The sequence below is a fragment of the Haliotis cracherodii genome, unplaced genomic scaffold (assembly GCF_022045235.1).
Source record: "Haliotis cracherodii isolate W230 unplaced genomic scaffold, xgHalCrac1.p SCAF_2, whole genome shotgun sequence".
NCBI lineage: Eukaryota > Metazoa > Mollusca > Gastropoda > Lepetellida > Haliotidae > Haliotis > Haliotis cracherodii.
Genome location: NW_027266275.1, coordinates 62,609,865 through 62,754,043, shown reverse-complemented (window position 1 = coordinate 62,754,043; position 144,179 = coordinate 62,609,865). Strand labels below are relative to the sequence as shown.

Here is a 144,179-nt window from a genome sequence, read left to right as displayed (position 1 = left end):
ATACAAACTAAGTAAAAAAATTTGATATATAAAAGTTGATATATTCTACAAAATTAAGTATTGTATTAACAATGGCGATGTTAGTAATAATCTCTATAAAATCCACACCTCCCTCTACGTTTAATATGAAGTAATCATTAAAGTTATATATAGGGGCGGTCGGGTAGCCTAGTGGTTAAAGCGTTCGCTCGTCACGCCGAAGACCCGGGTTCGATTCCAGAAATGGGTACAATGTGTGAATCCCATTTCTGGTGTCCCCCGCCGCGATATTGCTGGAATATTGCTAAAATCGGCGTAAAACCATACTCACTCCCATTAAAGTTATATTTGTAATAATCTGAAGGTATAAGAATGACAGCAATATCATAATTAAAATGCTATAACTAATCTTAAACAGACGTAGTTCTCTACGCTATACATTCAATGAAGAAACCCAGGGACATATTAACTTTTTTACACATTATCATATCGTTACCAATATTGTGGAACCAATGCAGGGAACAGTGAAGTAGATCAAGTACAGCACAATAACGTCTTCTTGGGACACAATATACACACAAGCAAAAACAGAACGCTTGTCACGACTTCCATTTGAGAGAAGATTCACCTACATGACAAGCTAAATTGTCACATAGGCAAGCACATTGCCATTCATTGTTGCTCTTTAATGTTTTATTTCTATATTCCTGAGCCTGGTTTTGATTCCGAAGACGTTAGATCAACAGTTGAAGTTAAAGTTTGAAGATTGCAAATGATAGTTTTCAATCGAACTTCCATCAGCCAATACTACATCATGGAATTCTAAGTCTATAGTCTTGGTGTTTTCGTTTACTGATTAGCTTACATACAAATATAAGTTTGCTGCTATATTGTTTTAAAATGTTTAAAGCCATAGCTAAACTACCCTTTCTCAACATGAGACACAATATCGCTAGGCATAGGAGGCTCCTTCGCTAATCAGTTACCGGTAACCCGATGGCTAATTGTGGGGACAGACTTGGCACGGATGGTTGGGTTGGTTGGTTGTTTTGTTGTTTAACGCCGCAATCAGCAATATTCCAGGTTTATGACGGCGGTCTGTGAAAAATCGAATCTGGACCAGAAAATCCAGTGATTGATATCATGTGCATCGATCCAGGCAATTGGGATCGATGACATGCATCAACCAAGTCAGCGAGCCTGACCATCCGATCCCTTTAGTCGCCTTTTACGACAAGCATAGTCACCTTTTACGGCAAGCATGGGTTGTTGAAGACCTTTTCTACCCCGGCTCTTCACGGGGATGTATGGTTGTGGAACTGCCGGGGGCTGAGGGCAGTACGTTCTTTGTTTCTGTGTTTGTTTGTTTGTTTGTTGTTTAACACCGCACTCAGAAAAATTCCAGCTATATGACAGCGGTCTGTGAATAATCGAGTCTGGACCAGACAATCCAGTGATTGACATCATGAGCATCGATCCAAGCAATTGGGATACAATGACATGCATCAACAAAGTCAGTGAGCCTGACCACCTGACCCCGTTAGCATGGGTTACTGAAGACCTATTCTAACCCGGATTTTGACGGGTCAAATTTATGGTACAGGCAGATACGAGAGATCATTTTCTTACTGTTTTGTTCATCAAAGCATATCAATTTTACTATATACATATATGCCTTAATAGTTATGTTCATGTTGGAATGTTTATGATCATATGCAACAATGGCCAAAAAGCCAAAAGGGCTTTGATGTTAGGTGGGGTAGCCTAGTGGTTAAAGCGTTCGCTCGTCACGCTGAAGACCCATGGGCACAATGTCTGAAGCCCATTTCTGGTGTCCCCGCCGTGATATTTCTGGAATAATGCTAAAAGCGGCTTCAAAAACATACTCACTCACACACGCTTAGATGTTAATATTGGGGTTCATTGACTGATATGGTCCGAAAGTGGTTTATCTCTTAGTTACTGCTGATTGTTGGAGAATCATATGAAGCGCCGCTTGATATTTGTCTCCCACAGACATTATCACGACGTGTTCCCAGGTCGATCATTCGCACATGAACATGTCACAGCAGCAGCGTCCATAAAGATGCACCTATACCTCCGTGACTCCATCACGTTTCAGTCTCTACTGTCTGCTTCCCCGCTTCAGAGCAGCGTTCAGTCTGACATCCACGGTACAGGATAACGCCTAATTAACACTAATACTGGAATGTGTTGAGCCACTCCTGACCTGCTCAGTACCGTAAGTACTGCCAGATGAGGAGATCAGCACTCACAGAGGGCAGTAAATAGTCCCACATTTATCTGTCAAATCCAATACCTGGCTGTCGCGTGATGAGCGGTAAGATATCAGGAAAACTGTTATTAGTCTGCAGGATGTATACTGTTATGGGTACCATCTGTTAGATGGTGTAATTGTCTATGAATGAGAGCACTAATGAACCGTTAAGTTGTTTAAGCATACAGTTCATAGGTTGTTGCTGTTCTGAGGCAGAACAAATTGGTGTAGAGTACCATAACGTTTCCACTTCCGTATTTATTAGAGGCCATGGGTGGCGCAGTACTCGTAGGCATCGCCGCTCGCTGTGACCAGATTATTCGTGTCATGACCAGCTTGATTATGGTTCTGGGTCTGTCAACTCCTGGTGGGTTTCAGCAAAGCTGTCAACCTCTCTGCACTTCGTCACTGAAGACCGCCTGTCCACATTGTATAATCAATCTGCCAAGTAGTGTTATGACTGAAAATCTTTTGAAAGCCATGTTGATCCCCAACCTGCGAGAGCCTCTCCTCGCCACATCTCAATATCGGTTCGACCACTGGATACATTGTACAAAATCCTCGTGATGTGATATATAAACTCAGCATACAAACCTAAACACGTTATATTACGATGTAGAAAAGCCATCCTACACGTGAGTGAGTGAGTGAGTGAGTATGGATTTACGCCGCTTTTAGCAATATTCCAGCAATATCACGGCGGGGGACACCAGAAATGGGCTTCGCACTTTGTACCCATGTTGGCAATCGAACCCGGGTCTTCGCGTGACAAGCGAATGCTTTAACCAGTATACCCGACCTCCCCCATAATATTCACCTATACGTCAAAATGATGAATATTGCTATCATTGCTGATAGCTGTGTAAGTGCGACTGAAAAGGGCGGAATGACGTTGAACGGTGTTTTGTGCGGCTACTTCACTGATTGAACAAATGGCATTTCCCATGAACGACCTAATCTGAGCTCAGCGTAAACGGAAATGTTATCCCAGACTGAGAAGACCAACACCTTTCCCATGGACTTGTGATAAAGAAGCCTCAATGATCACAGAACCCTATATACTGATGCTGATAATGTCTCTTTCTTCAACAACGCAAATTACCCTGAAGAGATCTGGTAGTTTGGTCTGTATTAAATACGGACTCGAGTTTGTGATTATTCTGAAGATAGACTCTTTGCGGTCTCACTGCTATATACATCTACACGGGCTCTTGATAGCAAATAGGGTGTAATGCTTGCTTGTTAAGATAAATAGAAGGAGAGGGGGCATGATTGAGTAAATGTACATTTGATGAAACAGTTCAGAAGTTAATTAACCCAGGCTTTGTGTTCCTCTATGTGGCTCCAGAAACATACTCAGTGTTAAACGAACGAAATGGTATAGTTAATATGTTCGTCGTCTAAACATAAGATCCATTGGTAAGGTTTGGGATATGTGGTTACTGAACCGATCATCTTGAATTCTTGTATCAATACACTGATGCAGGGTTAATGGTCCGTATTAAAAAATAAACAACTTGGATCTCTTCTAAACATCTGGTTCTAAATATTTCTGTGGTTGGGTATAGCTCAGTCATTTTTGTGATACGTTTCTAGCTATTATATCATTCGTTGTCTTGAGTTTGGTGTCGCTGCTGCAGTATGAATAAAATATATTTTTCGGCGTGAACTCACACACGTAATAACAAGCTGACGCCATCACTACATGTATAGAGGTGATACTCAAAAATGAGAAAGAAAAAAGAGTTATTCGACCGGAGGAATAGCTTCTCATCCTTGACCTGCTAGACCTTAAAATCCCCATTATCCTGTGGAGTAATGTACGTCAGCCAGGTAGCTTTGAAGGGGGCTCAAAGCAGCTAAGGTAATAACGCTGCAAAGAGATTATGGACGTAAAACATGCCAAGTGGACCAAAGTGGGATCTCCTGAATTAATCTTTTAGACAAGGGCAAACAGACATCACAGTGCAATGCTGAGTATCATGCGTGGGTTTTCTTGTATGTGTTTTGTATTGGTATATGATAAAATGAGAGCGGATACAATCTCAATCGATCGATCACACCCCATCTGTAAATAAAAATAGATAGAGGTTCCCTTTTGAAAAGCCCCGAACAGTTTTAAATAAATTCATGAATCTTTTTACGTTGTGACAAACTGCCATTTACCGGAACAAACCTTTGCTTCAACAAATAAAGAACAGGAATTTAAAACTGATTTGCAAGCCAGCCCCTGACGTTTTGGCGAACGTTTATTATGTACGATGTTACAATGTTACATGATTCATAGAATCTAAATCTGTTGCATTTCTACAAGAAGTTGCTTCTAAACATATAGCGTCACACAGTTTAAAAAACAATTATTGGGGTAAACAGATCCACCGGTAATTAATAAGTGTGTACTTGTTTACATTTCACTGTAAGTGTTACACTCAAAGCTGGAAAAAAGCACCGCCTGGCCACATGCATAGGAAGCCTAGACACTGCTGTTGAGTTGACTACAGGCCAGGATAATGGCATACACACATTAAATCATTAAGGCTTGGTAGGGTGTTTAATTCGCCCCCATCAATAAACGTATGATCCATAGATAAACAGCATGTTATGTTATAATTTCCTATCCACGAAAATTAGCTTAATATGAACCGCAATCTGAAAAAACAAGCATTTACCTATCAACACATAATCAGTATCCATAAAGACTTAATTGAATGAGTGTTTGTGGACATTAACATGTCATTTATGACTCGTTCATACATAAACATCTATCACAGCTACATCATTTAAATTTCACCACGCGAAGGCCGAGAGGGCATGAAGCAGATAGTCCATCTCTAATCCCCGTGTGGTCGGAGCACATCAGTGCATCAAGCAGGAAGGGGGCACAAAGGGCAATGTGCTAAATAGCTCGGGGAAAGTTGGAGCAAGAGGTGATATCTATCTTTCATTTTATTATGGATGCTGGTTCAACTTGCCAACTGAGCAATAGTCGTGCTGTAACAGTGATTCATGGGTTCTTGATGTGTCTGTTATTATGTCAGTACTCCTAGACAAAAGCAGAGAATTTGGCATACACGTTAAACATTAAAAGATCAGCATTCTTGTTCTTATCTGCACAATATGAACTGCTTCCTCCCTGCACGTGTGCGCGTAATCATAAACTATGTAAATGAAAATATAGAGCGCCCTAACAGTGACATTGCGCCATGGAACAATGTCAATAGAAAACACTGATAATGATCCGTTATTCTTCAACTAATTAAAGAATACCAGCAGTGCAGGGTTATACTGAGCAGCATTGATTGGTACAGGTGTATGCAGGATATTTCAGCCTCCTGTTGATACCTTCAACTCACGTGTCAATTATGTAGATAACAGTGTCCATGACGTCAGCAATGTACATCCGCCATCTGCAGACACTTTGCTGCAGGAAAATATGCATCGGTTTCGTCTACGTCGCCAGGGCGTCCTGTTGCATTATTAACTGGCGCTCTAAATAGCAAGTCTGCAACTAAAATGTTAATGAATAGCAGATGTCTATTGTGTTCCATACTTTATGTTTTGTGATACGTGAGCAAGTTTTATTACGTACATTGTAAATATTTAACGTCAACGCCAGAGAAAAATTAGTCTTGATTATGTACCGAAACAGATTTCATTGGGCAAAATAGGTGGGAAAATAATACAACAACAATGAACATGTGCAGTTACACAAATAGATTCCGTTTACAGCATATGAACATGCATACAGTTTTGAATTTTCATTCTGTGTCCATTCCAAACAATAAATCCTAGTAAACCAATATAATCGTTAAGATATTCCACATGCAACATAGCATGTCTGTGTTTTTTGGGTATTTCCGAATGTAATAAAAAAAATAAAAAATGGTGAGTACCAGAAATGTAAAAGAGATCAAGAACCTTGCAAAATTTATGTGTATAATAGATAAGTACCTTTGAGTGTAACTGTGTATATGTGTGTTTCTTTATGTAAGTATTTCTGTTTAATTGTTCGTAGAAATCTTTAATCAAAATGTTTATCGTCAAATGTTAAATTTTGTACAGTATAACCGAATCTTGTTTACTATTAATTATTATCATGTTAAGAAACCTTTTCTCCTTTACCACCGTGAGTGGTTCTTTTTTGAGAAATAAATGATGATGATGATGATGATGATTATGATGATGATGATGAAGATGATGTGGTTCTTTTTTTAGAAATAAATGATGATGATGATGAGGATGATGATGATGATGTGGTTCTTTTTTTAGAAATAAATGATGATGATGATGATGATGAAGATGATGTGGTTCTTTTTTTAGAAATAAATGATGATGATGATGATGAGGAGGAGGAGGAGGAGGAGGAGGAGGAGGAGGAGGAGGAGATGATAAGAATAACCACATTCAACGTAAGGATTTAGAAATAATTCCAGCATGACTTTGTTAACTGGAAGCATATACACGTACTGTAGGAAATGTACGTGAACATGTATGCTTAAGACATTGCGCTGCCGCTGACATACTGGCATTTGCATTATTCATCTGAAAAGTACATGTTTAGGATTATATGAAATATTGAATCGGACCATGAAGCCACAGTTGGAGATTGACACGAAAATAAAGTGTGACAGCACCACCATAATATCAGTCACAACAAGATGTGTTCGTAGACTGCTTGACCAAGTCTTCACAGCGAGTTTGAAAGAGTGGAGCAATGCATCGTTGAATGAACAGCTCTTCACACAAACCTCTTATAGTACAATTATAATGATGGACTGCCTTACATATAACTTCATTACTCTAACAAAGTGATCTTCATTGCCGTTTGACAATAAGTTAAAATCCACAGATTTATTATGTACAATATCTTTTAAGGCTGTTGCACCTAATTAGACGCTGGGGACTAAACAATACACATTCCATGAGATAATTATGCCTATTCACATGTATCTGAACATTTGCAGTTCGGGGATGTTTTATACCAATTCTGTATAAATCATAATTGAATTGATTGCACATATATCTCAGTTATGCAAGATGTTATATTAATCTTCCTTTTTCCATATGCGAAGCACGAAAGGTCGTGCTTTTGTAAAGAATGTTTAAAACAAGAAACCGTAGAATTTCGATCTGATAATGGAATAGAGTTCCAAAAACGGATTGTAAAAGGATTCACACGAATGTCTCAGTCTTGTGAGAGGAACACTGGTGTTTTCAGAGTTTCTGAGACTGTATGGTGTGTTTGCACTAACGGTTTTAGGTAGCGTTAAAACGTATTTTTACGTTTTCTTCTGCGCTCAACTAAGGGTCCCCCACTGTTTCAAAATAAAACGAATGCTTGGGGGCATATGTAGGTAGACCAGGGACAGACGTGCAGTTTTTTATATTGTTTTTAATTTTGTTTAGCTTCTAATTTCTCTCTCGTCCTTCGGTGCAACCATCCCATACCTCACATGCATATACAAAGTGTGATTTTATGAACATTTGGTATTGTTAATAGTATTTCTGTGAAGTAGATGTTTGAGTTTACTCAATGAGTAACTCACCTGGGAAGTTGTTTTACTATGGTATCTATATGACAAGACCATTTGCCACTGGCTTCAAGTACAACATCGTTCAAGCCTACTTGGGTTGTCCGTCAAGACATGGTGAGGTTTTGGGATGATGTCGTATTGGCCACGGTTTACCCACGAATATTTAAGACTGATGAGGACGAACCTCCAATGAACCTTGTGATGAAAGGTTCACCGTCAAGTATATTTTGATTGACTGTGTTAACTTTGCAACTGCAAGGGATTCACATGATCAAACAGTAAATCTGAAAGATCTCTTTTCCCGTGTAAGCGGTCATTTCATCTTAAGTTACTTGAAAGAAATTGGCCTGTATCATTAATTTCAAATATGTATGTTAATAAGTTATTGCTTGTTTTTGAATTTGGTGTCATGTTTTTATCAATAAAGATTATCGAAGGCTCCCCCGAGGAGGTTAAAGTACCGTAAAATCGTTGTTCCCCTGTGTAACACGTAATTCCTATCATAATCGATGTAACTATCATAAGCCTGTGTTTTAAGCCAACTCATTGCTGAGTATACCAATAATGGTTGCTATTGTGCACAAAAGCCAGTTGCTAAAGTTAAACTGATAATGATTGTTACATTTATGGTACTGATGATCAAGAATAGGTCGATTGCCTGTGCTGACGATTACAAATATATATTTCCAATATATTTCCAAATGGAGAATCTCACCCAAGTGTCTTTTAATACTAAATATATCTACAAGAGTCGATATATTTGATATCAAAAGACACAAAGGTGAGATTCTATTGATCATCCAACATCAATCTTCCAAGTTTTTGCAGTTTGTAGACAGTAATAAGCAGTGTCTTAGTGTAAAAAATACTGCTAACAGCTTAAGTAGCAGAGCCATTAGTGATGTCATTTGATTGTGACGTCATGGTAACCAGTGACGCCACTATGGTCTGCAAAGCATTGTGATGGAATTTCATTACAGCGATATCTACAATGTAGATATCGCTTGATCTCACTCAAGCGATATCTCCTGTGGGAGCCAGTTTTGGATGATAATAGCATTTACATTCAGAATCACGTATTTATGGGTGTGGATGCGTGTTTGAGGAAGTGAATCAGTACAAGCGAAAATATGCTAATAACTAACGCACTTTAAAACACCAATTCTTGAGTACATGTAGTTGGAAGCAATGCCCGTGTATACTCTGCAGAGTACGAAAGGTGAACGACCTTAATGTTGGTGCGTGGTATTTAGCGGTCTGTATTTCCGATCATAACTAAGGGTTTTATTATCGCTGGGCGTGAAATCGTTCACTCAAACTATGGGACCAAATCAGTACTTTGAGATGAAGAAATAACTGTGACCATTATGACTTGAACTTTTAACCTAGGGCTACGAAAAGGTGTACAAGGACCTTATATGTTTTACAATAACCAGGCTTTACAATAACGACCTAGAACGCATTCACTGCAATTATATTACCCATAATTCATATTTTTGCGGAATGTAGCTAATTTTTAAACATGGAACTATCGTTGTTACAGTGTGGCCATAACATAGGCTGGAAGACGCCATCGTTTCTCCGTGAAGGTAACTATGGTGTACAATAGAGTAATTACATGTCATATGTTATGTAGCTACAATGAAACAACTAGCTGAATCAGAGACTTCATGGGTAATTTGTTTTGGATAAGTGAAGCTTTAAACCCCCACAGTGCCCCCATACAGGTAAAAATAAATAGGAAGATCCGGGGTAGAATAGGTCTTCAGCAACCCATGCTTGCTGTAAAATGCTTGCTGACTCGCTGACTTGGTTGATGCATGTCATCATATCCCAATTGCGTGGGTCTATGCTCATAATTTCAGTCACTGGATTTTCTGTTCTAGATTATTTACAGATCGCTATCATGTAGCTGGAATATTGCTGAGAGTGGCGTTCTAAACAAACAACAAACAAGAAAATATACAGAATATACTGATGCTTTTTCTCATCTGTGTACATTATATTATTAATGGCATTGTGGTTTTCAAATCAAATCAAGAGGCATGAAATGTCTGATGACTCAGCTTACATTTCAAAACACAGAATATACACAAAACGTGTTAGAAAGGTTTTAAGCATAGGTTAAGTTCTACTATTTAAGATCGACTCGGTTTTTTTCTTTCCTTTCTGAAAAAAAATGTAACATTTCTCGCCCGAATGCTTGGTAATAGGCATGTCACTGACATGGAATTTCAACCATATAACAATACATCTTTCAGGAATAGAGAACACTTAAATGTGATGTGTCATTGGATGCCTGTATTCGGCAGACTTTATTGCTTTCGCGAGGTTGTCGGTCAAAACAATGTGGACGAAGCTTTGATGTTGAATGATAAATAGAATCGCACCCGTTTGTCTTTTGACATTAATGCTTTGCAGACCATTGTAGCGAGTTTTAAACTTATATCGACTCTTGTAGATATATTTAGTATCAAAAGACACTTGGGTGAGATTCTCCATTTGAATAGTTTGAATAGTCTAAGTCGTCTTTTTTTAGCGAAGGACCAAATGATAATATAAACTGGTTAATGTATTGGATTGACAATTTATGTTTACCTTTAGTTTGAACAAAATAGTTGATAATGTCAAAGTCGTGATTAAAGACATTTCCGACAGGGGATTCAAAGGATGTTCTGCATTGAAGCAAACGATGGATGATGGGAGGAAACAGCAACCGTAATTTAATGTTTTGACGTCAAATAAAACATATTTCACTCAAACCTTTGAGGAAATGTGACAATATTAATTGTCTGCACAGGCCATCACCTATTTGTCATTAGTACCATAAATGTTACAATCATTATCAGTTTAACTTCATTAACACCTACGTCAACCTAATCGCCAATATTACAATAACTGTAACAATCTTCATCATGCGCATTGTCTTCTGACCCCGACAGGTGCAGCTACTGATTTTGATCACGAACATTGACTTTCCACGCGACCAACAGATCAAAGATACCACACTGCACATTACACATCCTTCAGAGACCAAACTGCAACCACTCAACGTTCACAGACCACACTGCAATTAGTCAACAATAACAGACCAAACTGCAATCACTCAGCATTCAACAATGCTGAATTGGAAAGTAGGAAGAGGTTACAGACGAGTTGGTTGGTTGGTTGGTTTGTTGTTTTACGCCGCACTCAGCAATATTCCAGCTATATGACGGAGGTATTTAATAATCGAGTCTCGACCAGACAATCCAGTGATTGATATCATGAGCATCGATCCACGCAATTGGGAACGATGACATGCATCAACCAAGTCAGCGAGCCTGACCACCCGTTCCCGTTAGTCGCCTTTTACGACAAGCATACATGTAGTCGCCTTTTACGGCAAGCATGGGTTGCTGAAGACCTATTTTACCCCGGGTCTTCACGGGTCTACAGACTAGTACATGGGATGAATGTTGGATCGTATTTTCACTTCAATGGTGTCCATATGCAACGTACCCGATAAATGCTTGAAGTGTAATATAATACTTGTCATAGCCAACTGATGTTATTAAAATACCCCATTTGAAATTAAACTGATGTAACTTACCAAATGTCCTGAACAAATAAACACATATCCAACCATTCCAGAACTGGGTATGTTCTAAAGGTATTGTCGACAAATTTATACTGGGAATTTCACTTTATTACTTGTTTCTTGTTTACTTGATCTTAGGGGTTGGACGAAGATCCATGTTCATAAATGATTGCTATCCTGTTTGTAAATACTAACGAATGTATCTGCAGCTGTGTTCTTAAACGAAAAAGTACACCAATAGAATTAAACTTTAATTTGAATCACCACATAAGTAAGTTGAATGTGTTTTGCAACAATCCTAGACTATTTCAGCACTACATATAATGAAAATAAAAGCAAACGGAGAAGTAGCATTTTTTTGCAAGTTTACCCAAATTGCCTGAATTCACGCGACTTCTCATTCTGCCTACAGTTCATAATACACATGGTGGATATGCAGGGTAGTTTTATCATACTAGAATAGCAAATAAACCGCTTGCCAAAGAAAGTATATACACTTGAAAATTGGATTTTAGCACATATTACGAACATAAGTACTATGCTGAAAAGAGTCGCCGAAACACTGCAAACGTGAGGTCCTAAACACAACCCGTCGGTTTGGAAGATGCACGTGCAGCAGAAAAAAATGAACACCTTTTTACGGGATACCGTAAAATTGCACGTGCAGAGATTGTATGAAATGCATTGGGTCGTAGATATCAGGGCCTAGCGCCCTTCCGTGGAATGGCCTTAACCCATAAACATCAACGTCAAAGACGGCACTAAGCAAGAACACTACAACGTGACTGTGTGCAGATCCGAAACTTTGTAATGTTATTCCTTCGCCGACAGCAACAGGGTACAAACTTACAACTCAACAACGCTGGGTTCGCCCAGGATTTCACGTTCTCGTTTCTGGTACTTCCAGGACCAACTCGCGCAATAGACTTAAGTCCCACTGTACACACGTAGGATTATCTGGATTGTAAGAACAGGAGCTTCATCATCTACCACAAAACCTGGAAGCCGCACTGAAGGACGAATGCCAACGGATTTCCATTGATGTCATCAGACGGTTGACGACGTCGATGAGACGTGGAGTCTGGTCGTGCACTGCTCGTGTCAGGAATCTGTGATCCAACTCAAACTGATTATGACAATACCTGCTTCACTCTGCTCATTACGGTTTACTGTGCAATTACGACCCAATGTTCCTCAAGACGTCACGTCACATGTTGTGAGACACTCATTGATATGATGCATGTAATATCGCCTATGATACACGTATCAAATACATCACATTCGACTTACCATTTGTATTGGTTTTAGTTGTAGCCACTATCAAACACGTATGTATTCGTTCTGCCAGTTTTATCCATGATATCTTTTACAATACATTAACTGTTTTCAATAAAGACGTTAAATACATATATTACACACACACACACACACACACACACACACACACACACACACACACACACACACACGAGCCGAGAATTTAGAAGCCTAGTACCACTTCCTATCGTGGTGTCTTCAGATCATCGTGCACAGTAGTATCGCCTCTCTCTCTCTCTCTCTCTCTCTCTCTCTCTCTTTCTCTCTCTCTCTCTCTCTCTCTCACACACACACACACACACAACCTGCGGTTTTTTCAGCTTTGCCTCTGAAATTGAAACCGCAGCTGTGTTGAATCAATTTCACAAAGAAAAACACTACACTTCTTGTCAGAACACTCAGTGATGGTTTAAATGTTTCAATGCTGGGGGTATTTTTATAAAGATATTTTAGTCAGCTGAAACACAGTGTATTTTTCTGTGGCTAAAAATATACGTTAAGATGCTCGAAAACAACACATGCTACATGTATCCGGAAACTAAAAAAGCATTTCAATAGCTTAGAATTCAGTTTTTGATATCACCTTTCCATGTTTTCCAGTTTTGATTTTTAAGAATCAGTCTCTCCGCAATGCCATCAAAAGCCTGGGCAAAATGTGTACTGTGAGAAGCCATGCCGATAGTCGATATGTATACACGCAGATCACTGCACCACTGATCTATACGGGAGACCTGTGTCGTGATCAGTCATGTGTACTGCTGTCATTTGATGAAAACAAGCAATGATATATGTGCACTCGCTCAACTTGGCTCGATATAAGTCTGGATAGAACACTGTGTATGCATCGCTGTCACTTAAAATGTCCTTCTGTGGTTCCGGGGAAGAATAGTTTGCAGGCATCCCATGCTTGTCTTAAAGGCAAGTACAGAGATTATCATTTACTTGAGTGCGCATCACCCTACCCCAATGGAGTGGGTCGTTAAGCATGCTTGTATACACCAGTTGGACTGGTACAGACACGATTGGTCACAGAATATGGATCGAATGTTGCTTACCATGACATTAAAAAGAGATAACCCACTCACTCGTCTCAAGAAGACTCTTTGTTCAGGCACTGAAACCGAATATACCGTGGGTGTTTTCATGAACAAGTCAAACTGCTTTAAGTCAGGGAAGGTTTACACTTTGTGCGCACTTGGTCGAGACTTCATTACTTTGATTGCATGTCAAATGTATCTTTGTGCTCAGACGAGATTTGTTGTGTAATGGCATAAGATGCGGGATTCACGCAATATGTTTTATTTCCTCCAGCCACGCAACAGGTTTTAACGGGGGTGACGGTGCGAGGTTAAAAAGGACGGTGAAATATTATAAACCTAATCCATATGAATATGCGAAATGAAAAAAAACCATAATTCATGGTTACACAAAAATGGATTTTTAAGATTTTTATACTTACCAGAATGCAATGGCTTATTTTCGTGTGATTATGATACGCTTGGTGCCAACTGTGTGAAAAAACATCTTTACACGGAAGTAGTGTCTATCTTGCCTAACGAAAAATAATAGAAGACATTCTTACATATAATGTGTTGTTGTGTCGTTCGATGAACACAATGTTTTAGTATTATTTGATCCGTGAAGTTTCGGGGTTAAATAGATCTTCAGCAATCCATGCTTGCCGTAAGAGGCGACTAACGGGATCGGGTAGTAAGGCTTACTGACTTAGTTGATGCATGTCATCGTATCCAAATTGCGTAGATTGATGCTCATGATGTCATTCTCTGGAATACCTCGTCGAAACTCGATTATTTACAGACTGCCGTCATAAACCGGAACAATCCTGGGTTTGGCGTTAAACAACAAACAAACAAATAAACAAAATCTAAGCGTCATTAAGTACTGGGGTGAGTGAGTGAGTTGGGTTTAACGCCGCTTTTAACATTATTCCAGTTATATCGCGGCGTGTCAGCTTAATGTGGGAGGAAAGCCCGCAATGATGCAGGTTTCGGACGTTTACCACTTCGGTGAAACCCACGAGCACGGGTATGGTGCTGACAAACCTAGAAACACAATCGGGGCGAACCGGGATTTGAACCCACAATCATAGGTTTCTGGCATGCCCAAGGGACGCAACTCTGCAAAGCGAATCGCGGCGTCTGAGACGACTGGGCTGTTTCTGTTATTCTAAAAGTTAATGATGAACAAATAAAAACCTATTGCATAAAAGCATATCCTTGAGATAAATACACGCGATGTGATAGCTTTCAGCGATTGTCTTTTTAACGTCACTTCTTTGGCACTAATGTTTATTTTATTTAGTCGTCATGCTTCGTACAAAAAAAAGGGAAAGGTCGATTTGGTTTTTTTCCGAATTTGGGGCCATAGGCCTATAGTACAAGAGGTACATCATTTATTGAGTGAGTGAGTGAGTATGGTTTTACGCCACTTTTAGCAATATTCCAGCAATATCACGGCGGGGGACACCAGAAATGGGCTTCACACATTGTACCCATGTCGAGAATCGAACCCGGGTCTTCGGCGTGACGAGCGAACGCTTTAACCACTAGGCTACCCGACCGCCCCACATCATTTATTGTCATTGGTGAGTGATAATGCATGATTGATGAACAAAACGAAGTTATGCAATCAGTTATGATTACTTGTTAACATATTAACAATATAAAACTTGCCTTTAGTTGGACATTCAGAAAACTTGCTAATATAATATAACGCATTCGTAGTTCTTTGTTATAATCACATATAAGCAGTACACCATATTCACCTTCAATATTTGTACTAGAAATACAATATTTACATTTGTAATCAATGTTAAATTTGCTTTTAAAAAACAAAAGGTCCTCATAACAGTATGGAAACTGTTTCCTATTATTTACACATAAATATTTTTTCACATTTGATATGATGTTTAAACAGTACATTTACCATTAATCAAATTTTCAATCTAGATTTGTTGAAATAAAAGCAAAAAAAAACTTTCAATATTCAAAAGAAATCTCTGCCCAAAAACAGTCATCTGTACGTCTCTGACGATATTTTGAGCATGTGCTTGTGACTCATTATCAAATAGTGATGACACCAGGTGTTCGCAAAAAGGTGAGCGTATCCTGCCCCACCGGCGGCACACGTCACAAACACACGCAAAGACAAGTCAATTGTTCGCCTGAAATAAATACGGGAACATATGGAACAAGTCAAAATAGGCTAAAACTGTTGTCACCGATGCCCCAAATTTGGGGCATGTCCTCCACATGTCTACCATATATCTGTTTGAAAGCTCAACTGAGGTCTTGAATGTTGTAACCTTGATCAAACCACTTCTGAGCAAGAGTTGTATGACGATCTTTGAAATCTTGGAGGAAATAGCTCGCTCGATTGTGAGTCAAAAGTGGCGAAAGTTAGACACCAAAGGCTGGAGCTGCAGAATATATTGTCGACATAAAGGGAAAGTTGACTGTTTCAAAGTTGAAGTCATCCCAATCTCATTAAAATCAGATCTTAGTTTTCGCTACCGCTAAACAAAGATCTGAAGAACGACCTCTCGCGAACTTTGACCGATCAATGAAATGACTGACAAGAAATCGACATTAGCCAATCAGAAGGCAGCTTTCTCGAGCTTTTCGACACTAGTTTCAAACTGGCGGTAACGCTTCGAAACATTTTGACGTATTCTCGGTTAAAATTTTTTAAAACTGATAAAAAGAACATTCTTGAATGGCTTACAGATGACCTAGATTGTATGGATAAAAATCATAAACCCCGTAACTGTCGTTCGGAATACCCTCTGTTAAATATTTCGAGGTTGCATGATCAGAAAACACATTCCGTCTGTCACTTTGATGATCTGGTAAGCGACGCTCTGATTGGTTGTATGAAAGGTCGTTCTGAAAGGTCATCCCTCGTGTCATACAGCCTTTTTGAGAGTGTTTTGTCACTCTGAATCTTTATGCTTAGATCTAAATATGAAACAGGGGGTCTCATTGGCCTCCTCTATTTCTAGATCAGGTGTGTAAATCAGTGGAGAGGAATTGGCTATCTGATGGTTATTGAACGATATCTGATCATCGCTGTACCTGAACCTTGTTTAGACTGGTTCAATCCGAGCATAAAGAAACAAATGAGAAAGAAAGCGAGCGCAATTGGTGCCTACTTCTTGCCTGAATTTCGTAACCCCAAATTTGGCACAGATGTCAGATGGTATTTGCTTTCATTTTTGACAAATTGATCTGAATCTATGAAGACCTATGTAACATTATCTATGGTCACCACGTTTTGTAACAGACGCCCTATGGAAGCAATCTTTGCCCCTTTGATGTACAAGAGATAAAAAGAAACCAATATTCCCAACTCCTTGGTCAAATCATGCGTATCCAAGACCTACATTGAAACGGAAAGCCTTAATAAATGTAGCCCAATAATTTTAATTATGTGATACAACTGTTTGTACACTTTTGATGGATGGATGCACACGAGTTCATGGTTTGAGTTTAAGCCAAAGTGACACTGAACAATTCATTAAGTACAATTTCAGCGTGTGTGGAGCTTCGCCAGTAATTGTACCTCTTCTAAACATTTATATCTTAGAATACCTAAAATCTATGACTCATACAATAAAATAGTTAGGATTGATGTAGATATCATATGATGCATTTTCAAATTTTCAAATATATTTTGGTACATTTATACGTACCTTATTTGCTTATAACTGTTATATCTATAAGACTTATAGTAAATAACATACCTAAATATATATACGAAAACGATACCTCGATCGAAGAACCATTATATAGACCTTTATGTCAGATGTAGATACTTGTGTCAACGATACCAGGCTAAATATCGAGACTGTGAACCTGTATCTGTCTATGTGCCTGAAACAGGTACAGTTGTCTAGAATCAGTTTTAAATACATTGGGCATACAGTGAATTGCGTTAATCATGACACTGATTTACAAAGTTCGTAATATTCCCTTTAAATAACAACAGTTTCCAGGGGTAATCTTCAAGATGCAATGTTTCGGGATTAGTCATTAGTCTGTTTGTCTGTTGTTTAACGCCGCACTCAGCAATATTCACGCCATATGACGGCGGTCTGTAAATAACCGAGTATGGAACAGACAATGCAGTGATTGACATCATGACCATCGATCTAAGCAATTGGGATACGATGACATGCATCAACCAAGTTAGCGAGCCTGACCGCCCTATCTCGTTAGTCGCCTCTAATGACAAGTTGCCTTGCATAGTTGCTTTAACGGCATGCATGGATTCCTGAAGACCTTTTCCAACCATGATCTTCTCGGATCTCATCACCTGATGAAGGAGCAATAAGAAAAAAAGCAAGAAGTAGCTCTGAAACGTCGGGACAAAGAATAAAGAATAAAAGAAGTTGTTATCCATAAACAGTGGCAGGTATTCATGTTCTTCCAACTTCTAAATGCCTATGAAAAACTTTAAACATTGTGCTGCATTTTTCTTATGCACCCATTCCATCATCTGTTATTTTCGAATGTCGCCCAACATATATTTCCTTTAATAAAACGCCCAAACCATGCACGTCAAATACGTTTTGTCCACGTTAATCTAACAATAGAAATCACCACTTCCCTGACAACAAACCAATTGGTGAAAACGTATATGTTTATAAGGCTTGCCGGCTAACAATTAAAACCCATATTTTTCAATATGTTAAGTAGGTGCAGCATAAATCATGTTCCCATCATCACATGAACGTTCTGACACCTTATCACACATTGGGTATTTAATCGGTGTGCTACACATACTTTCGACTGACTGGTTTCAGAATGATCGTAATGTCCGCGAGGTATGTACATGTCCGTGCATAGAGACATTAGACACGAAGGAAATGGCTCTCTCAGAGCAGTACGTGTGGAGTTTGTTTGCGGTATTACCATTCCTAATCTACCAAGAATATATTTGAAATTACATGCATTTTATAAATGTTTGTATACAATTAAAAACAATTCTTTAAATCACTGGAATAACATGGGGTGTCACGGAAGGCTGACAAACATTTGGCCAGAAGGTGTACTTCAAAATTACATCATCGTAACCTAGTCTCTCCATGATTCTACGCCATACAATATTCATGGCCTTAAAACTCAACGTTTATCAACAGTTCTAGAATAGTCATGGCCGCACCTGTGCGTTGTAACACATTGGAGTAGGTAGATTCAATTATCACATCACAGGTGCTGTGTCAAGACGAAACTCGCTTATACATTGCACGTTCAGCACGGACACCGTGAAGTTCCATTGGCACTCCCCGAAATAGACCGTTCTCCTTTCACGTGTCATGATCACGAGTTTCCTTAACTGGCTTACAGGTGAAAATGCTTGATTATTTGCGATGGGAACTTCTCAAGTTCCCACGTACCATTCCACCAAACAAGACGTTTCCTGTCTGTTGTTGAAAGAATAATTTTTTTAAATGCCTTCTTGCCTCATAAGTCCAAACGATATCTCAACTTGTTTATAATCAGTCCAATTTCAATTACCTTATGTAAAAATATAAATCATCAATTTTAATTACATTATTTGTGTTGCTTTGCAAAAGTAAGATGCACAAGTACGATGTCCATGTACATGTTTGAAACCGAATATAATGAAAAGAACTTTTGGATGAGTAATTCTAATGACATGATTTGCAGAAAAGATTGGCAATCGGTATTCAAAGTCAAAGGATTTAAAAGCCATTACGTCCAGGGTAGAATCATCTGCAAGCCATTTTACATCACGTTAACTTTAATTAATTTCATTTAATTCATCATCAGGAAGCAATATACTGACATTAAATACGCCATAAGCCTCTAAGCAGTGTCTTATTTCAGAATGTGTTTTGGGGGAGTGGAATAACTATTACAATAGACGTAATTCCAAAATCGATTAGACTTATTCCGAGAAAACCAAGTGGGCAGCAAGGAATTAAAGATCATACCAACTCGAGCAAATTAATTAATGGGCGTCCAATCTGATTGACCTGTGGCATGAAACAGCTAATCGCCTGTCATGAGCATGGCTGGTCAGATATTTGATATCACTGATATCATTATCAATAATGCAAATATGCAAGCCGACGTCGTACAGGAATCCTACTTAACATTTTAAACTATATGTGTTTGAATTGGTTTTGAAGGTAACAATAAAACGATATTTTTTCAGAGCTAGTACTCAGACAAAACAGGTTTGTTTGTTTGTTTGTTTTAAACGCGCAACTCAGCAATATTCAAGCAATATGACGGGTGTTTGTTAATAATCGTGGACCGGACAATCCAGTGATTGACATCATGAGCATCGATTTACGCAATTGGGATACGATGTCATGCGTCGACCAAGTGAGCGAGACTGACCACCCGATCCCGTTACTCGCCTGTTCAGCAGGCGTGGATTGCTGAAGATCTATTCTACCCCGGATCTTCACGGGTGACAACACAGGGGAGAATCTTATCACAGGGGAGAATCATTCATCATATTATACAGCACTGTCATGCTTGACAACGGTATAAGGATCTATACCGAAACGTCGCCTTTACAGTATTTAAGAAGTTGTTATCCATAAATTGTGTCTACTTTGTCAAGGTTCTTTTGCAAATCTTTTGTGATTGAAGGATTCTGAAATCGGCACTCTGTGTTGAAATAAGTGCATGGATATTTTCCGTTCTCTAGGCTAATTTCACAAATCACATGCTTAATAAAGTTGGTTGGTTGGTTGGTTTTTTAAAGCCGCACTGAGCAATAATCCAGCTATATGACGGCGGTCTGGAAATGATCAAGTCTGGACCAGACAATCCAGTGATTGACATCATGAGCATCGAGATTAATAAGTCATGAGTGAGTGAGTATGGTTTTACGCCGCTTTTAGCAATATTCCAGCAATATCATGGCGGGGGAACACCAGAAATGGGATTCACACATTGTATCCATGTCGGGAATGGAACCCGGGTCTTCTGCGTGACGAGCGAACGCTTTAACCACCAGGCTACCCGACCGCCCTAATAAGTCATGATATTTAAAGTGTATGTCTAAAAACGAGATCAAAACATCACGGCTATGGCAGCCCTTTTTTTGGCACTCACATTTTGATATGGCTGGAACATTGCTAAAAATCGCGTACACTCAACTTACTTCCTCGCGACGTCAGGCACCAAACATTTACCTTTTATGCAACTAGTGTGAGGGATGGATGACACTTGTGGGCTAGGACATGGTTGCCCTTTTCGCGAATACTGATTTTCAGTGACCCATTCGTGGATACTGGTGGGTTCGAATCCCAGTTTGCCCCGATTATGTTTCTAGGTTTGTCAGCACCATACCCGTGCTCGTGGGTTTCACCGAAGTGGTAAACGTCTGTGACCTGCATTACTTCAGGCTTTCCTCCCACATTAAGCTGACACGCCGCGATATAACTGGAATAATGTTAAAAGAGGCGTTAAACCCAACTCACTCACTCACTCAGTGACCCATTCATATAAAGCAGTATATTGCAGTATCCGTCCATTATCCACAATATTGAAAAAGGGTAAACAAATATATTAAAAAAAATATATTAATAAAATACATAAAAAAGTACGGCCAGGGGTTTTAATTCGTATTATATACATTATACGGCATTATACACGATTATAATTATTCATTATATACAGCTGCAGTGGCTAAAGATCATCAGCCATACCTTCCTCAAATTTAAACTTCATAATGATAGCATCGTTGTGCTGATTTCGCTAGTTCCTCTCTGTGAATGTTAGATCTAATTTCTCGTGAAACCTAATCCGAGGTATCTATATGCATGATTATAGTCTACAATTTTGCTCCCTACTTGGAAGACATAAGAAGATGAATTAACTGCATTTGGACGTAAATGAACAATTATGGTCTTGTCTACGTTAATATCCATGCGCCATATAAGTTCTTACCACATCTAACAAGCGTTGCCAAATGTTCTCCTCCGGTGCCATGAATACTATATCATCGCATAGAGAAATAAACTTCCCGTATCGAAGGTGACCCCACATTCAAGATTGTTGATTTCGCGAGAATGGTCATTGATGAATATGGAGAATGATGTTGGAGACAGTACACAACCCTGTCTAACGCCGGTATTTACTGCGAACACATTCGTGTGATGACCTTACAGGCGAATTTGACCCTTCGTATACGCGTACACAGACACAACTAACTTTTTCCATAATACCGAGTTCCTTGAGCTTATACCATAGACAGTCTCTATTGATCTTGTCAAATGCTTTCATCACATCGATATAAGCATACAAACTTTGATTGGCATGATAACCTGCGGTTATGTAATACGGAATAAAGAGTAAACAAATGTTCCTTTGTGCTTCAGTGTCTTCCGAAGCCGTCCTTTTCATAAACCAAGACGCAACTATTTTCAAACCATTCTCTGAAATGTTTATTTAGTATATTGAAATATAATTTACATGGTATTGATATCTTAGTGGATCCGTTGGGTCCGTGCCCGAATGCTTCAGCCGATGAATTTTACTGTTATAAGATGAAAATGTAAATACCCTGAGTAAACTAACAACACATCCTTCATTTTTCACCGGTACTTCGTCTGGTCATGAAGATTACCCGCCACACCCCAAGTCATGCACTGTATGACCCTGCAAGGACGACAGTTTTGCCAGCTGATGTTTCTTCGTATGGACTAGGTGCCGTTCTCAGATGAGACAAATGGACAATTCTGGAAACTAGCGATCAGTCTTGTTTGCTTCAAGATCTATGTCTGAGTTAGCGCGTAGACATGCCCAGACCGAAAAGGAATCAGTAGCCATTGCTTGGAGAGGGGACCAATTTATTGACTTTGTCCTGAGAAATGAATTAATGATCGAGACTAACCACAGATCTTTTGTCTCGATACGACAGACATGGAGGAGCTCTCATCAAGCCTTCAGAGATTCCGTATGAGATTGTTGCAGTGGAACTATACCATATCTTTCTTCCAAGGTAAAGAATTGATACGTTGTCGAGCGCTCCAGTTGGCAAGACCCTCAGTTTGGGAAAAAACAACACATTCTCTACTTCCTTCCTCCTATGGGAAACTCAGAAAGCAAAGACTGTCAATCCCTGGCATATGACACGATACAATGGTACGACCAGAACGGGTGGCCGTCTTCCCACAAGCTGCAGGGGGGAGGGGTAGGGGCAAGAAAATAGCTGGCGTTTGCGAATGTGCTGCTGCTGAAGAACAACAGGCTGCTAATTCATCGAGGGATGCGGTCTGAAATGTTTATGAAACTACACGATGGACATCAAGGCATCTGAAGATGTCGAGCGAGAGCAAAAGGATTTGCATGGTGTCCGGGTCTAAGCTCTGAGCACAAGTTCGTTGCGGAAAAGTGCACAAGTTGTGCCAAATACAGTTGAACCTCTTATGTCTACACCGGTATCAGGGAGACCCTGGCAGAAAGTAGGGAAATAGCTAGTATCTGCTTGTTGTACGTTATTTCTCGAGGTTTGTAGGGGTAGCCAAATTGTCCTCAACAACCTCTTGTGCTGTGGTCAATCACCTGAAATCCATCTTTGCCTTGAGACAGTGCTTTCCGACAATGGTCCACTGTATTTTTCGGAACTCTTTGGATATTTTGCCATATCACACAACTTTCAGTATGTGACGAGCTGTTTTCTATCCTCAGAGAAATCGGGAGGCGGAGTATTCTGTGCATACCATGAATAATTTACTCGAAAAGCGGAAGATTTTAGAGTATACATCAACTCCTGTGTCACTTGGGGAACTTACCATGGGAAGGAAAGTAACTTTTCGAAGTCCTGTGTTGAAGTGTGCATCGGCAAGGCTAGAGGAGTCGAAACGCCCAGATCATGGCGAGATACGACGTAATCGGAGTGCGTTACAGCCTATTCCCAAGTTCAACACCAGTGAAATGCCGAATCTGGTGTCCAAAGACAGCTCCAGAGATGTGCGCCAAGGTAGCTGTACTGTACCTTTCCGTCCAGCGTGTGAGCCTGCAGGTACAAACCTATTTCGCACCACAAGGGTTCGAATTGTGCGATCACTGGACAGTCTCAAGTTGTGACCGGTGTTCCGAAAACGTAGACCCAATAAGCCCTAATCCTTATATGCAACAAGTTGGAAATGAAACGATCCATCAGTGTGTACCGATCTCTTTCATAACAGTGTTCCTACTCGATCTGACAATGATTCCATTAGCTGTTAATGTTCTGTCAATATACACAAGTTTTTTTCAGATTCTTCTTACTTTGGATAACTTTTTTCTTCTGTTCACAGGTTTCCACAGCAAACGTACTCACATCTAACGTGATGTTTAGGAACTCAACGACCCGGAGTCTGTACTGGAGATGAAGAATAGAAACATGGTGGAGCTGGACGGTGTTCGATTAAACTGACACTCCAGTTTCATATAACTTGAACACCGTCCAAAGGGTCGTTAAACCCCGCTCAGACATTCACGTTTGTTCTGATGATTTTTGTGTCATTGGCATAAACTTACGTCTGTTGGTATACAAGGCAAAACTGTTCCCACAGAAAAGGCGTCGAAACATAAAACAGAAAAAGAGGAAAATGATTCATCTAATTAGTAAATATGTGACAAGGTGTGTGTGTGTGTGTGTGTGTGTGTGTGTGTGTTTGTTTGTGTGTTCTTGAATCCGGAAACAGTGTGGGTGCCTGAGGAAAGCAGTCACAATCATCATAGCTGCACTAACAATATAAACTACATGTACCCGTGAAGATCCAGGGTGGAAAAGTTCTTCAGCAGCCCGTAAAATGCGAATATGCATGTCGTATGAGGCCGGGATCGGGTGGTCAGGCTCGCTGACATGGTTGATTCATGCAAAGACGTATATACACGTCTTTGATTAATATATTCGATCCCAATGATGTCAGTCACTGGAATGTCTGGTCAAGACTCGATTATTTAGAAACCGCCGTCTTATAGCTGGAATATTGCTGGAGTGCGGCGTGAAACATAAAACAAACAGTATATACTGCCACATAAAGATGTGAGCAGAGAATCTACTTGCTCTTTATACAAAGCTTAAGCATACTCGGACTGGTGCTATGTCGTCATACGATGTATTTTGATAAGCATACAAGGCAATTGTTGAGTGAGTGAGTGTGGTTTTACACCACTTTTAGCAATATTCCAGCAATATCACGGCGGGGGACACCAGAAATGGGCTTCACACATTGTACTCATGTCGGGAATCGAACCCGGGTCTTCGGCGTGACGAGCTAACGCTTTAACCACTAGGCTACCAGACCGCCCCTATTTTAATTTGGAACCAAGGGCTTATGTTTTGCTAATATTTGCGAGTTCTTGTATAAACTGAATCAAGTTTGATAAGCTGTTGTGATCAAGTGCCTTTGCTGTGACTTAAGTGATGTGGGGACATTTGTGAGTTCTCGTGACCTTTCGAAGAGAGGAGTGTTTTCCGATGGAATTTCAAAGCCTCTCCTGCCAAATCCTAACGTTGGTGATTCACGGATATGAGGATAAATATTGATTACTAAAAGGCTTGTAAACAACATGTTGTCATGAATAAAGTTTTTTGAAAATGTTCACTTTCATTATCGTGTGTTACAATTAGGAAATTACCATCGAACAAATCCCAAGCAGTTTTATAAACGTTTTCATTTGTTATCATAGTTATCTAATCGAAACACTAAGGGTTACGTCCTTGAACGTGAAAATCGTCGTCAAAGACTAGTTTATGTGAACAGCACATGTTGAGACCCTGTGGTCACTAACATAAATATCCTGTTTTGTTAACGTAGCTACACAGCTCTCTTCCACAACGCTGCTTCTAACAGGCATTTGCGTAAAATCCATTCTTTCAGAGAATTTCGTTAAGTTACGAGAAGGACTTCCGTAAATAGCGAGGTCGTTCAGTTCAGTTTGTACCTTCATCTCCATTCACATATAAATGACCTTAAGTACATTGTCTGGAACAAATGGAGCTCACAGAGAAGTGACTATAGATTTTCCTTCCACAACCAAGCCTCTTTAATCTGTTACACTTACGAAATAAGATCAGTGAGCAATCTACACCATGGATTCACGAAAGTCACGATTTGACACACCAATCATATTCTACAAACAGCACAAAGACGTTTATTAACGGACCCAATGTGCAAACAATAACATGCTAATAATAACAAAAACATGAGATATCTGTCGAAAGCTACCTGGGTTTCAAATGCGAATCTTGGCATCAAGATGATGGCTTTGTTTCTGAACGTAAACCGAGCACGAGCAGACAAAATTAGGCGGCCACTTTGATGGTACTTTTGGCCATCTATCAGACCCTATCTGACAACAACTTAGGACAAATCAATTAAGAAGCGGAATGGAGAGAGTAGGTTGACTCAAAGTGCAAGTGGTCCGATCAAATGCACCATGCTGGCTGAATATAGCACAGTTGGTCAGGCTAAGGACATGACCCTCCATTCCCTTTTCAATAGCCCACCGATCAGCGACGCGATAAGGATAGATAAGCGAATCAATGCCAATCTGCACAGGCGAAACAGATTTACTTCATGGGTATACGGTTCTTGATGAGTTCAGTTTAACTGTTTGATACTTTACTGTTATGCTATCAATTGTGTTGAAGACGTCAAAGATAATCACCCTGCTCGTTTGCAACCACGTCACATTCCGAGTATATCTAGGACATCTTCCTAAAATAACAGGGCGTTAATAAAACATATCTGGACAGTAATGATGCGAACCTCCTCGGATCACAACGTCTGCAATAGCTGCGATAGTGTGGAATGCTGACATTTCAGGCGACAAAACCCTTTCCATATCCAATAGAAATCTCTGCATAAAGCAGTGTCGACTGCACGATTCCGACTATATCATGAGCATGTGTTTATGAATCACTATCAAATACTAATGATACCAGGTGTTCGCAAAAAGGTAAGCGTAACTATCCTGCCCCACCGGTGGCTCCCTTCATAAACACATGCAAAGGCAAGTCAACTGTTCACCTGAAAAAAACACGCGAACATGTGGTACAAGTGAAAAAAAGGAATTGCATCGGATTTCATTTTTGTCACTGATGCCTCAAATTTGGAAATGTCCTCAGCATGTCTACCATAACTCTTTTTGAAAGTTTACTGAGGTCTTGAATCAAACAAGTTCTCAGCAAGAGTCGCATGACGCTCTTTAAAATCTCGGTGGAAAATGCATGCTCGATTGTATCTCAAAAGTTGTGAAATGTCAACAACAAAGGCGGGAGCTGCTGGAATATTGCTCGACATGAAGGGAAAGTTGAAGTCATCCCTCTTGTCATACAGTCTTGTGGTGAGTGTTTTGTCACTTTTTAATCTTTATGCACAGATCTAAATATGAAACAGATGAGGCGGTCTCACTGGTCTCCTTTACTTCTAGTTCAGGTCCGTAAATCAGTGGAAGGCGTGATTTTGATGAGTTCAAGAACTGAACACCATAGACTTACTTCTTTGATAGGCATTTAGAAGTTGGAGTGCCAAGTAAGGATAAGAATTTATAGATGAACAACTTCTTTATTACAATTAAGAGCGACGTTTCGGTGCAGGTTCACTTGCTTGATAACAGTGTTAGAACCTTCACCGAAACGTCGCTCTTAATTGTAATAAAGTGTTGTTCATCCATAAATTCTTACCCTTACCATAGACTTACTTACAACTGTTTCCTTATTTAGCTTTCATCGGAAGTTCAACCATAAGACAGCACACTTCCCAGCCAAACATAGTCAATCCATTTACCAAGTAGCAGATCGTATAGACCATGCTAAAGTTACATCATCCTTGTTGCAGCTTATCAAAGGACGAGAGATAGAATATATATATTTAATTTTGCCCCTTCTATTCAGCAAATGGTGTTTACAGTTCACTGCTCAAAACTCGTTTGTTTACAGGCCGCCGTCATATGGCAAGAATATAGCTGAGCGATGAGGCAACAAACACTTACTTTTTAAAGCAAATTTTGAGTGGAGGGTTCTACGGGTAGAGCGGGATATGCTTCCGTTTGCGAGGACTCGTGGTGTCGTCACTGATTTTTCAGTGAGCCTTTCATAACATTTTCACCTCTATTTTACCTTTAACGTAATCTCTCTTGGCAGATAATCGCGACTGATTGTCCTCTGTCGTAGACGTTTTATATTTTGATTTCTTTGAACAATACCAAAGTATTGTCATGTCTTGACGAGAAACTAATCAGACGTTCAACATGACGAGTTGAAAGTTTGGTGATCGCTCATCGTCACTGGAATAGCCTGAAGCCTGACACAACCACCATAATGCTCCGGCAATATTAGCTCTGTGCCATTGGCAACTATGAGACATAATTATGTAACAGCAGACGCCAGGGGATCTAGATCCATCTTGACTGATCCTTTGAAGATGACGTTACCAACGACGTAATTGTGCATGAAAGATTCTCTCTTCCGGCGAGACGTGTAAAAATAACACTTTCATTCATATTTCCAAGGGTAATTGCTGGTGGTTTGTTTTTAAAACAGTTTTTTGCATGAACAATCTTAACAAGACTGCCCGAGGGATATACTTAAGCTTTTCAGTAGTGTGTGTATTCCAGGTGTTAATGCGTTGTGATTATTATATAATTGAGATGGTAAAAGGGCAGATCGAGGCTGCACTCTTGTTTATCAACATATTAACATGACATCCATGTGATGATTTAGGACTCGTTTGCGAGGTGCATCGGGAATAATCAAGCCAATATTATGTGATAAGGCTATATCCGTGCCTACTGTCAGATGTTAATGCAACAACCATTAAGCGCTTAAGTTTGTTTTCCGGATGGTCTTCAGTATCGAACAAAAAACATGTTGTAGTTTTATGTTGGAACAACCAGTCGAATGACTATGGGATATATAGCCATAATACTGTTATTTCCCAAGTGTGTGTCTTTAGAGATGAGGTGAGGTGAAATAGGGTTTAACGTCGCGTCAAAGATTATTGCACTTATCTAGCGACGTGCATGCACGTGTATGTGTGTGTGGCTGCTTGTACTAGTCCGGACTGATGCCGATTTATAGTGCTAGCACACTGAGATACCATGCCACAGTTTAACATGAATACCCCACTCAGACACGGTATACTGAATCCGAGCAGACCAGTCCTTGTTTTAGCCCCTTAATGCCGAGCGCCAGACAGGGTAACAACAAGTACCATCTTTTAACGTCTTTTGGTATGACGCGGCTGGGGATCGAACCCCGGACCTTCCGCTCTCCGGGCGGATGCTCTACCATTAGACCACGGAGGCGGTCTCGTGTGTCTTTGGATCTATCAAGAAAGTTTGCAAAGCTGCAGTGTATTGTATCTGTATTTAGATCTCAATTTAATCACAAGTCTCTTTGCTCAAGATACATCCTCTTTTTTAAGTGTATTCATAATTATATGTACGCTTGATGTACAATTGTGAATACACAGATTACAGGTGAGGTGAGGTTAACCTCGCTTTCAAGATTCTTCCTTTGTCATATAGCGACGTGCATGCATGTGTGTGTGGCTGCTTGTACATGTCTTGATTGCCCTGATTATTTCGCTTGCTTACTGACATACAATATTCATACATGAATATCCCATTTACACACTTTATACTGACTCCGAGCCGACCAGTCCTTGTGTTATCCCCTTAGTGCCAAGCGCCAGGCAGAGTAGCAACAAGTACCATGTTTTAAGGACTTTTGGTATGAGGCAGCCTGGGAATCGAACCACCGACCCTCTTCACTAGTGGAACAGTGTTACAGTTATATCACGGCATGTCAGTTTAGTGTGGGAGAAAAGGCCTGGTGAAAGCCACGAGTACGGGTATGGTGCTGACAAACCTAGAAACATAATCGGGGCGAACCGGGATTCGAACCAACAATCATAGGTTTATGGCGTGCCCAAGGGACGTAACTCTGCACAGTGAATTGCGACGCCGTAGACGACTGGGCCACTGGATCCCCCTCCCCCTCATTAACTGACAAGCCGTGATGTGACTGGAACACTGTTCCAAGCCCGCGTTAGACCCAACTCACTGACAGACTATTAGCACTAGTTAAATAGACGAGTCGAACGATTTGATTTGACAAATCAAATTTGTTATAATGATTAGCTACAATGTACATAACTGAAATTGACATATCTCATTAGTCAACTTCACAAATTACTTCAGTCAGCTTGACAAGTTCCATTTCTCAAACTAGCTGATCCCCTCGGTTAAATTGACTTGTTTCAAGAGTCAAATTCACAAACCCACTCGCCAAATTGGCCTGTTCCTTTCTGTGTAAACAGATAATCCCCTAGGTGTTCAACATAGTCACAAAGTATCACGCATCACTACACCTTGGACAGGCTGAGGTTCCAATATCGCCCATTCATATCCAGTTCAGGATGACCAGATCTTCACCAGCCAGTACTGTTCTTAGAAGCATCTCTCCCTTACAAAATAACAATATGTATAACACTAACACAATACCATAATATTTATGTAACTGATCCCCAAACACATATATCCAAATAAGAAGAAGCATCAATTAATTTTGCAGGTGTGAAAAAAGTTGGGTTGGAAGGATAGGCTTGTGACGGTGAATCAATAATATTATTTCATCATTTTATTGAGCCAATAATTATAATAATGGATCAGTTGATGATATAATTTTGTGATATGTCGCCATTTCGGTGTTCCTATTCACGCGTTGAAAGTAACTGGTGACATTATGGCAAGATTTGCTAGTTGTCAGTAGAACTTTCTCCTTCCCTGTCGTGCAGACTTTACTTTCTTTCAGACGTGTCAGACAGATAACCTGAATGGAATGAAAAACACAACTAGAGTTTTAACGGCTTTATACATGCTATTCTCATCTCTAAATTCGCATACTACTTCCAGCAAACCATAACAAAATAATCGTCAATCGAAAAAATAAAAATAATTTTATGGAGAATCGGGAACTGTCCTGCCTGAATGGAAAAAAAGACACAGATTGTGATCTGAATTCTTGATTGAATGAAAGGCACCTTAAACATTCACACTGTTCAAGATGGTTGATAGGTGAGGTGAAATGGGGTATAACGTCGCGTTCAAGAATATTGCACTTATAGTGCTAGCACACTGAGATACCATGCCGCAGTTTAACATGAATACACCACTCAGACACAGTATACTGACTCGTCCCCTTCCTTGTTTTATCCCCTTCATGCCGAGCGCCAGACAGGTAACAAGTACCATTTTTGAACGTCTTTTGGTATGACGCGACCGGAGATCGAACCCGGATCTTCCGCTCTCTGGGCGGACGCTCTACCACTAGACCACGGAGGCGGTCTCAAGATGGTTGATAAAATAATATAATATCGTCTGGAGGTACGACATACTAACAATCTCAAATATTCAGCAGTGTCTCTCCTTCCAACATGGAGTGGGATTACAGGTCACCCAGTTGTCTGAGACGCTGCAATCGCTGTTCAGAGGTGCGTCCCTTGGGCACGCCAGAAACATAAGATTGTGGGTTCGAAATTCTGGTTTGCTCCGATTGTGTTTCTAGGTTTGTCAGCACTATGCCCGTGCTCGTGGGCTTCGCCAAATTAAAGTGGTAAATGTCTGAGACCTGCATGACTTTAGGCTTTCCTCCAGCTTCAAGCCATCCTTGCGAGGCAAGAGCGTCCACTGGCCTTTTATTAAAGTCTTGTTTCCACCCTTGCCACATCAAGCCCACTTTCCTGTGCTAAATATGAAATCGATAGTCCAATCAGGGAACGTGTCACAAAATCAACATCCACGACTGGTTCATCTTCGTATGAGAGTGAATTACCGCTGTCACAAACCATGTGCTCAGTGAACCTTCATATCATTACCTGTCCCGGTGTCACATTGGGAAACCACTAGGTTACAATACTAAACCTGATATATGCCGTTCCAGGCTCGATTCACGTCTCAGAGGTTTCATGTGAAAACAACTTGATTTTCAACCAGTCAAAAATCAACATGAGATGCGAATTAATTGAAATTAGTTCAGTTAAGGTAAAATACTCTAAGCAGGTCTTGTTTATGATTCAAAGAGAACCTCAAGTAGGCCTATACAGGGACAAACATCTATCTCCTGAGTTTCTGGACATTTCACAACAATGTTGTGACTCGTGTTATGTGGCATGTGTTTAATTGTTCCACAATGATTGTAACTGATCACATTGTTTCCGTTGAGATTCGGTAGACGCTTATTGCATTTGAGTATGGGCAGTGATAAGTTGTCAGGAATGAAGTACTATTTAAGGTAATGATAGAATGGTGTGGTAACTTCCGGAAACGGCGAGACTCGTCACACAGTGTATAGAGCCTTGCAGCATTGTCTTAAAAGTTCTAGAAATTTCTAATAGCTAGGTAGGTTGTATGGAGACAAGAACGTGTTTACGTCTCTCTCACACATTTCTTCTCTCAAGCTTTTCATCGCGTCGGTACCAGATTTTATGTGAGGATTGCTCACCATCCCCTCAGTACAAGCTTTCATGTGAGGATTGCTCATCATTCCCTGCCTAGACCATCTTCGAAAGCTTGATCACTATCGCTGCTGGATGAATATATATTATTATTTCTGACTTTTGCTATCACCACTGTATTTGTGTATTTGATACTGACCACTGCTATCATATTTTACATTGCCTAAGAATAGTGTGCCACCACTCTATTGTTTTCTGCCATTGTCATTGCTGTGCAGCAATTTGTATTGATTTGTAAACCTAGTTAATTTTTGTAATTCATTTGTTGATTGTATACTGTTTGTAGGTTTCACAGCAGGTTCTTTCACTACAGATTTCTTGGATAACATATTGTTTCAATTTGGGAATCGACACGTAACAGAAATTAATTATTTGTCAAACTTATTGGTTTACCATTTTATTGTTTAATATTGTGTGAAGCAAACAAACAATCGTCTGTCAGTGATGAAGCAATATGTTTATTGAATGATTGTGTTTCGGCAGCTGCTGAGTCAATGAAGAAACAAATGAATGTCATAGGTTTCTACTGGTTGTCAGAACGCGTAAAGATAGCGCGACCCTCAGACGTTATATAAGAGCAGGAAACCCTATTGTATTACGGGAGAAGAAGGGAGAATGATTCTATTCGTGATACATAAAACCATAAAAAATAATGCAAAAGAGTTTTGGAGATCTGTACCAGATATGACTGTTGTTATTCTACACAATCCAAATATAACTATTGATGATTGGTATACTGAATTTCACGATATATTCCACACATCAAATGGTAATGTTGATGCTATTATTAATGATAACACTGATGTCCATGTTGATGATGCAGCTCTCAGTATTTAGATGTACCAATTACACCAGCTGAAATGTACCAATGTATTATGAAGTTAAACTCATACAAATCTGCTTAAGCCGATGATATTATTGCCGAATTGTTTAAACGTTGCCCACGACATTTTATTACCATACCTTGAACTTATTTTTAATATATTGTTCGATTCAGGTCACTTTTCACAATCTTGGAAAACTGGTATAAGTATATTAGATCATAAGAAAGGTGATATACAAACACCTAATAACTATAGATGAATTTTGCTGTTGAGTGTTTTTACCAAATCATATACATTTATATTAAACAAGCGATTGACGTTTTGGCCTGAGTCATATGATAGAATATCTGAACCGCAAGCAGGATTCCGAAAGGGGTTACAGCACCACAGACAATATGGTTTTTCATTTTGCACTGTATTATACAGAAGTACTTGTCAAACAAACGCGGCAAGCTCTACGTGGCCTTTGTGAATTTTACTAAGGCGTCCTAATTAGTTACCAGATATAAACTATGATATATTCTAAAATGTAGAGGAGTTTCTTCCATAATGTTGAATACCTTAACATCAATTTATAGTTATGTTAAAGCATGTGTCCCTTTATGCTGTACGGTTCAGAAATTTGGGGGTTAGATAGTTGTAGAGAAATTGAGGTGATTCATTTAGTGGCATGCAAGCCTGACCTACGTGTAAACTTAACTCCAAGTCATATGGTAAGGGGAGAATGTGGCAGACATCCCTTATATATACAGAATACATTTAGAATATGTTGCTGTTATCTGCTAATAATGGAATGTTCAACTGGGCATCTAAGATTAGGCACTTGCTCTACTCCAGTGGTTTTTGGTAACCCAAATGAATTGCATTGTATCAGACATATTTTCACTTTTATCTTCAAGTTATAAGAAAATGAAATTAGAGTATAATTATTTATGAAATCTTTAATATCCTCCACCACTTGTGCGCCGTAATCTGAAGAGGCTTAGATCACATTTTTAGTGTGATAACCGTTATATTTTGTAACATCAATCTGTCGGTAACGTTCTTGCGTTTATTTAAGAATTTACATTTCGAGTAAAGTCTTACTTTGAACAAAACTGGCATGACGCCCTCCAAAACAGTATGTTCAAAACAGTACGAAGCGCATAGTTATTCATTGAAAACTACATCATTCCCATCTGTAAAGAACCGGACGACATTGCAATCAACCAAGATGTGAGAGAGTATGTTTATTGTGTAACAAATTGTATAGATGAATTGAAGATGAGTACCATTTTATCCTTGTTTGTGATATATATCTATCTATCAGGAACTGTTATATAGCAGAAACATTCAGTGTCAATCCTTCTATTAATACATTTATTGCTCTCGTGTCCAGTATCTTGTAATGTATCTATATAAATCTAGAAAACTAAGGAGAGATGTAATAGAACGAAATAACGTCTCTCTATTGTAATACTATGTGATATGGATCGCTGGCCTACAAACCTTTGTGATTAAAGCAGAATTGCATTGAGGTAAGACCTCAAAGCCATTCTTACTGGTAAAGTAAATCCATAAAGAAGGTCTTACTGTGAAAGTAAGATATCACTATGTATGTTCAAAGTCGCCCTTGGCTTTCAACTTGATTAAGTCACAGTACTTGCTGAAAGCAGAAAACCCGTATAGAACAAAGCGATGACATCACCGGATGTTTATCATTCGTATTTCCAAATTTTACGAACCTTCGTCAGTTATTATAAAATATGGACCAACATATTGTGAGCAGCCTACTACTAATTGGGATCACAACTTTAAAATCATTATGGATGCTGTCGTAGCTTTTGCCAAAACATTGGCCATAAGAGAAGAGAAACTTGTTGAATGTCTTTCAGAGTGGGTTCAGTCAGTTCGTGATTGTTTGAATACAAAAAAACTGAAGAAGAGGAATGAAAATTGGAAGAAACCCGTTCTGTCCCACATAGCTGCCATTCAAAGTCTGGCTGTCCCACATGATACGTGTGTAGTTGTTCCACTGATCAAGACCTCAAATAACAGAGTCATTATAAGTATAACTACATTAAATGTTTGGTCAAATAACGCAGTATAACTAATGCTATATATAAGGCCAGTATGTTAGCTGAGAGAGAATTCTGCCCAAAAGAAGCATCAATACCACCAACTTTTGACCTTCTGTCTAAACCCTGAAGACATGACCATTCCTATGTTGGTAATGTTTTTCGAAGCTCCGTAACCATCTGTACAAAGATGGAGATATTGCCGGGTCCAGCAAATATACCACCAAATCCCTGTCTAAAAGATTAAACCACAATCCTTAATACAATCAAGGTAGGACTTTCTTTAAATTCGCAGAAAGTACTTGAGACGAGTGGAATCAATACTGTGTGGATTCTCAAAACCAAGTTTAATTCTGTGAAAATATTAGATTTTTACAACTTTGTACTAAACACCAAACTTCATTCTTTGATCCGTTGCGCTTTTGTTAGAAAACTTGGTGAACATAGATACAGTTACACATATATCTTCAGAGGTTCAGGACAATTTATCAAATGAGAAAACAATGTGTGAAATGTTGGACTACCGCATTGGCAACATATATGTAACATTTGGGGGGTTGGGGGTGGGGGTGGGGGTACAACATAAAGGCAAGAAGTAGACACCCCCATGGGTACCAATTGTGCTCCATTTCTTGCTGATCTTTTCTTTTATGCATATAAATCGGAATTTCTGCTCGGAATGGCAAAGTCAAAACAAGTGAAATTGGTCAAGATCTAAAACTTCATGTACATTCTTGATCTGATATCGTCCAATAACCATCAAAAAGGCAGTTCCCTTTTCTGATTTACACACGTCAAATGGAAGTAAAGGAGACCAGTGAGTCCGCCTCTCCAAGACAAGAGGGATGTTGAGTACCCATCGCCACATTTCCAAATCTTGACTGTAACACTTTTACCTATCCTAAAATGTCCTCCTCTCCAACAGCCCAATCAACTTGCAGGCTTCTCAATCACTTTCTGCTTCACATGGCATTTTGACTAATTCAAATATTTTGAAAACTGACAGTACTCAATTTACAAGAACCACGCTTGAAATTACGACGATAGCTGCTGCCGCAATGCTCGCTGTCAATACCATGCTGGTACGACGTCTTTATTACAGTCCCTTCCAAAAACAAATACTTTGGCAATTTATCCATTCAATAAAACTGTTATATCTTGCCAAAACACTTTGTTATCTGTATGACACAGCGATAAAGTCCTATTCATGTTGTCTTGGCGTATTGCGATGGGCAGCGAAATGATCAAATTTGTCATGACAACAAAGCTGATAAATAAGGTAAACTGTATCCGATAAGGGCCGATTTTCTAATGATAAGAATTGTTTTTTCATTTCTTTGTGCATGCATCGAAGTATAAGTCACAGATTTTGTATTAAAAAAAATAATACAATTTGTGAATTATATTTCGATGCATATATATATTCTACAAACTACACATAATGGTAACACTCGTATATCCGTTCATACCATGAGCAGATGTTATTTTCAATGAACACCAAACACCGAGCACTCTTTTCACTGGTGTGGTTTGATCCCCTTGCAGCGTAATTTTGATAATACTACTTGTTACCCTGCCTGGTGATAAAGATGATAAAAGGTCTGGTTGGCTCGGAGTCAGTATATTGTGTCTGAGTTGGGTAGCAATGTTACATTGCAATATGGCATCGCTGTGGGCTAGCTCTGTAGAGCCGGCGTAAGTCTGGACTGGTACAAGCAGCTACATATGTGCATGTATGGCACTATATAAGTGCAATATACACCACGTTACACCCCATTTCACCTCATCACATAAGCGGCGACTAACGGGATCGGGTGGTCAGGTTCGCTGACTTGGTTGATGCATGTCATCTTGTCCCATCGATGCTCACGATGTCAATCACTGGATTGTCTGATCCAGACGCGATTATTTACAGACCGCCATCAAATAGCTGGAATATTGCTGAGAGCTGCGTTAAACAACAAACAAACAAACCCCATCACACTGTTTCACAGCGCACGCACACCACAGGAAAACACTGATCGCTTCAAACAATACAGCCCCTGGCCACTGCCATATGTTGTGTTAAGTAAATATCATACAACAGGCAACAGTGTCATTGTTGCCATCAAAACAAGCCGACAAGCAACGTTAGCTAAATGGAATATTTATATATATTTATTTTTTTATTCCATTATATTTTACATTTGTAATAAAGAATGGAATATTGACCCTTGTCCGTCCTGATAAAAAATTAAAAACTAGTAACTAGTTTTAATTGGACTGAAGGGTAAACAACCAATAGCCACAAGGACTTCCTGGTATTATAGATTTGTATTACACATGCACCACGTCACACATCCAGACACAAATCAGATATAAGAAATGGCGGATATGTTTATCTCTTGCCATTACCTGATCATCCTCCCGCCTGGCACATGCAACATATTACGCCGGCAGTGTTAGCTCTGTACCATTTGCAACTAGGCGGGTGGGGGGGGATAATTACGCAACAGCAGACGCCAGGGGATCGAGATCAATTTGACTGATCCTTTGAAGATGACGTTACCAACGACGTAATTGTGCATGAAAGATTCTCTCTCTTCCGGCGAGACGTGTAAAAATAACACTTTCATTCATATTTCCAAGGGTAATTGCCGGTGGTTTGTTTTTAAAACAGTTTTTTTGCATGAACAACCTTAACTGGACTGCCCGAGGGATATACTTAAGCTTTTTAGTAGTGTGTGTACACCAGGTGTTAATGTCTTGTGATTATTATATAATTGAGATGGTAAAAGGGCAGATCGAGGCTGCACTCTCGTTTATCAACATATCAACATGACATCCATGTGATGATTTAAGGCATGGATTAAAGTGTTTGTAGTTTGTGAGGTGCATGGGTAATTATGGAGATGGTGTCCCGTGATAACCTCTGGGTACTGATTTTGCTGTCAGCATCACTTCCCGAAGTTGTACAAAATTCGAATGGTGTTCCAGTAATGCTTAAGCGTACAGTATCACTGCAGACAATCAGACATGTTTTGTGTTCTTTAGGAATTTTTCTTTCGAAGTATATTTCTAGAATCCTCACGGATTATTGAAACACGTAAAGTGTCATTTCCCAGGGGACCTCAACTGTGTCTGCACCTTTAGGGAAATCACAAAATATCCCAAAGTTAAATAGTTTCCATTTGAATATTATACAGTCAAAGCTACCACTCAAAGTCGTTCCTTTAATGACTAGATTCTACGCATTGGGCATCTCTAGAACCGCCTGGGGCAATGGACTTACATCACATCATATTACCTTCAAGGTGTTAATCTTTGACACCACATACGCCTGTGAAAACAACACCAACAGTGTACGACGAGGAACCGTCGGCACAGTCACTGGGGATGGCCACCGACAAGCCTGACGTACTTGGATCTCTTCTGACCAGGAATCGTGACAGGAATGATCAAGAGTGTGGTTAAACGAGGTGTCCGCTGTTGTCAGTAGATTACGGGGCCTGTAAGATATTTGCGTATGGGTCGTGCATAAATGTGGTCATTAGTTAGAGACGTCCATACATGGAAACAGTTAGATAGGTCATAGACATCACCAGCTGTTAAACTTCCACACGACTGACCAATAAGAAAGTGAAAGAATTTGCCGTTTTGTGGCTAATTTTAAACATGTCCTAACTTTAACACAGTTGTTGATATTATATTTTCAAATAACATTTTTTTTATTTTTAACATTACGTTATGCAGTGTAATTCTTCATCATGTTATATCTAGTATTTTCAAGCCATTAGAAAACATACTACCTCGAAAAATAGCTTGACCTGGTGATGAGGGAAATGCATCAATGATCCCTCATAGGCCAGAGCTCTTGCAGTGTATTATAACATCATGTTACATGAAATTATACATTATTATCATACCTCTATGTCAGAATGATGAGGTTGATCTTGATAAAATACTATGTATCCAGCCTTGAGAAATAAGTTTCTCAGGGGATGAATAAATCCCTTATACCCCGCCACGAGCAAGTCAGGCTACACGTGGATTTCTGAAAGGCAGAATAAATCCCTCATACCCAGCCTCGATACAAAAAAACGCACGCTTCTTCCGAGTCAGTGAAAGTCACGCGACGAAGCACGAGTTTACCTCAGCTCAATCGAACAGCTGTTTTCTATCAGTTTTGAATTTGTGTTAATTCTTTTACAATATCATATTAAAACATGTCGGTAAGATAAATGTGTTGTTGCAGGAATACCCGGGGTACATGGGGATTTACGCTTCCCCGGCTCGTGATACAACTTATGATAGAAAACGTATACGTCGAGGATCAGTTCTATCCTGATTGTGTGGGAGTGTGGATAACGACACTCTTGTAGAAGGTTAACTGAGAGTCCAGGTAGTCAACCTCAATGATGTTCATTTCTTTACCACTTTTGAGATATTCTTTATTCTTTCAAATTTGTTTGAATGCTCTATGCAAAAGAATCGACTTCTTCATGGAGAGGCCAATACAAGGTCTATTTCCAAGCACGTGTGCAAATGTTTTGTGAAGCTTTTGTGAAATAACCTGACTTGAACTGAATTCTGTACTTGTAAAAATGTAAGATATAACCATCTCATGCGTCTGTTTTCAGTGGAGGTTCCTTATGGTGTTGGAGAGAGTTTTAGTTGTGTTGTAGCTTCTGTATCACTGCATCACCTTTAACAGACATTGTTTACACACCTTGTCTAGCCATGTCGATGTCAACACGACGATATTCTACATACATATATATGTATGCATAAATACACAATGCTCCCGTGGCTCTAACCTTCTGGTGAAAGTATCATGCACATACATACATGTATAAATAAAGAAACAATGCTTTCGTGGCTCTAACCATCTGGTGAAAATATCATACACATACATACATGTATGCATAAATACACAATGCTTTCGTGGCTCTAACCTTCTGGTGAAAGTATCATACACATACAAACATGTATGCATAAATACACAATGCTTTCGTGGCTCTAACCAGCTAGTGAAAGTACCATACACATACATACATGTATGCATAAATACACAATGCTTTCGTGGCTCTAACCATCTGGTGAAAGTATCATACACATACAAACATGTATGCATAAATACACAATGCTTTCGTGGCTCTAACCATCTGGTGAAAGTATCATACACATACATACATGTATGCATAAATACACAATGCTTTCGTGGCTCTAACCATCTGGTGAAAGTATCATACACATACAAACATGTATGCATAAATACACAATGCTTTCGTGGCTCTAACCATCTAGTGAAAGTACCATACACATACATACATGTATGCATAAATACACAATGCTTTCGTGGCTCTAACCATCTGGTGAAAGTATCATACACATACAAACATGTATGCATAAATACACAATGCTTTCGTGGCTCTAACCAGCTAGTGAAAGTACCATACACATACATACATGTATGCATAAATACACAATGCTTTCGTGGCTCTAACCATCTTGTGAAAGTATCATACACATACATACATGTATGCATAAATACACAATGCTCCCGTCGCTCTAACCATCTGGTGAAAGTGCCATACACATACATGTATTAATAATGAGTCCGCGCCCCCACGTGTCTGCCATAAAACGTTTGAAACGCTTTACTTAGGCCTTGCTTGTCGTAACCCTGACCAAAATACTTTTGACTTCGTTGGAGAAAGAGCATACTCTATTTCAAACGTTTTGTCATCTGGACACCAAAGGCTGGAGCTGCTGCAATATTGCTAAAAAATTTGACTATTTGAAGTGCAATTCATTCCTCTTGTCATACAGTCTTGTTGATAGTTTTTGGTCACCTTTACTTTTTGAAAATCAGTGGTAAGGAATGGAATGGACTGTTTGACTATTATTGAACGGTGTCAGATCAACGCTATACCTAAAGCTTGTCCAATTCCCTTGTTTTCATTTTGTCAATCCAAGTGGCAATTCCAATTTATATGCCTAAAAACAGCGCCAATGAGATGACTACCTCTTGCGTCTTATCCCAAAGCTCACACATATATTATAAATGAGGAAGTCCAGCATTTCACATACTGCTTTCTCAGTGAACTTACATTTTTTAATAATTGTCCCGAACCTTTGAAGATGTGACTATATCTTTGGTCACCACGTTCAGTGACATATGCCCCATGGATCAAGGGATGACGTTTTCTCTGTGGATAGTCGTTGCAAATGTTTTGACGTAATTGTTTTCTTTTCGGAGTTTGCAAAAATGCAAGCACGACCTATGGTATTTTTGAGAACCTACATGCATTCATGCCCTCGTGGCTCTACTCTTCTGATGAACGCATCACACACATACATGCATTAATAAAAACACCACAATGCCCTTCTCTCTCTACCCTGGGTCCCGTTCAAAAGCGATCAGAGTGTTACAATAGTCGTAACTGCAATGCTTTGACATAATCTGGTGATAACCACAGTACCACTTTATCGCTTTGTAAAACTATCCCCAGGTCTCTAAGAGTCGGCCCGCGAGACATCACGTTTCAAGCATGGATAGAGCTGGGCGATAAAGGGCGCTCCAGCTCCCAAACCAACAAAGAGTATCACAGCAATAGAAGTAAGAATTGCGATGCTGCTGCACAATCTGACAACAGGAAGAACCAAGCTGAGAAGGAATAAATGAACTGCCCAATTCTATGCCAAAAAACTTGCAAAGATCCAGCGTTTCAATCGGAGCGAAAGGCAAAACCCATATAAAAGTGTAACATTATCAATGAAATGTTTGGGTTAGATAATACACAGCATAAGAAAGTGTAAGAGGAGTTACATGTAAACCAGGAAGTTTATATATTTAGTACATAAGCACTATTTAAATGAGTTTTAATTTGTTTACCAGGAAACTGAATACGATGCTTATCAATTGTAATTTGAAAAGAATAAAAATTCTTGGTTTAAATTATGCTTAGTTTAAAGCAGTGGATACCTGAGGTGAGGTGAAATGGGGTTTAACGTCGCGTACAAGATTATTGCACTTATATAGCGACGTGCATGTACGTGTGTGTGTTTGTGTGGCTGCTTGTACTAGTCCGGACTGATGCTGATTTATAGTGCTAGCTCACTGAGATACCATGCCGCAGTTTAACATGAATACCCCACTCAGACACAGTATACTGACTCCGAGCCGACCAGTCCTTGTTTTAGCCCCTTTATGCCGAGCGCCAGACAGGGTAAGAACAAGTACCATCTTTTAACGTCTTTTGGTATGACGCGGTCGGTGATCGAACCCCGGATCTTCCGCTCTCCGGGCGGACGCTCTACCATTAGACCACGGAGGCGGTCCAAGTGGATACCTGAGATAATGGCTCATTAAATAAGGCGATAAAACCCTTTCTTTATCCAATAGAAATCTCTGAATCTAAAAGCAGAGGCGACTGTACGATTTCGGCTATATCATGAGCATATGTTTATGAATCACTATAAAAAAAGTAATGATACCATGTGTTTGCGTATCTGTAATAACACTACAAACAACAGTCAACATCATTGCAAACAACAGTCAACGTCACTGCAAACAACAGTCAACGTCACTGCAAACAACAGCCAACGTCATTGCAAACAACAGTCAACATCACCGCAAACAGTAGTCAACATCACTGCAAACAACAGTCTGGGTCATTGCAAACAACAGTCAACATCACTGCAAACAACAGTCAGCATCATTGCAAACAACAGTCAACGTCATTGCAAACAACAGTCAACATCATTGCAAACAACAGTTAACATCACTGCAAACAACAGTCAGCAGCAAGCCATCTAATCTGCCTGAACTGTTCAGAAAGCCTCTGATAGTGACACTGGTATGGACAATGAAAAAGGCATTTGATCCAGTTCCAGGAACTAACGGGCACAATGCTATACACTCCAAAAATATGAGGCATGGGCGGGGCACAATGTTTGACTTGGACGGCTGATTCATCATACCTTGAAGGCTGGGACAGTTGCTCAAGGATACACCTTCCAGATGACTATCCGCAAGTTAGACATGGGGCCTGAATTTGAAGGGCTAATTCCCTGACTTGTGTAGTTTTCTAGGGCCAGACGCATTGTGGCCTCATCCTTCACTTTACTTTAGACAGGTTGGGATAGGTAAGGCGAGTTGCCACCTTCTGGATGACTTCAACTTTCCAATAGTCTACTTTCTCTTTATGTCAAGAATAATACAGCAACTCCAGCCTTCACAACGTTTGAGGTACAATCGAGCATGCTCTTTCTGCAAAGATTTCAAAGCGCGTCATACGACTCTTACTCTAATGACTGTTTTGATCAAGGTTATAGCATTCGATGCCTTAGTGAAGCCTATTTTGACCTGATATGTCTCAACTCGCTTGTCCGGATAGTGCAAACCGGCTCAGAATATCCTGGTCGAGTCGACTTTCTCAGTCACAGCAGAGAGTTGATTGTATTCGGTGATTGTGTTGGCCTGTTTGGTAACATAATATGCCATTGCTCCTTCAAGAGGTGACATGGCGGTCGGGTAGCCTAGTGGTTAAAGCGTTCGCGGGTTCGATTCCCGACATGGGTATAATGTGTGAAGCCCATTTCGGGTGCCCCCGCCGTGATATTGCTGAAATATTGCTAAATCATACTAAAACCATACTCACGCACTCACTCACGCAAGAGGTGACACTTGCATGAATTTGTTGGTCAACCAATTCTGTCGATGGAACTATGTCTCCGACGGATCGCAAGTCAGTGGATATGTCACAAGGGATATTCACAAAAGCGGGTCTAATCAACAGCAATAAGGCCAAAAAGTGTCACTCTTTCCCTTCACTCACCTGCAGCAGTCGTTAAGGTCAAGGTCAGGGTCAGGGTCAAGGTTAGCTACAATCAATTTTAACCCAAATACCTTAATGTATCTGTAACAATTCCAATCCTGTTTAAAAGTAATATGAAAGTTAGTTTCAGATTAAAATATATCCAGACTAAAACCACAGAAGGAATAAACAGCCGAGGCCTGTCTTGAAGAAAAAAGTCCCATATCTTCACACAGCCATTTATCATAGCATGCGATCATCAAGCAACGTGGGTTATGTAAACAAACAGGTGAGGTGTGTGCTTTATCACAGCTATGGATCGATTTATAGTTGCAGTGTTCAGATTTGATCGATCATGTCTCCTGTTTGCCTGCAACGACAGACAACGACGTCAGGTTCTTCCTGCATATCAACATTGTCTGACACCCAGTAAGGACACAGACACGACATAAATTTGTCTACACGTTCGAACATGCATTTCAGCTTTCATGTCAAATGTGATAATTGTTTCATTTTTTTCACGAGGCGTTTTACATAACAAGCGTAATGTGCTTTTTCGAATGATTTGTTTGACTTGGAGATTGTAGGAATCGCGGTGTGTGTTTTGACTATGTTTCTTGTTCTTCTATTATCGGCGTGAAATAGGCTTTTAGACGGTAATGTTAAGTTTATTACCGATTGATCTTTGCTCGATGCAGCCCTATCTAAATATGCAATGTGCTTAAATTAGAACCATCCTCGTTCAGGATACACAGAGATGTGAGAGCGTAGGATTTCCTTCTACTTATAAAGCCTGATAATGTTGTTGAAAGAGGCGGTTGTGCAGTTGTGTAATCAGTAGAGGCCACATTCACAAGGAATTAATTATCTTGAGAAATATTCAATTCATTAGCTTGATGCGCGGATTTTGTTTGCATGGCCGCTATGTTTAGACACAAGCCACAAGTATTCAGAGTTACATGTAAAGAGCAAGTGAGACGTGAACCGGCCCAGTTGAATGCTTCGCCAAAACCGAAAGCTTGCTTTAATTTGCATCAACTGGTTGAGGGAAGAGTGGCCTTGTCTAAATCGCTGTAATTATCTGTGCGTTTGTGGCAGGGAGTCTAGTCGCCCACAGATGACATCCTTACTGTGTCAGCCTGATGACTGGGTGAACTTTTTTGGTCAGGGCCTCGGAAATTTTTTGACCGCTACATTGGCGCCGAACGCGGAGCTGCGCATGTTCATATAAAATTAAAGCCAAACACGTCTCAGTAAGCTACAATGCGGCCCGGGATGTGTCGTCTGTTGATGGGGGAGTATGTAGCAGGGCGTGTAGTCATCCCGCAGATGACATCCTAACTTTGTCAGCTTGGGGATAACCTCTTTGGTCGTGTGGAACTCTGATCAGAAGGTCTGTAGGTCTGGGGTTTGGGGTAACCTAGTGGCTGGAGCGCCCGATCTGTTTCCGAGCTTGGGTATACGAAGGTTGGTCAAAAAGTTCCGAGCCTGACTAACTTTCAACTATGGGCCATAACAAAGTAAACAGGTCAATGTAGTACTTTGTTTGAGTAGTTCATTGCAAGTGTATTTCGTCTGTTGAGGCCGTTTGCGTATAAGTTACAGCCAGTTGAACGTGATAGGGGTCCAAAAAGACACAGAAATGGAAAAGAACGAGTACCGAGCAGTCATCAAGTTTTCGTCTTTGGAGAAAGTACTCCCCAAAAAATTCATGACCGCATGTCACAGGTGTATGGGGTGCCATAGCTATTCCACTGTTAAAAGTTGGGTAGCTATGTTTAAGGCTGGATGGTCCTAGGTCTGGACGTCCCTCAACTTCCATCAATGAAGATTAAAACAAGGAGATCAAAACCTATGATGTCAGATAGACGTATTACAATTCCTGAACTTAAGGAAGACACATGTCTAAGCCATGGATCCATTGAAAGTATTATTCATGAACATTTACAGATAAATAAGATATCTGCTCGTTGGGTGCCAAAGTTTCAAAATTCTGACTTTGACGAAAATGGAACTGACATTTCCAGAGAAAGTTAAGTGCTAATTGAGGAGAACTTCGTCAAATTCAAAAAGAGATTAGTAACGGATGATGTAACTTGGGTCTGCCATTCTGTCATAACGTCAACCGGTGGAATGACACCGTTCGATTTCTCCGGCGCCAAAGAAAAGATCAGTGAAGGAAGTTATGGCCACTGTATTCTGGGACGCAAAGGGTGTGATCCGTGTTGATTACTTAGAAAATCAAAAGACGATTACCTGTGCCTACTATAATGATTTGCTTCATCGCCTGAGAGATTATCAAAGAAAAGCGACGAGCAATGCTGTGCCGGAATTCTACTACTTCATGACAGTGTCTTTTTTCATACCTCTCATGGGCGGTCGGGTAGCCTAGTTGTTAAAGCGTTAGCTCGTCACGCCGAAGACCCGGGTTCGATTCCCGACTAGGGTACAATGTGTGAGACCCATTTCTGGTGTCCCCCGCCGTGATATTGCTGGAATATTGCTAAAATCGGCGTAAGACCATACTCACTCACTCTCACACCTCTCGACTTGCAAAGGCTGCTGTGCAACAATGTGGGTTCGAAGAGCTTCCTCATCCTCCATACTCGCCAGACCTGGCACCAAGTGATTTCCTCCTGTTTCCTAAACTGTAATAAAACCTTACAAAGAGCTGTGACGACAACGATGACCTCAAAGTTGCCGTGAATGGGTTTTTCAGGGTGCCTTTAGAAAACTACTCCATATCGAATTGAAAGGTTTCACTCTCGACATGAGAAGTGTATTGAAAAGCAGTTAGATTATTGTGAAAAATAAAATTAAAAATACTTTCACAATTGTTGGTTTTGTTTATTAGGCTTAGAACATTTTATCAGCCCACGTCTACCCCCGCTGTCACATTGCTAATAAAACCTATCTATGGATAAACGTTCATCAGCTTATAATCTATCGAAAGTCGGTTTTATCTACAATAATCTATAGCTCCTACGATCAATAGTTTCTCTTCTGATAATTATAATTTCTTACAATGTCATCAGGCCTTGCCCTTTGTTCGATGCACATGATGTCAATCACTGGATTGTCTGGTCCAGACTCGAATATTTACAGATCGCCGTCATGAAGCTGGAATATTGCTGAGTGCGGCGTTAAACCACAAACAAACAAACAAACAAATCTATAAGGAAGGGGATAGCTCTTCACTACTTCTTGCAAGTTGGCCCTGTGGTTGTGACTGGCCTTTCCTTGTATCTTGGAGAAGTCACGCCACGTGCCTAACGTAAAGCTTGGACTTATGGCTGTGTGTGTGCGTGCGACGTACGTTGTTTTCGTGCATTAAGCATTGCTATATATGTACGTATTTCCCTTTATTCAGTGAACGTCAATCAGATCAGTGGATTCATGTGGGGTCTCAAAGGTCCACCACAGACGATGGGAAACTGTGGTCGACATATGCTATATTTTACTGCTGCTTCTCTGGGTTTTGGTTTGCATGGTTTTGAGATGGTCAGAATCATCGTACAATCGACTTTGCTTATGGCTGAGATTTTTGATGATTATGCCAAGGGTTTGGTATATTTTTATCATTATTACAGCTTCAATATTTAGATGATGATTTAACTGGGATATACGTATTGTCACACTCGTTTTGCAATATTCAATCGCATTATTGTGTGCGTTCATGCGTGTAAGCGAGGTGTGTGTGCTTGAGAGAGAGAGAGAGAGAGAGAGAGAGAGAGAGAGAGAGAGAGAGAGAGAGAGAGAGAGAGAGAGCTCTGTGCGTGATGATCTGAGGTCACCATGATAGGAAGTGGCTTCTAAATTCTCGGCACGTGTGATTTCTGTGTCTCGGAAACGATCATAAACGACTTTTCTAGAATGTTCATAATGAAAGCAAGTTGTGTATGTTTTATACACTACGTCGTTTCCGAGCTCCATGACGTCTACATTCAGAAGGGAATACCATCGAAGGTATATTAGAGTTTTGTTAAACAAAATTTCCGAGTTGAGGTAAATAGAGCCAGATCATGATCATTTTAAAAAGTTGACATCAAGAGTCACTTTTATTAAATAAGTGTGAAAAGGCTGCATGCTAGTGTTGTGGTGCTTCTACAGGTCCGTAGGAACAGGGTCCGTCTTTTTCCAACCGATATTTATCAACAGTCACAATGGTATTTTGTTCAACACCCCCTTTGATCATTCTCAGTCTTGCTAATTCTGTCTTCAAATGTGTCGAGTTTACAAACAATTTTTAGCCGAGATTGTACGAACGCTTTAATTAGCATCTCATGGCTTTTCAGAAATAACCTCTGTCAACAAATCTATTTTCCATGATATCCGTTCTTTCCGACAAACTCGGCTTCATGTTCATTACTTAATAAAACAATTCCTTTAATTCAATTTTTCCCCAGCCAGGACTCGGTGGCATGGCGTGTATCTCGACCACATATGCATGTTGTGTGTATGTCGGCTACATATGCGTGTTGTGTGTATGTCGGCTACATATGCATGTCGTGTGTATCTGGGCTACATATGCATGTTGTAAGTGTGTCGGCTACATGTGCATGTTGTGTGTTTGTCGGCTACATATGCATGTTGTGTGTATGTCGACTACATATGCATGTTGTGTGTATGTCGGCTACATATGCATGTTGTGTTTATGTCGTCTACATATGCATGTTGTGTGTATGTCGGTTACATATGCATGTTGTGTGTATGTCGGCTACATATGCATGTTGTGTGTATGTCGGCTACATATGCATGTTATGTGTATGTCGGCTACATATGCATGTTATGTGTATGTCGGCTACATATGCATGTTGTGTGTATGTCGGCTACATAAGCATGTTGTGTGTATGTCGGCTACATATGCATGTTGTGTGTATGTCGACTACATATGCATGTTGTGTGTATGTCGGCTACATATGCATGTTGTGTATATGTCGGCTATATATGCATGTTGTGTGTATGTCGGTTACATATGCATGTTGTGTGTATGTCGGCTATATATGCATGTTGTGTGTATGTCGGCTATATATGCATGTTGTGTGTATGTCGGCTACATATGCATGTTGTGTGTATGTCGGCTACATATGCATGTTGTGTGTATGTCGGTTACATATGCATGTTGTGTGTATGTCGGCTACATATGCATGTTGTGTGTATGTCGGCTACATATGCATGTTGTGTGTATGTCGGCTACATATGCATGTTGTGTGTATGTCGGCTATATATGCATGTTGTGTGTATGTCGGCTACATATGCATGTTGTGTGTATGTCGGCTACATATGCATGTTGTGTGTATGTCGGTTACATATGCATGTTGTGTGTATGTCGGCTACATATGCATGTTGTGTGTATGTCGACTACATATGCATGTTGTGTGTATGTCGACTACATATGCATGTTGTTTGTATGTCGGCTACATATGCATGTTGTGTGTATGTCGGTTACATATGCATGTTATGTGTATGTCGGCTACATATGCACGTTGTGTGTATGTCGGCTACATATGCATGTTGTGTGTATGTCGGCTACATATGCATGTTGTGTGTATGTCGGCTACATATGCATGTTGTGTGTATGTCGGCTACATATGCATGTTGTGTGTATGTCGGCTATATATGCATGTTGTGTGTATGTCGGCTACATATGCATGTTGTGTGTATGTCGGCTACATATGCATGTTGTGTGTATGTCGGCTACATATGCATGTTGTGTGTATGTCGGCTACATATGCATGTTGTGTGTATGTCGGCTACATATGCATGTTGTGTGTATGTCGGCTACATATGCATGTTGTGTGTATGTCGTCTACATATGCATGTTGTGTATATGTCGGCTACATATGCATGTTGTGTATATGTCGGCTACATATGCATGTTGTGTGTATGTCGGCTACATAAGCATGTTGTGTATATGTCGGCTACATATGCATGTTGTGTGTATGTCGGCTACATATGCATGTTATGTGTATGTCGGCTACATATACATGTTGTGTGTATGTCGGCTACATATGCATGTTGTGTATATGTCGGCTACAAATGCATATTGTGTATTTGTCGGCTACATATGCATGTTGTGTCGGCTATATATGCATGTTGTGTGTATGTCGGCTACATATACATATTGTGCGTATATCGGCTACATATTCAAGTTGATGCGTATGTCGGCTACATATGCATGTTGCGTATATATCGGCAATATATGTAATTATTTGTCAAAACAATGACAAAATACATACAGACACAACAGATTGAACTGGGTAAGCAGTAATGAAGTGATGCGTAATTCTGTATTTACAGGATGCGTGACAACTTCACAAATACAACATGGATGGTAAGTTCCATGAGCTGACATGTTGAGCCACGATACTCACGAATGTAGCCCAGCTGTCACGTGTCATGTCCTGGACCACATCTGTAATGGCACCGAGGTATGTCAGGATCTTGACGTCATCACTAGACGTGTCCTCAAGTCTGAGATTGGTGACAAGGCTAACATTGTCACTAAGCACATTTTCTGTTCCATTAGACCGTCACAGTAAAGCAATTGGTGCTTGACAATGTCATCACTTGCACGGTTACAGAGAAGACATATGCCGAGCTTTACCAAAGAATCTACGTCGGTCGTTGTTGCAAAGTGTTTCACCAACTCATATTTTCGTTGCTTTTCATACACTCTTAGATGGAAATTCCGCAGAGTTGATGAATTTATCTAATACGCCTGAGAGCATCCATACTTATGAGCCACATTTAGTAGATCATGTGTTATGGATCTGGCACTGTGTGAGAGAGTGGTGACATACTGGGGTAATCTGAGATAGAAATTCGGCTTCAGAATGGTTGTGCCTGCTGCTCTACAGAGTCGTCCCAGAAAGAGAAGCTTCATTTTCTCCATCTTGCCCAGCATTGACCATAATCCTAGAACCTGAGTTGTAGCAGCTGTAGAGGATCTCCTGTGAAGGTTTTGGACTCGTCGTGCAAAGTAGCGCTGTAGGGTTTCCATCTCACTGATCTCACGATTGTTGATATTTGGCCAGAGCTCACATGCATAGATGGTAAAGGGGAAGATCACTCGTTGCCAGATAGTCGATGATGATACTGGGCTCAATCCTCCAGCTCTAAGACCAACATCTCTTAGGGAGTTGATTGTCTGTTGCGCCTTAGTAGTTTTTCACTTGCTTTTACCGTGTGTATCAGAGAGCCGGCATAAATCGTACTGCTTTGGATCTTCATTGTCTGAACACAGGTCTATTACAATGTCTTCTGTATTGCTAAAAGACAAGACACAGCTCTTATTGGCGTTATACGTCAGTCTCCAGCGCCGAGCATACTGGTGGATAGTATCAAGAGATATTTTCAGTCCATGTGCACTATCACTCAGGACAGTAGTGTCATCAGGCAGCAATACCGTCGGGTGTGCTCCTTACCAACAGTTAGTCCACATTGTAAATTATCAAGTTGACATATCAGGTCATTGATATAGACTAGAAACGTCCATGCTGAGAGCACGCGTTCTACACCTTGTTGAACGTTGAACAAATCACTTGTCCTCCATTGTATTTAACTCAAGCATTTGCTTCTTGATAAGATTGACGGATAATGTGCCACGCACGGCCTTTCACACCAAGATTGTATAGTTTCAGTAGCAACCCCTCATGCCATATCCTGTCGAAGGCCTTTTCGTTGTCCAGAAAGGCAACATATATATTTGAGTGTCTCTCTTGATAGTAGGGAAATAGCCTCCTTTAACACATATGTAGCAAACGGGCTCCATGCTCTTTCCGGAAGCCGCACTGGATACGATGTGGAAAATCAGGATTAATGGTTTTGATGTAGGACTGCAGTCTGTCTGGCAACCGTCTCTCACATACCTTCCCAAACACTGATGTTAGAGTGATACCGCGATAATTAGCTGGGTTGCATTTATCTTTGTTATTCCCTTTGTAGATGGGAATAATAGTTCCAGTTCTCATCATGACAGGAGTGTAACAAGTATTGATCATCATATCATAGAGATGTGCCAGATGTTTAAACAGAAGATTGTCAGCATTATGGAGGTGTTCTACAGTAATGCAGTCCGGACCAGGAGACTTTTTTCTTTTTCAGCCTCTTAATGGTTGATTTCACTTCATTAGATGCAATACTTGTCTTCAGGATTGGATCGTTCTCAAATATGTTACTGTTTGCTATATCACAAACCTTTGAATTTGTTTCCTCATTAAAGTCTGTTTCAAACTCCTACCGAGAGGAGACAGCAGATCCCCATAGTAATCAGTCCACATATTGCAGATGTCCTCGGGTGTGCTGGTCGTCTTGTCATTCTACAGTAGAGATGTACATGTTACATTTGTCTTCCTCCAGTTCCTGACAGTTCTATAAAATTCACCAATGTCCAATTCACAGGCAGAGTTCAGCTCTGTATACTTGTGTCTGTCCCACTGCCGTTCGGCTTTTCTTTTCTGTCGACGGAAGTTGCAATTAGCTGCTTTATACTGTTCATAAGAGCCATGTGCATCTCCTCTAGGTTTACCTTGAGATGTCCGTTGTCGTCTAGCATGACGAATCTGGTAGTGGTAGTAGTCTAGACTGGAGCCTCTTCAATAGGGTCGAAGGTATGGTCTGAAGTATCCTGTTGGGATGTACATTGCCGTTGACGTGTGGAGAGAGCTCACTATAGCATGTTCCACCATGTTGCTGTCATCATGTGTCACGTCTGGTAAGGTGTCACCAAGTATTTTGTTAACTTCAGATAAGTACATCTTCAGTTCAATGCCATTAGCCTTCTGCCATTTGTAGACTTGGGGAGTCCATAGTTTTTGCTCTGTTAAGAACGCATCACTACGAAATGATACCACCGCTGGTGAATGATCCGATATCTCGAAATTGATGTTCTTTATGGACAGAAGTCGACAGCACAGATCATTGAAGAGCATCTGGTAAGAAAATATAATCAATCAAAGATGACTGTGTTCCAGCCTTGTTGCACCGTGTCTCGAGATGACCTTCAATGACACTACAGTTGTATGATGGTATCTTGTATCCAAAAAAGTCTCCACAAAGAACAACATAACTGCTTTCTGATAACTCATCAACCACGTCAAACACTTCGTTGACACTCTCCTCATACACTGCTGTGTTGAGATTGCCCAGCTTTGGCACAAACACATTATCTTAAACGACATTATGGTGTAGCTCGATCATTTAATTATCGTCTTCGCCATGCTTGTGGTTTTGACACAGAGGTCCACCCATGGTACGACCCGGAATATGTAGAGGGCGTCATGGAACATGATAAATACAAACTTCTTTGGGATACAGCCACAGACATATCCAGGCCAACAAACCTGATCTTGTCCTTTTTGATAAATCCAATACAATCATTTATATCATTGAATGTTCTGTCCCCTTTGACACTAGTGTGACTGACAAGATTGCGCAAAAAAACATGGCAAATATGCGGACCTCGACCTACCAAATTGTCCGACTTCCCAATCTGTTGACTGACATTGGGAGAGTACCAGGGTCAGCCCTTCTGACAATCTGGGTAATGCAGAAGGCTGCAGAGTTGGGGACTCCTCACATTCTCAGAAAAGTTCTGGATGGGTTCGACTAGGCAGCGCTTCCTGGGAGAAGTCCCATTCGCTGTCTTGCTGGGTGCAGAGGGGGCAAGGGCCCTGAGCTGATGATGAGCCTAACCAGCCTGACTGTGCCAGGATCTCCAAAACCCTCTTTGCTGCATTTTGTATAATTTTAATCTGTAAATAATAATACTGGTGATGATGATGATGATGATGATGATGATGATGATGATGATGGTGGTGATGATGATCATGGTAATAAGTACGACACCATTGTTGTGTTTCATTACACCAGATTGTCTGAAAAAGGTAATTTAAAAAGTCCAAATCTAATACGGCGCTAGGTTCTGATTGGTATTCGAAACCGGTTTTGGAAACTGTTCCCATGCGCCCAAACACCATTACTTCGCTGTTTAAGTTCTCTTGTGGATACAGAGGATGTTCCGCCTTGGTTGTGCAAAGGTCGAAGAATACTTCAGCCAAAGAAAGGTGATTTGACTGACCCTAAAAATTTCCGCCCTATTACCTGTCTGAATACACAGTACAAAGTATTTACATGTGTCTTACAGATAGTGTGTCATCATACTGCGCATACATGGAGCAGAAAGGAGCCAGAAAGAATGGGTGTTGGGGTTGTAATGATCAATTGCTAGTTCAGTAAATGACCCTTGGATTGGCTATAATAATAATAATAATAATAATAATACAATCTCACTAAAATCAGCCCTTAGTTCTCGCTTCCGCTAAACAAAGATCTGAAGACATCCCATTGAGGGTCACGTCAGAACGACCTTTCATCCGACTAATCAGAGCGTTGCTTACCAGATTATGAAAGTGACAGTCGGAATGTGTTTTTTCTATTCATGTAACGGGGTATTCCGAACGATAGTTACGGGTTAAACGACTGAATCCATACAATCTAGACCATCTAATAGCCATTCCAGAATGTTCTATTGTTCAGGTTTCAAATTTGTAATCGAGAATTCATCAAAATATGTTTCGAAGCGTAGTCGCCAATGTGAAATTAGTGCCGTAAAGCACGAGAAAGCTGCCCTCTGATTGATCATTCCATTGGTTGGTCAACGTTCGCGCAAGGTCGGTCTGACGTGACCCGTAATGGGATGTCCTCAGATCTTTGTTTTGCGGTAGCGAGAACTAAGATCTTATTTTAATGAGATTTAATAATGATAATAATAATAATAATAATAATGATGATGATGATGATGATGATGATGATGATGATGATGATGATGATAATAATAATAATAATAATAATAATAATAATAATAATAATAATAATAATAATAATAATAATAATAATAATAACAACAACAACAACAACATCGTAATGTATACTTCAATATGAAAGACACTGTTTTCGGAAGTTGAAAGGGAAAGGGCGTAGGGGAAATCCCTGGAAGGTCCTGGGTAGAGGTCTTGGAAGGGGCGTGGGAAAGATATCTTGTATGGGTGTTTCATCGCCATACCGCACCACTAAAGGAAACACCACCTCTTGAGATAGTCGCGCAACGGCACGTGACTACTACCAACTGTTTCAAGCCGTATCTGGAAATGTGACCAGGAAAAGAATACCCAGAAACTGTTCTACGTTTTTTCCGAGTGCGGGACAAGGCCGTCTGTGTCACGATGTGACTTTGAGAGATAGTTAAAATGTCGCATTGTTCTGTCAGACCTGATTAACAGCCCTGGAAGGAAGTGGGCATCATAAGACAGAGCGTGGATGTACACACAGCCTTTAACTGGTGAGTACATAACCTTATATAGTTGGGACGTACGCATAGCTAAGTTGGCTGCTCACAACCCATCGAAACTATTTTTATGACACATGTGTTTCAGTGCAAGAAGCTATTGTATTAACTGTGAGTGTTTCATTCACCTACAAAATGCCACACTAGCGTTCCTAATGTCACTGCTTGTAGTGCGTCCGTAAAAACAAATTCGTGTTGTTGGGGAAGCACTTGTCCCTGATATTATATTTCTTGCTTTCCTTATCAGCTTCAGGTTGATATTGCTTTTTGTATGAACAAAATTGTGCATTCATTAGACTGAGTATTACTTTGTAATCCTACTTTATATTTTTGGATGCCTATGGTCGTAGTTTAACACTGTACTTGACTGACATACGAATCTGACTGCCACTGTTTGCACAGTGTCAAGTGCAGTCGTGCAGCTGATAGCACTGGGTCAAGCTGACCCATTGGTGGTGGTTTTCACACATTATACGGCACGTACTTTCTCAGTTGCTACAATGTGACAATATTTTCTGGAATATGTAATGGTGTTATAGGTATGAGAGCTTCAGTCTTTATACGGAGACATAAGAACATTTTCTGGTTCTCTTGCCGTGTTGTAGTTGAGTCATTGCGGCGTACATAATCCACACTCACTCACTGACTCAGTGAGTGTGATGTATTGTGATGTATGTATGCTATAACGTCCACGTGCATTTTGCTTGACTGTTTTCCTCCATAACATTTTTAACAGGTGTGAAAACAATTCCGTTGAAGACATTGCAAATCGAAAATGGCTACGTGTTGACGCACCGTTTGTCTCAGGCCACCAACATTTTCCAATAACATATATCCAATTCATATACCGGATTCTTTGTGTAGTCAGGTTCATTGAACTACATACTACCTGTGCGTTTCATTTTTAAGAGTGTATATGGTTATTAATGAAAACGAGAAAGAACCAGGCTGACATGACTCGACCTTGCCCAACACCTTGTTTAAAGGGAAAATCATCAGATCTTTCTCCGTGGTATGATATAAAAGCCCAGCTGTCCATATAGCTAAGGTGAAGCAGATCCCAGAATGTGCACTTGACACCAAGTTCTTATAACTTGATGAATAGACCGCCTTTCCAAATACTATGGAAAACTTTTTCTTTATCTAAAAATGCAGCAATCACTTGAGAATATCTTTCTAGGTAGAATAAACACATTCTAAAACGCTGAATTCAAACATGATTTCTGTTGTAAGTTAGTGGGACGCCAGGTGAACGCGATCATATGTTAACTGTCATATCAGGGATTGTACCCATACAAGATACTTTCTCAGTTGCATCTGCAAAAGCAGATACAGTAAACTACGTTTATAACGAACACGCTTATAACGAAATGTGTTTTGATCCCGACAATTTGCTGTGTATTTGCTGTATATAATCTATATATATGCTTATAACGAGCTACGGTTATAACGAGCTAAAATTAGTGGTCCCTTTGAGTTCGTTATAACCGTAGTTTACTGTAATTGTTATATTTTACACTTTGAACTACCGACTATCTACCACCCCTAGGATATCAAATGGTCGGCACCTAATGACAGGAGGACTGTACAATACCTATGTCATATTGCTCAAGCGAGATGTAAAAATGTGGAATGTATTAGAAGCGAACATAAAATATAGCTTTCAGGGCACACCTTGAAGTTGCCGATTATGAATTATTGCGACTTAGAATGAACACGTTATTCTTAATCCGAGCGTAGTCTTACATGGTAGGAGTGTTGCTATTTAAAAGTATCATTTAATATATATGTAATCGTAATCATACAGATGCACGCTTCTCATGCCACCTAACCTGATGCACTTGTGAATGACATCATTTTTTAATATTCCGAGTGCAGCTTGACACGACCATAGCTCGCCAATTATGGCGACTCTCCGTCGCCTGGTGACCTTATTATTGATTAATGTTTACTGATTTTTACTGATGTCTTGAAATCAGTATGAACTTAGTTGCTATTTCAACGACCCGCTATCTAGCTATGTTGTGGACGGTGTGATCGTGTAAATTGTCTTAGTTTTAAATATATTTATTTAGTAGACAAGCTTTGAACTACGGGATACATTTTATCATCACCCGCCAACTCCTATATCGTGCTTGATATCTTTCTTCTCCGGAAGCTAGCTGACTAGACATGTAAATAGCTGAGATTATCTCTCTAATGTCATATTATTGACTGAGACTTGATAACCGCCTCCGTGGTCTTGTGGTAGAGCGTCCGCCCGGAGAGCGAAAGGTCCGGGGTTCGATCCCCGGCCACTTCGCAACAAAAGATGATACTTGTTCTTACCCTGTCTGACGCTCGGCATTAAGGGGCTAGAACACGGACTGGTCGGCGCGGAGTCAGTATACTGTGTCTGAGTGGGGTATTCATGTTAAACTGCGGCATGGTATCTCAGTGAGCTAGCACTATAAATCGGCATAAGTCCGGACTAGTACAAGTAGACACACAAACACACACACGTACATACACGTCGCTATATAAGTGAAATAATCTTGGACGCAACGTCAAATCATTTCACCTCACCTGAGACTTAATAAAGACTGACCGTGTGATACGATTACTTTTTTCAAGAGGAAAACATTAAACGTATTTTCTGATTAAAACGGGGATGAGTTAGGACATGAAGAGTTACCAGTAACACAAAAGCACGAATGTTATTGAAAGATTAAAATAATTGAAGTATAGTGACAAGTGTTTGACAGATAACAAATGACATTCCCCCCTGTGGATATGAACCACAATTATATGAGAGAAACAACACTACCTGGAATAGCGTCCATTATGTCATGTGCCTGACTTTTACTCACAGCAGGCAAGGGTGCGTTCATCCGGTCGTGATCACTTTATCTGATACGTGATGAAATGGATCTAGAACAAAAGTCTTCATGAAAATATTTGGACCAGTGCGCTAGTGTAAATCACAATACGGCTAATGTAGTAATTTAACTTAATTATTTAACTCGTAGTATGAAATCGTTTTAAAGTTTTAAATTCATATTGTCCTTTACAACTGATGATAATGTAGCGGCCACACTATTTCAAAGTCCCGTGATGGGATTCGAACCACGGACCTTCTGATCCGACATCAGACGTCTTGTCCACATGACCATAAAAGGTTTACCCCGTCAGCAAACTGACGAAGTTAGGATGTCACATGTGGGGACTCTACGCTCTGCTGCACGCTTCCGACAACGGAAGGCGCGAACCGGGCGGTATAGTAGGGTACAGAGACATTATCGTCTCACATTTGATATAAACGTGCTCAACCCCATACTAAATCTCACAGTCCCTGAACCGTAAACGGTTCCATTCTGCCCAGCTCTTACTAGTACTGTAATGCTATAGCCCTAAATGAAGCAAGTCTAGATGTTCCTCAGGTTCAGGATCTCCCATCTCACTGCGGATCCTTTTCAATTTAAAGTTAATTGTTTTTTTCTATCAAAATTATATATTTTCAGAGACTAAGCGTTGATCTACTCCATCTTGGGTACCAATGTTCGGTGATGGGATTCGAAACACAGGGAACAGGGACTAGTATATCGATACATCAGTAAACCGATAACAGGCTCCCGTATACCGATATCAGTCACTAGCATACCGATAACAGGCACCAGTAGACACATAACAGATAACAATATACCGATAACAGGCACCATTATTCCAATAACGAGCATCAATATATCGATAACAGGCACCAGTATACCGATAACAGGCACCAATATATCGATAACAGGCACTAGTGAACCGATAACAAGCATCAACAGACCGATAAGAGGCACACATATATCGACAACAGGCACCAGTCTTCCGATAACAGGCATCAATATTTCGATAATAGGCTCCAGTATACCAATAACAGGCATCAAGTAAACCAATAACAGGTACCCGAATACCGATATCAGGATCCAGTATACCGATAACAGGTACCCGTATACCGATATCAGGCTCCAGTATACCGATAACAGGTACCCGTATACAGATATTTGGCTCCAGTTTACCGATAACAGGTACCCGTAAACAGATATCTGGCTCCAGTATACCGATAATAGGTACCTGTATACCGATATCAGGCTCCAGTATACCGATGACAGGTACCCGTATACAGATATCTGGCTCCAGTATGCCGATAACAGGCACCAGTATGCCGATAATAGGTAACAATACACCGATATCGGAATCCAATATACCGATATCAGGCTCCAGTATACCGATAACGGGTACCCGTATACTGAAATCAGGCTCCAGTGTACCGATAACAGGTACCCGTATACAGATACCTGGCGCCAGTATACCGATAACAAGTACCCGTATACAGATATCTGGCTCCAGTATACCGATAACAGGTACCCGTATACCGATATGAGGCTCCAGTATACCGATATCAGGCTCCAGTATACCGATAACAGGTACCCGTTTACAGATATCTGGCTCCAGTATGCCGACAACAGGCACCAGTATGCCGATAACAGGTAACAATACACCGATATCGGAATCCAATATACCGATATCAGGCTCCAGTATACCGATAACGGGTACCCGTATACAGATATCTGGCTCCAGTACACCTACAAAAGGCACCAGTGTGCCGATAACAGGTAACAATGCACCGATTACAGGTGACAATACACCAATATCAGGATCCAGTATACCGATATGAGGCTCCAGTATACCGATAACAGGTAACAATGCACCGATATCAGGATCCAATATACCGATATCAGGATCCAGTATACCGATATGAGACTCCAGTATACCGATAACAGGGAACAATACACCGAAAGTTAGGATCAAATATACCGATATCATGATCAATTATACCGATATGAGGCACTATATACCGATAACAGGGAACAATACACCCATATCAGGATCCAATATACCGATATCAGGATACATTATACCGATATGAGGCTCCAGTATACCGATAACAAGTAACAATAGACCGATATCAGGATCAAGTATGCAGATAACAGGCACCCGTGTGACGACGAAAGGACAGTATAACGATAACAATGACTGTAACATGACAATAGAGGCAACACGGGTTGACACGACATTTATAGTGTCAAGTTTGATAACGACCACAAGAAAGACAAGTGGGAACGGTATGACAACAGAGACCAAAATAACAACACGAAACGATATGACAATAACATGGACCGGAATGATGACAACATGGGACGGTATGACAATACCAGAGACAAGAATAACGACAACACGGGGCGGTATGACAATACCAGAGACAAGAATAACATCACGGGGCGGTATGACAATACCAGAGACAAGAATAACGACAACACGGGGCGGTATGACAATACCAGAGACAAGAATAACAAGATGGGGCGGTATGACAATACCAGAGACAAGAATAATGACAACACGGGGCGGTATGACAATACCAGAGACAAGAATAACGACAACACGGGGCGGTATGACAATACCAGAGACAAGAATAACAACACGGGGCGGTATGACAATACCAGAGGCAAGAATAACGACAACACGGGGCGGTATGACAATACCAGAGACAAGAATAACGACAACACGGGGCGGTATGACAATACCAGGGAACTATGGACCGGACATGTGTATAACATTACCAGTACAAGGCTTGCTGGTCTTGATGATGTACAGGCTGACTTGATACAGCTAGTTTTGCGCTGTCTGTGTCGTAAAACAATATTCATTCTCTCACATTGATTAGTGACGCTAGTGCAGATCCACAAACTGACTGTTTCTTCATTTCCGTCCAGCATGGCACAGTTGGCAAGTGACTGCATAGTTAAGAATAGTTACCCAACAACAAACATTGCAATACACGTCATATTATATGTACCAGCAACAAACAAATACGCGACCAAATACCGTCTAGTGTGTGTTGCGTACATGTCAGAAAAACTATGGTATTTTTCTCAGCTTCCATGCAGCGTTATTGCTGCCAGCAAGGACGCAACGCCTACACAACTTCCCTGCAACGACTGACACACTGTGTTTGAGAGAGATCTGTCGGTGCAGCATATACGCACATTCAAGCAATGTGTCCGACCGAGACAAGGTGACTAAACTTTTCATTTCCGACAAGAAGAGGAAAATATGTAATATTGGAACGTAGGAGGCCCAGTGTGTCGCGGTATTCATAGATACACATCAGAGAGTACGAATACAAAAGGAAATATATGTGTATTAAACTGTCGGGCAAAATACCAAACAATAGATTATAAGATTGATCTGAGTGAGGTATGATTACGATTATTGTCAAGTTGTCATGTAAGCTGGAATAATTCTGACAGCGGATTTAATCAACATTCACTCACTCGGTATTACAACAGCATCTAGACAAGCGGTGAAAAAACCTACTCACTCAATCGTGTGCTGATAACTATGTACAGTGTGTAGATGGAGGGATACCATCACTTCGTACATTGCCGTGATGCTGGCTGATTCCACAGTCTGTCACTGTGATGACTTAAAGCCGTATCATGATTAATCAATGATCAATTCCAGACTTAACATCGCAGAGTTAACACTTTTAGGTTAAGATGTCAAGCTAATAATCAATGAGGATCACTAGTGTAAATACCGAGCACCAGTCATGGTAGCTGGGATGAAAACGAGGCTTCAGCCACTCGACATCTGATTTCCGGGTCAACACAGGCGATCACCTGTCCACCCCTAAGGACCCTGGATATACAGGCAAAGCGCCCCTATATATATTTACCCTCTGTCCAGGGTCGTATACACATCTATCGTTTAATGTAAGTACATAAGGCATCGAGAACAATGGGGAGTCGGGCAACTTGGTACTTGGTATGCAAGCGTGGCTTTTCGAAAACGAGGTCTGCATATTTGTCATGTGTTTTCTGAATCTTGTCAATCACATTTGTGTCAATAGGGACAGAAAAATTCAATGATATAAGTGATTTAATTGGATTTATCAAAAAGGACAAGATCAGCTTTGTTGGCCTGGATACGTCTGAGGCTGTATACGGGACTTTTCCAAAGAATTTTGTATTTATCATTTTCCATGACGCCCTCTACATATTCCGGGTCGTACCATAGATGGACCTCAGTGTGAAAACTACAAGCATGGCGAAGGCAGTAATAAAATGATCGAGCCACTCCATCATGTCGCTTAAGATACCGTGTTTGTGCCAAAGCTGGGCATCCACTGACAATGTGTTGGACAGTCTCATTAAATTCATTTCATAATCTACATTTCATATTCACATTTTGATGCAAAATCACACATTGACGGTTTCGAGATGGAAGTGACTTGTCCTGAGCAGCAAACAGAAAGTCTTCTGTTTCACTTTTCAGGCCAGCCTACCTCATGCAAGCGAAGGACTCTATAGGGTCGCTGATCTTCTCAGTGGGCACAAACTCGATGCAGTGGTCGTTCAGATGGCCTCTCCTTGAAAAACTGAGTGTGGGCCGATTTGATATGGCACTTCACTTTGTTGACACTCATTTCTGTACCGCCCAGCAGTACAGACCCATCAACAAAATCAACATTGACATTGAGATTATGTTCCACATCCATGGCTCGTTTACGAAAACTGTGGAATGCCTTGTTTATGAGTCTTGACATGCTTCACAAGAGGATCATCCGAGAAAAGGACATGCCGATATCATTAGAAAAGGACTCGACAAGGAGAATCTGTTTTTTGAGTGTGGATCCTCCATTGGCAATAAGTTCAAGGTCATCCATTTAAAGGTGGTGAAAAGAGAAAGGGGTGTAGGGGATCTGTGCTGAGGAGGTTCATGATGATAACATTCCTCTTCGCTAAGTAAAAGGTTCAAAGGAAGTAGTGAAGAAACAGAAAAGCAAAGGACTGAAAAAGTCCTCTTCTTATAGAAATGGGTTCCGAAGTCACCACCTGCCCCTGCGAATACATCTCAAGTTGAGTTGACCAGCCATTCATTAAAGGCTTGAGTAAAACAAGTATTCGCTCGAGGAGGTCAGTATATTCCAATGACTTGAAAATGCATTCGTACAGAATCATACACCTTTCTGTAGTGTATCCAACACATTGAGAGGTTACGGTGGTAAGTTTTAGCCAATCCAAGGTTCATTTCCTGAACGTGCAATTGATTCCACCAACCGCAACATCCCTTTCTGGCTCCTTTCTGCTCCATGTAAATAATGTCATTGGGAGGGGTGGGAGGGGGGGGGGGGGGGGGGGGGGGGAGTTTTGAGGGTCGTCAAATCACCTTTCTTAGGGTGAAGTATTCTTCGACCTTTGTACTGTGTATTCAGACAGGTAATAGGGCGGAAGTTTTTAGGGTCAGTCAAATCACCTTTCTTTGGCTAAAGTATTCTTCGAACTTTGCACAACCAAGGCGGAACATCCTCTGTATCCACAAGAGAACTTAAACAGCGAAGTAATGGTGTTTGGGCGCATGGGAACAGTTTCCAAAACCGGTTTCGAATACCAATCAGGCCCTAACGCCGTATCAGATTTGAACTTTTTAATTGGCTTTTTCCAGGCAATCTGAATTGTGTAATGAAACACATCAATGATGACTTTATTTTGTCGTGTACTTATTCTCCCTATCATCACCACCACAATCATCATTATCATTATTTATTATTATCATTATTATCATTATTGTTGTTGTTTCAATTTCCATGAACCCAAAATATCTATACATACAGCCTAGGGCAGGCAATACTTACATGTATTCAAAATTATATTCAAAGGTTTTAGATCTGACCTCAAATGATCTAGATATAGATAAAGAGAAATAAATTCATTCGAAAACAAGATAATTCAAGAGTGTGTCCCTCTAGTATGACTTGTTAAGGGGAAGTAACTCGGTATGACACATCAAATCAACCTCACCAACGCTACAATGGGTCGCGTTTGATATATCCGTGTGGCAGAAACTATGTGTAACCACAACAAGGTGTGAATGGGTAATTATATTGATTAATCCGGGTGCTTGCCGTGCAGTGTGCATGCTCGTGCATGTATATATGTCACGCGAGCAGGTTTCCATGTCTTTTCCTTCATGTGGAGCTCGGGCGTAAACAAACATCTTCACGTTTTTTGAGTGTCCGGATGATAAGTGAACAGGATAATATTAAACCCTTTGCTGACAAAGTACGACCGCATTTTTTCGGATAAATAAGACATTTTTACAGCAAGTTTTTCGGTTTTTTTAAAGCGTCCGTCGGGACATCCGGATTACTATCGTCCGGATAGGCGGAGGGCAGTCGTGTGGCCTAGTGGTTAAAGCGTTAGCTCATCACACTGAAGAACCGGGTTCGATACCCGACATGGGTACAATGTTTGAAGCCTATTTCTGGTGTCCCCCGCCGTGATATTGCTGGAACATTGCTAAAAGTGGCGTAAAACCATACTCATTCACTCACTCACTCACCGGATATGTCAGTGTGTATATAATAAATCAGCACGGCCAAAGTCACCTCTTGATGTGGTCCGTCTTTACAACACGCCAAACACCCGAACCTCAGAAACCAAACAATTTAATTATACGTCCAGCCCTCCATAAACTGTCCTTCGAAAAACAGTTTGCTCCGGCCATAGTCTCAGCTACGAGTTAGCCGACGAAAGCTGAGCATGACAGAATCAAGTAAAACCAGTTCTCATTGTCAGTAGATAATAGCTGGATCCTAACTCCCACGGCGCCTGTTGTCGAACCATGCTTATCCGTCCATGACACTGTATGCGGCTTTCTATGCGAGCTCGCCCGACGCGGCGAATCGACGATCATCTGCTGCCTTGACGTCTGGTCGTATCGAGGCCGAGTGAGCATTACGACTGCAACCGGAGAGGAAGTGTTTAGCTTTGAGAGGTTAAAGTTGATTCCACAGGCTGAGGTTTACCCCATTGCGCTTACGGTAAAGGGTGTGTGTATCCTCGCGGCTGTTATTTCACAGCAGACGCTATGCCTATCATGTGAAGGTCTAGATGCACTCTCCTTCTATAATGGATAACTAGGTCTAGCGTTGGGAACAGAGATATCATTTTGCAAGTAAGTAGCAACTTTGACGGTCCTATTAATACACTTATCACATAATGGGTCGAACTAATTATCTATCTAGATCACGAACGAAGGCTGCCAAGCACGAATGGAAGCTGGTTGCAAATGATAGGGAAAATGATTCGAAGTTGGCATCGTCGAGATCCTGATTTATACGTTATGTGTCTTTATACTTAACGCCCGGTAGTTGTAGAATACACCTGTAGCAAGGTTGGTTATAGTTCAGAGTTGTAAGTCGTGTTCTGATCTAACCGCCGAAATTGCTTTTTAAGTTGATTATGAGGCACATTTTCTTCCTCAATATCGGGGTCACTCATAGCCCAGGAATGAAGCTTCATGGTGAGTGGGTGGATCGTATGTGGCTTAAATGGGTTGCTACAAAAGAAAATATTTCGAAAACGCGTCCCGTTTTGATGAATGTATTCATCCAAACCCCATACTTCATTATACGTGCAGAGCAAATGTTCAATTTATTCATGATACCGGAATAACACGTACGTGACACTGATCATAAATATATTTTTATATATAAATTATATTAATATATATAGCATATATATCGTATATGTATCGCTTACACCTGAGCATGTATATGAGCGTGGGGACCGGTACACAATAGCGCTCACCAGTGACACTGTATTGCACAGGTAATATGCTTTATGATGGATTTGAATTATTCTTTGCTATCTATAATGAATACTGTTGAAAACAGATTGGGAAAAAAAGGTAAGTTATGATTATCTACTTAGTAGACCACTGTGAGGTAGCATATATCTGACTCAGTGCTCAGACAGGGTAAAGGAAGGAAAGTAGTCACGCCTAATTCCCCTTCAAAGGTATTTAGGTTGCAGCGTTCTTCTTACGGCGGGTGCAAGGGTGGGTGAGCCTGCGGAATTACGTCCCTCGGGCATCAACATAATACCTGTTATCACGCTGTATTGAAATCCTAGATTTAGCTGACAAGCAGCAATATGGCCAGTGAGTATAGACTCCCTGATGACTCCAATGCCATGTATAAACTGACTCAGACATATGCTCGGTGTTGTTGGGAGAGTATGCATTTGAAGGAGTTATTGGGAGAGTATGCATGGTCGCTAAATTCCTAACCTGAAGAAGATGCCAAAAGGAATAAATAATTCAGATACCGTGTTACTTTAAAGTTTTGTACTCTTTTCTGTATTTAATTCATTTTAGTAGGCGGTACGTGTATTGCCACTCTTCCCTTCCTCGTCGTTGTACACATGCCCCAGTCATATAAGGCTTTACAGAGTTGCGTCCCTTCAGCGTGTCATGATCCGTTGAACGAATCCCAGATCCGTCCCAATTATGATCCCTGCTTGGGTAAGCTCCATACCCGTGCTCGTCAGTTTTCAATGATGGAGTAAGCTGCTTCTCCGCCCTGCATCACTTGGGGCTCTCCTCCCGCATCAAGCTGTCACGCCGTGGTAAAATAGAAATACTGTCGCGTTATATCCCTGACACGCACGCACTCCTGTATGTATATATTCTACACCGTGATGGACTAGTTACCGAACATTTATTTTAACATGCTGTTGTGGTGAATGTGTTATCTTGTGTTGGAACATGCATGGAAACATTTTGTGACACATTTTATTGCTGAATGGGATCTTCAGGCTCGTCGGTTAAAAAAAATTCTCTCAATTGAAAAATATATTTTGTTCTTTCCTTTTTTTACGATCTGCGTATCACATCAGCTGATAAAAAACAGCCAATATACAATGGTCAGTATTACCTGTGTAGCATGGACGCATAACACATAAACTTGACCTCGAATACCTACATGAACCTGAATGCCATATTGTGCCCAGTGGTAATATATTCATGCTCACGATAGAACGAATACGATGCATGTATAATACCATTAATTAAAACACAACTGTAGGAATACCGCATATATTCTTACGTTTAACTAGCTGACTCGTAATATATTTGCAATAGAGTTATAACACTTATCTAGGTACTCATTCAGTCAGATGATTTGGACATTTATACATATACTCAACAACAAAAGTCCCCGTGACACCAATATTTTAGTGTATTTTTCAAACAAGTAAAGTTTGGTTTTCATTATTGTAGTACATGTATGGAATCAAGTCACAAAAAAGAAACTGCTACAGAAAAGCATGCGTCCCATGCCAAAGTTGACTTTTATGCAAGCCCTATGCATTTCACTACCCAAGAATGGGTATAAAGACATGTGCGTTAACGGGATTCCAGATGCATTGTTTAGCATCGTGCTGACAATAATCACTAAGAAAAACAACAAAATTACGCAATTATTCAACATTACGAAATGCCATGCCTGTCCGAAAATGAGCGTCTGCGGGCCACTGGTATGCTTGAAGCAGGATTAAGTCAACGTGACGTTGCAAGACAATTTTACGTCCACAGAAACACCATTTGGTGTTTATGACAACGTTGTCAACAGATGAATGCAGTCAGAGACCATCATCGGAGTGGCAGGCCACGCGTAACCAATAATCAACAAGACAACTGGATTCGACCAACACACCTACGAAATCGATTCCAGCCAGCAACAGTGACTGCAAGAAACATCCCTGGCCTTCGACGAATATCTTCACAAATCGTACGTCGTCGCCTCAGATGTGTAGGGATTGTCACCAGAAGACCCGTCAGTCGTCCCATTTTGACAGGAAACGGCCATGCGGTGGGGACAAGTTCTATTCACTGACGAGTCCACTGTACAAACTGTACAAACAAGCTTAAATACCCTGATTGAATAAACCATAGATATTCTTAGTTCTGTCTATGAAAGTGTTTGCTCATGTATTGCACCTGACGCTAATGTCATCACGACTTATCATACCTCCATGTCAGAATGATGAGATCAGAATGATGAGATCAGAATGGTCCACGCGATCTCGATAAAATACTGTGTAACCCGCCTTGGAGGGTAATAAATTTGTCAGCGTGGGAATAAATCTCTTATACCCCGCCAGAAGCAATACAGGCTGCACGTGGATTTCTGTTACGCAGAATAAATCCCTTATACCCCGCTTTTTCCGAGTCAATGGAAATCACCCGACAAAGCACAAATTGACCTCAGCTGATTCGAACAGCTGTTTTCTATCAATTTTAAATCTGTGTTAATTCCTCTACAATGTCACATTAAAATATGTCGGTAAGATAAATTCGTTGAGGCAGGATCACTTGGGGTTGTATGCGTCCCTTGTTAGGCAAGGCGAGACGCATAAAACCTCACGTATCCTGAGGGATCCTGTTGCAACATATAATGTTATACCGAATGCACACTAACGTCAATTTGTGCAATAAAAGTAAGTGAGTGAGTGAGTGAGTATGGTTTTACGCCGCTTTTAGCAATATTCCAGCAATATCACGGCGGGGGACACCAGAAATAGGCTTCACACATTGTACCCATGTCGGGAATCGAACCCGGGTCTTCGGCGTGACGAGCTAACGCTTTAACCACTAGGCTACCCGACCACCCCGTACAATAAAAGGGATAAATAGATTGCCTGACTCTTAGAGTGGCGTAATCGAACATCGGACAATGGTACTTTTGATCGCCTGTCCAATATTAAGTCTACATAATATCCACAGGCACTGTAAACGTAGTTAGATCAAAGTGTGCAGATAACGACAACGTTTGTGTTTTCGATAAACAGTAAACTACGGTTATAACGAACACGCTTATAACGAACTGACGGATATAACGAACTTACTTTTTTGTCCCGACTATTTGCTGTAGTTATGCTGTATATATGCATATAACGAACCACGGCTACAACGAACTAAAATTTGTGATCTCTTTGAGTTCGTTATAACCGTAGTTTACTGTATTTCATTTCATAATCCACTGCAGGTGTGATACATTTAAAACGTCAACGCCAGAGAGTAACCAGTCTGGATTATGAACCATAACCGATTCCATTGGGTGTAAAAGGCTAAAAAGCGGTAAAAATTATATGAAAGGATGGAATCAAAGAAATCAATTATGACACCAGATGTTTACGAGGAGGTTCACAATGTGATGGATTTGACATTTTGCAGAAAATTGTAATTGTGATGGCCTTTTAGCGATACAGCCAACAGCTAAATTGACTTCTTCCCAAAGTCATGAACCATGACACCAAGTTGGTTTACATGGGTCGCTATGGCAAATATTTTACATTTCAATCTATGACCAAACAAACATTATAAAACCTAGTAACCTGATCCGAAAAATCTCTTTAAGTTAGAAAAATAAGAATGTAAAAAACAACTTGCACCGTCATTTTCTGGGGACTGCCAGGGCTGACAGTTCAATACCTGCTGACATCGACCTGCAACATAAAGGAGACTCGAGATCCTGTATGTCAAATTAACGCTCACTCAGTTTGTGTTGCTCCTGGCAACCACCAAACGTGCATTTATGACTGCAACCAGAGTGAATAGTGTAATATGTCAAGGCCGGCAACTCTGCCTACGCCAGCGCACAACGGCAAAGAAATGCACTGCCGCCCAGATGTGTAAGAGAACCTGGTTACAACAATAACACTTCACAAATCTTACACTCCCTTCATTATATTCGCCGTCATTTAATTTCCCAATCCGGGTAGTGAGATTTTGTGTTATATTCAGGCACCTTCGTGGATGTGGGCGTGGTATCTTGTTTTCACGGGTTATTTACGGACGAAGTCGCTTCAGGGTGGATCAGGGCTTCTGGTCTTATCTGGGTCAAGTTTCAAACAAGTGTTAACTGCAATCCGTAAAGTAAACATTTCGTTAAATAAAAGTGTGCGTTCATGTAATTCTGTTAATTTTGAGGCTGTCATATTTATTTTCAAGTAAAGTTAAAACCTTACATTTATTAATCCTTTGTGGGATTTGTGATTCAATGATATTGACACATTTTAACGTATCAGGTTAAGGATTAAAGGTTCTTCGAAAAGTATTAACCATGGTTGGAATTACATTGCAACCTCGTTGATCACCGACACTGTAGATTAGGACAGTGTTGATCCCGACACTGTTAATCCCGACAATGTTTTGATTATCCTGACACTGTTAGTCACGACAATGTTTTGATTATCCGGACACTGTTGATTCCGACACGGTTTACTTTACATTTTCCGGGCACTGTTAATCCCGACACTGTTTAAATTATCCGGACACTGTTAATCCCGACACTGTTTAAATTATCCGGATACTGTTAACCCCGACACTTTTTAAATTATCCGGGCACTGTTAATCCCGACACTGTTTAAATTATCCGGGCACTGTTAATCCCGACACTGTTTAAATTATCCGGATACTGTTGATCCCGACACTGTTTAAATTATCCGAACACTGTTGATCCCGTCACTGTTTACATTATTAGGGCACTGTTGATCCCGTCACTGTTAACATTATCAGGGCACTGTTGATCCCGTCACTGTTTACATTATCAGGGCACTGTTGATCCCGTCACTGTTTACATTATCAGGGCACTGTTGATCCCGACACTGTTTAAATTATCCGGAAACTGTTGATCCCGATACTGTTTACATTATCAGGGCACTGTTGATCCCGACACTGTATAATTTTTCCGGACACTGTTGATCCCGACACTGTTCAAATTATCCGGAAACTGTTGATCCCGAAACTGTTTAAATTTTCCGGACACTGTTGATCCCGAAACTGTTTAAATTTTCCGGACACTGTTGATCCAGACACTCCTACATTCGGACTACTACAGGTTGGAACGATTATATAAAGATCGCAACCGAAGGTTATTTCGTTCATCGGGAAATGCCTTAATATCGCACCATTTCACTGGTAAGATAACCAACCAGGTTTGTGGGGGGCCGCTCTTCATGAAGCGTATTTGTTAGATTTAAGCCGAAGGGGTTAAGACGTCCGTCCAGACAGATGATAAATATGACAAATCTAGTATGATAAATACGATATAACCATGAAACTATGTTTGATCTAAATACTAGCCCAGAAGACGAGGTAAACAGCTAAGGTAACAACACGTCTCTGATATTGTCGTATTCGTTGGTAGCTTCATCGTATGCTAATCGTATGCTAAGGTCGCGGAACGGGAAGACGTGGGCTCAGCTATTGTCAATCCGTACACAGACCAAGTGGACTGAATAAACAAATATATACATTTGGTATTTATTTTCTCCCTCTCAATTTGTCTATACATCAGAAGCATGTTTTCCTTTCAAAGAACATTCAAAAGGTCTGGGTCTCAGATTTCATCTGCACGGGGACGTTTTAACTGAATCAATAGACAGAGAGCCCGAAGTGGTTTCGAACAGTTATGGCCCTTACGTTTGTATAATCATCAGGTTTACGTATATACATGTTACACGGTGCCGCGATTTTTATAATAAGATTGCCCAAGCCAATGAATTAACTATTTAGATTATTGCTTAATCGTTGTGCTTGAACTTTATTGATTCGCTTCAACCGACGAGCCGTGTCTTGCCGTGTTATAATGTATGTCACCGCATTGGACAATGTCAGCTTTGACCCAGGTGTGACCTCTTTGCTTCACTACCCAGCTCCCCTCTCTCTCCCCACTCGTCGTGGCCCTCGGGTGTGTACGTATCACCCCTCAGTACATTCCTTGACATAGTTTGGTTGGCATAGAGACGGCACAGACAAGTCAGATAGAGTGTTTGTTTGTACCTCTGTCTGAAGTATAGACACTTCGGTATATACTGCTCTACCAGTGTGTTGGTAGACTAACATTTAGTCTCTGAAATCTTATATTACACAATATCTTTCTTGACTAAAACAAATTCCCTATGTGGAACAGAGAGGGCTTGAGCTGGCTAGACTTGCTTTTGTATGCGTTTCTAGATTTTGTTTTCATAAAATAAATATATTCCGCGGTCATGGTGCAGGACAAGTGTGTTGGGGCGATGTGGGTTGGCATTTGTAGGTATTCTGTGCACAGTAAGTAAGGATAAGATATATGGATGAGCAACTTCTTTATTACAATTAGGAGCGACGTTTGGTGTTGGTACTAACACCATTTACAAGTATGTGGCCGGTAACGGTGTTAGTACCTACGCCGAAACGTCGCTCCTAATTGTAATAAAGAAGTTGTTCATCCATAAATCTTATCCTTACTTAGTACCCAAAGTTCTAAATGCCTCTCAAAGAAGTTATTCTGTGCACGTACAGGTTCGCAATCTACATACTATTAGGTTTCTCGTATCCTCTCACAGAAATGTTTTTTTCATTTACAAAATTCACTGACAGATGTCGTTTCAGACATGTTTAATGTCCTTGAATTTCAAGTTAAAGTTTAACCCCGTTTTCAAACTTTGACATGGAACATACAATATTTATAAGGAAGTTTCAATTGAAATCGTATACTGTAAGACAGTGGGCCAAACATTTATTCATACCGATTCCTCAACGAAAATTCAAAGTGTCACTCTTATATGTTCTCATTTCCAACGAGGGGCAGGGGTGGCCCAGCCGACAAGACACGTGTACATTACGCTGTGTTTTATGCGGCTCGGTATTCCGTGACCGGTGTTCTCACCTCTCAGACAAGTAAAAACTAATTCGTGCTGGCAATTGTTGTTTTCCGTATATGTTCTTTCGCCACTGTATAAGAAACATATTTCAGTTGGAACTAAATTGGGTACTGTCACTGTCCGACTGACACATCACTTACCTTCTGACGTAATATATATTAATGCGCACATTCTAGGAAAACTTCCAATGTTTCGGTAATGTTTGTAAGAGAAGGAAAGCGATTTTCAAGCACGGATTTGAAGAATGACATTATATGATAAAGAGGTTATCACGCATGTGTGTTTGGGGCCAAGGCTCGCTAAATACAAAGTTTATTCCTAATACAGGATCCAGTCACGAAACACACTCACCCCCATATGCCCATTTATATGTCGCACACATGTCGTTGAATGATCATTCACACTTGATAGTGCACGCACATGATTATTCACAATGTATAACAATATATCATAAGAAAAATCAATATAGTGTTCAAGAGAACACACAGGTTCGTATACCATAAAGGTATGCATAAGTATAAATAAATTAGTTGGTTATTTCATATTTTTGTCAATGATTGAGAGGATTTTGCCAACTTCTTAAAATCATTACCTTTTCTGAACAAAGGAGGTTTTTTAATTTAGTGATGTTGGAATAATGTATGTATTTCTCGACTATGGGAGAGGTTCTATATTCACTAAATGTTTTAACATCTAAAGAAGTAATGAAATTCATCAGCTATTATAGGTGGCGATTTGCAGAGTTTACATGTTTCTGTTCGTACATGTACATTGTAGCTTTTCAGTGCGTGTTACCCCAGTAATAAAATGGATCAGTCTTGATCATATTCCATTTGTCAGACACCTCATCAAATTATAAGACTTATTATTGTCATTGACTAAAACATGCTATTCTCCTGTTTTTATGAAAATAATTTTCACTTCTGTGTTTCAAAACTGTCAATAAAATATATTAAATCATTAAAAGAAACACATTTTTTAATATGTTGATTCTGCATCTCATTTTGTTATTAGTTCCAAGTTCATTTTGGTTTAGACACATTTAAAAATATTTTTTTAGAAATCTGTACATTCTAAAAATTGTAACGTAATCACCGTTATTTACTCAATTTGAAAGCGTATGTCAATATTGCCACTTTTGTCAGAGTCACTTGCTGTGATGTTGAACGTGTTCCTGGGACGTACCTCTCTATGATGTAACAAAGTTAACTTTCTGAAAATTACCATGTTTGTGACAAATTCAGATATCTCTGACAACACATGCACAATTAAGTAAAACATGTCAATTGAAAAATATCAATATTTCCGTGAGAAGCTGAGAATAAACTTACAAACTTAAGTTGTTTTGTAAGTAATGGTTCGTTAGTTAAATTTCTATGGGTAGAAAAGAAAACAATATATTTTCCGTTTGTATCTGTGCAGATCACTTATTTTACCCATTTACTTCAAACTTTTTTTTTTATTTTGATCTTAATTATACACATTTAAGTCTATCAAATTTATTACGACTGGTCCATTACCACAACAGGTAAATCTCATATGTTTTGACAAGCCATCTCTACTCTACCGTCCAAAACACACCAACTTTGGTATTTGACAACTGGGGTATGACCGCCGTTTGTCGTGCTCGTGGGTTTCACCAAAGTGATAAACGTCTGCATCACTTTGGGCTTTCCGCCCATTTTAACGCCATGATATAACTGGAACACTGTTGGAAGCGGCTTTAAACCTCACTCACTCACTCACTCACTCACTCCCCCACTCACTCACTCACTCCCCCACTCACTCACTCACTCACTCACTCACTCACTCACTGGGCGACTGCTATAACTACAGGAGGGAAATAAGCCCACAACAAACACATGCCTTTACGTGCATCTACTTACCACGCCCCAGCACTTCCCCGGGGTCAAGACCACTGCGCCATAAGTAGCTGTTAATAGGTCCGACAAAACATCTTAAATTCATAGATGTAAACACGAAGATAAGGCCACATGAAAATTACCTTGTGACTCATTTTCTTTTTTTATAAATCATCATCAATAACTTCACTGTAGAGCAGGGTCACATCACCTTCCTCTGTACGTGTCATCACATGCACCAGCACGACCTATGCTTTGTTTGTTTGTTTGTTGAAGGTATGGAAACTGTGAAAGTTCAGCTTCTTTGGTAATTTATATTTATATCAGTGTATTTCATTTAAAAAGAGAAGATACATATCACCAGAGATCGCTAAATAACAGTAATTATTTTTAGGCAAATTCAAAACATGCGTTGCTAAGTCCTTGTCAAATATATATCAGTGCAGATATTTAGAGCGAATATTTTAAAGATTTGTTCCAAGTTTCAGCTTTGAACGTAGGTGAGTTTATACCTACACTGAATGTGTATGACAATGTAGACCAAGCCGCACCTCATAATGAGCTAGAGTCTGCAATTACAAAACAAGAGATACTAAATTGTATATAATCATTAACGAAAGGTAACCCATCAGGTTTAGACATTATTACTTGAGATGTTCAATCATCATGTCCAATCATCATGACTTGATTCTACAACCCGAAGACATGTCTGTTACTTTTGTTCTGGGTTCCAAGGCGCTATAAAATCCGTACAAAGAGAGATTAATTGCCGGGTCCAGCAAATTTACCACCAAAGTCTGTCTCAAAGATTAACCTTGATCTTTTAAACAATCTAGGAAGGAATTTCTGTATATCCACGGAAAGACAAGTGGATTAATACTATGCAGAAGATTAAATCTCAGAAAATAACGTAGGTGTTATGTGTTTTTAACTTTGCACACTACTGTCCCATAAACTCTTCATTCCTTCATAGGGGGCACGGGTGGCCCAGTCGTCTAAGGCGCCGCGATTCGCTGTGCAGAGTTGCGTCCCTTGGGCAAGCCAGAAATCTATGATTGTGGGTTCGAAACCTGGTTCGCACCAATTATGTTTCTAGGTTTGTCAGCACCATACCCGTGCTCGTGGGTTTCACCGAAGTGGTAAACGTCTGAGACCTGCATCACTTCAGGCTTTCCTCCCACATTAAGCTGACACGCCGTGATATAACTGGAATACTGTTAAAAGCGGTGTTAAACCCAACTCACTCACTCATTCCTTCATCCTTTGAACATTGTCATTAATCGCGCCATAGGTATAGTTACGTTTCTCTATCTTCAGAGGTTCAGGACAATTTGTCAAAACTGAAAAATATGTCATATGACGTTTACTGAGAAAATGATACGTGAAATGCTGAACTTCCTCATTGATAACATCGATGTGTTATTTTGGAATAAGACATTTAGACAATAAGTAGGCATCCGCATGGTCTCTAACTGGGTTCTCATTCTGGCGGAGCTGTTTCTTTGTGCTCGGATTGGCAAACGCCAATACAAGGGAATTTGGCTAAGAAGTGTAACTTAAGCTTCAGGTATATCGAAGACCTGATGTCGTTCCATAACGCTCAAATAGCCAATTCCCTTCCACTGATTTACCCATCTGAACAAGAAATAAAATAGACAAGTAAAAGCAAGTATTTAGATCTATGCAAAACGAGTCAGTGTGACTAAAACTCTCCACAAGACTGTATGATTTTGTTTGTTTGTTTGTTTGTTGTTTAGCGCCGCACTCAGCAATAATACAGCTACATGACAGCGGCGTGTAAATGATCGTGTCTGCACCAGAAAATCCAGTGATTGATATCATGAGCATCGATCCACGCAATTGGGATACGATGACATGCATCAACCAAGTCAGCGAGCCTGACCACCCGATCCCGTTAGTCGCCTTTTACGACAAGCATGGTCGCCTTTTACGGAAAGTATGGGTTGCTGAAGACCTATTCTACCCCGGATCTTCACGGGTCAAGACTGTATGACAAGAGGGATAATTTTCCCCTGATGTCGAGCAATATTCCAGCAGCTCCAGTCTTTGGTGTTAACATTTCACAGCTTTTGAGCCTCTTTTGAACTCTTCTACGAATATTTCATTTGCTAAAAGTTTGTTTGATCAGACGCATCAGGCAAAAATTATGACCGATGCAAATCCCTATTTTGACTTGTGCGAAATGTTTTAGGTGAACAATTGACTTGCCATTGCATGTGTTTGTGACGAGTGGCACATGTGACCCAGGATGCGTTCACCTTTTCACGTGAGTGAGTGAGTGAGTGAGTATGGTTTCTATGCGTTTTTTAGCAATACCCCAGCAATATCACAACGGGGGACACCACATGATTATGAAAATGTCTTTGTCGCTTTTTATTTACAATTATACCTTATTTAACAGGAGTGGTTCAACAGGGCAGTTTTCGCGTAGAACCAACTTAATTTGTACTTATTAAGAGATACCACAAATTATATATGTATGTAATCAATTCTAAAGAGGACCTTTATACGTTCCTTTGTCGTACCAGGATCCGCTGATCGATTATTCGAATCCCATAATCGCCATGATTAACGTCTTCGACCTGCATCACTTTGGAATTTTAACTAAAATAATGTTCGAGTTGGTATTTAACATTACTCACTCACTGACGTATTCGTCTAAACTTCATTAACATGGGAAACAAGTGAGTGGGTTAGGTTTAACGCTGCTTTGAACAGTATTCCAGTAATATCAGGACGTGTCAGCTTGAATTCGGGGGTAATATAAGTCCTAGAAATTTCCATGGGTATGGTGATGACAAACCTAGAACCATAATCGGGATGAACCGTGTTTTGAGCCGCTTTTAACAGTATTCCAGTTATATCACAGCGTGTCAGCTTAATGTGGGAGAAAAGCCCGAAGTGATGCAGGTCTCGGACGTTTACCACTTCGGTGAAACCAACGAGCACGGGTATGGTGCTGACAAACCTTGAAACGTAATCGGGGCGAAGCGGGATTCGAACCCACAATCATAGGTTTCTGGCGTGCCCAAGGGACGCAACTCTGCACAGCGAATCGCGTCGCCTCAGACGACTGGGCCACCCCTTACCCCAAATATGAAACTAAATGCCGTGGGACTTATTTTAGTGCAATCGTTCTCGTTAGATTACTTTGCGAGATTAGGCCAGTGTTTATTTTTTTCCATTCGAGGATTCATTACAATGGGAAATGTACCCTAATCTGAAACGTATTACAAGTGTTTATGTAGCAATCATGCATCATTAACCGCCAGTAGCGTCCTGAAAACTCCCTTGAGATCAATCAGTATCAATAATTAACATGCGAGGCTTTTTAGATGGACGCACATTTTCTTTCCAGGATGTACTTTGCTCGTTTAAGTGTAGAGCGTATATGCCGTACAGCGAGGCAACACTGAAATACCGAAGCCTGTGTACTTTTGTATAATACTCCGTGTACTTAGGAACTCGTTGTTGACACGATACGGAATAGATTATACGGATGCGATACCCCTTGTGATAAAACCAGTTGAGGAATATATACATATATCCAGTTCGCTTGACCCTTAGGCCGTGACATATGCGTGTAATTTCATTTCCTCGTTCAGTGGAGCGACGCTCAGCAAGGTAGTGCGTCCACCATAGAGTGCGGTCTGTCACTGTTGGCAACTCTATTGATCACTGCAATGTCTTTGTACATCGACAATGCACCATGTCGGTACGTGTAGCGCTTCATTCGATACAGCGTTATGCTGTCTTATGACGAACCATGGAACGAACTGCGGCCACTCTTCGGACCTAAACCGGACGGTAGCCGGACGCACGGAGTAACAATTCCCGTAGCTCAGACAGAAGCGCGCTGGTACACTTACATGGCATTTAAAAACCGATGTCAATTTCGGCTGTCTGTGATATGAACATTGATTGATGTATGTGGTCGGGCATCAGTCAGTTGCTACTGGAATTGATCTCTCAGATTGTACTGCAGCACTGGCTCATCGATTTCAGCCTGGAGGTGAGTTACATACATCACACTTAACACATGTTAATTGTTAGTTTGACATATTTATCATGTCGATAACAAATGTCTATAGTAGTTTTCAGATTTGATGATTTCAGTCATAGATTCATTTGGTGCTGGATGTTGAGAGACATCGAGATCGATGATATCTAGATTATTACTGCGGTGTGTGCCCAACGCACGTGTTATATAGTTAATGGGGCATTGCGACTTCAGATTATACCGCGCGGATGAGCTACGCACCGTGATTGTCGGCCTAGCGCTATGCGGCAGTCAAATATCATGTCAATAAGGCTACAGGACGGACACCAGATAGACCGGAGTCCCTCACGATCTGTCTGTTCTGCATCCCAATTTACCATCCCGGCTTCAGGCTGCCCTTTCATCATAACAATCATTATCCCATGGTCCTTGGCCGAGGACCGGATTTGATAACGATTTTCTACACTTTCTAATGTCTAAAGTTTATTTGGGTGTGTGGACATGTGGATATTATCGTATTATTTCTTTTGTTTTCAAGTAGGCATTTTAGCCACGAACGATTAGACCGTCACCTCCCATGTCAGTTCGTTTCATATTTAGGGTCACGGGTGGGCAAGTCGTCTAAGGCGCCGCAATTCATGCAGAGTTGCATCCCTTAGGCACGCCAGAAACCTGTACTCTTGGGTTCGATTCCCGGTTCTCCTCGATTAGATGACTAGGATTGTCATTACGATACCCGTGTTGGTGGTTTTTATGTAAGTGGTAAACGTCTGAGACATGCAATGCTTCGGGCTTCCACGCTGACACGCCGTGATATAACTGGAATACTGTTCAACGCATTGATAAACCCAACTCACTCGCGTTGATATAATCCAAGTACATTTGGCCGCAGTATCTTGGTGATGTTTCCTCGCGAATCGCAGCTGTGTTAGTGATTTAACTGGAATATTGTTCAAAGACCCGTGAAGATCCGGGATAGAATAAGTCTTCAGCAACCCATTATCCGTAAAAGGCGACCATGCTTGTCGTAAGTGGCGGCTAACGGGATCGGGTGGTCAGGCTCGGTGATTTGGTTGATGCATGTCATCGTGTCATGAATCGATGCTTATGATGTCAGTCACTGGATTGCTTGGTCCAGATATCGATTATTTACAGACCACCGTCATATAACTGGAATACTGCGTTAAACAACAAATAAACAAACGAAACGGGTTAACCCACACGAAGCGGGCACGATAAATGTGATGAAAACACATGAAAAGAAATAAAGACTAATTCGGGATCCAACTTGACGGTCCAAGGATTCTGTCATGCCTGGGGGCACGGGTGGCCCAGTCGTTTAAGGCGCCGCGATTCGCTGTGCAGAGTTGCGTCCCTTGGGCACGCCAGAAACCTATGATTGTGGGTTCGAATCCCGGTTCGCCCGGATTATGTTTCAAGGTTTGTCAGCACCATACCCGTGCTCGTGGGTTTCACCGAAGTGGTAAACGTCTGAGACCTGCATCACCTCGGGCTTTCCACCCACATTAAGCTGACACGCCGTGATATAACTGGAATACTGTTAAAAGCGGCGTTAAACCCAACTCACTCACTCACTCACTCTGTCATGCCTACCGAACGCAGACCATCTCTGTACAAATAGTTTATACTGAAGATGCTGGTGTCAGAACGTCAACACTTTTGGTTTTGTCAATACATCATAGTTGGTCGTATCAAAGACGCCGGCAAACCTGTAAAATTTGTAACAACTGAGCTACCTTTTAATTCCTGAATACCATGAGGTGTCGTTACGTATGACAACAACAATTGAGATTTACACCGGAAAATGAATTATATCAATCATCCGCTGACAACGACAACAGGATATGCTAACTGGATACAATTGTAATGTTTGTGACGTTAATGATGGATGCTCATGTCGATTTCAAGAGTCAACGGATTGGCAGTTCAGACGCGTTTGAACGCAGTAAAACCCGTGATCGATGCTGGAATCCACCACAAGTGGAAGTCATTATCAGCTGCATACACGCAGTGAAGAGTAAGAAACTGATTCGCACTCGCTCATAAATTTTAGCAGTCAAAAATGCTCCAAAACATTTTTAGACACGTGTTCCAAAATAACACTAGCTTGAATTAATTTGTTTCATAATCAGAACTAGTCAAGTTCTTATGTTCTCTGCAGTCAACCTTGGGTTCTTCATACAGATCGGGGGACTGTCGTCTAATATTAGGCGCCGCAATTCGCTTTGCAGAAACCTATGATTGTGGGTTCGAATCCCGATTCGCCCCAATTATGTTTCCAGGTTTGTCAGCACCATTGGATTTCACCGAAGTGGTAAACGTCTGATACCTGCATCACTTCGGGCTTTCCTCCCACATTAAGCTGACACGCCGTGATACTGGAATACTGTTAAAAGCTTCGTTAAACCAAACTCACTCACTCATACAGATCGTATAGCCATATCTTATAGTATTAATAATTATGAACTTTCAGATACATTATTTGTTTGTTGTTTAACGACTCACTCAGCAGTATTCCGATATGATGCATGCTATATTATCAGATGTATGTTGCGCTGTCGGTAATATAAAATAGTTTTAACGAAAGATTTCGGACATACCACTACATTAGACCATCATCATCTGGGGTGGATTGTAAACGATGATGCGAAGGATACTGAACATTCAACGTGCACTCTTGAGTACAGACTTATACTTCAAGTATACAGAAGCATTTCACGTTGTAACACGATTATAAGTATAAATTGTTGCCTCTTTAAAAATCATTTTTGCAAGCGTGAGAAGATCATTTAACGCCGATTGACATTTGTGTAAGTTACAGTATAATGACCAAACGTGTTGGCAAGTAGTGTCGTAAGCGGTTTTATATATTTTAAGATATGTTCTTATCGTGTAATTGTATATAATAATATGCATATATTTTACGACAAAGTCATGTTCATTTAAATGCAAATAATCTCTCGATGGACTTCATGTGTGTCGATTATCCCAACTGTGACCCGTGAAGATCCGGGGTAGAATAGGTCTTCAGCAACCCTTGCTTGCCGTCAAAGGTGACTATGCTTGTCGTAAGATCGGGAGGTCAGGCTCGCTGACTTGGTTGACGTATGTCATCGATCCCAATTGCGTGGCTCGATGCTCATGATATCAATCACTGGATTGTCTGGTCCAGGCTCGATTATTTACAGACCGCCGTCATATAGCTGGAATATTGCTGCGTGCGGCGTTAAACAACAAACAAACAAACAACCTTTCCCTGCATTCCTGTACCATCTTCATTATAGTCAAGGGAAACAGCGGAAGGTTTAGATTTCACCTTAAAGATCTGACTGAAGAACCCTCACTTGCATTACATATACATTATTGAAATAGGATCACAACATGAATATTTTGTGTGACAATGCAAGGGGCAATCGTTATTTCATAAATGTGGCCAGAACCCTTCCAGCATCAAGTAATGGCAAAACAATGACAGCGGATTTGAAATGTCAAGTGCCGAGCTCCTACCAATTTGTCATTGCGGTTAAACTTCACAATCTGATGGACTAGTAATGTATATTTAATATCGTATATGTTCGTATACTTCGTCCGTTAGTCTTGTGAGGTTGTTATGGAGTTTGTAGGTTATTCAATTATCTTTTTAAAAGCAAATGTCAGCTGAATAGATGCCTCGATTCCTGTTTACAAACGTACATGCCATTCCACATTTCCTTTCGGCTAACTTTAGAGACTTCATTCGACTGAACACTCAGGAGCAAGTCGAGAATCTATTTATTCTTAAGTTGAGAAAAAGTGATATTTTTGTTACAGTTAACACAACACATGCTATTTCACTGCAGTGAACGTAACACTTTGACGTAAAACTATGTCATACAAGAGTTACCTCCCAACACATTGTCTCCCTTTATTGTAAGTGTCTCGCCCGCACACAAACTGTTGACCTTATTTTAATGTTAGTTCAACATTGACAAGGCAAAATAATGACTGATGGTCATTTATGGAGTTAATATCGCTTCTTGCCGCCATTTTTGTTACTTGACCAGCGTATATTCTTTCGCTTCCAACAGCTGTCTCGTAGATATTAAGAATACTTTATATACTTTGTATATAATCATATCAAATGCATGATGAAGAATTATCGTTACCCTAAATATGTTTTGTTACTTTGGTTTATATTTTTTACGATTTTGCAAACACGAAACTTCTTTTTAAGTCGCAAATAGCAGGGGTGGTGAACGTCCCTGTGTTTTAGGTGGGGAGAATTTACGTTTCAAGGTTATATATTTGTAATGAAATAATTTCATTTTCCGGTAGACGACTACACAAAAAAGTATATAATAACTAGGATATTCCATGTATCTCGTGAAATAGCATGTTTTCTCATCTCGTGACGGCGAAACAGGAGATATTTCACTCGACACATGAAATATCCTCTATATATTATACAAATAGACACACATATTAAATTTAAAGCATAAAAAAATCTGGAAATCACTTGTAGAACTATGAATTGTTATGTGCAGTTTGAATTTAAGGGAAGCATTTCCTCTGCTCTTCGGAAGGTTGTAAAGAGTCGCTGAAATCTGTATTAATCGTGACTCTGTAGGCGCACTGTTTTGCATTATCGACAGAACAATAATTGAATATACGGGAAATAACTGCCTGTTTCCATCGTATGAATAAAAAGCTATTGTAAGTGTTCAAAGGGCATTCGTGAGTATTTTCCGTTTAAATGATTCAGTTTGGTTGAATCAAGATATGGGGGCGGAAGATTTTCTTTTCGAATGTTTAACGAATGTTCAGTTTTAAATATTGTGACGCTGCAGTAAGAAGTATATCTAGGTTGACACGGCTGGAGAGCAGGACATGCTTGCACTTTTCGCGAACACCTGGTGTCCATTCATATAACATTCACCACTGATTTGCGTAAACGCTCAAAGAAATCTGTTTCGGAAGATAATCGAGACTAATTATTCTCTCGCCTTGACGTTTTATATTTAATAATCGAGTTTGGACCAAGCACACCTGTCATTAATATTATGAGCAGCGTTCCAGTCAGTTGAGTTTCAATGATAATGGGTCAAGTCCACCGTTCAAAGTAAGTCGTGTGGTAGAGCCTGTTCTAACGCGAGTGGCTATTCACCCGCTGTGATTGTGGAATACACCTTGCGATGTCTACGTTGACTATGCGTTCCTTTTCTCTACGCCCCGTGAAGATTCCGGGGTAGAATAGGTCTTCAGCAACCCATACTTGCCGTAAAAGGCGACTAAGCTTGTCGTAAAAGGTGACTAACGGGATCGCGTGGTCAGGCTCGCTGACTTGGTTGATACATGTCATCGATCCCAATTGCGTGGATCGATGCTCATGATATTAATCACTGGATTGTCTGGTCCAGACTCGATTATTTACAGACCGCCATCATAGAGCTGGAATATTGCTGAGTGCGGCGTTAAACAACCAACCAACCAACCAATCCTTTTCTCTACTGATTTATTTTCATGTGAGTAGTTAAATATGCACGCCTGTCAAAACTAAATTCAAATGTCGCAGCATCGAAACAAGTCATTTTCATCATATTGCAATCTGTAACATTATAAGTGTATCCCAGCGCAATATACTCCATAAGGTGCGTGTCCTTGTCATCGTAAGTCACCAAATTATCGACAGCTGACGGCAATTGACAATATGCAATTAATGATCGCTGGATTAAGGCCGTCAGTCGGAGCTTGCAATAACCCACTCAGTGGCTCTATCTGGAATTCTTTCACGGGAAATAGACTTGACTAGTCATATAAATGTCAGCTCCAATTAACAAGACTTGATTGACGGGGAGTAGCGTTCTTTTCACACTATCTTGATGATGAGAGTTCGCTGGGCGTGATTCCGCCTCACATCGCCAGGACTGAACGTGTTTTGTCTTGGGACTACGTCTCATGGGGAGTTGGCGTTATTTTGTCAAATCTGTGACATGTGATCTATCAGGATAATGTAGGTCATCATTTCTGGAACAAGTACTTTTGATCTTACAAAATGTAAAGTGTCTGATAATGACAGTACCATTACTACCAATACATGACAAATGATAAATTAACAATATATATATATATACGCAAAGCACAGTAAAGTTCTAACTCTCAGGCACAATATAGTAGTAATTAAATAAGTGGAGTAAGATTGAACACAGTTTTAATTGGCTAGCGCTTTCAACTCGTACCACGTACGAGGCCTGATGGAGTCTCATCAGGCCATAACTGAATAACGGACATGAAGTAGTAACATATAGTTACGTGACGTCATAACATTTAGAGAACTATGACGTATTGTATCGTACACATTGGGGTTCACTGAAATTTTCAGTTATTAGACTTAAGACTTAATCACTAATTATACTTGTTTCCTGTAACATATATATATATCCCTTGGTTCATTTCAGTGATTATGTCTAATTACTGAAGATTTCAGTAATTAGACATAACCACCGAGTGAATCAGTTATTAGACATAATCACTGAAATTTTCAGTTATTAGACCTAAGACTTAATCACTAATTATACTTGTTTCCTGTAAACAAACAGAATCATGTGTTGTAACAACATTTGAGAAGGCTTCGCTAGTTGTCCATATAAATCAAAACATATGTTACAGGAAACAAGTATAATCAGTGATTAAGTCTAATAACTGGAAATTTTAGTGATTATGTCTAATAACTGATTCACTCGGTGGTAATGTCTAATTACTTAACCAAACCAAACTGTATAATGCCGACGATTTCAATACCGATTGAACACTCTCTTTGCGTCAAGCGGTTCAACTGCAAATCGCTGCAAATGTTTTAAGGCCAAGATGCAATGTAATTCTAGATGTCATTCAAGTCTTTCATGTGCAAACAAACATTCCTGAGTGTCCATCTGACTGCTATTTGTCATACCATTCACGTCATACCATTTTATGAAATAAAAGATTTTATCTGTTTTAGCTTATTTCTGTGATTTTTGTGTAAGGTATCTGGTTACAGGAGGTTGTATTTACTTTGATAGCTAATCTAATTTCAAAACTAGCACACATTATAAAAACAAGGCAGGAATAATTATGCTTTCAGTAAACAAGTATAAAATTCCTTGGTTCATTTCAGTGATTATGTCTAATTACTGAAGATTTCAGTAATTAGACATAACCACCGAGTGAATCAGTTATTAGACATAATCACTGAAATTTTCAGTCATTAGACTTAATCACTGATTATACTTGTTTCCTGTAACATATGTATATATATATATATATATATATATATATATATATATATATATATATATATATATATATATATATATATATATAAACAAGGAAATATATTATCACGCCAAAACGTAACTCAACTTCCGCCCGTAAAAGAAAATAGCAATAAAGATGTCAGCCAAGTTGTAATACCCCAAGGGCAGACGTTATCATGTATAAATGCACAATTTATATGGCGCCTTCAAACAGTTTGACAATGAAATATTTTTCTGGTATATGTGACAGTCTTAAGACCTCTTATGACACCTTGGGATATTTTTAAACAGTTCATAACGTTTATGTAACTATCATTAAATCATATTTTCCCATTGACGACAGAAAATTAGCGTTAAGACTAACAGTATGACATTACATGTCATCTTTAATCCCATGCAGAAAAAACAACATACACGCCACTGTTTCTGCTTGAGTGGGGTTGTGTGTTAGATGTATGATTGCATTTCTCAGTCTGTTGACCGTATTCACCATAACATCACCCAATATACTAATCCTACTTGTACATACGCAAAATTGGCAGTTGATGTCACGTACATGTATACGATCTTCTTGTTTGACGTTATGCATGGACCTACACGAGCGGTATGTTATGCCGGTACATGCCAACTCTATTTGTAAATATGCAAAGTCAATGCCAGAGAATAACCCGTCTCGATTATCCGACGAAACATTTCCCATTGGGCATTAAGGCAAAATAACGGTGAAAATGGTATGAACTGTGCACTGAACATCAGAGATGACCACAGGTGTCGGCGAAATATTCGTGGAACATCATGTGCATATTTTTAACGTTACGTGTCTCAACGCAACCTCTCTAAAAGTTCCATCGTTAAACTTTGATAACGGACAAGTGTGATCCTTCAAGAAGGAAGATGCCTTAAGAACCTCCTGAAAACTTGGATGTCGTTTTGATGCGTAATGGGGATTGAACAGAAAATCACATCACAAAATATATTTAATTTAACTTCTGGGGGGCCCAGTCGTCTAAGGCGCCGCGATTCGCTGTGCAGACACGCCAGAAACCTATGATTGTGGGTTCGAATCCCGGTTCACCCCGATTATGTTTCTAGGTTTGTCAGCACCGTACCCGTGCTCGTGGGTTTCTCCGAAGTGGTAAACGTATGAGACCTGCATCACTTCGGGCTTTCCTCCCACATTAAGTTGACACGCCGTGATACAACTGGAATAATGTTAACAGCGGCGTTAAACCACTTACTCACTCGTTAACTTCTGAACATTTGTAATACATTTCACTACACTCCAAAACTACAAGGAAGTTTGGACATAACTTTAATGTAAACATGGCAGCAATCGTAAGCTAAATGCCACCCTAAAATCAAAGATATGAACCTTTAACATATATAATATATGCTTTTCAAGAAACGCTATGCATTGATGTATTGATTGTGTAGTTGGTGGTAGCTTCTTGGAAATATCAAGAACGTGATGTAGACACAATGCCCGGGCCTTCCCTCAAGGACTATTGTGCTTGCGCATGGTGGATCTACGTGAGAGCACGGGCTGCACGTACTGCTCCAGTGTGCTTGGGATGTGCCGCTGACCTACCGTGTACCGTTACATCCTCATTGCACATTGAAAGGGAAAGCGCTTCTTGTCGGTACTCAGCGGTCTAAATAATGCATTCACGAGACAATAAACCCACTTTAAAACATTAGACAGCAATAAAATACGAACATATGTGTCGTTTATTCATATCACTTGAAATAAATGCACAATAAATGCGGACAAAACGCAAGCAATTCAAATCCCAGTTGGAATGTTTCTTAAAGGATGCGTATATACAGGCTGTGTGTCAGTAGCTTACTCTAGTGTCGAGTATCGGAGTTACTTGTATATAAAACATGTGATTCTGTTCTCTCATCAGCAGTATGATCCGTAATCCTACGAGGAATATAACCAGTAGCAGTTATGGACCATTTGTGAATCCATATGTCAAATATTTATCATTTTGTTGCAATCATGAGGCCGCTGTGTTTATGACAAGCTCTTGTATTCAACGTTGCGTTCTGGCTGTGTGCGCTGATATTTGTCAATGTCGCTGATGATGTGGTCGACAAGGAAGTGTGTGTAAAGCGTAACACTAGAATGCGTCAATTTTAAGCCTCGACTAAAGCAGACACGGAAACGAAGTGACAGTTTCCGTTATAGATATCTACGTCGACCTGTAACACTTGCGAGCTAAATACAAGGCAGTTACTGTCATACATTGAACAGTATTTTAGTTAGAGCATGCCAGCGTAAAAGGGGGACTGCGCCCGGATAATGGCAGTCCTAGAAAGTTTTATTCAAGTCCTAATTAAACATCCCTGGGTCATTTGTTGCTGTTATGATTACGGACGTCAATTTCGCGTCATGTGATCGGCCTCACATCAAAGGGAAAAATTAACATTACAAAATTAGTTCAAAAGTACAAAACGAAGCAAACACGAGGAAATAATTCGATAAGGATTCTACTTAGATCATAAACTTACATCGTCATAAATGATATATTGCATACATTAAGGTTTTTTTTTAATTCGACTATATCAGACATATTATTGCGATGTGACATAATCCACTCGGAAGACGCTCCGCGAGTTCAGTTGTCGGTTTGATATGTTCTGTCAATGAACCAGCTTTTTTTCCGACATGGCATTCTTTTGTTCGCGTGTGCAATAACTAGAATAGGAAACGCAATACACAAAGAAAAGGTCAATATTCCGAACATTGAGTAGCAGAGTAGTATGTAAGTCAAACTGTGGTCGGCAATACAGCTTCGGTTCTTGTAACTACAATTAGATTTTCAGACAACGTCATTTACCAACAAAAGTTTGATGTGTGTGAGTAATTGCTTCTTCGGATTACCCAAAGTTCTCTGTAGTCGGACCAGATTCCACAACTCGTATAACCTGTACATCGCGTCTGGCAAAACCAGGGACGAGTCATTGCATACAGGCGTGTAACTGTGAGATGTAAGCACGACTAACACGCGTTTCTGTTTTCAGATAACGGCAGTATTTCGTCACACATTCCAAAATGAGGTTCAAGCTGAAGAGATGCGTTGTTGCTCTAGTGTTCATCGCCTGCATCCCGTTTGTCATGCATATGATGGACATACTCAAATTCAAAGCCAGGAAACCACGACGACCAAAAGTTGAGCTTCACCTTGTTCCACCCACCAAGACAGGGACCTGTGACAAATCAGTAAGTAATTAACGTACAGGTTTTAATTAATAATGAACTGTAATGTGTATTCAGCGATGTATTTCTCAGCTGTCCAGAGCTGGTATGGTTGAAGATGAAGATGTCCACTGAGCAGGTACAGACTGTAGCCGCACTCACTTATCTGCATCTCTTGTAAACAAATGATGAACATACAACAACTCATGTACAGAGATTTCTTACAGAACTCAGTGAATGAATGAATGAATGATCTTTCTTTCTATGTGACATACAATTATAGTCAGGGATTTCCTACAGAGCTCAATGAGTGAGTGAGTGAGTGAGTGAGTGAGTGAGTGAGTGATCTTTCTTTCCTCCCGTAATTTCGGAGTGTGACATACATGTATAGTCATGGCTTTCCTACAGAGCCCAATGAATGAATGAATGAATGAATAAACACAACATATTTACATGAGCATTATGCAGAGAAATTGGAAGTTTCACAATAATGCATATTTACATATGATGTGTACACAACATATATATATACATACAGCCGTGTACTCAACATATATAACTACATACAAACGTTTACACAACATATGTTACTACATACAGACGTATACACAACATATATAACTACATACAACCGTGCACACAACATATTTAACTACATACAACCGTGTACACAACATATAAAACTACCTACAGACCGTGTACTCAACATATATAACTACATATAGACGTTACTCAACATATGTAACTACAGACGTGTACACAACATATATAACTACATGTACATGCAGCCGTGCACACAACATATATAACTACATTGTACATACAGCCGTGTACACGAGAGAGAGAGAGAGAGAGAGAGAGAGAGAGAGAGAGAGAGAGAGAGAGAGAGAGAGAGAGAGAGAGAGAGAGAGAGAGCACATAGAAGTTCTAAGTCTCAGGCACAATATAGTAATAAATAGATAAGTGGAGTAGGATTAAACACAGTCTGTATTGGCTACCGCTTTCAACTCGTACCACGTATAAGTTATGACCTGATGAGACGTGGTACAAGTTAAAAGGGCGAGCCAATATAGACTGTTCAATCTTACTCCACTTATTTAATTATTGCTATACACACAACCGTGTACACAATATATAGACTTATATGTGTACACAATACAAAGATCTATATATAGCCGTGTGCACAACATGTATAACGACAAACATCCCTAAACACAACCTGTAGGTCAACATCAGACGCTTACACAAAATATTGACTTACATATAACCTTGTACAGACTATGTAGGTCTACACATGCACAACCTTGCACAAAGAATATCTATCCACATACAATCGTTTACAGAGCATGATATATCTGCACACAACTCCGTGTACACAGCATTCATACCTCCATGCAGCCTTTTACACAGCCTACACGTAATGTGATAAGGATGTCCAGCTAGGCGCAGGACGTGGCATTTTTTGTTGTTGTTTTTTTTTTTTTGGTCTAAGAAATCATTAGCAGCAGCTCGAGGCATGAAATAAAGTTCCAAGGAAGAATAGATACCCGCATGCAAGTATTCGACATCACTAATATCTCAGTGTACCAATAGAGAAAATGAATTTCCCTAAGGAAATCATAGATTTACGTGTTTGACATATTAGGGGATCAGTCTAAAGTACACAACTGAAATAGGTATCATTTAAGAAGTGAGACCAGCTGACAGAGCTAATTGAAGTTGTTCCGAGGCATCTCTAACGTATTTCTGGAAGGAATCGACTTTCGTTTTTTTCCTAAACCGTTCCTGAAGCCAAATGCCATTACAAGACAACTACTGGTTCTGTTCTGAAAACACATGTTTGGCAGTACGACATGCATTCCAAATGACATCCATGTGGGGATCCGCTGAGGGACACGCCCAGTCTGCCGATTTACATGAGGATTGGATAGTTACAAGGTGTGCGTCATCAATGGAGTGGATACATGCTCATTGTGTTAACCACTGGTTTGTCTGGCACAGGAGCGACTATTTACAGGCAGACTTGCTAAAGCTGGAATAGTGCTCACTGCAGCTTAAATAAACATTCACTCACACTTTCAAACTGCTTGTTTGTTGTTTAACGCCGCACCCAGCAATATCCAAGATGTATGACTGTCATCAGTGAGACAAGTTATGAAAAAGTTGGATCGACTGAAACCTGATGGCCACCCATGACGGTGTCGTGTAGACAAATTGATATCGATGGATCCACTTTTATATATTTTTGGAAAGCTAATGTATCATATCATATGAAGAATATCAACTTGTTACAAAGGGTAAATACTTATTTAGATCTAATTGTAAATTTAAGTTGGAAATGGTGATGTTGCAATTTGATCTATTCTGATGTTGACTCAGACTTTCTGGTACACAACGTGATAATGTTGAACCTAAACCTAAAGTTTTTGTCGTGTCTCCAACTTGTCTCTTTTTAATCATCATTCGTCTGGAAGAACTCTGGAACTACCGAAGGCGCTATTTTGAACTGTTGATTAAATATACTACCGTCTTCATACATAATGTACCCATGTGATTATGTTACCCTCAGATATGTCTTTATGTCGTATTCTATTTCTTTGATCGTCGAAAAAACTACTAAATTATTCACTTCAAAGTCAGAGGGTAGTGACTTTGAATTTCTCAGAGATTCCCGTAATCCGTTTTTGATATTGTGTGGCCATAAGTGAGAACTGTGCTCGATAGGGGCCATTCGCTGTAATGACAGGACCGTGAACAAGCATGATTAGCTTCATATCTGGCCCCGAGTCTGTCTTGCCTTGCCTTGCCTTGCCTGGCCAAGTTCCCATTAGGCAGTGCAGTTGGACACTCTCATCTATATTAATGGGAATTATAGAGAAACGGTCAGTCTTGATTATGAAAGCAGAGTCAATCAAGAACTGGACAGCTGGTCAGTTTCCATGAAAGCTACGTACTGATTTGTGTACAATGGAAATTACCCATCAAGTTTTGATTTAGAGAACTCAGTGAAGCACCGCTATGACTTGCTTGCAGGATAGGCGAACATGATCAATGTATGGAAGCAAGATGAGAAGGGAGAAAAGGGCTTTTCAAACTACAACTGAAGTTACAGTTTAGGGATCATGTCTGATTCATATTTCAGTATGAAACTACATATGAAATGAAAGTACGCTATTCCCGAGAATCAAAATTAATGTCAGCAGTAAGCGATTTATTTTCGAAACCTTTTTAAATAATAAATTACATCCATAAAAAAACATATTTAATATTCCAAAACTATGCTATTATCATAAAATACACGGCATCATCTGTATGTGATCTTTCAAATGATAATTCATAATATTTCCATATTACGATTAATATGCAATTACTTATATCGACATTTGCAAATGAAACATTAAAGCTTGATGACAAGAGGGTCATTGACATCGGGTGTACAATATTCTCATAGATTTCTATTTTCACGCAGAAATGTAATCCTACAAAAGACGGCATGCTCAACGTCCACATCGTCGCCCACTCCCACGACGACGTCGGCTGGAAGAAGACAATGGATCAGTACTACAGCGGGCAAGGAGGAGGGAACGGTATGTGTCAGTGGGGCCATGAATAACTGCATTACGTTTGTCTTGCATTAAATGGTGCCATGTCAAATACCATGATTAGGCATTCATCATTGTCATCATGTATTTGTTCCCAAAAACGGGCGCGTATGCCATGTCTTATATGTTGTTGGTGATCTCAAGGTAATAATGATTGAAGACAATGATGACTTAAATAAGCGCATTATGTTTTAATATGACTACAGCGAAACCTCCTTCTCTCGAAGTCCTGGGTGAATATGCTGAGTTTTCCTTATTTCGAGTTAAGCAGAGTTAGATATGCTGCTTTACAAAAGAAAGTATACACCCATGTTTGATGGTGTCTAGATCTTGTTCCCAGTGAGTCAACCGAAAGGCCCTATTCCCAGTGTGTCAGCCGAAAGGCCCTATTCCCAGTGTGTCAGCTGAAAGGCCCCGTTCCCAGTGAGTCAGCTGCAAGACCCTGTTCGTAGTGTGTCCGCTGAAAGGCCCTGTTCCTAGTGAGTCAGCTGAAAGGCCCAGTTCCTAGTGTGTCAGCTGAAAGGCCCTGTTCCTAGTGTGTCAGCTGAAAGGCCCTCTTCCCAGTGTGTCAGCCGAAAGGCCCTATTCCCAGTGTGTCAGCTGAAAGGCCCTGCTCCTAGTGAGTCAGCCGAAAGGCCCTATTCCCAGTGTGTCAGCTGAAAGGCCCTGCTCCCAGTGTGTCAGCTGAAAGGCCCTGTTCCCAGTGAGTCAGCTGAAAGGCCCTGTTCCCAGTGAGTCAGCTGAAAGGCCCTATTCCCAGTGTGTCAGCTGAAAGGCCCTGCTCCAAGTGAGTCAGCCGAAAGGCCCTATTCCCAGTGTGTCAGCTGAAAGGCCCTGCTCCCAGTGTGTCAGCTGAAAGGCCCTATTCCTAGTGTGTCAGCTGAAAGGCCCTGTTCCCAGTGTGTCAGCTGAAAGGCCCTCTTCCCAGTGTGTCAGCTGAAAGGCCCTGATCCTAGTGTGTCAGCCGAAAGGCCCTGTTCCCAGTGTGTCAGCTGAAAGGCCCTGTTCCCAGTGAGTCAGCTGCAAGACCCTGCTCCCAGTGTGTCAGTTGAAAGGCCCTGTTCCCAGTGTGTCAGCTGCAAGACCCTGCTCCCAGTGTGTCAGCTGCAAGGCCCTATTCCCAGTGTGTCAGCCGAAAGGCCCTGTTTCGAGTGTGTCCGCTGAAAGGCCCTGTTCCGAGTGTGTCCGCTGAAAGGCCCTGTTCCTAGTGTGTCCGCTGAAAGGCCCTGTTCCTAGTGTGTCCGCTGAAAGGCCCTGTTCCGAGTGTGTCCGCTGAAAGGCCCTGTTCCGAGTGTGTCCGCTGAAAGGCCCTGTTCCGAGTGTGTTCGCTGAAAGGCCCTGTTCCTAGTGTGTCCGCTGAAAGGCCCTGTTCCTAGTGTGTCAGCTGCAAGGCCCTGTTCCCAGTGTGTCAGTTGAAAGGCCCTGTTCCCAGTGTGTCAGCTGCAAGACCCTGCTCCCAGTGTGTCAGCTGCAAGACCCTGCTCCCAGTGTGTCAGCCGAAAGGCCCTGTTTCGAGTGTGTCCGCTGAAAGGCCCTGTTCCGAGTGTGTCCGCTGAAAGGCCCTGTTCCTAGTGTGTCCGCTGAAAGGCCCTGTTCCTAGTGTGTCCGCTGAAAGGCCCTGTTCCGAGTGTGTCCGCTGAAAGGCCCTGTTCCGAGTGTGTCCGCTGAAAGGCCCTGTTCCGAGTGTGTTCGCTGAAAGGCCCTGTTCCTAGTGTGTCCGCTGAAAGGCCCTGTTCCTAGTGTGTCAGCCGAAAGGCGCTACATTGCTACGCCCACCTTGGCTATTCTCAGTTCACCATGTTGAGTTAATCATCATGTAGGAAACATCACAAGCACGAAACAAAACATCGTAATAGTCATAGTCTCAAAGTCAGTAGCAGTCTACATTATGACATGGTTAGCAATAAACTGAGCTCTTGTAAGAGTGGACATCTTTTTCTTCCGTCGGAGAAATGTACTGCTGATTTGAGGATGAAAGGCTTGGTGCCCATGGCACATTAGCGGTATGGTGCGTTAATGTCCCCTGCGTACAATCGCGATTAGGTTTCTTTGACGAGATGAGGCTAATGACAGAATAATAGAATCGATAAAGAAATATGCTGATATATAATGACCACATTGTAGTCAACTTGTTTATGTCATGTTCCTGTGTTAAACGAATACGTAACATTGCTATAACCTACCTCTGGGACAGTCAGATATATAGAAGACGCGTGCGTGCGTGCTTGCTTGCGTGCGTGCGTGCGTGCGTGCGTGCGTGCGTGCGTGCGTGTTAAATATATTGACACTCATGGGAAGGGGTGCACCAAAAATCAATCCCACGCTTTGGATCCGCCATTGTATACATGAGAAACTCATATATCATACATCGATATCCGAAGTTATAATATATCTTTTTATAAAGAAGTCATGATATATGTTTGTGTTTATTTTTGTGTTTGTGTGTACATTGGGTGGGTGTGTTATAAATCACTATGTTAAACATAATATCAATTAACACATGCTTATGACCCGGTCGGAATCGTACAATGGACTATTTCTTATGATTATGCTGAAGGATTATAGTTTTGGTTCCCTTAATATATTTATTCATCTGTTTATCGGGGGCACGGCTGGCCCAGCCGTCTAAGGCGATTCACTGTGCAGAGCTACGTCCCTTGGGCATGCCAGAAACCTATGATTGTGGGTTCGAATCCCGGTTCGCCCCAATTATGTTTCTAGGTTTGTCAGCACCATACCCGTGCTCGTGTGTTTCACCGAAGTGGTAAACGTCTTCGACCTGCATCACTTCGGGCTTTCCTCCCACATTAAGCTGACACGCCGCGATATAACTGGAATACTGTTAAAAGCGGCGTTAAACCAAACTCACTCATCTGTTTATCTGAAACACATTTCAATCCCGATGATTCACCCTTATAATAAAATATGAAACTTTGGTGATTATTTTATTGAATTATTATTAAATCATTTTCAGCTGAGTCATTTTATCACGGAGGCGAGTGCACAAGGTGTATTTTGGACAACGCGATCAGGGAACTCATAGGAAATCCCTCCCGAAGGTTTATATTTGTGGAGATGGCCTTCCTCTCCGCCTGGTTTAATGAGCAGACAGAAGACATGAAAAGACAAGTAAAGACATTGATCAACGAAAGTAAGTATTTGTTTGTTTAACTCCGCACTCAGCAGTATTCCAGCTATATGACGGCTGTCTGACAAATAATCGAGTCTAGACCAGAAAATCCCGTGATTGACATCATGAGCATCGATCTACGCAATTGGGATACGATGACATGCATCAAGCAAGTCAGCGAGTCTGACCACCCGATCCCCTTAGTCGCCGTCGTATAGCTGGAATATTGCTGAGTGCAAACAACAAACCATCCAATCAACTTAATTTATCATGAACAAAGGTAGTAAATGTGTGGACACAATGGCTGCAAGACGCTCGCATTCTTACATCTTAAACCTGACGAGTTACCCGTTGGTCGACCCCAACATAAGTCGAAGGTTGCACAGTCCAACATCGTCTCCGTCTCACGTATCTCGTCTCCGTGTCACGCCGCGAAGGCAGTCGGGAAACAGCCGACATCCGCAAATCTCCTCATCTGTTGACGTGTTGTGATACAGATTGAAGGACACAGAAATAGTGTTTCATCAGACAAGACATTTTTGAAAACATTAATACTTGATACATGAGATTTATGATATTATCCAATTACTTGTTGATCTGGCTCATCCGACGCATACCGGATACCGCGACACTTTCTGTGCATCGAAGAAGAGAATCATCGCTACACATTAACTATCTGCTAACATAATTCAATTTTTAATAAACTACATGTACATTTAGGGCCTTTTTGAACTTTTAACAATTATCTGTCAGACGAAAAAAACATCGTTCACATGGCAATGTAGTCTGTCTTACAGACCCTGATACAAATATATCAACTACAGCCCATGCAAGTCTATAATGTTTGGCAAGTCTAGATTACTGCAGTATCTGAAAATGAAGAGAATCACTGGGCTCCCTTTTTATTATATTTTTATTAAGATTAACAGTTATCTGTCAGACGAAAAATGTTGTGGGTGTCAGTTTGTCTTTGAGTATGCGTCTGCTGATATTTGGGGGCGGTCGGGTAGCCTAGTGGTTAAAGTGTCGGCTCGTCTCGCCGAAGACCCGGGTTCGATTCCCGACATGGGTACAATGTGTGAAGCCCATTTCTAGTGTCTCTTGCCGTGATATTGCTGGAATATTGCTAAAAGCCGTAAAGCCATACACACTCTCAAACTGTTCATATTTGTACGTAAATAAGTGTGTTTGTATGTGAGAACACTTTTGTTTGTTTGCTTGTTTGGTTAACACCGCACTCAGCAATATTCCAGCTATATGACGGCGGTCTGTAAATAATCATGAGCATCGATCCACGCAATTTGGATACGATGACATGCATCAACCAAGTCAGCGAGCCTGACCACCCGATCCCGTTAGTCGCCTCTTACGACAAGCATAGTCGCCTTTTATGGCAATCATGGTTTGCTGAAGACCTATTCTACCCCGGATCTTCACGGGTCGTGAGAACACTTACTGAAATTTAGCTTATGAAGATGAACGCAGGACAGTAAAGACATTCATTTATATTTGATTCTTTACATCTGCAACGTGCCAAGGAATATCGCGGCTGCAACCTATGGTCCAATGCCCAGTAATAAGGCCAAATACAGCATATACGAAAAACATTTCAATACTAACGATCCCGTCATTAAGATGATCAGGTTCAGTAACTCAGAGCGTCATTTGTTCACCCAGGACGCCTGGAACTAATAATCGGTGGTTGGAGCATGAGCGACTCCGCGACGACATACTACGACGACGTCATCGATCAACACACCCATGGCTTCCAGTGGATCGAGAAAGAGTTTGGCGAATGCGCCATGCCCAAGTCTGGATGGCATGTAGACCAGTTCGGGCACTCGAGGGAACATTCTTCTATATTTGCACAGGTATCAGTAGATAATTAAGTAGATTTACATGTAGTTTATCGACAAACGTCGTTGACATGTTATATTCTACTCAAAAGAAGTTAAAGAACACCTGATTCTTCTATATTATTTCATAATTATGTGAAAAATGTTCTTTAACGTCTTTTGAGGAGTACATGTATTCAGTATTAAAATTTTGTTAACACAAAGCCATCTGGACTGTCGAACATAGCTCGTGTTTTCCGTAGTTCGGAACAACCGTGAACATTTTATATTGGGTCACGAGTGGGAGTTGTTTATCGTACAATAAAACACTGCAATAAAACACTGCAGGGAGAATAAAGCACGAGTGGCGCATTGAGTTGTCCCAATAGATTTAGCTGGGCAAAGACGTTTGAAACGTTCTTTTTTCTATACCGTTATCTTAAAGTGTAAAGTAGAATCATTATGAATAACATCATGTATATAGTTTTGTTTCAATTACCTTATGTGAACAGTCCGTGTTCCATTTCAAACCCATGTCACACAAACGTACAGCATAATATATAAAAGTTGTAATTTTCTGATCAATGAATTTTGTATTCATAAAAATCAGTTCTATAAGTTCTCACCAACTTGAATATGTGTTACGATGTGTGCCCTCGTCATATTCCCAGTCCCAAGGCCAAGCATCCAGGTGTTATTAAGTAGTATATTTATAGAATGTACTGAAGATACGTGTGCACAAGGATGCCTAACATTCCTCACTGGTTGTTGTTCTAAGTAGGTGACCTACATTTGCGGACATTATGTGACACTGAGATTCCCCATTGTGTGAACGTGTTGAGGGGCGGTCGGGTAGTCTAGTGGTTAAAGTGTCCGCTCGTCACGCCGAGAACCCGGGTTCGATTCCCGACATGGGTACAATGTGTGAAGCCCATTTCTGGTGTCCCCCTCCGTGATATTGCTGGAATATTGCTAAAAGCGGCGTAAAACCATACTCACTCACTACGTGTGTTGACAAGGAGTATGTGTGTGAACACTACACATCCTGCTGCTATAGTTCTACATGTTCCCTTATTTCTTTCCTTGCGTATATGTAGGCTAGATGAGTGAGGGTAGGTGGTTGTGTAACCACTCTTCAATGGCGTACATGTGACTGGGAAAGAGAACTTGGTAAATTGGCATAGTTCCTTCTTAGATGGCTTCATACGTGACTGTTTCTTAATGACAACGACGTGTGTAACTAAGGCCTAGTGATGCTTGTTTGCAGCCTCAAAGTCTCTGCTCGTGAGCACCACTTTGAGCTTAAATAAATTAGTGTTCAATTGACATAGAAGTCAACTCACCCCTTCACAATCCCTCTTGTGTGTATTGATGTGTGAGTGAGTGAGTGAGTTGGGTTTAACGCCACTTTTAACAGTATTCCAGTTATATCACGGCGTGTCAGCTTAATGTGGGAGGAAAGCCCGAAGTGATGCAGGTCTCAGACGTTTACCACTTCGGTGAAACCCACGAGCACGGGTATGGTGCTGACAAACCTAGAAACATAATCGGGGCGAACCGGGATTCGAACCCACAATCATAGGTTTCTGGCGTGTCCAAGGGACGCAACTCTGCACAACGAATCGCGGCGCCTTAGACGACTGGGCCACCCGTGCCCCCGTATTGATGTGTGATGTGGATAAAGTATGTTTGTTTGTAATCACAGTAAGACCCAATTTCATTTCAGTAACAGACGACCATGGTACACTAGATTTTCAAATACAATTGTTAAGAGCTCCTGGTCCTAGAAATATGACCACAGCAATTTCTGGTTGCCCTAATCGGACTAAGATCACTCCCTACTTTTTGGTATTTGATTTCAGTTTGGCTTTGATGGATTGTTCCTTGGTCGCATAGACTTCCAGGATCAGGACAGGCGAACCAAGACAGCAAACATGGAGACGATATGGAGAACAAGCCCTGACAGTTTAGGTGAGTACAATCTGGACATATATCTACTGTGTATGATTAATGTTTTCATAACTATGATAGCCCTTAAATATGTTATAGCGGAGCGGTCGGGTAGCCTTGTGGTTAAAGCGTTCGTTCGTCACGCCGAAGACCCGGGTTCGATTCCCGACATGGGTACAATGTGTGAAGCCCATTTCTGGTGATATTGCTGGAATATTGCTAAAAGCGGCGTAAAACCATACTCACCCATTCACTTAAATGTAGTAGTACACAACACGATAACAATTGTTAGTTTGTTTGTTGTTCAACGCCGCACACAATACTACAGCTATATGACGGCGGTCTGTAAATAACCAATCCAGTGATTGACATCATGAGCATCGATACCCGCAATTGGGAAACGATGACATGCATCAACCAAGCCAGCGAGCCTGACCACCCGATCCCGTTCGTCGCTTCTTATATGCATAGTCGCCTTTTATTGCAAGCATGGTTTGGAGAAGACCTATTCTACCCCAGATCTTCACGGGTTTAACATAAGATAACAACTAGCATAAAGTCAAACGATAGTCAAAGCAGTAAATGTAAAAAGACATATGTCATTTCACTACTCACTTCAACATCACATTGTTTTGTTTCAAATTCTCTGAACATGGATGATCTTTCAGAAAGATTTTCGACTGCGTAAGCGAAGGTAATGTCACGTAATTTATAAGCATCGGTTCATGCAGTCGCACGGCATAATAATGGTCTTGTGCTTGTCATTTGAACAAACTGCTAAAAAGTAAGAACGCTGTTTTTGTAAAATATTCTGAATTAAACAACTAAAGAGAAACTTTGTAAAACCATGCTGCGTGGGTTTAATCGGTTAGTGTAATATCATGATGCATGACGTTTGTGTGACTGGAGGTATGACACAAGGCATAATTTGCATCTATGGAATCGAGACTTAAGAAAATGAGTCCATCTAGTGTTGGGAGATTTAACAAAAGGCAATACTTGCAATTGGAATGTGAGAACATAACACAATAAATAACAGCGGCAAACCTCTTTCCATAATCACATATCATCCTTCATGTGCCACAAAATCATTTAACAGTATTATTCAATCATAGACCATTTTGTATTATCCTACAGAATGTCATTGGGACCTGGGTTAGCCTAATGGTTAGCGAGTCCGATGCATCAAATAAAAGAGGAAACAAACTTTCCATAATCAGAATAATAAGAAATGTATGCAAAAATCAGAGCCCATTGTGCGATTCCGACATTATTCTGTGTTTATGAATCGCTTTAAAACAGTGATAATACCCGGCGTTCGCAAACAGATATCATATTCTGCCCCACAAACACATGCACAGGCAAGGGAAGTGGTCACCTGAACAATCAAGGAAAGTTGACCTTTGGATTATGACATAACGTCAGATGAATGTTGTTTGGAATATGGCCACATGACGAAGAAATTTTGAGTGAGTGAATTAGATTTTACGCTTTTACCAATATACCTGCAATATCACGGCGGCGGATACCTAAAATGGGCTTCCCACGTGGTACCCATATGGGGAATGGAACCCAGGACGTCGGTGTGACGAGATGAACATTCTCTGAAATACAAGTGCTCGTCTCCCCGAGGACGGTATGGTTACCAAGTCTAAGTGGTTAAAGCCTTCGCTCACTGAAGTCGCGAAGATGCCGAAGACCCGGGTTCGATTCCCCACGCAGTTACAATGTGTGAAGACCATTTCTTGTGCCCCCGTCGTGATGTTGCTGGAATATTACTGAAAGCATCATAAAACCGTTCTCACATACGCGTCCCCCAAAAAGCTCCTTTTCGATTTCTCGTATCACCATGATATAAGTGGCATGTTTTCTAATCGAAGTAGGGACGGTCGGGTAGCCTAGTGGTTAAAGCGTTCACTCGTCACGCCGAAAACCTGGGTTCGGTTCCCGACATGGGTACAATGTGTGAAGCCCATTTCTGGTGTCCCCCGCCGTGATTTTGCTGGAATATTGCTAAAAACGGCGTAAAACCATACTCACTCACTCTAATCGAACTAACACCATAAACATACACCATCTCAATGATCACATGATTTTCATATTCAAGCAATGTTGGTGTCATCGAATCGCCATGTTTCGAGTCGAGATGATGAATCCTCTGCTTCCCTCCACAAGGAACAATGATATGTCTCCTGGCGCATTTTCAGGTGACAAGACGAGTCTCTTCACAAGCGTCCTCTATGATGGCTACTTCTCCCCAGAAAGGTTCCGATGGGAGGGCTGGGGCCCCGGCATGTTGTCAGTAAGTGGACAGGTCACTTGACAATCCTCTCTGACCGATATGTAAAAAACAGGCGTATCCGAACTCCACCACAAGTGATCCTTCCCACCCCGTGCCAAATTAAACCTTCACTATCTGGTCTGCGTTGTCTGGAAGAACTAGCTTGTCAAACGTTTGAAGTCAGGCAGGCAAATTTGCGTGCTTCTATGGCCCTTTGTCGTGTTCTGTGTCTGGTTATAACGGTCGATATTACTTCTCCCGTACACGTGGAAAATACAATATTGACTGGTAGATAAAAGGAGGAGAAAACGGAACGAATTTTGTTTGTTATCAATTCCGTTTTGGTGGTAAACTGGTTTGTTGTTTGGATCACCAAACTCTTCCAGCTAGAACTACTTTTTAATTGACATTTATAAGCGATGAAGTCAAAACTCTTTTCTCGACCTCCTGGTACACAGTTCTAGGATGAAATGACATTACATTTTCCAGACAGGTAATGCTTTTATAATTGAATAAGCTCGTGAAGGGGACGCGCTTTGATATCTTATAGATATACATATATCATATAATCTAGTTTAATATAGACAAGTAGTGTGAATCACAGACAGAAAACTGCTTATACTCCGAATGGGGAAGTTAGAACGACCACTGTAAGGCTTAATGCTACGAGACTAGTTAACTACAGGAAATGTGTGTCTGTCTTTGGGTAAATGGTTCCAAGACGCTAATGTTTACTAAAGACACACGGGGATGCTGGATGACCGAGGTCCGCGATGTAGCCGGGATAAGACTATTTGGGATATATATGCATTAAGTACTTCCAGTAATAGGTGAAGAGGGGAGGTATGGAATCCCTTAGACGTTGATGAGTACGATAGAACTGTCGATGCATCATCCAAACAATGCGACATAAATAGCCTTGCATGAAGATACTGACGTTGTTGCCAATCTATGTGAACATTACGGGGGATGCCAAAGTAGAGAGATTATGGAGATTTGGGTTGTGTCATGGTAGCATCATGCCAGTGGCTGTGAGGGACGAGTTTAGTTTCTGCGTCACTGTTGGCAACTGTCCAGTGCCATCTTTCTCAAAGCGATCTGAGTGGTGCGACTAACGTAAGTCTATGTTAAAGTATGGTAGTTTTGGTGGTCTTTGTGTTAAGATCGCTTTTAGAAAGTGGACCAGTTTAACGCCAGGGTACAGTAGAGATGGACTTCCAATATTATTCTCATACGTTGACTTCAACCCAGGTCTTCCGTTTAATAAGCTAACGATTTAACCACTAGCTCCCTTATAACATAGGTATTAGGGAGCGTTTAGATGTATCGTGTTGACAGTTATGCGACGCACTGAACCCACAACACTAGCTCTGTGGACTCAAAGGAGATTAAGGGGTGCATTTATTTCCATTAATTCTAATTCATATGTAAGGATGTGTCAACCTAACAGTAACGCTTAATGTCGAATATGCCGATAATGACGATTACATGTATATTTTTAGGAGTGAGTGTTTTCATGTTGTTTAACGCCGCACTCAGGAATATTCCAGCTATATGACGGCTGTCTGTAAATAATCGAGTCTGGACTAGACAATCCAGTGATTGACATCATGAGCATCAATCGATCCACGCAATTGGGATACGATGACATGCATCAACCAAGTCAGCCAACCTGACCACCCGATCCCGTTAGTCGCCTCTTACGAGTGAGTGAGTGAGTGAGTGAGTGAGTGAGTGAGTTAAATCAGGGTATATTATTTAAAGCGTCAACTAATAAAATGAATACCAAACTTTATTTTGACGTAAACGGGATGATATGCCGTACATGTTCACATTCAGGCTTAAAAACGGTCGTCATCTCATGGAAACATATCCTTTGTTGGCCACGAACTCTCTTAATAATACATCTGTAAGAACGGCCAGTATAACACGACAACATCCCCCAAGGAAACAGCAGCTAATCATCTGACTGTATAGGAAAGTGTATAATTGTCTTTAGATGTGTAATATGACAGGGTTAGTCATGCAGATCAATAAGCTTGACCTTTAACAAGACATCGAGATGTGTCGATGTTTGCTGGCCGTGTTAAGTTGGTTTCAAGATTAAGAATTTATCAAGCGTTTAGATTTTGCATTAAATATCCGTTGATAAACCGATTAACTAACGATATATACATAAAATATTGACAAGATATTTTCCCTTAACCAAGACGTTGTCGTTCCTCATCCGACAGATGAATGATAAATCAGTGGGTCTCAGTCAGATTGACGCAGGCTGCGGGATGATTACAGGCATGTAAGGACGCGAGACTCTACTGTGGAGTGATCGCTATCCTATTCCTATCAGTCAACAGTTATTTACTGTCAGGATAACTAATGATTTCCACACATAACGATAAATCACCGCTACAATAATTACTTTGTAATTAATAGATTGCCGTTTGATGTTTCCTCTTTATGGTCTTATTAACCGCAGAATGTCTCGGAAAACAAAATCCTCCAGATAACTCGGCACCAGACCAGACAGGTATTAATATTGGGCAATTGGAATTTTAGGAATATGTTTGTCCAACTGATTGGGCTTCTTTAGCTGGAGTACACTCGAAGTTTGATCTCGTTTGTCAGTTTTAACTCTTCAATGAGGTACTTCATTTTAGTTTGCACTTATTTTGAATCTCCCGATGACGCAGATGCATCTACCCTTAAATTGTTAACTGATAAATACGGGTAATATTTTTAATATGTCCGTAAACATTGTAATGTTCGTTTGTCTAATCTTTTTTTCAGGCACGAAACAGCGAAAACTACGTAAATGCCTTCATCGATATCGCTGTGGAGAGAGTAAGTACACATTGAGAAAGACTTGCGTCTTGCTGCCATAGGGATTCTTAGAGACAAGAGGTGCCCAGTGCCCCATACATAAGTTATACTACTACCACCACCAATAATAATAATAATAATAATAATAATAATAATAATAATAATAATCCCAAAGAAAGGTGATCTGACTGACCCTAAAAACTTCCGCCCAATTACTTGTTTGAACACACAGCACAAACTATTTACAGGGTTTCTTACAGATCTCGTGTCATCGTACTGTGCTTCGAATGACATTATCTACATGGAGCAGAACGGAGAAAGGGATGTTGGGGTTGTAAGGATCAATTGCTGGTTCAGAAAATGATCCTTGAAGAGGCTAAAACTTGCCACCGTAACCTCTCAATGTGTTGGATAGACTAGAGAAAAGCTCATGATTCTGTACCTCAAGAATGGATTTTGAAGTCACTGGAATTACCTCCCCGAGCGACTACTTGTTTTACTCAAGTCTTTTGTGAATTGCTGGTCAACTGGACTTGAGATGTATTCGCAGGTCAGGTGGTGACTTCGGAACCCATTTCTATTAGAAGAGGAATATTTCAGGGCGATTCTTTCAGTTCTTTGCTTTTCTGTTTGTCATTAAATCCTTCATGCTTTTTGCTTAGCAAAGAGGAAGGCTATCACCCTGGACCTCCTCAGCAGAGATCCCCAACACTTACTCCCCTCCTTTACATGGATGACCTTGAACTTATTGCCAGTGGAGGATCCCGACTCAAAAAACAGATTCCCCTTGTCGAGTCCTTTTCTAATGATATCGGCATGTCCTTTGGACTCGACAAATGCATCATTCTTCATCTGAAACGTGGCAAGGTAGAAGAGGGAGGATCAGTCAGTTTACTTGGAGGAGGAGTTATTGACCATCTCGTGGAAGGTCAGGCCTATACGTTCTTAGGGATGCAGATTGGGGACAAACTCCAGAATGCCCATATCAAGGAAAAGCTTCTGGCAGAGTACAAATGTAAATCTGGAGTTCAGAGCTGGACGCTCGCAAGAAAGTAAAAGCCACAAATACTTATGCTGTACCCGTCCTTTCATATTCTTTTGGTGTTGTTGATTGGACAAAACAAGAAATTCAGGGTATTGACACCCTCACACGAAGAATCATGTCCGACAAGAGATCCCACCACCCTCGTTCTTCCCTCAATCGCTTATATTTACCAATCATTATGCGAGGACGTGGTTTGATTAACGTTGGGGCTCTTCATGATGGAATTGTTTTGTGCACTTTTGCACGCATCTATTTGTCTGATTATCCTCTTGTGAAGCATGTCAAGACACATGATGAAAACAAGGCATTCCACAGTTTTCTAAAACGAGCCAAGGATGACGGACATAATCTCAATGTAGGTGTTGATTTTGTTGATGGTTCTGTACTGCTGGACGGTACGGAAATGAGTGTCAACTAAGCGAAGTGCCATATCAAGTCGGCCCAGACTCAGTTTTTAAAGGAGAGGCTATCTGTACGACCACTGCATCGAGTTTATGTGCAGTGTGTTGAGAAGATCAGCAATCCTGCCGAGTCCTTTGCTTGGATGAAGTCGTCTGGCCTGAAAAGCGAAACAGAAGGCTTTCTGTTTGCTGCTCAGGACTAGTCACTTCCCACTCGAAACCGTCATCAAGATGTAAATATGAAATGTAGATTATGAAATGCATTGAATGAGGCTGCCCAACAAATTGTCAGTGGATGCCCAGCTTTCGCACAAACACATTATCTTAAATGACATGATGGTGTAGCGCGATCATTGTATTACCGTCTTCGCCATGCTTGTGGTTTTGACACAGAGGTCCACCCATGGTACGACCCGGAATATGTAGAGGGCGTCATGGAACATGATAAATACAAAATTCTTTGGAATAGGCCCATTTACAGCCTTAGACGTATCCGGGCCAAAAAACCTCATCTTGTCCTTTTTGATAAATCCAATGAAATCATTTATATCATTGACTTTTCTGTCCCCTTTGACACTAATGTGATTGACAAGATTGAGGAAAAACATGACAAATGCAGAGGTGGCAAGGGCCCTGAGCTGATGATGAGCCTAACCAGCCTGACTGTGCCAGGATCACCCAAACCCTCTTTGCTGCATCTTTTTTTATCTTAATCTGTAAATAATAATAATAATAATAATAATAATAGGAACAATAATTATAATGAATTTGCTTGTACCGCGCTTTACGCTATACAGCTATAATAATTGCTTAAAGCACAACAAATATATACTGAACCGCAAAAGAAACGTCACCATGGATAGATATATGAGAAACATTATTTATCCAAACACTGTAAACATACTTTAAGACATATTAAACAGATGAAATTTGGCAAAATTTATCATCATGGTTGAAATTAAAGTTTCAAATGTTCTTAAAGTGAAACACGACACTAGTCTCTGAGAAAATGGCATCACAAGTCAGTATCTCGTGTGTCCGCCATGTGCATTGATGACTGCCGTGCAACGTCGAAACATGGAATGGATGAGGATGGATGATCAATGTACCGAGCTGCTGTGACACCACTCCCTCTCCCTGGACCGATGTTCTGGAAGTCCACAGGCCGACCCTCTGTGCAACACCAATTCTCTCTCTCTCTCTCTCTCTCTCTCTCTCTCTCTCTCTCTCTCTCTCTCTGCCATCTGCTGTTGAGATACAGTAGCGGCTCTCATCTGAGAAGAGGACTCTTCTCCACTGCTTGTGGTGCCAATGCTGGTGCTGTGTTGCCAACTGAAGACGGTCCCGGCGATGACGTGGTGTCAGAATGGGTCCTCGGTATAGCCTATGACAGTGGAGGTGTCTGCTCGTCAATCGTCGACGCACGGTGTCCGCACTAATGTGTCGCAGAATGGCATCAGAACCATGCAGTGGCCATGGTCTGTCGGGCAGTTTCTGAAGCAGTAACAAAGCGATCTTGAAGATGCTGTCGCACAATCTGATGATCATGACGTCGGGAGCAGACCCTTGGTCTTCCACTACGTGGTCTGTCATCTGTAGTGTTGGTGGTCTGGTACCGTTGCTGGAGCCTCTATATGGTCCTTACGTGGACTTGAAATGCATTGGCTACTTGCCGGGCGGTTTGTCCAGCTTGCAATCTTCCGATGGCTTTGTGTCGCTGATTTCTTGTCAATTTTGGCATGTGGTAGCAATTCAATAACGAATGAATGTTATCCGATCTGGGTGGATTTGTATAGGGCAAGAAATGGGGGAACGCATGTGCGTTTCAATTTGCACGGAACTCACGTGCATCGGGTTACCATGGCCGTTGCCGTGAGGCGTTTGGGCGATCGGTTTTATTATCATCTGCTTTGGGTTTTTTTTATCATCACTTTTCATTTTTCTGGACAAGGTAATGTTAAATTTTAGAAGCTTTGACAAAAAGTACCCAGATTTTTAAATGACAACTTTTCATACATTAGATTGTAACTTTGACGGCCGTTTCTTTTGCGGGTCAGTGTATATAGAACATCAATGCAAGAGAATAATCAGCCTTGATTGTCTACATATTCATTTGGCGTAAAGGACAAAATGGCTCTGCAATTATGAATGGACCACAGAAAATCAGTGATGACACCAGGAATGGTCTAAAATACCGGTATCCACAGTCTTTAGTCATTATGCACTGATCCAGAGCATCGTTTATCCATACTCTGTAAGCTGACACAATGTATTGATGCAAGCCATCGTGTATCTTCACTCTGTAAGCTGACACAATGTATTGATGCAAGCCATCGTGTATCTTCATTCTGTAAGCTGACACAATGTATTGATGCAAGCCATCGTGTATCTTCACTCTGTAAGCTGACACAATGTATTGATGCAAGCCATCGTGTATCTTCACTCTGTAAGCTGACACAATGTATTGATGCAAGCCATCGTGTATCTTCACTCTGTAAGCTGACACAATGTATTGATGCAAGCCATCGTGTATCTTCCCACTGTAAGCTGACACAATGTATTGATGCAAGCCATCGTGTATCTTCACTCTGTAAGCTGACACAATGTATTGATGCAAGCCATCGTGTATCTTCACTCCTTAAGTTGACACAATGTATTGATGCAAGCCATCGTGTATCTTCCCTCTGTAAGTTGACACAATGTATTGATGCAAGCCATCGTGTATCTTCCCTCTGTAAGTTGACACAATGTATTGATGCAAGCCATCGTGTATCTTCCCACTGTAAGCTGACACAATGTATTGATACAAGCCATCGTGTATCTTCCCACTGTAAGCTGACACAATGTATTGATGCAAGCCATCGTGTATCTTCCCTCTGTAAGTTGACACAATGTATTGATGCAAGCCATCGTGTATCTTCCCTCTGTAAGCTGACACAATGTGCGTGTGGCGTGAACGGTGATAGATGGAAGTCTCCAAGTATCACGTATATGTATTAATGGTCACTCGGTCCTTGTGACCTTGTGAAAAACGTAAAAAACTATATGCGATCTAGACTGCAATCAATCAAGATGTAATAATGCAATATTTCATATCGTTTAACGAATGTCAACTGAACGCATTAAAACCCTTAGTCTGGAAACGTTATTTACCCCTTCTCTGCAAAGCAACACAGCTGATGCAAGGGTTAAGACTACCAACACAATGGTGTCCAAAGCGTTTTTCCCCTTTCTTTTACTTAAGAAGCCAAGACCAACCATTATCTCCAACCTTAAGTGACTTCTTGTACTATCAGCACATGGTGTGCACGCTGCGTTCATCTAAAACCTTCTAGATGCCAATCGTCATCCTTCACCTGTGCGCAATTACCTCTTCAGCCTTCACAGAATCCAGTGATCGTCATTATAGATCTTACGTTCGCCATGACGGTAATTCTGCCGTTGGTTTATCATCAAATACTCGTGATTTTCATCAAATTCGTAAACAAACTGCACCTGCATCAATTTTGATTTTACTCCCGCTCCCTCATCTTCCCTATCTACCACATGAAGACTCGGGGGTCAGAATTGGTCTTCAGTAACCCATATTTGTCCCCTGTGAAAATTCGGGTTAGAATTGGTCCTCAGTAACCCATATTTGTACCCCGTGAAGATTGGGGTTAGAATTGGTCTTCAGTAACCCATATTTGTCCCCCGTGAAGATTCGGGTTAGAATTGGTCCTCACTTAACCATATTTGTCCCCCGTGAAGATTCGGGTTAGAATTGGTCTTCAGGAACCCATATTTATCCCCGTGAAGATTCGGGTTAGAATTGGTCCTCAGTAACCCATATTTATCCCCGTGAAGATTCGGGTTAGAATTGGTCTTCAGGAACCCATATTTATCCCCCGTGAAGATTCGGGTTAGAATTGGTCCTCAGTAACCAATATCTGTCCCCCGTGAAGACCCAGATTAGAACTGGTCTTCAGGAACACATGCTTGTCGTTAAAGTGCGACTAACGGGATCGGGTGGCCAGGCTCTGTGATTTGGTTGATGCGGGTCATTATTTCCAACTTGCGATAATATCAATCACTGGATTGTCTGGTCTTGATTGTAAAACACAAAGTAGACATACAAACATCAAATCCACACCTCTCTTTCATCCAGTTGTGTTAAATGATGTGAGGAACGGCTTGTCTGAGTTAGAAAGGCTTACATTTGTAGTTCAGTGAACTTTAATCTACTCCAACTATAAATGGCTTATATTAGCTCATCGCTTTATACAGGCTCTCCCAGCACAACAGTAAAAGTAAGAAGTAACCGCCATTGGTAAAAAAACACTTAGAAAATAGGAAGAAAAATAGGATTGTTGCATTCCGACTTGCAGAAGACCAGTGCCTCGTTAAGAAATGAATGATCCATTGCAATCATTTGATATATGAATGTCTTTAAAAGAAAATTGTAACAAGATACTGAACGATTTGCGTGTTTAAACTCAATTATCTCTTTCCCCGGTTTCTTGTTTCGTTTTTTTTCTTTTAGGTTTTTCTTATGACTTGTGAAAAACATCAATTAACTGAGAACTGGTGTGTGGTTTTGGCAAAAACGTCTCAATATCGCGGTCTCACTATAACATAGAAGGATACAGTTTGAGGGGCGGCAATAGCATGCGTCAAACCGTGAAGATCCGGGTAGAATAGGTCTTCAACAACCCATGCTTGACGTTACAGACGACAATGCTTGTCGTAAAAGGCGACTAACGGGATCGGGTGGTCAGGCTCGCTGACTTGATTGATGCATCTCATCGTATCCAAATTGCATGGATCGATGCTCATGATGTCAACCACTGGATTGTCTGGTCCAGACTCGATTATTTACAGACAGCCATCATATAGCTGAAATATTGCTGAGTGCGGGGTCTACCAACAAACAAAGCTTGAGTAAAAAATGTTATAACACAATACTGAAGTTTTACTATAATTGATCATTTGCATAGTTTAGGTTTAATAAAGAAAAGTTCCCATTACTGGTATCAAATACATTCTGCGTAAACTACACTGAACTGATTAAAAAGTATATCGACACTTTGTAGGGCCCCTCATCAACTTAAAACAGGATAATCTCTTTAATTAAACAGGATAATCTCTCTAATTAAAACATTATAATATCTTTCATTAAAACAGGATCATCTCTTTAATCAAAATCTGTTGAAGTGTATAGACGTGGCATCCTTGCAGTGTTGCATTATGCTACAACATGATGTTACCACGTCTGTTGCCAAAACAATAAAACACATTTCGCTTTATCCATCACCATCACCATGACAACTGATGCTGTAATAATATTCTGTAACTGTCAAGACTTTTTTTGTCAGTTGCATGTCGCCATTTTGCCAAAGCTTGTTACACGTTTCCCATACACATTGTTTCATCAGATAACCGGACTGGCAGCTGGTGATTTTATAGCAATTATTTCAAACAAAGACTGTATCAGAGAACTAAACAATGGGTATATAACAAAATAGAGTTTCACGTGCGATGCGCATCATGCGCAGTTTGGTCGGGCTCTTTCAATATAACACTCCCGATTTCAAACAGATTTTATTCGCCTTTGTATGACTGTGTTAACTATCCTTCCCTATACATTGCTTTAGTAGAGGGAGATTAAAGATGTGATATTTAGTTACGATATATGTAATTCCTATTGCACCCATTGCTACTGTATGCGTATATGTACTATAGGCCTATGGCCTTTTCAGTACTTGAAATAAAGATTGTATTAAAAAGAGGGAGATCGTCACGCAGTGACTGTGACACCGTGACACCGTGACACCATGACTGAAATATTATTGGCTAACATGCGTTCATTCCCTCCAGCATTAAACAAAACATGTTTTTTTAAAGTGAGTCCTCATCAGTTACTATGTTTGGCGTCAGCGGATGGTCTTATATTTACTGATGATATACAGTGAAACTCTGTTAGTCCGGAAACCCCGCAATCCTAACGTCTATAAATAGACACAGGGCATTGTTCCGTACTTAGATTCGTTCACCGGAAATGACCTGTTTGATTTGTTACGGCGCCATCCGGATTAACAAGGTTGCACTGTAACGTGTGTATTAGAATCAAATTGTGTACATGATTATTCAAATGATATACCCCTTTAATTGTTCTTATTAAAATATTTTATTCTTTTCGTGTGTTTTTACTCAATTAAAAAACCTGAATATAGATCATGCAGGTTTGAAGTGATAATTCAATACAACCTTTTTTAACAGGGTCATCATGATGTCAATCACTGGATTGTCTGGTCCGGACTCGATTATTTACGGACAGCCGTCATACAGCTGGAATATTGCTGAGTGCGGTTTTAAACAACAAACAAACAAAACGAACAAATAAACCAGAATCGTAATATTTGTTCGTATCCCCTTCGAATAAGTTGCGTTCATCCTCATTGGCTCATAACATCAAGACTAGAGTGAGTGAGTGAGTATAGTTTTACGCCGCTTTTAGCAATATTCCAGCAATATCACGGCGGGGGACACCAGAAATGGGCTCCACACATTGTACCCATGTCGGGAATCGAACCCGGGTCTTCGGCGTGACGAGCGAACGCTTTAACCACTAGGCTACCCGACCGCCCCCATCAAGACAAGAAGGATGAAACTAATGCTAGAAAGGGCATCCCAGCTTATGTTCCTAACAGTGCTAACGATTCACAAAACCTTTGTGTTCTAGGCAAGGGCATACAAGACGAAACACGTGTTAATTCCTTTCGGTGGTGACTTTGCTTTCAACACCGCAGCCGGCTGGTTCGATGGAATCGATAACCTCATCAAATACGTCAACGCCAAGGTAAACATTTCCTTGTGTCTAGTTCCACCATGAAACTAGCCCCTCTTGCAGATGCATGTGCTCCGTTTGGCTCAGCAACTCTGGCATTGTCAAGGTCTGTTGTCTATATGTCCTCAATCTCGAGGCAAATGTCCTTTGTTCAGGACGCATGTGATAATGTGATAATGTGATTACATATTTATGCTGTTTCTACGCGGGGACGCTTAAGCACGTTCCGATTGATGTTGAAGGCATCGATTATTTTTGGTTCTCTTAAAAATGATTTCGTGAAAACAGGGACTTTTGCATGTGCCGTGTTTGCAGATCAATGCTAGCATTGTTGCACATACTGACTATGGAAGAAGTTTATCGAATGGAACTGTTTCTTTCTTACAACTGACTTAAAGAATTGTAGAACTTACTCGTGTATGATAAATAGTCCCCCATAACACTGACATAAGTGTCCTTACGAACGCTTTATAAGATATAGAAGGTACGTCACGCCATTGATGGTACGGCGACGCAATTATCTCAAAGCTTTATATTTCAGCTGCTTTAAACTTGTACCAATTATTGATTTTTATCCGAAGAAAGGACATTTAAGTTGCAGCTTCGTAACTAACGAGTGGTCATGTACACACGTGATAGTTTCTGGACGTATTGTCGTAGTGGGCGTATAACTTCACAACAAATCAATCAGACCTAGATATGGACATAAATCAGAATATACAAAAGTATTAATGACGTTTAATATTCATTTCTACAGCAAGACACTGGCAGCAAGGTGAACGTCCTCTACTCCACCCCGACCTGCTACATCAACAGCGTCAACAGAGAAGCGGCAACGTTTGAGACGATGTCGACCGACTTCTTCCCGTACTCCACCATTCCCAACACCTTCTGGACGGGCTTCTTCACCAGCAGACCCGGGCTCAAGCGCCATGTGAAGACGGCCAGCAGCTTACTACAGGTAGGAATTCAAAGCATTCACTCCCTTCGTGGCCAGTAGCTTACTCCAGTTGGGGAGAGCATGTGACTCTCTTCGTGGCCAGTAGCTCACTCCAGTTGGGGAGAGCATGTGACTCCCTTCGTGGCCAGTAGCTAACTCCAGTTGGGGAGAGCATGTGACTCTCTTCGTGGCCAGTAGCTTACTATAGTTGGGGAAAGCATGTCACCCCCTTCGTGGCCAGTAGCTTACTATAGTTGGGGAAAGCATGTCACTCCCTTCTTGGCCAGTAGCTAACCCCAGGTCGGGGAAGCATGTCACCCCCTTCGTGGACAGTAGCTCACTACAGTTTGGAAAAGCATGTCACCCCCTTCGTGGCCAGGAGCTAACTCCAAGTGGGGAAAGCGTGTCACTCCCTTCGTGGCCAGTAGCTTACTACAGTTGGGGAAAGCATGTCACTCCATTCTTGGCCAGTAGCTTACTCCAGGTTGGGGAAGCATGTCACTCCCTTTATGGCCAGTAGCTAACTCCAGGTGGGGAAAGCATGTCACTCCTTTCGTGGCCAGTAGCTTACTACAGTTGGAGAAAGCATGTCACTCCATTCTTGGCCAGTAGCTAACTCCAGGTGGGGAAAGCATGTCACTCCCTTCGTGGCCAGTAGCTTACTCCAGTTGGGGAAGCATGTCACTCCCTTTATGGCCAGTAGCTAACCCCAGGTGGGGGAAGCATGTCACTCCCTTTATGGCCAGTAGCTAACCCCAGGTGGGGAAAGCATGTCACTCCCTTCATGGCCAGTAGCTAACTCCAGGTGGGGAAAGCATGTTCTTCCCTTCGTGGCCAGTAGCTAACTCCAAGTGGGGAAAGCATGTTCCTCCCTTCGTGGCCAGTAGCTTACTCCAGATGGGGAAGCATGTCACTCCCTTTATGGCCAGTAGCTTACTCCAGGTTGGGGAAGCATGTCACTCCCTTTATGGCCAGTAGCTTACTCCAGTTGGGGAAGCATGTCACTCCCTTTATGGCCAGTAGCTTACTCCAGGTGGGGAAAGCATATTCTTCCCTTCTTGGCCAGTAGCTAACTCCAGGTGGGGAAGCATGTCACACCCTTCATGGCCAGGGGTTACTCCAGGTGGGGAAAGCATGTCACTCCCTTCGTGGCCAGTAGCTAACTCCAGGTTGGGGAAGCATGTCACTCCCTTCGTGGCCAGTAGCTTACTACAGTTGGGGAAAGCATGTCACTCCATTCGTGGCCAGTTGCTTACTCCAGGTTGGGGAAGCATGTCACTCCCTTTATGGCCAGTAGCTAACTCCAGGTGGGGAAAGCATGTCACTCCCTTTATGGCCAGTAGCTAACTCCAGGTGGGGAAAGCATGTCACTCCCTTCGTAGATAGCAGCTTACTCCAGTTGGGAAAAGCATGTCGGTATTTTGATTAAGTTTGAAAAAATACTGTTTCCTTTTTTTAAACTATATCACCCGTGAACGATTATGAAATAGCACAAGTTGAAAGCTTTTGTTTTTTTGTCTGTTGGTAGACGTTAGTTTGACATGTTATGTCTGTGTTTTGAAACAAACACTGTTATAGCATCCCGCGCACTGGACCTGTGACAGGTGCCTGTGGCAGGTGGCTGTTCACCGGGAACTTAAAACCTAATTATATTTTCATTATTTTTCAGACGTGTAAACAGATGGCGGCTCTTGCACAGCTCCAACACGCAAAAGCAAACGTTGATAAGTTAAGTAAGTATCAGTTAGTTTGTTAATTTATGTAAGTAAAGGTGTTTGTATATTTAAAAGAAAACGAAATAAGAGGAGTAAGTGAGTTAGTATGGTTTCACGCCGCTTTTAGCAATATTCCAGTAATATCACGGCGGGGGACACCGGAAATGGGCTTCATACATTGTTCCGATGAGGGGAATGGAACCCGGGTCGTCGGCGTGACGAGCGAACGCTTTAACCACTAGGCTACCCGACCGCCCCTGAAATAAGAGGATGTTTTCTTAACGTTCAGATGAAAGCCAAGGCTGAGTGTAGCTCCCGCGGCCTGTTTTTACAATCGACCTCCACAAAACGCACGACATGCCTAATCCGCTGTCTCGGTCCTCTAAACGAAGGGATCAATTATAATAGTATTTATTAAGTTAAACAGTACCCATTTGTTACATGTTCCAAACGTAAAACTACATTCTGGCGATAGTACTTTCAACAACCAGTTGGAAGCTATAGATATTCTTACTTGTATATAATTGAGTGAGTGAGTTGGGTTTAACGCCATTTTTAACAATATTCCAGTTATATCGCGGCGTGTCAGCTTAATGTGGGAGGAAAGCCCGAAGTGATGCAGATCTCAGACGTTTACCACTTCGGTGAAACCCACGAGCACGGGTATGGTGCTGACAAACCTAGAAACATAATCAGGGCGAACCGGGATTCAAACCCACAATCATAGGTTCCTGGCGTGCCCAAGGGACGCAACTCTGCACAGCGAATCGCGGCGCCTTAGACGACTGGGCCATCCGTGCCCCCTACTTGTATATAAGGGAACACTGTGACATAATGTATAAAATGCAGGCGCCCCACACTTCATCTGTGTAACATATGTTTCTTTCCCACAGAAAGCGCCGTGGGTGTCCTTCAGCATCACGACGCCATCACGTAAGTAGATTAAGGGAGCTTTGAGGTGTAGGGATTAAAAGGTTTGCAATACATCCATCCGTCAAAATCAACTTTTCAAGATTATATAACTCAAATCAACAAAAAAACATTGTAATTGTCATATGTCTTCTCTGAAATGAACACCATGCATCACCACCTACACAGACCCATGTCTAGATCTACGCACCGTGAGTTGTACCTTGGTCTGTTGCAGCGGCACGGAGATGCAGCACGTTACTGATGACTACAACAAGATGCTGAGTGATGGAGAGGTGGCGTGCCAGGTGAGGGATGTACTGTATACTGGTCTGTCATACAGGCCCCAGCTCATGTAGCCTTGCGCTAATGGAACCAAGATATTAAATCTCATACATAGCCTCACGTCTGGGCTAAATCACTCGCTGGTGCCGTCGATATATTCTGGTCTGCCTACGCGAGACGGATCAAAAACAACATGTTTCTCTCGTCGTGTACTTGAAGCTTTGCAACAGGGCTACGTACACCTGGGGTCTTCGAAAGTTCACTGAATAAAAAGCGAAACGAGGCCAGAGACACGGGAGTATGTTTTGCATGATACCGCATGCTTGACACCACATGAAGAACGCTCGTAACGGGAGATAGAAATCAATTCATCAAGACCTAGCCATTGGGCGCGGGGTGTGCTTGTGTTAAGTCCATATGGAACTGGTCTTACATTACATTAGCGACAAAATGTTAAACATTCTTGCTGGTCTGAGTACCGTCGATTGGTTTAACCTCAGGGTATCTCAGTGTACCATCACTGTTACGTAGATAATAACTCGTTGTCATTGGATATATGTAATAGGTATTGCCCCTGGCTCCCTAAATAGTGGTTGATATAACATTATACACCGAAGAACACGGATTCCAGTTAAATTGTATTCGGGAGATGAGTGAGTGAGTGAGTTGGGTTTAACGTCGCAGTATTAACAGTATTCCAGTTATATCACGGCGTGTCAGCTTAATGTGGGAGGAAAGCCCGAAGTGATGCAGGTCTCAGACGTCTACCACTTCGGTGAAACCCACGAGCAAACCTAGAAACATCATCGGGACGAACCGGGATTCTAACCCACAATCATAGGTTTCTGGCGTGCCCAAGGGACGCAACTCTACACATCGAATCGCGGCGCATTAGACGTGAGACAATGAATATCGTATGTTGAACATTGAAGAACCCCGATTCCAGTTTACCATAATTGGAATACAATGAATGTCGTACATTAAACATAAGAACACCGATTCCAGTTTACCATAATTGGAATACGATGAATGTTGTAGATACCCCTACTTAATTCATCCCCGGTTTAAAAGTGCACGTTGAATGACGTAATCGCCTGAAGCTAAGTAGAATTGTACATGTACATTTCAAATTGATAAATGTGGAAATGGATCTTCAATCAGCGGACAGTCAACATACGCGAACTGTAAGTGGGTTTATCTGATCTCAATAGCACAATGATACCACGTTTAAAGATCAAACACTGAATTATCACGTAATTCGAAACGCAGTTCAATGTGTAATTCAAAAGCTCAGACCAAACAATGTCCAAAGCATTTGCATTTCAACTGAGAATTGTGAAACTTCTTCATTTCATTCGTTATGACATTGGAACAATAACAATAGAGACATGACAGTTTTAAACCTCTCTCAGAAGCCTTATCTGATCATATTCTCTACGAGACATTGGAACAATAACAATAGAGACATGACAACTTTAAACCTCTCTCAGAAGCCTTATCTGATCATATTCTCTACGAGACATTGGAACAATAACAATAGAGACATGACAACTTTAAACCTCTCTCAGAAGCCTTATCTGATCATATTCTCTACGAGACATTGGAACAATAACAATAGAGACATGACAATTTTAAACCTCTCTCAGAAGCCTTATCTGATCATATTCACACTACGAGACATTGGAACAATAACAATAAAGACATGACAGTTTTAAAAATCTCTCAGAAGCCTTATCTGATCATATTAACTACGAGACATTGGAACAATAACAATAGAGACATGACAATTTTAAACCTCTCTCAGAAGCCTTATCTGATCATATTCACACTACGAGACATTGGAACAATAACAATAGAGACATGACAATTTTAAACCTCTCTCAGAAGCCTTATCTGATCATATTCTCTACGAGACATTGGAACAATAACAATAGAGACATGACAATTTTAAACCTCTCTCAGAAGCCTTATCTGATCATATTCACACTACGAGACATTGGAACAATAACAATAGAGACATGATAATTTTAAACCTCTCTCAGAAGCCTTATCTGATCATATTCACTACGAGACATTGGAACAATAACAATAGAGACATGACAATTTTAAACCTCTCTCAGAATCCTTATCTGATCAAATTCACTACGAGACAATGGAACAATAACACTAGAGACATGACAATTTTAAACCTCTCTCAGAAGCCTTATCTGATCATATTCACACTACGAGACATTGGAACAATAACAATAGAGACATGACGATTTAAACCTCTCTCAGAAGCCTTATCTGATCATATTCACTACGAGACAATGGAACCATTCCTCCAAACGACCCTCGTTCATTGGCCATTATTACCATTCTAAGCGAAACTTTTAAGTGCTTTTATGAGCAATACTGGGAGGGTGAGATATGTAGAATGCATTTACATTTCTTTCAACGGGCAGAATTTCCCGTTCCGTGTCGTCTAGTGGGGATATATTTGTGCTTAAAAGCTTTTACACATCTTAATAGCAAATGATGATGCTGGGTATGCATTAAGCCTGAGACGGTTTATCGGTCAGGAATTCGGGGAGACGTATTCCGCTGTCGCAATGGTACATGCAGTTGTGGCATGCAACGATGTGACCAAATGTACTTTATTTATCACAGGAGTGGTTATTATTAGCATTAATAATGTTTACACAGACAGTGAGCCACAAAACAGGCGTCAACTCGGTAAATTTGTTGTGGAAAGTAATGAAAAACATTCAGGAAGCGTAATCTCCTTTTACGATCAAGCTTTCTTTGGGCGTCAAATGCATGTGTACATGCAACATCAAACATATCAACGACGGTCAAATGTTTAAAGTGTGATACGTCTCTTACCAACAGGGTTAAATCCACTTTGCACAAAGTAAGCAAGTGTTTCTTATAATAATAGATGCTTTCAAATGTCTTTTAATTGTTCCCTTGAGAGTGAGTGGGTTGGTTTTAACGTCGCTTCCAACAGTATTCCAGTTATATCATGACGTGACAACTTAATGTGGGAGGAAAGCCTGACGTGATGCAGGTCTCAGACGTTTACCTCTTTGATGAAAACTCACGAGCACGGGTATGGTGGTGACAAACCTAGACACATTATCGGGGCAAACTGGATTTCAAACCCATGGTCATAGGTTTCTCGGGCCCACGGGAGGCATCTTTGGACTCCAAATTTCGACGACTTGGCTCCTGTTCTCAGTGTTCACTTAGGCTGTGTCTGTTTACACAACACTAAATTGGTGTGCTGAAGTATTTTCCTCGACCTTAACATAAGATTATGTATACATAGGACAGGACTTTGAATATTGGAGGCCAAAAGTATAAAACGACATCATTCGCTCTGAGAAGTTATGTCCCTTAGCCGTGTCAGGATCTGCTGCCAGGGTTTATACTCCCAGATTAATTATTCTACTCATTTAAGATTATATCAGCACTATATCCATGTTCGCCGGTATCAGTAAAGCGGTAAATGTCTAAAACCTGGATCTAAGCTTTCTTCGTGTAGCTTGAATAAACCTGTCTGTGACATCAAACAACATTTACTCACAGCAATCACTGTACAGCTGTTTATCTGTAGTCCATTGCAGAGTGCTACACCACATTCATCTCTCAGTCGCAATGTCTGACGCAAAATCAGATTGCTCATATTCATTTGAAACCGGACAGGTCGGCATGGGATTCCAGCGCTATCCATTTTCAATCTTCAAATAATATAACTCCTAAAAGCCTGGTTGGACCTTTGATACACTGTAATAGTCGCCCTTTGAGTATAGCCGATAAGGTTTGGCCAAATATATTATATATATGGAAAAGCCTCTTTTGATTGTTGAGGGGGCGGTCGGGTAGCCTAGTGGTTAAAGTATTCGCTCGTCACGCCAAAGACCCGGGTTCGATTCCCGACATGGGTACAATGTGTGAAGACCATTGCTAGTGTCCCCCGCCGTGATATTGCTGGTGTATTGCTAAAAGCGGCGTAAAACCATACTCACTCACTTGATTGTTGAGTTTGAAAGGTGGTATCAAAACTATCTAGGCCACTTCCATCCTACACAATTCTAGCAAAGTTGCAGCTTTTCTTTAGAAGGGAATTGGTGAGAGTGAACTTTCACATTACCTTTTTGACGTGCCAATTGAATATGTCCCGAAATCATTAAATTTGTTGAGGCGTTATTACCCCAGCATCTGCTCGTGCTCCATTTCGCAATCACGATGACAGAACGTCTCACTATATACTCTGTAAAACAGTATTGGTATTGCACCTCATAGTCAATGCATTTGATATAAATTCACATTTCAGCGACAATTTACAGTTAGGTTTCTTATTGTGATTATGTGTGTTGTCTTGTATTTTCAGTCGGTGATAGATGACGCCTACAGGGCACTGTCAACTCCACCAGGAGTGGCTCCCAAGCAGGAGTTCTGTCATTTGCTCAACATCAGTTCTTGTCCAATAACAGAAACTGCTAAAACGGTATGTTGAATACAGTTATACATGGTCCTCGGCACCAGTGAAGATCCTAGTTATAATAGGTCTTCAGCGACCCATGCAAAAACGTCTCATTATCGCGGTCTCGCTATGAACATAGAAGACTACAGTTTGAAGTGTAGCATTACCATGCGTTTGTGGCGATTTTGTGCTTGAGTCAAACCGTGAAGATTAGAATAGGTCTTCACCAACGCATGCTTGTCGTAACAGGCGACTGTGCTTGTTGTAAGAAGCGACTAACGGGATCGGATAGTCAGGCTCGCTGACTTGATTGATGTATGTCATCCTATCCCATTTTCGTGGTTCGATGCTCATGATATCAGTCACTGGATTATCTGGCCCAGACTCGATTATTTACAGACGCAGTCATATAGCTGGAATATTGCTAATTGAACACGTCTTGGAGATGATCGATTTATCAGTAGTTCGAGACAATAGAAGTACAGGTATTAAACCTTAGTATATATGTATAACAGGACCAGGACGTAACCTCCCGGCAACGAAAATTCGAGTCAATAACGTTAATGAGATTTCACAGTACGATATTCAGAAATGCCGGAAAGGAAAAAGGGGAAACAAGATTACTTTCTGTTATACTCATAAGCACCGAAACATTTCCCGTCTCTTGTTGGAGTTAATTAATGAGTTATATACCTCAATCAAAGTGTAAAGAATCAGAGTGTCATTTTCAAACAATATCTCAACTGAATCATGTAGCCATCTATATATACCGTGAAAGATTTTAGATTCGCCTGTTGTGTATGTAAGTTGGGAGTGTCAGAAACCACCTAACCCCGAGTCCGATTCCAAAATTCAGCCACACCCATGCTCCAAGGGGGCAGGGGTGACCCAGTCTTGTCAGGCAACGCAATTCGTTCTGCAGAGCTGAATCCCTTGCGGTGTCATGATTGTGCAATCTCACGGTGGGGAACACCAGAAATGGGCTTCACAAATTGTACCCATGTCGGGAATCGAACCCGGGTCTTCGGCGTGACGAGCGAACGCTTTAACCACTAGGCTACCCGACCGCCTGTTGTTTCTTCAAAGTGGTTAGGCGTATGCCTTCCGTCACATGGGACTTTCCTCATTACTTTCGGTTTCCGACAAGCTGACACGCCGTGACTTAACCCAAATAGTGTTCAAAACGCCGACAAATCCAACCCACGCAGTATAGGATCATTGCGTGCAATGCAAGACTATGTGAAGTATACTTTCCGGGATGATTATGATCACAAAGCATACTGTCACGCGTGATAACTCCCAACTATCAGTAGATCTGCAGAGTTGTGTACATTGCTACTTTTATTCACAGTTTTCCGTGAATTTATTCAACCCCCTTGGCTGGCCAGTCACCCATTTCGTCAGGCTGCCGATCCCCGGGGGGACATACACGGTGCTGGGAGACGGCAAGGAGATCAGGGCTGAGGTGAGACTTGCAACATTCTCTGAAACAATTACAGTAAATTACGGTTATAACGAACACGCTTATAACGATCTAACGGATATAACGAACTAACTTTTTAGTCCCGACTATATGCAGTAGTTATGCTGTATATATGCTTATAACGAATTACGGTTATAACGAACTAAATTTAGTAGTCCCTTTTAGTTCGTTATAACCGTAGTTTAATGTCCTATAGCTAGTTAATCAAATACGGTAAAGTACGGTTATAACGAACTCAAAGGGACTACTAATTTTAGTTCGTTATAACCGAAGTTGGTTATAAGCATATATACAGCATAACTACAGCAATTAGTCGGAACCAAAAAGTCAGTTCGTTATTTCCGTCAGTTTCGTTATAAGCGTGTTCGTTATAACCGTAGTTTACTGTATAAACAGACTGGCGTCTTTGTGGGATTATCTAGACTTGCTGGTTACAGACATACAAAAAACTGGAGTAACACTGGTGTTTTATTCAGTGCACCCGAGGACCAAGGCTAGGTTGATGTATTCACGCGTCTCTGCATTTACTGCTGAACTATTTCTAAAAATAGCATCTACACGAGGCGAATGAGTGTTGTTTTACGCCACTCAAGGGACAGACTACATTGTAGTCTAGGGTGGGGACTTGGATGTAATCTTGAGGGCTTAGTCTTTGTTACAGCTACAGCTGCAATACCAGATATTTTTTTAATAATAAATACTATGAGACTGAATATATATTTTTAGAGCATCTTGCAACGATTTATTTTTGTGGCTACCAATTACTTTCTTTTTGTCAATAGTCAGAAGTTTGTTTGTTTTTCAAGCATTTTGGGACAATCGAATGGTTCATACATATTCGATTCTGAGTCAGACAAACCAGTGATTGATGGCGTGAGCAACTGACATTTCCTTTGGTGTACGATGACAAAATCAACATGGAAGGTTAAGATAACCTTTAAGACATAATGCATTTTCCTTGTGGGGATGTTTAGAATCAGGTGGGGTAAACAGACTTTGCATTTAATGAACTCACGGCGAGGTCAGTCTGATAATAAGTTGATAAAACTGTATAAGTGGAATTAACAAGTAAATTAAGTAAACATTTTACAAAAATGAATTTGTTTTTCTCGCTGTTGCAAGATACGACGTTTATGCGTATACACTAACTTCTTCTTTTTTATTCCGGTGTTTCCGTGAAGTCAATATTAATGGAGAGTGTCTTATTGAGCCAGAGTGTAATATAGTTATGTCTATTATCTGTCATTGAGATCCACCACGTGGAGTGTACGAATGCATGCAGATTCACTTCCACTGCATTACCTCCCTATAATGTGGACGGCATAAATCTTTTGGGACTGATTTGAACTCGTAGCTAAAATAACATGAACCTTTTTCTCAAAATTATGATCGTTATATTTTTAGGTTTTTAAAAATTATTATACTTCCAATCTGCATTACGGCAGACATGTTAAGCTATTAATTTCTGTAATGCTTTTTGAAGAACGTGAACCAACTGGTATGACCGCGTGTGCAGTGTTTTCAATTTCAATATTGCACCAGGAAGTTGAATGAATAATACATGCAGTTCCATTAATATTGTACAACAGAGTAATATGGACAGTCGCTGCCAAATCCCTGAATAAAATAGACCATGCCACTCAAGGCAAAATGAGGCTGTTTTAGCGAGTGCCATATCTCCTTAAAAAAGGTCAACGTCCTCATATTAAAAGCATGAATGATTGATGCCAGATCGATTGAAGTGGGTCACGTGATATGGTAGCAGGTAATTTGTGTCGTTTCAGGTCAAATTGATTGCTTCTACTAATCGCTGCAACAGACAATTGACATTGAAACATTATTCATGATCATGAATTCACATAATGCATCGTTGAATGCGGCTTGGAGTATTAATAATCGTGAAATGCCGGTTGTAACGATCGACAATAAGTGCGCTGACTTAATGTTTATACGGTACGCAAACCTCAGTTTTTATATCATTTGGCCTACGGATATTTCTAAAAGCTAAGGTCCGTGTATGGTCGAAATAAAACCAAGAGTTTAAACAGATACTCTTCAATTCATCCATTGGAAGTCATTCCTGTCTGTGAAAATAGAGAAAAATCAAATCAAAAGGATTTGGAGGAAAGCTGTTAAACCTAAAGGGATACATACATATGTTAAACCTTCAAAGTCTCTTGTCAAATTGTTGATTTAGTACCCATCTATAATGTACATATAATTGTAATAGTTTTTATTAATAGTATTTATATATTTGTGGTTATATATTGTGTGGCTACATATCGTGATGTTGTATACAGTGATGTTATATATACAGCGTTGGTTATATATTGTAAAGGTTATATATAATGATTTCTTTGATAGGCATTTAGAAGTTGGAGTACTAAGTAAGGATAAGAATTTATGGGTGAACAACGTCTTCATTACAATAAGAGCGACGTTTCGGTGTAGGTTCTTACACCGTTAGAACCGTACTTGTTTGTGAACGGTGTTAGAACCTACACCGAAACGTCGCTCTTATTGTAATAAAGAAGTTGTTCATCCATTAATTCGTATCCTGACTTATATATAGTGATGTTATATACACTGACGTTATATTGTAGTGATAGTTATATATATATATATTACAGTAACTTGTTTTAAAAGTGTAGTCCTTGTTTAGGCCTCTATAGAGGTGAGGTAAGGTGAAATTGGGTTTAACGTCGCGTCCAAGATTATTGCACTTATATAGCGACGTGCATGCACGTGTGTGTGTGGCTGCTTCTACTAGTCCGGACTGATGCCATTTCTTAGTGCTAGTTCGCTGAGATACCATGCCGCAGTTTAAAATGAATACCCCACTCAAACACTGTATACTGACTCCGAGCCGACCAGTCCTTGTTTTAGCCCCTTTATGCGGACCCCAAGACAGGGTAACAACAAGTACCATTTTAAACGTCTTTTGGTTTGACGTGGCCGGGGTTCGAACACAGGACCTTCCGCCCTCCGGGCGGACGCTCTACCACTAGACCACGGAGGCGGTGGCCTCTTCAGAGATAACATGTACCCAAATGTTCTTTTTGTTGTTTTGATGCAAATTGGTTGAAAGTATGATAATTTTAAAAAACAATTATTAAAAATAGTGTCTGGAGGCACGGGTGGCCCAGTCGTCTATGGCGCCGCGATTCACTGTGCGGAGTTGCGTCCCTTGGGCACACCAGAAACTTATGATTGTGGGTTTGAATCCCGGTGCGCCCCGATTATGTTTCTAGGTTTGTCAGCACCATACCCGTGCTCGTGGGTTTCACCGAAGTGGTAAACGTCCGAAACCTGCATCATTTCGGGCTTTCCTCCCACATTAAGCTGACACGTCGTGATATAACTGGAATACTGTTAAAAGCGGCGTTAAACCCAACTCACTCACTCACTAAAATAGTGTCTCCTTGAAATGCTTTTCCTTCATGATTAAATCACCTACAACCCAGTCTAAAGCTCTTTTTAATGACAGCCGAAACGTGGTTACAGAAAATCTTGTAAAGTCGACAACATGAAATACCAAGGGAAATAATATTCACTTTCACTTCAGACATGGCATGGCAAAAACTTACACGCTCCTTACGTCGCCTCAAAGTACAGGTCTACCCCAGAATGTGTATCACTCACGTTGTGTTTCATGATCGTGTATCATGCTGAAGTCTAGAACACTGATATGTGGTCGTTTAATATTTTGTTATACACAGGGCGCTCTTACTTTAACTTTTGAATAGTAGAACGTCGAATATGATGGTTGATTTTTTGCATTACAATCAAATCAAGTTTTACAGGTAAAAGCATCTGACTTACAGGGTTCGCCGATCTGTAAGGCAAGAACCTTGTTTAAATAGATTGAGTGGGCGAATTGCATTATACGTTTCATTTCATTTTTTAGATTTAATTTTAATAATTTTACATGGCTGGTTTTATAGCCCAAACGATACTTCTTCATACATGTCTATGATGGGTGTTTAGTTGGAAGAACGTGAAGACATGGACTGTTTATGGAGAAAGAAGTTTCCTATAAAAGTGTCAAGTCTTCATCTTCTTCAAGGGGGCACGGGTGGCCCAGTCGTCTAAGGTGCCGCGATTCTCTGTGCAGAGTTGCGTCCCTTGGGCATGACAGAAACCTATGATTGTGGGTTCGAATCCCGGTTCGCCCCAATTATGTTTCTAGGTTTGTCAGCACCATACCCGTGCTCGTGGGTTTCACCGAAGTGGTAAACGTCTGAGACCTGCATCACTCCGGGCTTTCCTCCAACATTATATTGACACGCCTATAACTGGAATTCTCAACGAATTGTTCGGGCATTGGGTCGATTCCCGAAATGGGTACAATGTGTGAGGTCGAATCTTGCTGACCACACATGTATGTGTTAAAATCGATGTCAACTCCACTGCTGAATAATAGGGGACAAAACAGTACCCTATACATGCGGTACGGAGCGGGCGCAGGGGATCAGCCTCAGTGTCATGGCTTCGCTGATTGGTGGGTGGTCTAGGTTGGTCCAGACCAAAGGGGCGGTCGGGTAGCCTAGTGGTTAAAGCGTTCGCTCGTCGCCCCGAAGACCAGGGTTCGAGATCCAACACGAGTACAATGCGTGAAGCCCATTTCAAGTGTATATGCCATGGAATTTTGCTAAACGCGGCACAAATCCATACTCACGGGCCTCAGCTGGGTATAGGAATGTTGCTGCTTGCGGCACTGAATAACAGTCAGTCATTCAATACTACTTCTTAACACTGTTATTATCATCGCTTTGAGCACAACATGTATATCCTAATTTCCATTCATTGTAAACAAGACCCGTGAAGATCCGGATTAGAATATTCTTCAGCAACCCATGCTTGTCGTAAGAGATGAGTAACGGGATCGGGTGGTCAGACTCTCTGTTGATGCATGTCATCGTATCCTAAATGCATGGATCGATGCTCATGATGTCAATCACTGGATTGTCTGGTCAAGACTCAATTATTTACAGACCACCGTCTTATTGCCGGAATATTGCGGCATTACACCGCAAACAAACAAACAAACAAACAAATATTTTAAACGATGGTCGTTGTATGTGTTCCAGACAGTACCCCTTCCGCCATCAACTAGCGGCATCCCAGAACGAGGCCAGTCCACAGCTAAAGCCGAGCTCGTGTTCGGAGCTGACGTCCCCCCGCTAGGATTCGCTTCGTATAAAGTGAAGAAAGAATCAAGTTAGTATGCAGTTACACCAGGCGTGCTTCTGATGTTGACACGAGAACCGAAACGTCTTGCTGATTGTCTGGAGGAACTAGAATAATCTGGCAGATCTGATATTTCACATAAACACAAATGCGTTTAGAATATATACGTCATTAATAACGCTGAACACAAGCTATCTTCGGGAGCGTCTAGACGTGGTTCATGTTCACTTTAATATCAGCTGAATATATTTTTCCTGATGGTTTTATGTCCTAGTGGTGATTTCAATTATACGTGTCTTATACATGAACCTGCATCACGTCTTTGTTGTCGTTCCCATCCAGGTTCGGATGACATCCCGCTACTGCAAGACAACACCAAGGACGACATTGTGATAGAGAATGAGGTAAGAAATCAATTTTCCTATTTCGGGGGACACTGAATATATTGCCGTTTGACCGAACAATGCAACAGCTATATTCGGAAGGATTTACTTCGGGTTGACACCTGTATGTACCCGGGAGTAAGAGTGAGTGAGTGAGTTGGGTTTAACGCCGCTTTTAACAGTATTCCAGTTATATCACGGCGTGTCAGCTTAATGTGGGAGGAAAGCCCGAAGTGATGCAGGTCTCAGACGTTTACCACTTCGGTGAAACACATGAGCACGGGTATGGTGCTGACAAACCTAGAAACATAATCAGGGCGAACCGGGATTCAAACCCACAATCATAGGTTTCTGGCATGCCCACGGGAAGCAACTCTGCACAGCGAATCGCGGCGCCTTAGATGACTGGGCCACCCGTGCCCCCCCCCCCCCCCCCCCCCCCCCCACCCACCCCGAGAGTAAGAATATATTAATCAGCACCTTGGTGATACGCACGTGTCGCAGTCACTTGTTTTGAAGTTCTATCAGCAAGTAAACATTATTCAGCAGTAACGTGTTCCCTTATTTTCCCCGTCAGTATATGCGTCATGGTCTGTTCGATGTTTGTTTGTTTGTTTTTGTTTAACGCCGCACTCGGAAATATTCCCGTTATATGACGGCGGTCTGTAAGTAATCGAGTCTGGACAAGACAATCCAGTGATTGATATCATGAGCATCGATCCACCTAATTTGGATACGATGACATGCATCAACCAAGTCAGCGAGCCTGACCACCCGATCCCAATAGTCGCCCCTTACGGTAAGCATTAGTTGCTGAAGATCTATAATTCTAACACGGATCTTCACGGGGCTTGTACGATGTAAATCTACATACGTAGCTACTGTATCTTTATTCTTTACTCAAATATCCGCTTGTGTCGAACCTGCCCTTTGGGTGCCTTACGATAACGATAAATTTGGAGTGTACTGGTCCATGTCGACTGTCCACATTAACAAGGAACACGATATGACAAGGGCCTTTGTGGCCGACGGGTAATGATTATGAAATCCATTAGATGTGAACATATGAAATACAATTACACTTCGTTCATTTCAATACTTCAATGTGTAGGAATAAAAGCAACAAGGTAAGGCTAAAGAATGATGAATTTAGCAATCCGTATGTAATTTGGGGAAGGCACAAACATGCAAGTTTAGAGTAGCTAGTAGTCTGCCATTTGAACGTGTGAGATAATGCACATACAAATGTCCCAAAGTGAGGATAAGATATATGGATGAACAAATTCTTAATTACAATTAGAAGCAACGTTTCATATGGTCTGATAGAGCTGATTTAGAGTCATTTTTGGAGATAGAACTTTGATGTTCTTTAATTCGGGTTTTGAGAGGCCGAGATGTTTCGCCAATATAGGCTTGTCCACAATTGCATGGAATGTGGTACACTGCTCCTGATGGTTCTAGCTTGTGGCTGGATGGTGGTTGCCCTGTGGCTTTAATTGTGTTCTGAATGCTGTGACTTCTTTTGAAAACTACATCAATGTTAGCCTGTTTCTTTAAGAGTAATCCATAATCGATCAGCAGTCATATCTGGCGGGTAGCCTTGTGGTTAAAGAGTTCGCTCGTCACGCCGGTTGATGCATGTCATCGATCCCAATTGCGTGGATCGTTGCTCATGATTGTCTGATCCAGACTCGATTATTTACAGACCACCGTGATATTGCAGGAATATTGCTAAAAGGGTCGTAAAACCAAACTCACTCACTCATATCTGGCCCATCTGACGGAATGTCATTGCCGTCTGTCGTCCGTCGTCAACAGTTTCAGTTGACCATTGCACTTATGTTTTATGCTGCATTTCGGCCATGCTCCTATCAACAGTCTAAAATACGTTTCTTCTCACTCCGAAACTGACCAACAGACCAACTTCACATACTTGTTGCCACTAATGATGACACCCCAATAGGAACTGAACTTGCAGGTTTGTCCTTGTGATGAGTTTGTTCCAATCCTCAGATGTTGGTTTCAGATATCAGTATTTATACAGCATATATTTGAGTAGCACTGCTAACATGTATTCTGTGTTATTTTCCGTTGACATTTTCCACGTGGGTACAATGTATGAAGCCTATTTCTGGTGTATCCCGCCGTGATTTTGCTGGAATATTGCTAAATGCGGCGTAAAACCATACTCACTCACTCACTGGCATTTTAAACTGTTCACTGCATATGTTGGTGAGCTACAGTGCCGTGGCGCTAGTTTTACGTACGTGACATAAAAATCAACGTGCGTCAAAGTTACATTTTGAGCGATATTGTTAAGAATATCATTGTCACACATTGTTTTTTTCAGTTTTTGTCATTAACGGTTGATGCTGAAAGTGGTTTGACGAAGACTCTGACAAACCTAGTGACTAAGACGAAGATTGAGTTTGAGCAGAGCTACAGGTATTACCTGTCTAGTGAAGGCCAACAACGGGACCCCAATGACCGCACCGGGGGGTTCCTGGGCTCCCACAAACGGGCTTCGGGGGCCTACGCTTTCGTCCCGAAGGAAGGGCAGGGCCCTGTCAGACTGAACGGTCGTGACTCTAAAGGGGTCAACGTCAAGACATTTAAGGTGAGCGTCCTACACACTTATGTCATGACTAGGCACTATCAACAAAACCCCTACGGCTCACGTGGGCAGCTTGGGTTGTATTCTCCCCAGGGAGATGAAAATGATAACTGCAATACTTACGGATCCACTGGACGGGGAACAAATATACCGCATTTGAGCCGATACTAGTATCTGTATAAGTGCAGTATAAAAATGTATAATGTAATGATAATAATATTAACAGAAATTTATTTATTTATTTTATTATTATTATTATTATTATTATTATTATTATTATTATTATTATTATTATTATTATCACTCTTCTGACAAATGCATGTAAGGGTTGCGACAAGACGAAGGCATATTGTGCATGTGTACATTTTTGGCCCCTTTGGTTAAGGGACAGAGCAGGTGCCAGATCTACACTGTACGTCGTAAGAAGGGCTTAACGGAATAGGGTGGTCAGGGTCAGTTGCTTGATAATTGCGTGTCATCGTACCCCGACTTCGTTGGATGTTCCTCTGTATCAATCTGGACCAGGTTCCATCGTGTACCGGCCACCGTCATATAAGCCAGAATACTTCTGATAGTGTAACAAACACATTGTTGGATTGCCCTTTCGTAGTATTGCTGATAAACACTCAAATTGGTGTAAAACAATTTTCGATCATATCAATATGCATCATGTTCAGATATTAAGAACTTTGTGAACCTTCGTGATGACGGTGGTATATTGCTAAAAGCGGCGGAAAATATTTCACTCACATATTCACGGTATCTACCGATTGTGTTGCAGGGTTTGAACGCCCTAGAGATCCACCAGGAGTTTTCTAGCTGGGTAACCCAGGTGATCAGGCTGTATGACGGAGCCCCCTATCTGGAGATGGAGTGGACAATCGGACCTATACCTGACGAGTAAGTACGGAGGGTCAAAGTGAATAAGATCTACACACATTTAATGCTCGTTCAAAAGACAACCACCCGTGAAGGTCCATGCTTGTCGTAAGAGGCAACTAACCGGATCGAGTGGTCAGGCTCGCTGACTTGGATCATTGTCATCGTATTCCAATTGCATGGTTCGATGTTCATGATGTCAATCACCGGCTTATCTGGTCCAGACTCGATTATTCAAAGACCGCCGTCATATAGATGGAATATTGTTGAGTGCGGTGTTAAACAACAAACAAACAAACAAACAAACAAACAAACAAACAAACAAACAAATTAAAGGACTGTCATGTTACGCCACTCAGAGACACCACACAGTAGCTACATGACTCATAAATAATACAGGTCAAGTCTGGAACTTGCGCCGTCCTCGAGAGTAACGAGTCACCTATCAATCGGTCTCTGTTGTAGTGACAGGCAATCCAAGGAACTGATATCCAACTTTGTCACCGACCTGCAGACGGAGGGGATTGTGTACACAGATTCCAACGGGCGCGAGATGATCCAACGCAGGTAACTGTCTCTCATGTGCATCTGCAAAACACCAGGTTCTTTTTGTCTGCACAAATATGATAACATTCAAGAAAAACGTTACGTCAACGGCAAGTGCCTTGTGTCAAGGTCAATCTCCCTGTGACATGTCACACACAAGGTTATCATTTGGTTGTCACATCTGATGTTCTTGGATATGGTTAATGATGTATACTCAACTGCAAAGAAACGCGAACACCATACATGCTGGTTAATATGTGAAAAATCACTCATATTCAAGAGATATTAGATTTGTTCGATGCACAACCGAACATATCCGGGGTAGAATAGGGCTTCAGCAACCTATGCTTGCCGTAAAAGGCGACTATCGGGATCGGGTGGTCAGGCTCACTGACTTGCATGTCATCGATCCCAATTGCATGGATCGATGCTCATGATATCAATCACTAGACTGTCTGGTCCAGACTCGATTATTTACAGACCGCCGTCATATAGATGGCATATTGCTGAGTGCGGCTTCAAAACAACCAACCAACCAACCAACTGGTATGTTGTGTGAACCGACGCTCATGAACGCATCACATGTGATGTCATAGATTCATGACTCGAGATGCGCAATTTGTCTCGTGCAGGATAAGCGTGTAAAGTTTGGAAATCAGGTACAGCATGTTGTGATAAGAATAAAGTCACTGTGGTAACACTTAACTGATTGTTAGTTTTGTCATTAAGTGGTACACATTGGTAACATCTCTTCTTTACGGGCATACATTGTATGTATCTATATGTTTTTATTTTTCGCGTTTCTTTTAGCGGTGAGCATATATCCTCTCACATAATGTATCATGCCATATACGTGAATACACCCGTAAAGTTCGTGGTATTACAGTGTCTCCCAATGATCGTGAAGGTTGTGCAGGAAACGATGTCGGGTTCCGACACTTCATCGGTTTCCCATCTGTTGCCGACAATCCATTACTCAATTAATCACAATGTCATTAGAAATGCAAACTCATTTATTTTTTCAGACTAGATAAACGTGAGACATGGAACCTGACTGTGACAAGCCCTATTTCAGGCAATTACTACCCCGTCACTGGCAGAATCGCTCTACAAGTAAGGAAAACAATTACATTAATCGACGTACTTGTAGTTTAGCTGCTGTGGGCGTTTAAATCCGCCAGGCGTACCGTAACTACTGACTGGCACTAACCTAATGCGATTTTCCTCTCAAAATAAAATTTTAATTTCAGTTTCATTTTTACAGTAGAGTAGCTCTTTTGATTATGTGGAAAACATTACCAAAACTTTAAACGATATAACATTTAAAAATAATTATGTGGATCTTTCAAAGATTTATTGGCAGTAACTAATAAATGATAGTGATGGGTGCTGCATCAAAAACAAATACCACGCATGATATTCCCGCATCATCAATTAAATGAAGGAATGGTTATTTGAATCAAAAGTCCTTGTGGAATCAGAGTGGGGAGAGGGATGATGGTGGTCTCTCGACACCCCACTCCCCTGGTTCTATTCCTCAATAATTGTTTTTGCTTTTTGTGTCTCTTGTGCTTGTTGATAGCTGCGCACTGGTTAGAGTTACCTCCCTTGGTGCTTTGGTGAAACAATGAGTCATACTGTCCAACCAAGCGTGGACTCTCTCTTGTATTCGTAATCGTGATGAATACTCTGTTAGCTCACAATTATTTCAGAATTGACTTCAATATTGTTTGCAGACAGACAGACAGGTTTATTTGCATTTAAGGCCACGTGACCTAAAGTACAAAACGTTTTACATCATAAAGTGAGTTACCCCATAAAGACATACAGATTCAAATTAACAAATTACAAATTACTTATTAAGAGGAACCCTTCTTAAAAGATGTGTTAAGAACTTGGTATATGGCAATACTATCTGACGAAGTACATAAGCTTTTAAGTGAATAATACTGCTTATTTGACAATTTAGGTAAAAACAGTTTATGCTCATCTTCACAATGTTTACAGACATATACAACATGAATTTCATCTTCATTTGCGTTGCAATGTTCACACAGAATATTATCATAGGTCATTATTGATACGCCCTTACCTAGATGCTGCAGACCCAAAGAATTACAGCCAATTCTAAACTTTGTTAACAGACGTTTGCATTCCCAGGCCATTTGAAGAGAAAAATATTTTTCACAAGATTTTTTTTTATTGTGAAAAATATTGTTTGTATGTATAGGGGTCTTGTGAAAACCGGAGTCTACATGTTTTTTACGTCCATACCTCCATAAACGCAACCCGTGAAGATCCAGGTTAGAATAGGTCTTCAGCAACCCATGCTTTTCGTAACAGGTGACTGTGCTTGTCGTAACAGGTGACTAACGGGATCGGGTGGTCAGGCTCGCTGACTTGGTTGATGCATGTCATTGTATCCCAGTTGCGTTGATCGATGTTCATGATGTCAATCACTGAATTATCTGGTACAGACTTGATTATTTACCGCCGTCATATAGCTGGAATATTGCTGAGTGCGACGTTCAACAACAAACAAACAAACCATAATTACCGCAATAATTTATTGAAGTCAATTCTCAAATATAGATAAGTCAACAATAATAACTTCACAGACCAGACAACAGTAATCGGTTGCATTCAGTGCTATAATACAATGCAAGTGCACGTGCCACCCGTTCTATAATCAGCCAATCAGGAAACAGAAGTAAGTTAGTAGGAGTTGGGGGCCTAAACCTTTTTCGGGTTATTGAAACATAAATGGAAAAACATTGCTTGGCTAACCAATCAAATGCAACAAATCACTTACAATTGATGTTTATGTAACCGTCTCCTGTTTCAAAGTATTTCAATGCACATGATGTAATAACGTATGTCTGTTTTATCTAGGATCAGGGCAGGAAGGCCCAGCTGACGGTATTGACAGATCGGTGTCAGGGTGGTGCCAGCATTAAAGATGGTGAAATGGAACTTCTGGTAAATAGTTTCGTCAACACTGTATATAACTAGTCTATCTATCGGCTAGTTGGTCAAAACGAACTCTGTTCTACTCCTAGCCTTCGTGTCAGGGCAAACATGCCCCTAGCATCCGGGTCGAACACAGTACCTAATGCTATTAGTAAGAACCGACTGGTTGTGTGTCATCGCATTCTCACAACTTTGGTCTTCATGCTGTCGACCACCAGTTGGTCTGTTCCATTACTGGATGTCATACGGCCGTCGTGACACTGTTTGAAACAATCAACTCGCGGCGATAAAACAATCATTCATGCACTTGGACTCCATTCGGATGTTCACTGTGTGGCGTTGGTTATGATGAACTGTTTGGTTGGTTGGTTAGTTGTATGTTGTTTAACGCCGCACTCAGCACTATTCAAGCTATATGACGGCGGTATAATGAACTGATTTTGAGCGTTCCTTGGCGTTTCCGTATTCCCCAGGGGGTAAAGCAGGGCGTTATCACACACACACGCACGCACGCACGCACGCACGCACACACACACACGGACAGACACACACATGCGCGCGCACACGCACACACACACGGACAGATACACACGGACAGACACATGCACACACACGAACACACACACACTCACGAGGACACACACACATGGACAGACACACGTGCGCACACACGGACACACACATACACACACACACACACAGACGGACACATGCAAATACACGGACACACACACAGACACATACACACGCACACATATACACAGGAGGACACACGCACACACACACAGCCACACACTCAAACACACACACGTACATGATGGCATGTATCCATAGCGGACAGATATACCATTCGGATAAAACATTTACGCGATTATTGCCTTTCCAGTCCCGTATTGGGATTTTAAAAGCATTTCATGTTTCCAGATGACATGATAGGGCTCGCCAAGTCAGTAGTCTATGGAGATGTAAACTAACATTTTATTTGAGCGATTACTAATATAAAGCAACGGCACCACAGTATTTAGCTCCAACTGAAATGGATTGCAGAGTTCGCTTTGAATTTCTCGTTTTGTGTTGAAACAAAATCGATGCAATACGCGTTTCTTTCCATCACACAGTTGTATACCAAATATAGACTCGCATATTCATTACGGTACACGGTGTTGTGTGTTGGTGTCGCTAAGGCACCGCAACTCGTTATGCAGGGTTATACACCTTAGACGTTCCAGGATCCGCTGACCGGAGGGTGAAGTGTCACTGAGATCATGCCTTCAGGATTCAGCTGACACGCCGTGATATAATATTTACTAAATTACAGTTCAGTGAGGCACTCATTCATAAAAAAGACATATCGTAGCATATACGTTATGTGAATGAGTTGGGTTTAACGCCGCTATAAACAGTGTTCCAGTTATATCACGGTGTGTCAGTCTAATGGTGGAGGGAAGTCCGAAGTGATGCAGGTCTCAGGCGTTTACCACTTTGGTGAAACCCACGAGCGCGAATATAGTGGCAATATCGTTTAAGAGCGCTTTTGTGCAACTGGAAGGACAACTGAACTATTTTTAGACTTACCCACCTCTTTCGTGTGCAAAAACTTAATCCCCGGCTAGGATTCGTGTGAAATTGTTTAAACCTTTACAATTTGTTTCGCGCGGATTGCGAGAAGGCAACAGAAGTATGTTGTAGATCAAGAATAATTTTGGTTGAGGAGCTGTAATGAGTCTTCAAGAGTTGTCTCCCCTTTTCCAGGTCCACCGGCGGACGTTCAAGGACGATGATCTTGGAGTACAGGAACCGCTGAATGAGAAAGGCGTTGACGGCCGAGGTCTCATAGCCAGGGGTAATTTCACTGTACTGCCCAACGTCTGAAAGGGATATGCCTATCATACCAGGAATGGTTAATCACTCACAGTGACAGTACCGTATGATATTGATATAATTGTAATTGTAGAGTGGTTTTGTGTTCTCTATAAGACCCTTAATTATATATAAAACACTTGTATCGAATAGGATTTCGTTGCTGTACGGCTGAAATATTACCGATGCGACGTAAATATGTTAACTCACTCCCACACACTTTATAAAAAAATAGATGAGAACTTAAGGAATGTACAGGGTATGCCAGGCACATATTTTCGGGTTTGCTATATATATTCTCGTGTGTAACTGCTCTGACCACCCATTCCCGTTAGTCGCCTCTTGTGACAAGCATAGACCCGTGAAGATTCGGGTTAGAATAGGTCTTCAGCAACCCATGCTTGCCGTAAATGGCGACTATGCTTGTCGTAAGAGGTAACTAACCAGATCGAGTGGTCAGGCTCGCTGGCTTTGTTCATGCATGTCATCGTATACCAATTGCGAGAATCGATGCTCATGATGTCAATCACTGGATTGTCTGGTCCAGACTCGATTATTTACTGACCGCCGTCATGTAGCTGGAATATAGCTGAGTGCGGCGTTAAACAACAAACAAACAAACAAACAACAAGCATAGTCGCCTTTTACGGTACGAATATGTGAAGACCTATTCTACCCCGGAATTTATTTGCACCACAGCGCTGTAAGATTGTGATAGTTGCACCCCGACGCAGGAAACTCCCACCAAGCATCCAGACTTGCGACCGAGATACAACAGCGGTATTCGTTGTTGTTTTTCGTTTCATTTTGTCATTTGTAATTGTTGTGTACAGTAGTAGAATAATGGTGTGGGTTTTTTTGTGTTGCAGGAAAACACTACGTATTTCTGAACACGATAGAGAGGGCAGGGCAAGATTTCCGCCCCCTGGGGCTGCAGTTCCATCACCCACCGACAACGTCTTTCTCTGCCTCCCAGCAAGGTCTGACGGATTCTTTGCATACGCAGGTGAAAAAAACCGCTTTGTTCATTTGAATTTTTTTTTATCATTTAAGAAACTGAACCATGTTTTCTGCCCTGGGCGAACTGAAGAAGATTGAAGTCACTCACCGCTGTTAGAAAAATAAAAAAATAAAATCTATAGCATCTGTAGTATCTATAGGAAAACAATTGATCATTCACTCCACGATTTCAAACCCAAGAATTAGGCTTACGGCAGTGTTTGATCGTACACTCCCACTGCAAGGGATGTGCGCGCCATGAAGGGAGTGAACTCTACCGCACCTAAGTCGCAATATGTCGATATGTTCTGAAGCACCCGTAAAGCTCCTGCGATATATGTTCATCGCATTCCGGCAAATGAGTGAGAAGATTTTTCCGCCGCTATCGGACATTTTTCAGCTATCCACCGACAGTGTGAACCGAGAATAGGCTGACACACTGTTCAAAGCCATGGGAAGCTTCTTAAGATAATGTAAACTAGTTTTGGATAGTGTGCACATATTCATCCCTACCGTATACTTACGACCCCGTGAAGATCCGGGTTAGAACAGGTCTTCAGTAAACCCAGCTTGCCCTAAAGGCAACTGTCGTACGAGGGGACTAACGGGATCGGGTGGTCAGGCTCGCTGACTTAGTTGATGCATGTCATCGAATCCCAATTGCGTGGATCGATGCTCATGAAGTCAATTACTGGATTGTCTGGTCTAGACTCGATTATTTACAGACCGCTGCTATATACATGTAGCTAGAATACTGATGAATGCGGCGTTAAACAACAAACAAACAAAATGATCCGTATGACACATCAATCTTTGGTACATACCAAACCGTTTGATATCGCTGTCGCTATGATATTTAACTAGTTTTGCAGTGAATCCATAGCAGTACATTTAAATTTCTGTAGTCAAAGGGCATTGAGGTCATGTGATATGTTTCCCTTCCAGTGGTCCGGATTATCTGCCCCTCTCCCGAGTAACGTGCACCTGCTGACCTTGGATCAGGTGCCTGGCAAGGTCAATAAACTGTTGCTGAGACTAGAACATATTTTTGAAAAACGGGAGCTCGCTGAATCAGACCAAATTGTAGAACTAGACTTAGAGGTGAGTTGGTGTGATAGACTTTTTTGTTGATGGAGATGTGAGACTGTAAATCATTGTTATAACGAGACAAATATCAGAATATAGTCATGGTATTAATAGTTTGAATAAATGTTACTTTTGATGCAATTATTTACCTTTTCATCCAAAATAGTCGTACTGGTATTAGTATTAGTATTAGTAACAGTAGCAGTATGGGAGGAGAATCGATGCTGTGGTCGTTTTTATATCAAAATGTTTTCTTATTTCAGGATTTATTTTCCAAGCTAAAAATCACTGGAGTAAGGGAGTTAACTCTTGGTGCTAACCATGACGTGAGCAGTGTCAGCCGACTGAGGTGGAAGACGGCTGATGGGTCATTAACACCCTCTCAAGTCGGTAAGAACACATTCCAGTTTACCTTTCAAAGTACTACCATATTAATTTGTGTGAATATGATAATTCCCTGCTTGTTTTATTACGATATGCACGGGATATACATACCATTGTGTTCGCAGATAGCAGGAATTGCTTGTGTCCAATTTGTTTATTTTTTATTTGTTTAGCTACTGAATTTTTCCATTATACGATATGACATGACATGATGTATATTATAATACTGCAATGAAGTCTTCAAAATTCAGTAGGTCCTATAAACGTGTGTGCATCAGTTCTTTGGTCAGTATAAGACGTGTACCTATACGATAATGAGGCATTTAACAGACCTTATGTTTGGATTGTTTCTTGAAATTATGATGCAACCAGGAGGTTCAATTCTACCAAACACACAACAATGCTTCAAGTGATCATCTTCCCGAGGCAAGGGAGTCAACTGACCATAAAAGTCCAGTTTCCACCCTTGCCGAAATAGGCTTGAATTTCTGGGTCGATCGTACTACCTGTATCCCTTTTATGTCCCTCCTATTAACCAATCAGATTCCACCTCTCATATCACTTGCATTTGCTTCGAGCAAAGTGGAGGTCCCCAGTCGATCTTATCGATTATAAAGATCTTTATTATTATATAATGGGTAAAAACACGAAAAGATTTGGAAAATATCTCTTGACCCCGAGTTGGCAGTGCACATGCTTTGCAAATCCTTAAATCGACCGAAATCTGCACGGCAGTTTACGAACCTATGGAAGCGAAGTAGGGCCACGGTGATTTCTTTTTGTCTAAGTATTTTCTACGTAGGACTCAGTATCTTCTGCGCAGGACTTAGTATCTTCTACGTAGGACTTACTATCTTCTACGTAGGACTTAGTATCTTCTACGTTGGACTTAGTATGGCCTAGAATTACTATCTCCTACGTAGGACTTAGTATGGACTAGAATAACTATCTCCTACGTAGGACTTAGTATCGCCTACGTAGGATATAGGAACTCCTACGTAGGAGATAATAAGTCATACATAGGAGATAATACGTCCTACGTAGGAGATACTAAGTCCTACGTAGGAGATAGTGATTCTAGGCCATACTAAGTCCTACGTAAGAGGTAGTAAGTCCTACGTTGAAGATACTAAGGCCTACGTAGGAGATATCAAGTCCTACGTAGGAGATACTTAGACACAAAAATTTCAGCGGGGCCCTACTACGCTTCCGTACGAACCGGATGTTGATTTCGTTACGCGATTTTGATTGGACTATGCATAGACTCGCTAATCCAGCCAAACTATAACTTCATAATTCGAGCCAAGTATGGCAAGGGTGGTAACTGGACTTTCAAAGTCACATAACACTTTTGCCTCGGGGAAAATGCAAGCGATATATTATTATTTATAATGTTTGACGTTTGTTTCTGCTTGTTTGACCAGGTTCTCCGGAAGGGCAGTATAAACACGAGGCCCCGTACACTATAACGCTCCAGCCCATGGAGATACGAACATTCCATATTGACGTCATCCAGAAAAATTCTCAAACGGGAACATGAAGATTGTTATGCAACATAGTTATATTTGTATATCGTATATTTTATTAAATATTTATTTTTCTAACACAGTGTCACTGGTCTTTAGTTATTATAACTGGTGAGTAAATGAATGGTGTTTTGCGCCGCAGTTGGCAGTATTCGAGCTATAGCAGAGTGAACTCTGACAGATTGAGTCCTTGCAAAACCATGCTGACACGGACAGTGTACAATGACACACGATCAACCAGGTCGCACACAACACATGTAATCGCCATCACTTCAGATCTGTCATCTCGTACGGCTACAGCTGGTTTCCTATTCTGCCTGGAATTGCCAATGGCAAGGATATTAATACACCATGTTATTTCAAAGATGTCTTAGACCATTACTGTACACAAGGAATATTTTAATAATTTTACTAAATTTTATTTGATATGGGAACACGATCTTTTTGGCGTACGATGTATTACCCTGAGATAAAGCTTGCAGAATGGGATTTTCCGAATATTAAGCTCTGTCATCTCTTCCAGAAATATTTTCAGGACATCCAGTGAACAATTATTTTTGTTAAAAGAACTGACACAACAATATTTTTTTCAAATATTTTATGATTCTAAACTTTGATAATGGATACATTTCACAAAAGTGTGGGTTAATGGGTTTAAAGGGACACAAAATATGTAATACTGTAGGAACATTTTTTTCTTTGATAACATCAAGAACGCGAAATTTCCTTTTGTACGAAAGTCTAATGGTGCCACTTTGGTACCATAATTGTATTATCGAAATGTCTCGTTATTTCAATCATTTCCTCGTTACGTCGATTTTCCTCTCGTTACTTCGATTATGTTCTTGTTATTTCAAGTTAATTACAAAAACTCGAAATTTCGAGTTTTGTCTCGTTATTTCAATTATTTTCTCGAAATTTCGAGTTTTTATAATAACGAGAAAATAATCGAAGAAACGAGAAACTAACTGAAATAACAAGAAAATAATTGAAGTTACGAGAAAATAATCGAAGAAATGAGAAAAATCTAGAAATTTCAAGTCATTTAAATAAATTCGAAGTAGCGAAAAAATAATTTAAATAACGAGAATCTAGATTTGAAAAAAATAAAATTAAGTTACTAAAGTGGCATCATAAGGCTTTCGCACTTTTGTCGCGTGTTAGTATTTTATAATTGGTATTTAGCGTTTTGGTAATTTGCTAATGTCACATTCTACACTTCCCACTGTTAACCACAGGCCGAGGATGCGAGAAGGCGATAGTGTCCCTTGCGGTATTCAGTACACCAGGCCATGCTCTAAATACTTGTATCCATGACATCGTGTCCGAACATGATGACATCAGAGCGTGTGACGTGACGTTCCTGCCTTGTTAGTTGACTTGATGAAGAGCTTCACTTGGCCTCATTAGTTGGTTGATGTAGAGGTCCACGTGGCCTTATTAGTTGACTTGATGAAGACCTTCACTAGGCCTTATTAGTTGGTGTTGATGTAGAGGTCCACATGGCCTTATTATTTGATTGATGAAGAGCTTCACATGGCTTTTTTGTTGGCCTGATGAAGAAGCTCACATGGCCTTATGAACAATACTGCCATTTTCTCATATTCCAAGATTGTTTAGAATCTCAAGATTGTTCTCGGCGCTACAGGTGCCTTTGCATCTAACTGTCGAGATAACGCAGCTCATTATCAGCTAGCTGTCTATATCGGGTATCTCTGGGTGTCGGGTCCCTGACACTGAAGAATGGTTGATTCTGACTGGTCAAAATAGAATTAAACCCAGTATACAATTCGATTCGATACTTCAAAATTAATAGCCCATTTCACACATAACCTTGCGTATGAAACCACTATGGACAACCGACACATCGATGCATGTTACAATGGCTGGCGATACTTCATTAGAATTGTATAAGTTTGATATCAGAACGACAGCTTATCAAACATGATAAAATATGTTTCAAAACACAAAGAAACACACTAAGCACCGAGTCAAGGCCACAGAATCATTTCTCACGTGCAGCTAAAAACTCCTAGTTTAGGGAGGTTCCTTTGTCCTGATTGCACCAGTAGGTTCACTTCCACCAGTAATTATCACATTGATGTGAGCAGATTACAGATAGTCTGGGTTCATGCAATTTGTAAACAGCACTGTTCACCTTGAACAACTAATTTGGCAGTGAGGTGAGTGGAAATGGGGTTTAAAGTCGCGCCAACATTATTGCACTTATATAGCGACGTGCATGTACGTGTGTGTGTTTGTGTGGCTGCTTGTACTAGTCCGGACTGATGCCGATTTATAGTGCTAGCTCACTGAAACACCATGGCGCAGTTTAACATGAATACCCCACTCAGACACAGTATACTGACTCCGAGCCGACCAGTCCTTGTTTTAGCCCCTTAATGCCGAGCGCCAGACAGGGTAACAACAAGTACCATCTCTTAAAGTCTTTTGGTATGACGCGGCCGGGGATCGAACCCCGAACCTTCCGCTCTCCGGGCGGACGCTCTACCACTAGACCACGGAGGCGGTCAATTTGGCAGTGAAGAGTAACAGGTAAGCCACGTTCAGCCAGGCCGATGTTCCTGGTGGCGAGATGGTTGTTCGTAATATGGATTACTGTTAGGGAGTTATTTCAAACCAACTGGTACCTTAGTTCAACTTCAAAATAACTACAGTTCTGTTATCAATACAGTTTGTAGGGGACATGAAATAGCATCCTTTCACTATTTCTACAACCTTGGAAACGTTATGTTAATTTCAAATGACTCAGTGCAAGCAGTGCAAATATACAACAGGCTGAGATGAAATTAAATATATTTGTTTAGTTGTTCGTTCCTTGTTTAACGCCGCACTTATC

General features: G+C 40.9%; 1 protein-coding gene across 3 annotated transcripts; it reads left to right on the top strand.

Annotated features, from left to right (window-relative positions):
- The first annotated feature begins 55,021 nt into the window (after positions 1-55,021).
- Positions 55,022-141,401, top strand: LOC139468335 (lysosomal alpha-mannosidase-like). Of its 3 annotated transcripts, none has more exons than XM_071250239.1 (27): positions 55,022-55,233; positions 89,018-89,216; positions 92,662-92,779; positions 95,769-95,945; positions 97,602-97,795; positions 99,622-99,730; positions 101,917-102,011; positions 104,778-104,831; positions 112,978-113,094; positions 113,840-114,043; positions 115,692-115,755; positions 116,631-116,670; positions 116,885-116,954; positions 121,307-121,423; positions 122,751-122,864; positions 127,973-128,102; positions 128,415-128,476; positions 130,806-131,072; positions 131,851-131,969; positions 132,414-132,515; positions 133,520-133,607; positions 135,387-135,473; positions 137,217-137,307; positions 138,194-138,330; positions 139,269-139,424; positions 139,673-139,799; positions 141,218-141,401. In XM_071250239.1, exons 2-27 carry the CDS (start codon positions 89,049-89,051, stop codon positions 141,331-141,333), a joined length of 3,123 nt encoding a protein of 1,040 aa, XP_071106340.1. In that variant the 5' UTR covers positions 55,022-55,233; positions 89,018-89,048; the 3' UTR covers positions 141,334-141,401. The 3 variants fall into 3 exon arrangements, with proteins under 3 accessions (XP_071106340.1, XP_071106339.1, XP_071106341.1); XM_071250238.1 differs by lacking the exon at positions 55,022-55,233 and adding an exon at positions 65,016-65,280; XM_071250240.1 differs by lacking the exon at positions 55,022-55,233 and adding an exon at positions 78,383-78,710.
- Positions 141,402-144,179: the final 2,778 nt, after the last annotated feature.

Coding starts and splice junctions, on each gene's coding strand:
- LOC139468335 (XM_071250239.1), top strand. CDS start 89,049: ATGAGGTTCAAGCTGAAGAGATGCGTTGTTGCTCTAGTGTTCATCGCC. Junction 122,865..127,972: donor GCAAGGAGATCAGGGCTGAG/GTGAGACTTGCA, acceptor TATGTGTTCCAG/ACAGTACCCCTTCCGCCATC. Junction 132,516..133,519: donor CGCGAGATGATCCAACGCAG/GTAACTGTCTCT, acceptor TTATTTTTTCAG/ACTAGATAAACGTGAGACAT.